Below are 108,148 nucleotides of genomic sequence, written 5' to 3'. Positions count from 1 at the left end.
CCTGGCATAGAAAAAATTCGTTTTCCTTTGTGGATCATGTTTCTACATGGGTACAGTACTCAGAGGTACTCATTGATAGTCCCATTATCAGCTGGGCAAGTGCTATTTAGAGGCAAGTTTCCCCAGGGAAAAACATCTGTAGTCCCAAAAGCATCTGTATGTCTCTGAGTCCATATGGAGGAGCTTAGGCAAGGACTGATGTGTTGCCTTAGAACAAGGCAAGTGAAGGTCAGTAACTCTGGGGAGTGACTTGTTACTGAGGAAATTTAAAGATCATACAGCCTTGTTAATAACTTCACAAATATGATGTTAACAATCAGTTTCAAAGAAAAACAAATAATGTATTATTTGGATAAGAGGATATTGCACTGCCTTACTTCCTCTGTAAGGCAGAATATCCACTATTAATATGTTCCAGTTGTAAATGAAATTGAACTTAATGAACAGCTTTGTAGAAGTGTGAACAAGAGGATAAACCCCAAGCAGTGTAACATGTACAGCCACGAGAACAAGTGGGAACAGCTGCACTACTATATAGTGTTTCCAGTACTGAAATGGATGAGTTTTTATTCTAAGGAATAATTAAGAGTAATGTACAAATACAAAAGCTAAAAGAGCTGGTTTTCATCATGCAAGATGTCTTCATGTGGATATAATACTGAGAACATTACAACTTGAAAGGAATCATAAAATCTAACACTTTACAGAAGTAAAACTCCATAGACAATGATGACAAACAGTGTCCTACCTGTCTGACTCTTGCAGCACTGGAGTGGAATGTAGATATCAACTGCATTTGAACTGAACAGAGAAGAAACAAGACATCTACACAAGGTGTGCTGGTCTGAAGTCTTAAACAAATGACAGGCTGTTTCCTGCAAGGCAAGAAGCAGTATTTAAAATAGGGAACCCCATTTGTAGCAGTAGTGGACCCAGGCACATCACACAGCTGCCAAGGGCAGATTCTACATGCAGATACCATTTTCCATTTTACCATTGTAAAGGACACTCTATCACACTACAGAAGCATTTGTGGGTCCCTCAAGGTTTCTGGCTAGGTCTACACCTCTTTATTTATGGGGAGTGCTTCAAGGAGCTGTGAAACTACTAGGGAAGGGAGCTGGAGTTGTTGGAAATATGATGAGAAAAGAGCAGGACTGAAGCCTTTTGCTCTGCACCACAGCTGTCAGTGTGTTTGCAGCAACAGTGTTCAGGACTGGGAGATCCTCCTGCTCTGAAACACACTGAGGTTTACACCCAAGGAATCCTCCCCTGTTATAACTAAATATGGAAGTAGTCTCCTAGGCAGCAGATAAATCTATTTAAGGAAAAGATGACGCCCTGTGTTGACTCTTGTGGCACTGTAAGTGATGCTCTTCAGAGACATCATCTCTATGTGTGAAGCTGTGAAAACTTCATCAGTGCCAGCGATATCTGGGCAACAAAGAAGGGAAATGACTCTTCTCCTTTTCCCTTCCCACAATATGCTCTGAAGAGATATGTGGTATTCTTTCTTTCCAGACAAGTCCTTACCTGCCACCCCTTGAAAGAAAACAGGATAATTTCTTTTTTTCTAAAGAACATCTTTCTTTAAACAAACCAACAAAAAACACCAAAAACATAATTAAAAAATCAGGATGTTACAAATGTGGCTCAGTGAAAACATGGAAAAGTATTTCCAGCTCCATCTGTACCTCTTGAGACCTGCTGACAGAGTAGTAAATAACACAACAACTTTGGGGACCATGTTTCAGTGCCAAAACTCCGTGTTCCCTTTGGACAATATTACAATCACCCTCCAAAATGAACAAGCTGCTCTGACTGTGGAAGAATCAGGATGCACTTGAAGCACCTGACACTGTTGGGGCTCCTCTCTCACTTGTAAGAAATTATGGCCTGAGAATTTGTTACTGATGCTCAACTGATGAAAGGTAACTTTGCAGGTTCCTTAATAGTCAGCACCTGGGGCCAGAATTCCAGCTGCACAGGTGGGAGAGGGAGAGAAATCACACACATTGCACTGTGCTGAGCTGGCCTTGCCACCAGCCATCCTGGAAAGCAGGGCTGGAGACTCACTGGAATCAGAGAATATTAAAGGGATGAGTAAGGAAAACCAGTTTCTCCTCACTTTTGATTTGCTGTCTTGGCTGGAGGACAGGAGTGGTTTTGCATCAACACCCTATTTCTGGAGTCAGGCTGCTTGTGATCTGAAATGTGCTGATGCACAGGTAACTGATCCAGGAAGCAACATGGGCCCATAAGTGGTCTAAAGAAACAACTCTCAGAGAAGGTTTAAAATAGATGCAGCTGATGAGCTCCACTAGAGCTGCTGTCCCATGTGGACTATAGAGTTCTCTGACCTTCAACAGCTTGAGCATGGACAACTGTGTCTCCTGGGTGCAAAAGCATCAGCACTTTAAGAGGCGCATATAAAGACTTTATATGTAAGTCACACCTCATCATCCTTTCTTTTTCTTTTCTCAGTACATGCTGGCCTTTTTTTTCTTTCTAATACTAAACTTTGAACACTGATTTCTCTAATTTCTGCTTCACTTTCCAACATCTCTGACATTTCCAGGCACTAATCTTCTTCCCATTGGCTTATCAGTCTTTCCACCCTGCTCATCTTCAATGTAACTGAAGCTCCAGTGTGTGGGGAAAAAAGTATCCTCTACATCACTCTGATATTATTTAGAACACTGCTCAGATGTCATCCTCTCATGTTTGCTGTACTGGTTGAAGGAGAATGATTAGCTAACTGTGATGTAATTTCAAGAACTGTTTATCCTGGCATTCCAGGTCACAGTTTTTACCTTCCTCTGCTCAGTGAAATGACACCTTCCTCTTAACTGCAGATAATCTGCCACTGCAACTTCTCAGGAAGCCACTTGGAGTCCCCACTGAAAAAGGCATCACCTTTACAAACATGTAACTCACAACAGTCTTTACCAGGCAAAGTAACACTTTGATTTCCATGAACTGAAGCAAGATCAGAAGCATAGCAACCACTAAGACTAGAGGAACAGAACTTGAAGAGAGAAAAACCACCAATTCATACAAATTAACAAACAGAAAAAAACAGCCTCGCTCCCCTCTCCCCAGCCAAAAAATCCCCACCTGAACAGCTCCTCCGCCCCCAAATTTCACCAGCAGCATTATCCAGGGGCTTACACTCTACTTCCATGGATTTTAGCTCTCATCTCTCATAGCCCATGCAGTGAACATCCTGAACTGCTTTTCATCCCTAAGGATGCATTCCAGTCTGTCATTACTTATTAAAATTAGCAATTTTCTTCTAGGTCAGTTCATGTTTCTTACTTTTTTTTTTTTTTTCTCATTCCCTGCACCAGCATGGATTAGGGATGTCTAATAGATCTCCAAACCATGTTTCTTTGCTGGGCAACTCATCACGCCAGCCACCTTATGACACACAAACAGCCTGCAAGAAATACACATCACTTTAGTCTGATCTGATCCTTACTGGTTTTTATATACAAATTATGTCCTTACCATTGCAATGGTCCAGTACTCAGCTAGGTCTTAGCAGAAGAGTAGGGATGAGAAGTTTTGCTCCAGCAGATCAGAGCATCAGCATTTGTTTTCAGCATGTGGTAATGCTCCTGGGAGCTCTCGCTTTACCCAGAGGCAGCAGAAATGCTGCTGCAGCCGTGTGAATATTCCCTGCCAGACAGTTAATCAGGGTCCTCAGGGTGCACTGATGCCTCCAGCACGCCCTGTTCACATGACAGCATGGCTGACTATAGCACTAGCAAGCTGCAGATCCTATGGGGAAGGTTTTTGGATAAAATATCTGGTGTATCAGATAATTTGAAGTAGTATAAAGCTGAAAGGGAAATAGCGGTGGGTTTATCTTTGCTATCTTTGAGGTTTTTGGAAAGAACAGGAAAAAAAATGGAGAAACCAGTGAATTTCTGGAAAAGAAGTCCATCAAGGGCCATGAGGCTCCTGCAGGTCCTTCTCAAAATGTGGGGGCTGTGGGGAGTAAGATGGGGGGAACATTCTTCATCATCCTTCAGACACATCCACACTAAACATCTTAATCCTTCCACCACACAAGACATCAGCCCCTCAATTATACATGGATGGTCCTCCCTCTGGCAAGGCAAAGCATCTGCTCACCATCAAAACGCAACATTATTATTCACCAATCCCTGGAACCTTTAAGATTAATCACATTCTACTTTGTAGATTAATCACATTCTATTTTATGGAGTTTCCTCAGGACTGGGAATTATATTTAGGAAGTCCTAGGCTCACACACTTGTAGTGAAAGCCCTCTATCAAAAACATAAGTAAACTTTCATGATAACTAAGGCAGTTCCTTTTAACTGCCTGCCTGTAGGAAAAAAGCTGAAGTTTACCTTTATCCCTTTTTGTATCTGGACCGTATTCTGGTTCAAATTTATAACAGACTGACTAAATGATCCACAATGGTGAGGAATTCTCAGTGAGGCCGGAGAAGATTCTCCCATCGGTCATGCCAGCCCTGAATGCCTCTGTGAACCATGAGATTCCAGTGTTCTGCCCACTGAAAGCTCATTTTGGAGTGGCTTCCGTGGAGTGCTCGTGTGGCCATTTCAGACACCAGACCATAGTTCAACATTGGTGAGACCAGATGACTAGCTGGGAAGAAATTCTCTTCTACTGGGACCATACCTGCTCAGTTCCCCCTCAGGAGGGATTTCCAGACCTGCTTTCATGCACCATACACTCACCATATATGGACTAGAGTAAGGACTGGGAATGGAGCTGGGGAGAAATTCTCTTCTGGGGACTGGGACCATACCTGCTCAGTTCCCCCTCAGGAGGGATTTCCAGACCTGCTTTCATGCACCATACACTCACCATATATGGACTAGAGTAAGGACTGGGAATGACAAAGTCTGGGGAAGGAATGACTGTCCAAAGGGCTGTGACCTTCTGTAAGATCTGCAACAGAGTCCACACTACAAGGAAAAGTGGATGAAAGGCAGTTTGTCATAAGCAGGCCAAGACAGATTATCCTGTCATCTTCTGCAAATGAGACTGTCCAGGCAAAGGAGCTGCAGCATTCCTGATCTGGCTGGATCAGAACAGCCAGGATCTGGAAAACTGCTGTTAAACTGGAAACCAGGCAGGCACTGAGCACTGGGAGACAGGGAAAGGAGCACTTCTACCAGACAGCCAATCTGCCAGCTGATTCCCTTCAGCTAGCAGGGCTGCGGGGCCCTTTGCTCAAAATATTCTGGCAGTGTCTGAGACAGCAAATGAATGTCAAACATATTTAGCAAGTTCCTCTGGCTGACCTGGCTGGGAAGGCACCAACCTCCCTATTTATTTTCTGTATTAGTCACACATGTTGCTTGGTCAGTGCTGACAGGGAGGAAGCTTGATGGGAAGCAAATAAATCAAAATAAAAGGGAGAGAAACCAACCAGAATGGTGAGGTTGGGATCCAAGTGTCCAGCTCAGTATGTCCTCTGAGAAATATTAGTTAAAATTTTGGCACAGGGGAGCCAGATTTTTTTTATTTGGGATATCTCCAAGGTCTGAATGAAGACAAAAGGCTGTCAAAGGGCAAACCACAGAAAAGTGTTCTTTCTTAAGTGAAATGAAGATGTTTTTGCACACAGAGCTCACCCTCAGGTGGCAGTGCAGGTAGCAGGAGAGGTGGGAGGGCATTTGGTTCAAGGTAGGAGAAGGTGTGTGCAGACACTGCTGCCACACAGTCTGAGACACCACCGAGGCTGAGCCACTGCCAGGACAATGCTCTGGGCTGACCTGTAGGTCCTGCCAGGTCTGTCCCACCTAAAAGCAAATGGATGGCTCAGTAGTGCCCCTTGGGTGCTGCCCAAGGGCAGAGCGAGGAGGAGTCCTGAAGGAAGAACATGAGGCTGGCACATTTTGGAGAGGGGAGAAGCTGAATGACTGGGACTGATTGCAGGCCTGAAAGACCATCAGCTGCCTTTGGGGTTTTTGAGGGGCCAGCAAAGTTCCATATCAGAAAAAGGAGCAATTAGGGTGGCAGAAATGTGGTGACCCTGAAGTAGGTTGTCTCAGGTCTGGAGCAGAACAAAGGTTTACTGTATTGGGTGAGTTGAAACTCAAGAATATCTTGCCCCTACAGTAGACTTGGCTGAGACTGTACAGGTATTTCTGTGTCATCAGGGTCTTATCCCATGCCAGTACAGTGTTAGCTCATGAACTCCGCATTATCTTGCCTCTTGATGAAGACTTACAGCGCTCCTGTGACTTCCTCTGATTGTTGGAACCCTGGATGCTGAGAATTTTAAACTTTCTGTACTGAAAGGCACAGACCCACAAGAGAACACTGCAATTGACCTGAGGCTGTGGAGAAGCTTCCAAAATTGATTGAGAGCACTGGGATTACGGGTTTGTAATTGGTTAGAAGTGTGTAATATCACAGGGTGGAAAACTTGGAGTTTGGGGTTTTAGAATATAGTAATAAATATAAAGCAAGATGGAGATTTCAGGGCAGAGGCAGGTTATTCTTTTTACCTTCTTCCTTCTTCTTCATCGATTTAGGTGACGTTTTGTAATTGGGCAGAAAAATCCTCATTGCGGGATTCAAGGGATCAGTTATTTGGTTAAAAGGAAAAATAATCCAGGTGTCATTTCTTAATTGGATAGTTTAGTCTTAAAAGACCTTGTAACAAGAGATAGTTAGCCATTTTGTGCCTTACTAATGAAAGGATGCAGAACTCATGGATAGGAAGCTGTTTCACTGATAAGAAATAATAAACACCTGAGTCTGAACATGAACTACTGTCTTGAGTGCCTTCACTCCAGACCCAGAGAAACCAATGTCTGATGATCGGAACTCTCTCCCAGACATTCATTCAAACAAACTTTCATCCCACCTCAGAATTTATATAGAATATAAATTTATTATAAATTTATGTTATTTAATATATAATATATATAATAATATTATTTAATTTATATTGTAAATTTATATACAATTTATATTTACCCCATAGTTACACAGCTTATATGGATCAAACATCAATTTGTCATCTCTGTTCTCATTTTAGCCTTCAATACACACATACTTCAGGAAAATCAGAATTTTGCTTCTAGGAAGTGATTTGTGCCTTATTTATGCCAGCATACTTTAGAGGCATGGTGATTGTTAACATTCCACTTCCTAGGATATGTAAAAAAATGCCTACTTTATGACCTCAGAGACTGCAGTCACATTTACATCCAGTTGACACAGGTTTTACATGTCCTCATTTCAAGCTGGCGACGTGCCACTGCCTGGGAGTCTGAGTTTGTTAATATTAACTTGTTGCAGTTTCTTTTTGCAAATACAACCTCAGTGTTACATTCTCTGAATCTATAATGTTTATATTTATGACAAATTCCATAATTTTTAAATTTTTTGCACTAAAATAATAACTATTTTTTATCTTATCTGTAACCTTGTTCTCTGTGGATTTTTCCTGTCATTGAGAGCAGGAAGGTCACTTATAGCTCTTCAACAGCAATATGTGCTATCTTTTTTTTGTTTGTTTCCTCATTTTATTTTATTTCTTTTTTTAAAGACATGTATGTAGGCCTCAGACTTGGATAAATAATGGAACTTGCTGTGGAATACGTTAGGTTTTGCACCAAATTGATGTGCATGTCCCTCTGGTGTACAACTACTTGATGCCAAGTAATGGACAAGTTCATAGTATAAAAATTAGGTTTAGGTTTAGGTTACATCAAAGATGTCGCTGACTTACAAAATCTCTAAGCAACATATCAGAGAGGCTGTGGAAGCATTCTCAGGAAGATCACTACATGCATGTTATGTTTACATATGCTAACTGGGAACGCTCTCTTGGCAAGTGTCAGAGGAAGGAGCTACAAAGATCTGGATACAGATATTCTTATTTATTAAAGAAACTCCCCTGTCCAAGAGGAGTTGCACCAGGTTCTGTCGTTCTGTGATCTTCTTCTCATCAAGAGCCTGTCTTCAGGATGCCTGAATTCCCTTTCCTCCATGGGGAATATCAGCACTCCAGTGCTTTGCCCAAGCTGCATTTCTGGGCAGAACAGACTGTTCCCACACACATCCTTCATTCTGTCCTGTCTCGTTCAGCTGGGCTGTCTTTTGCTTCCAGCATTGGTGGAATCCAGCCCTGCAGAGATATATGGATACAGAGTAATATGAATACAGAGTAATATGTAATAATCTGACTAAGGTAAGCAATGCAGACAACCACCACTGAAATCCATGTGTCATATCCAAGATCTGTAAGTAGAGAGCTCTGTGAAAGGACAACTGCCATCAGACATATGATGTCCTCAGAATAAGCTGAAGTATGCATCCAAATGTCACTGTGCTTGCCCAGGGAATGGTTTTCCCTTGCTCCCTTAGCTCAGATTCATGGAGCATCCATGGCCTTGCAGGTATTAGTGGTTACCCTCATTCCTCTAGTCATCATTAGCTGTATTTCCCTCCTTAGGAATCTTCTCATATTATTTATAGGCAATTTATTCACATAGCTAGGAAGAGACAAAAATTTTCTAATTATATCTGGTAACATCACTTTCCAGTTTTCAGTACATTCAGTTTGCCAGACAATGCTTTGCCAAAAACAAGGTTTGCCAGAAATGCTTTGCCCAAAGACAGAGGAGGCATCTGCAGCATGCGCTGACCAGACCCTATAAAAGAGTCCTTGAATTTGGGCTGCTCTGTCTGCAGAGGAAATTCGTGGTAAGTGCACGTCTGTGGTTGGCAGAAAGGGACAGTGTGCCTGCAGTCCCACTCCAGCCCTGCTGTCCTGATGTATGTACATGTACCTGGAAGGATTTGATATTTGGATCATAAGGCGTGTTGGTATTTTCACTGTGTGACCTGTCTGTGGAATTGTGTGCAGCAATAATGAGAGATCTCATGGTTCTGCCTTACAGCACCCATCATCTCCCAGCCTGCAAATAATATAAGAGGTAAGAGCCACATATGCTTGCATTTAAGGGACAGAAAAAGGTGGAAGATTTCTGTAGAACAGATTTCTTTGTGGTGACAAAATTTTGTGGGCAATTGCTGCATGTGTTCCTGGCCACAGCTCTGCTATGACTAATAAAGCATGCTGATGGTTGGGCAGGCTGCTCACAGCTAGCAAGATTTCATAAGTGGCTGTGCTTGAAGACACAGCCACTATGTAATGCCAGGAAATGCTTCTTGGGGATTCCTTATGTTTAATTATGGAACACTGAGGTAAATGATCTTTTCTGGCATGAAGTCCAGACAGACAGAGCTAGCCAACAGAACAGAATGTTGCAAAACCTACAGACTTATGAGTTGTAATTATTACTGCATATGAAACTGGCCAATAAATGCTATGAAAATGCTTTCCAAATGATACTCCAGGGTTATAATCTTTATGTAGGCCTCCTACTAGTAAACTTGATAAAAATGCAAAAATAGCTATCTGACTAACCAAACAATGAAAAGAGCTCCTATTCCTCTGAAAGAACTCTGAGTCAAATGGAGGATCTGCATGCTACTAGGAGTAGCTGCAAATGTTTGTTAACATTTTGGTTATTTACCTTACTAAAAGTTATGACATGACATCTTATCCAGCTGACTGTCTGTCTAACTTCTTTGGAATTCAGATACTTTCTGTTACTAGCCACATGGTATTTCTTTGGAAATCCAGTACTGCACTTAGGTATCTGGGTTTGATTTATAAATTCTTCAGCTGAGGTTTCTAGCTTTGCTTATAGTTATTTCCACAAAAAGATTAACATAAGAACAAACAGTTGGTTGTGCAGTGTTTTAACCTGATGAATTATGTGTCCTTACATGCCAGTTGCTCACGTACTACTTAAATAATTTGGGATGAGTAGTAAAGAACTCCAGTGAATGATTCAGAGCATCAGCAAAAAACATTATGCCTTAGATAGTCCTCAGAACACCTTCTAGACCATTAGCAACCCAAATGATGCATGGAATGCATCCTCAGGAACTATAGCTGACAACAAACAGAAACTCGCAATTATGCTACAAGGCAATGTTACCCTGGAAAAAGATCCTCAGAAAGCTTCATCCTGAGGCTGATAAGAACCTTGCAAATCCTGCATATGAGAGAGAATAGTCCCATGCAACAGAGTATGTTGTATTTCATTTTGGCTGGAAAACAGCTTTGCAGAAAGATTTCATGAATTCGGGTGCAAGTGTCACAGTGTGCCTTTGGGGGAGGAAGGTCAGCAGCACATTGTGAGACACTCATGAAAGCATGGTCAGCAGGCAAAGACAAGTGATTCTTTCCCTGCATTCAGCTCCCTTATCTGGAGCACTGTGTTCAGTTTGGTGCTTTCTGGTGACCAGACAGTGACATTCTGGAATGAATCCAGCAGAGATCTTCCAAGATAAGTAGGAAAAAATATGTATGAGAAGAGGCTGCAATGGTGAGGTTTGTCTACACTGGGGATGAAATTAAGAAGTGGTTATCTTATTGTCGACAAAAAGGAGACGGTTATATCATGGAAATAGCCAAACTCTTCTTAAATGGGCAGAGTAAAAGGCTGAGGGATAAAAACCACAGGCTTCAGCCACGGGAATTTTGGTTAGGTAATAAACAGGGGAAAAAAAATCACTGTCAGGGTCATCAGACATTAAGCTAGGATGAAAAGGGACTGAGAAATATCCATTTTTTGACATAATAAAAACTTCTCAGAAAAAAGCTGTGGGAACCTGCATCCAAAATTTGCCCTGGTTGCGCAGGAAGGTGAAGCAAAGAACTACTCCAGATTCTTTCCAAATCCCACTTTCTGTTTCACTGTTAGTGTCTATCAATAAAGTGTGTGACAAGAAAAAATATTGACTAATTTGGGTAACATATCTGCTCTTCCACAGTGTTCTCTGCTGACAAGCCCCTCCATAAAGTGCAGCCATGTCTTCGGACCCTGAGATGGCCATCTTTGGGGAGGCGGCTCCTTACCTCCGAAAGTCAGAGAAGGAGAGAATTGAGGCCCAGAACAAACCTTTTGATGCCAAGTCATCTGTCTTTGTGGTACATGCAAAGGAATCCTTTGTGAAAGGGACAATCACGAGCAGGGAATCGGGAAAAGTCACTGTCAAGACTGAAGGGGGAGAGGTGAGTCAAAAACAAGGCTGAAGGAAAACATATAATCCCAACAATGAGCTTTTCAGAGACACATGTGGATCTTTTGTTTTCTTGAAAGACCCTGACCGTGAAAGAAGATCAAATCTTCTCCATGAACCCTCCCAAGTATGACAAAATCGAGGACATGGCCCTCAGGCTCTACCTCCAAGCTCATGTTTTGGGTGTGCTGCCTCTATCTCTACAGCCCAGAGTGTAACAGCTGACTTGTGTTTTTCACAAGACCAAAATCCTCATTTAACTTTTCCACCACCAAAATCTGGTTGCACAGCATGCTTTCTGATTAGAAAATGGCTTTCAGTATATCCATGTGTTTGAATTGTAACATAAGTGACCCAATATAATGATTTATTAGTGGTTTTCTCATTCCTGTGCATTCATGGTTATCCAATAAATAGTAGTGGATAATAAAGCACAGATCTATCTAGTATTAGCAGTATAAAGAATTTTCTGAATATGTTTTTGTCCTGTTTTGCTTTGTTAAAAAACCAATATAGAAGTGAAACAACCTCTAAGTTGAAGCCTGTCCTCTGTGGAAAATGTAAGGTCACATGCTTACAGTCATGGTGAAATTTCAAAATGTCTTTTTTTCTTTCCCTTACAAAAGGGCAAATTCATCAGAATCCACTTTGGTGCCACAGGCAAGCTGGCTTCTGCTGACATTGAAACATGTAAGAGACCTCTAGACCTGATCCCATTCCTTCCTCCCTTTCTACCTCAGTATTCTTTCTCAGATCTGACTCTGTCTTACCATCCTTGCCAGATCTGCTGGAGAAGTCCAGAGTCACTTTCCAGCTCAAGGCGGAAAGGAGCTACCACATCTTTTATCAGATCATGTCCAACAAGAAGCCGGAGCTAATTGGTATGAAGTATTATGAATTATTTGATAAAATCTGAATGTGTTTAGCATTTATTTTCATTCTCACACCAAGATACATCCTATTCCTCTTTACAGACATGCTCCTCATCACCACCAACCCATATGACTACCAGTTTGTGAGTCAAGGTGAGATCACAGTTCCCAGCATTAACGACCAGGAGGAGCTGATGGCTACAGATGTAAGTGTCACAGAGCATATTGGTGTGGTGAAACTTCCTTTTGATGGCTCAGAGATTTATTTCACTGATCCTGTTGCCAGAGTGCCATTGAAATCCTGGGTTTCACTGCTGATGAGAGATTAGCCATCTACAAGCTGACAGGGGCTGTCATGCACTACGGGAACCTGAAGTTCAAGCAGAAACAACGAGAGGAGCAGGCAGAGCCTGATGGCACTGAAGGTATTAAAACCTTATAGAACTCCTACTAACAGAAATGGTTACATAGCTTGAAGTTGGCAGTCATGTATTTTCTTTCTGTTTACTATCACAAATACATCAATATCAGCTTCAAGACTATTTATGCTTCTGAATTTCCCTTCAAGATATCACAAAATTTCAGTGATGAGACCAACAGCTACGTCTTAGAATATATCCAATTTCAATTATCACTTCTCCTCTGTTGCTTTCTCCCTCTTTCTTTGTGTTCAGTTGCTGACAAGGCTGCCTACCTGATGGGTCTGAACTCAGCAGACCTGCTCAAGGCCCTCTGCTACCCCCGAGTCAAGGTGGGGAATGAATACGTCACCAAGGGCCAGACTGTGCAGCAGGTAACAACAACCAGATGCTGACTGGGAACCTCTGACTTGAATCACTTACTCTTTGCTCTGGATATTGTATTTATTCTGCTCCATTCTCCTTTGGTTTAGGTGTACAATTCAGTGGGTGCCCTGGCAAAGGCTGTCTATGAGAAGATGTTCCTGTGGATGGTTGTTCGCATCAATGAACAGCTGGACACGAAGCAGCCCAGGCAGTACTTCATTGGTGTGCTGGACATTGCTGGCTTTGAGATCTTTGATGTAAGGATTCCAGGGTTAACAGCTGCTCTTGAAGGGAAGGATTGTTATATCAGAGGACTTGCAAGTAATATTCCTCTGAAAGTTTAACATGCCAGTCATTTGCAATTTTATGCAGAAAAAAACTCAGTCATTTTCTTTTCTAGCAGAAAACAAAATCCTTAAAAGCTCCATCAGTACAAGCACAGAGTCATATTGTTTGTGCAGATGCAGAAAATAGAATTTTATATGTTGTAATATTACAACTGTTTGATCTTAATATTAAGGATTAAATAACCCAAAATAATTCCAATACATTTATAAAAGAGCTTCTGGAGCAGAGCTAGTGCATGGTGGTTAGCCCCAAAGCAACAGATGTTTCATTATCTTTACTTTATCAGAGGCTAGCGGTGGTGGTGGTGGTGGTGGCAAGAAGGGAGGCAAGAAGAAGGGTTCTTCTTTCCAGACTGTCTCAGCTCTTTTCCGGGTACGTAAACACTTTTTCTTGTCATATATTCAGAGAATTATTATGTATGTTTAGCTGGCTCGGACACAGAAAAAAAAAAGCAAAAAAACCCCACAGTCATGGTTGGTTGGTTGGTTGGTAAAAATATTCTATATATAACTTCTCTTTAGACCACTACTGGAAACAAAAATCTTGTTAAATGAAAATTGGCACTGTAAAAACATAAAATTGCATTTAATATAAACATAAAATTTTGTCATAAAACGTGCCTTTCTATCATTCATTTGGTTGATGGTAAGGTTTTCTTTTGTCCTACAAGGTGAGGTTTAATGCTGGGAATCAAAAGGAACTGAGCAATTGATTGTGGCATTCTCAGCTGACAATTTTCAGCCCAGTGATGGATCTTTCATGTTAAATTCAAAGAATGCAAAGGGTTACCTTTTCCATGTTTCTTATATATGCACACTAAATCATGATCCCACAGGAGAATCTCAACAAGAGCAGGAGGAGTACAAGAAGGAGGGGATTGAATGGACATTCATTGATTTTGGGATGGACCTGGCTGCCTGCATTGAGCTCATTGAGAAGGTATTTCCGTAATTCACAATGTCAGGTATTTTCCTGGAAGGGATCAGGATCTGCAGGAAAGGGTTCCCCAGCAGAGTCCTCTATGCTGACTTCAAACAGAGGTGAGAGCTGTGAAATGAAAAGATAAGCCAGGTGTCCTCACCAGCTGCTCTCCATCACACAACTGAGCTTTGCCAAGGTCTCTAAGAATGGAGGGATGAAATTCCAACTTCCTCAGCCTGGTTCTGCTGCAAACACTGCTTTCGTTTCAGTAAACAGAACGTTCTTATGACTGGACATTGTCTTCCTTCTGTTTCCTCCAATTCTACAGATACAAGGTGCTTAATGCCAGTGCCATCCCTGAGGGACAGTTCATCGATAGCAAGAAGGCTTCTGAGAAGCTCCTTGGGTCAATCGATGTGGACCACACCCAGTACGAATTTGGACACACCAAGGTACCAACCCCCCCCTTCACTGCCTGCCTGGGCTTTGCTCTCTCTACCTGACAGTGATGTGCTGCAACATTGCCTCTCTCAAGGTCTTCTTCAAAGCTGGGCTGATAGGGCTCTTGGAAGAGATGAGGGATGAGAAGCTGGCACAGCTCATCACCCGCACCCAGGCCAGGTGCAGGGGCTTCCTGATGAGGGTGGAGTACCAGAGAATGGTGGAGCGCAGGTACACCTTTCTCTTCTTCAGTTAAAAAGTCACTCTGCCTGGGGGGAAGCGTTGACACTCATCAGACTGAGAATAATCATTGTGCTTTTTAATTATGCCTCAGGGAATCCATCTTCTGCATCCAGTACAACATTCGTGCATTCACGAATGTCAAGCACTGGCCATGGATGAAGCTGTTCTTCAAGATCAAGCCCTTGCTGAAGAGTGCAGAGTCTGAGAAGGAGATGGCCAACATGAAGGAAGAGTTTCAGAAAACCAAGGAAGATCTTGCAAAGTCTGAGGCAAAGCGGAAGGAGCTTGAGGAGAAAATGGTATCTCTAATGAAGGAGAAAAATGACCTGCAGCTCCAAGTGCAGGCTGTGAGTTTATCACCATTCATTTCCTACTCAGAAAAAGCACCTACTCATTCTGACTGCTCTGTTTCGGGCAGAAAGTCAGGTATCCATTCTATGAAACATGCAGCTTAGAAAGTGGTGTCTTGCAGTAGCATGGTGAGCTCGCTTAAGGATAGTAAAAGAAGCAAGGGATTCCAAGTGGGTGTAAGGGCTCCTGCTTTTCTGAGAAAGTTGCCATCTATAGATATCCAAGACAGGATTGTAGCTGAACCCCTTACAGCATTGAATATTATAACAATTACAAAATCTGAGAGATATATTTGAAAGAGTAAAAAGCAACAAAAACATTTTGAACATTCCGAACTGGGAACTTGCATATCTATTTCCCAGGCAGAAAACCTGACAGCACTGTAAATCTGTTTGAATTGACGGGCTAAAAGATAAAGAAGAGAAACTTTCAAATATTATAAACAAAGAAAATCTTTGTCTACCCACCAGGAAGCAGATAGCTTGGCTGATGCTGAGGAAAGGTGTGACCAGCTCATCAAAAGCAAAATCTCCAAAGCCAAGGTACACAATTATTTTGTTGGTTCATTGACCCAGTGGAATGCAACACAATCCTTGCTCTCAGACTTCTTTAGAGTGTGTATGGTTAACTCATACCTTTCCATATGCTGAAACAGACCAACCTGGAGAAGATGTGCCGCACTCTGGAAGATCAGCTGAGTGAGATTAAGTCCAAGGAAGAAGAACATCAGCGCATGATCAATGACCTAACTGCTCAAAGAGCTCGCCTGCAGACAGAGTCAGGTGAGACTCCCACATCTACATGTGCAGATCAATAGTCTCGGAGTTATTGCAGAAATTACACTTCAGGGCATGTGGTCTTTTTAGCACACTTTGTGTCACATTTACTGTGAAATGCTCGAAATTGGATCATACATTTCATCATGGACTGAAAACTGTCTGGTTTTGCATTTTGAAATGTTTGCAGTGTCACCATGAATGGCATTAAAACTGTTGTGTATCTGCACATTTTCTCAGGTGAATATTCACGTCAGGTGGAAGAGAAGGATGCTTTGGTTTCTCAGCTGTCAAGAGGCAAACAGGCTTTCACCCAACAGATTGAGGAACTCAAGAGGCAGCTGGAGGAAGAGATAAAGGTGATTCCTCCTCTCAGAGGTGCTCCAGACACTTACATAACTATTGAACCACAACGATGAGACAGGGAAAAAAATCTCATGTAATTTGTTGCAAGTCGTTTCATGCTAACTTTTACCTAGAGTTGAACCACTATTCATTTTCTTCAGTCCCACCTTCATTCCTCATTGAGTGCATGGTTGTCTATTTGCATAGAAGCATAATCCAGTGTCCATTTAATATTCAGTCAGGTTTCCTTGAATATTTCTCTTCCATGACCCAATACCCTTGTTGGTGCAGGCCAAGAGTACCCTGGCCCACGCCCTGCAGTCCGCTCGCCACGACTGGGACTTGCTCCGGGAACAATATGAGGAGGAGCAGGAGGCCAAGGGGGAGCTGCAGAGAGCCCTGTCCAAGGCCAACAGCGAAGTGTCCCAGTGGAGAACCAAATACGAGACGGACGCGATTCAGCGCACGGAGGAGCTCGAGGAGGCCAAGTACGTGGAGGGAAAGTTAGGAAGGGTAGCAGAGATTACAACCAGAAATTCTTGGAGATCACAGTGACATTATTGGAAAGAAGTCAGTGTTCTTCTTGGGGTTGGGGTGAAAGGAGAGTAGGAAAAAAAATCTGTAATGCGTGTTGTGTAAGAATCACAGGAAAAAAATCACAGGCAAACATGTAGAAGACAGGGACTGGTAGAGAGACAGGGAAAAGCCTATCAACCACATGCCACAGCTTTCCCTTTTCTCTTAAACCATGAGATATGTTTAACACAGGAAGAAGCTGGCCCAGCGCCTGCAAGATGCAGAGGAACAAGTTGAGGCTATCAATGCCAAATGTGCCTCCCTGGAAAAGACAAAGCAGAGGCTGCAGAATGAAGTGGAGGACCTGATGATTGATGTGGAGAGATCCAATGCTGCCTGTGCTGCTCTGGATAAGAAGCAGAAGAACTTTGACAAGGTCTTTTAGCACCAGCACTCGTGGCCAGAGCATGGCCCCATGATGGCCACAGCCCTACTCCCCCCCTGTTTCTCTTCAGATCCTGGCAGAATGGAAGCAGAAGTATGAGGAAACGCAGGCTGAGCTGGAGGCCTCGCAGAAGGAGTCGCGCTCTCTCAGCACGGAGCTGTTCAAGATGAAGAATGCCTATGAGGAGTCCTTGGACCACCTGGAAACAATGAAGCGGGAGAACAAGAACCTGCAGCGTAAGTCCCTGGCCCTCTGCTCCTCCCTGGCCTTTCTCACTATCAGCCATTACCACCATTGCTCATGGGTGTGTGCCTGCAGGTGTGCAGAGATGTCTGTCACCTTGGTGGGACAGGACCCTTCCCATTCTGCTCTGTGCCTGACCATGCCATTGATCTTTGTTCCACAGAGGAGATTTCCGACCTCACAGAGCAGATTGCGGAGGGAGGAAAGGCAATTCATGAGCTGGAGAAAGTGAAGAAGCAGGTTGAGCAGGAGAAATCTGAACTGCAAGCCTCCCTGGAGGAAGCTGAGGTAAGTTTTCTGTTGTTAACTGATTACTTACAACACAGTCCAGCAACTTCAGATAGCATTTAAATAATTCTATGCACTGGGAATTTAGTGGAGGCATAGGAAGCATATTTTCTTCAGACCAGTTATATCTTTGAATACACGGGTATGCCTTTTTCTTTCCTTTCCTGCAATCTCAGACCTCTGATTATACATTGTTCTTTGAGATAACAATTAATATAACATTGTTGACATTGCTATTTTTTATAATTAACTGGATTTTATACTTTTTTCAGGCCTCCCTGGAACATGAGGAGGGGAAGATCCTGCGCCTGCAGCTTGAGCTCAACCAGGTGAAGGCTGAGATTGACAGGAAGGTAGCAGAGAAAGATGAGGAGATTGACCAGATGAAGAGAAACCACCTCAGAATTGTGGAGTCCATGCAGAGCACCCTGGATGCTGAGATCAGGAGCAGGAATGAAGCCCTGAGGCTGAAGAAGAAGATGGAGGGAGACCTGAATGAAATGGAGATCCAGCTGAGCCATGCGAATCGTGTGGCTGCAGAGGCACAGAAGAACCTGAGAAATACCCAGGCTGTGCTCAAGGTATGACATTACAAACCAGGTTCTCCTGGGTTTCTTCGCTGCAAATATTTCTCTTCTACTATTCTATCTTTCTATATAAATATGACAACGGAAAAAAAAAAAAAGTATATAGGAAGAATATGCCTTCCAATCTCTCTTATTTCTCTTTCCAGGACACCCAGATCCATCTGGATGATGCTCTGAGGACACAGGATGACCTGAAGGAGCAGGTGGCCATGGTGGAGCGCAGAGCAAACCTGCTGCAGGCTGAAGTTGAGGAGCTCCGGGCAGCCCTGGAGCAGACGGAGCGGTCGAGGAAAGTGGCTGAGCAGGAGCTCCTGGATGCAAGTGAGAGAGTTCAGCTCCTCCACACTCAGGTAAATTCTAGAACTGATGACATATAACACCTACAGGATTTAGAGAATTAATGTTAACAATAGGTCTGGTTCTCCTTTTTAAACTGTAATGCAACAATTTGCCTTCAGCAGTTTACCATTGCCATTTATTAGTTTTTTGTATTCTTCATATGAAACTGTAACAAAACCATAAATAAAAATAGGTTATTTGATTTTTCTAAAAATGGTGTTAAGCAACAGGAGAAAAAAAAAAAGCTTTTTTTCTTCAACAGAACACCAGCCTGATCAACACCAAGAAGAAGCTGGAAACGGACATTGCCCAGATCCAGGGTGAAATGGAGGATACCATCCAGGAAGCCCGCAATGCTGAGGAGAAGGCCAAGAAGGCCATCACAGATGTGAGTTGGACACGCCTGGCATTGCTGATGGTGAATGTACTCTCCCCAAAACGAAGCGCAGCGCTGAAGCCGTGAAGGGTGTGCGCAAGTACGAGCGGAGGGTGAAGGAACTCACCTACCAGGTAAGGCAGGAGCTCTCCTTGGGCTGATGAACCCTCATTCTATCAAACAAAAGAGGTTCTCATGGACTCCAAGGATAAACGTTATATTGTGGTGTGCAGAAAACAATAATTCACTCTTTCCACTTTACCTACCCTCTAGTCTGAGGAAGACAGGAAGAATATTCTCAGGCTGCAGGATCTGGTGGACAAGCTGCAAATGAAAGTGAAATCCTACAAGAGACAATCTGAGGAGGCTGTGAGTATTGCACGGGGAAATAAAAAGCATTTCTTCCCCTGGGTGTTCACACAGGTGTCCAGGAGAGGAATATCAGAAGTTTTGAAAATGTCAAAAATCATCATTTGACAAGGGGAACTTTGTCATCCATACATACCCTCTAACACATGAGCACTAAACAAGTGGGAGAATAAGTGGGAGAAACGACAAATTGAAATGTCAAAATTGCTTCTCACATGTGACACGGTCCTGGTGAAGCTTGTCCCAGTAGTGTCCTGAGAAGGGGAGGATGAGGAGCTCCATGTGAGACTGATGTGTGAGCAGTGGTGGGAGGGGGATGGAGATTTGCAGCCCCACAAGGCTGACTTGCTGCAGGAGTGAAACCCTTGCCCTGGGCTCCTCACCCTATATTCCCTCTGCTCTCACAGGAGGAGCTGTCCAATGTCAACCTCTCCAAGTTCCGCAAGATCCAGCACGAGCTGGAGGAAGCCGAGGAGCGGGCTGACATTGCAGAGTCTCAGGTCAACAAGCTCCGAGTGAAGAGCCGGGAGTTTCACAGCAAGAAAATAGCAGAGGAAGAGTGAGAGTGTCATGAGACAGCAAAGTGACCTGAGGGTTGCACAAAATGTGTACCCTCTGTCACTTCTTTCTGCAATGAGGCTTTATTAATTAGTAAATGTCTAAAGACAAAGACTGTAGATTCGTTTGCATAAAAAGCAGTAGTTACATTTTAGTTCTGGAGTTATTTAGGTGTTGATTGTGTTCAAACAATTAATATTCAGGAGTAAACTCCTGAATTTTCTGGAGTAAGATTCAGAAACTCCTGTACTCCAACTACAGTAAGAGAAATATGCATGAGAGCAAACAAAACATTTTACACTGTACTACAGGGTTTCACAGCAATGGAATTGTGATTTAAAGTTAGAATAAATAAATATTAAATAAATAATGCTTTTCAGGAAGAGAAATTGTGAGCCTGTGTTTTACAAATTTACAAGCATACATATCAAAAGGAACTGTTTTTATTTTTTAACACTGGAATTGAGAGGAACTCTGTTAATGCAATACCATAAAGAAATCTGCAAGTCTGGCTCCCTGAGAATACAGAGAAACTCTAAACATGGTGCTTCCACACTGCCAAACTGTACTTCCTGACTTCCTTTTGCAGCAATGCATGAGCTTTGTTGTATAAGAAAGTTGAAAACTGGATAGAAAAAAGTAGCTGATAGACCCTGACTTTTTTTTTTCCATCCCACATGGGGTAACACTGCAGAATATAATGCATGAGCAGGACAAAACTGAGGAAAAGATGACCATGAGGAAGAGCAAGGCAGCGAGGATGTTCCTCACCCCTGGCCATTCTCATTCAGTGCCCCAATGGGGGCTGCAGCTGAGCAGGTGGAGTCTGGAGAACACAGGTACCTCCACCCTGAAGCAAAGAGATCAGTGCCCGCTGGGACATCACACTGACACTCACATTGGAGCTTCCTTTGTCTGGAATAGGTGTTTAGAGGCAACCTGTGCAGAAAGAGGCAGCATAACATACCATTCACTAGACCCTGGCGTGTCAGGAGGCTGCTGAGGGAAGATTCTACAAGCAGATGTGGGGAATGGTAAATGAGACTTGGCTTTGACTACAGGGACACTTACAGGTCCCTCAATGTTCCTGGCTATCTCTACACCTCTCCATTGACAGGGAGTACTCCAAAGAGCTGTGAAACAGCTGGGGAAGGGAGCTGGAGATACCGCACAGCCTTTTGCACTGCACCACAGCAGTCAGTGTGTTTGCAGCAACAGTGTTCAGGACTAGGAGGTCCTCCTCCTCCCTAACACACTGAGGTTTGCACCCATAGAATCCTTCCATTTTACAACTAAATATGGAAGTAGTTTGCTAGGCAGCAGCTAAATCTATTTAAGGAAAAGGTGATGCCCTGGGTTGACTCTTGTGTCACTGTAAGTGATGCTCTTCAGAGACATCATCTCTATGTGTGAAGCTGTGAAAACTTCATCAGTGCCAGCGATATCTGGGCAACAAGGAAAAGAAACCTTGGGTACCTTTTTAGACCTGCTGACAGAGTAGTAAATAACACAACAACTTTGGGGACCATGTTTCAATGCCAAAACTCCCTGTTCCCTTTGGACAATATTACAATCACCCTCCAAAATGAACAAGCTGCTCTGACTGTGGAAGAATCAGGATGCACTTGAAGCACCTGACACTGTTGGGGCTCCTCTCTCACTTGTAAGAAATTATGGCCTGAGAATTTGTTACTGATGCTCAACTGATGAAAGGTAACTTTGCAGGTTCCTTAATAGTCAGCACCTGGGGCCAGAATTCCAGCTGCACAGGTGGGAGAGGGAGAGAAATCACACACATTGCACTGTGCTGAGCTGGCCTTGCCACCAGCCATCCTGGAAAGCAGGGCTGGAGACTCGTTGGAATCAGAGTGGAATATTAAAGGGATGAGTAAGGAAAACCAGTTTCTCCTCACTTTTGATTTGCTGTCTTGGCTGGAGGACAGGAGTGGTTGTGCATCAACACCCTATTTCTGGAGTCAGGCTGCTTGTGATCTGAAATGTGCTGATGCACAGGTAACTGATCCAGGAAGCAACATGGGCCCATAAGTGGTCTAAAGAAACAACTCTCAGAGAAGGTTTAAAATAGATGCAGCTGATGAGCTCCACTAGAGCTGCTGTCCCATGTGGACTATAGAGTTCTCTGACCTTCAACAGCTTGAGCATGGACAACTGTGTCTCCTGGGTGCAAAAGCATCAGCACTTTAAGAGGCACTAAGACATGGAGAAAGTATTTCTGACCTGAAGACACAGGCTCCTCACAGAGGTTTCTTGCCAACAATTGAGCTTTCCAGTTCTCCAAGTACTCATTGTCTATGCCCTCAGCACACAGCAACATTGCCTTGACCAGAAAGGGTTTTCTTCCCCAACAGCAGAAAATAAGGGGGCCAGGGAGAGAAGGACAGAAAGGAAGAGAGAAGCAAAGGAGGGAGAGGCAGGTGGAGCAGGAGAGGGAGAATAGAGAAGTGGGTTGGGTAGATACTGTGAGAGAAATGGAGAAAGAGTGAAACACAGAAAATGACATAGAAGAGAGAGGAGGGGAGGAAGATACTGAGAGAGATGAGAAAGAAAGCAAGATTGAGAAAAAAATATTGAGATGGGGAGCAAGAAAATTCATGAAGAGGAGGGGAGAAAGAGACAGAAATGAGAGGTGGAAGGAAGGAAGAAAAAAAGAAAGGAAGAGAGCAAACCATTTAGCATTGTTTGGGTGTTGGTACCTGACAAACTGACACTTGACTGAACTGTGCTGCTTTTGATCACTGCTCTTGTGAACCCCCTGTTCATGACCCATATCACACCCAATTCCCTACAATGGGTGCCTTGCTAAGAGAAAGAGAGTGCCTTGAGGAGCAAATCTGTTCTCTGAATCTCTGCTCTGTCCTGGCACTGCAGGAGGGGCAGGCAGGTCTGGTGCCTCCTCACTTCCCAAGGCCTTGTGAGCAGTGATGTTAAAAGAAAAGGCTGAAAACACTGAGGTGGGGCAGCTTGGGAAAGCAAAGTGCTCGTGGGCACTGGGAAGGATGAGGAGAATGTGGGGCACTCGTTGAAGAGAGGAGAGAATGGGTTCACACTGCAGGCTGTGCATGACATCCAACTACTTTGCAAGCTGGTAATACTTCTAGACACAGAGTCTAAATGTGATGGTGTTCATAGCAGACACACAAGTCAGTGCACAGAGTATTAGAATTTCAGCTAGGCAGGAAGTTTTCCCATCCTTAAATGTTCTTGGAAAGGTTCATAATTTCCTTTTCTTTTGGTATTCCAAAACACTTTTTAATGTTTGTGCCATCCTGAAGATACCTGCCTCGGTTAGCGAAAAATCTGGCCTTAATGAAGAATTGACTATGCCCACATTGCAATACAGAATTTCTGAAATCAGACAAGAAGATGCTTAGAATTAACAAAGAGAAAAGTATGTTTTTCCTAGGAGTGATTTGAGATTGTGAATCAGCCCTTGTGGAAGTGAGGGGAAAACAGGCATGAAAACAATACAACATAACGCACAACAGTTCTGTGTGTGACTGCCTGAACATTGCTCTGTTGCAGGAGGTATTATGGGTGTTAAAACCAGTTTTTAGGTCATAGGTAACATGTGACAATTCTTAAGAGGAGTACAGCCACATCTCAGACAAGGATAATATGTATGCTTCTTCAAACAATGGCATTCAAAAGAAAGGTTATCAAAACCAGATGCCTTTATGGCACCTGTTATCTCTCAGTGATTTCAACTGCTCAACATGTTCTCTGATGTTTTCTGGAAGGAGCAGCCACTTTTTCAAAATTGCACTATTTCACTAACCCTGATTCCCTTTTGATCCAGATCCTTGTCCACCTTTAACTCCTTCTACCACCTGTTGCCCTTCTTCTTGACTGTTCCACCCAGACACCACCCAGCCTGCTGTCCCCACACACCTGTTCTGTAACAGGAGCTCCTCAGCTGCTTTGGTGAGAGATGGAAAGGGCATCCCAAAGGTTGTGTCCTCATCCAGGACCTACTCTCCAGCTCTCTTCCATGGATGCTTCCTGGAAAGACAGGAGGAGCTTAAGTAACTGTGCAACTTTGATACTCACTCAGCACCTGCCTAGGTGATCTGTTTTTACCTTCTGCTCCACTTCACAGTTAGGTGATGCTGAGATATCTTTGAAGTTTCTCTCTTCCTTCTCTCTTTTCTGAAATACATAAGTGTGAAACATTGTGCATGCTTATGTGGCATATTATGCTACTCCATTAAGCTTTACCGTAAATGAATTGAAAAATTAACCTTGAAGCAGTCTCGAGAGAGTAGAATTAGGAGACAGAAGGATCTTCAAAGTCCCTCCATGTTTTTGTGCATGGGACAGGGCAGTCTTCACAAGTTTTAGCCACAGAAATACTAGCTTACCTTTGCCATGGCCAAAATTTCCCTGTACCTATTCTGTATCTCTCCCCTGAATATTTTTAAGATTCTGAGGGTTCTTTTCATCGGCCTGTTTTACTCAAAAATCAGTTAACCCTTCTAGTCTTACCACATATGGAATTTTTGCACCACACAGCACTACAACACCACTTTGGACTAGACATTTCCTGCAGGGAAGCATGCATTTCACCAAATCCATGCACTTCATTAGTCAACAGGAGAAAGGGATGTTAGGTTAAGGAAAGTGTGTCCTACCATCTCCAGAGCCCAGTGCCCAGCTGCATCTTAAAACTGGGAAGTGTTGGGATGAGAAGCCTTGCTCTGAATGATCAGTGTTTCAGCAATTCTGTTTCCTTGGTGCTAACATTCCTGGCAGCTCTCGTTTTACACAGAGGGCAGCAGAAGTGCTGCTGCAGCAGGAGCTGAGCATTCCCTGTCAGAGGGCTCATCAGGGGTCCACAGAGCACACTGATGCCTCCAGCATGCCCTGTCATACTGACAGCATGGCTGACAACAGCACAGGCAAGCTGAAAATCCCATGGGGAATGCTTTACAAATAGTGTTGCACTGAATAATCCACAGATTTATAAAAGCTGACCATCTTTTTTTTCCCTTTTTTCTTTTTTTTTTTCTTTTTTTTTTTCTTTTCTTTTTCCTTTTTCTTTTTTCTGGAGATCTTGATGGTTTTCATTACTTGTGTATCACAGTTTAGGTTTTTGTCTGGCAAGATTCACATCGGGCACAGCTGAGTATAAAGAAGAAAAAATACTGTTCATAGCAGGGGAATAAAATTGCTTCTGTGATAAGATTAGCAATGGCAGTCTGAAGACATAATTGTTCTATTGTTGACCACTCAGACACTTGCTGTAATAACAACACTGCTGCACCAAGAATAATTTTTTATCAATGTGATTAAGAGAAAAATGATTTTTAAATGAAATCTGTTTGTGGAGGTAGCTCTAGATTATCAAAAATCTCAAGGGAGTTGCTTGTGAGATTTTTGGTTGCAATGAAGATTTCAAGAGCATCTAAAAAGTCAACAGAGGATCAGGGTATAAAAAGAGTACAGAAAGCTAATTTTTCACTAGAGAAAAATTAAGAATGTGCCTGATTTTTTTTTTTATACAACAGATTTTGGAATAAATAGAAGGGTAGCAGTGCATCAAGAATAGAGGGTACTCTCCAACATTGCTAAATGAATTAAAATCTGAAGAAACTAAATTACTTTCTGGTGTGTATGAACAGTGCTCAAAACAATGCCAGAGAAATGCAAATTGAAAACAAAACATCAGGCTTTAAGAGGGACTCAGGAGTGAATCTGAGAATATATCCCTGAACTTGTAATCTATGTATCAATAAACACTGCTAAATAAGGAAGAAAACTTGCTGAAAGTACCACCACAGCTTTTGTGGAGTAAAACCAAAGTGTGTGCAAAAAGGTGCTGTCATCTTCAGTGCTGGGTGCTTCAGTGCTCAGGCTGGAGCAGAGAAATTCAGTGGCAGCAGCAGAAGTTTCCTGCCAGCTCCCTGGTTGAGGCCAGAACCACTCCAGTGCAGAGCTGTGCTCAATTATAGCTTAAAAGGTATCTAAAATGTTATCAAGGAAAACTGAATTTTCCATTGATGGTAGCTCATTTCTCTATTTAGATGACAAAGGTTTGTCCACAACACTGTTACTTTTATCCCAGGCCTAAGATCTTTCCTAGGACAATAGGATTCAATTCAGGCAGTTTGTTTGTGAAGAAAGTGTGAAGTAGAAGAGACATGAGAGACTATGAGATGCCCTCTTTTTGACATAGTTACTTTTAATGTTGTTCCTTTATTCAGTTCAGGTACAGTATCAGAAATATCTGTCTTTCTCTACACAGGAGTGAAGAAGTTAGAGATAAAAATTTGCTCAACCAGTATTGCTACCAAACCCCCTCACAGACATTATGGGAAATATCAAAATGTTGGGTGTGGACCAGCTTCAAATATCTTCAAATCAATGTTACTAACATTATCAGGTATTCTGTCTTGATTAGCCCATGGGAATGATTGGCAGGAATGGGTTCCCAGCAGAACAACATCAGAAAGGATGGAGGCATAAGTAGGTCAGAGAGAAAGAAATTGAATAAATAAAGAACACAGAGTCCCAAACTGTGGATTAGAGTAAGAAAATTAACATCACCTTAAGAAAGAATTATAAAAACTAAACATATAAATAAAACAAGAATAGTGAACAAGACCCTCTATGAAATTAAATGTAACAGAAATCAGTGGTTGTAGTACAGTCTCTGGGCTGAATAGCAGCATAGGCATGCAGTGCTTTTCTGACTTTCTGATACCAAGACTTGGCACAGTGCAGCCACAGCATGAATTTGCTGTGAAATTTCTGCAAGCAGACAATATTATCTCAAAAGGTTTGGGGAAGAAAATCCATTAGGATACCTGTATAGGCATGGCTCTGGTTTCTGACTTACAGATGTGGGAATGCAGCAGGGTCAAAATGGGCCAATTGCATCTCTCAGCTGAGGAAATGTGCAATGCCATGGTATTTTTGGGATCAGGCACAAGTCACGTGTCAATAGACATCAATAACAAACCCTCTCTCCAAATGGCAGAAAAGGGTCTCCCATCAGGAATTTATACACTGAAGTCTGGTCCTACACAAGGAAAGGAATATGTAACCCCAGTTCATTTCCTCCTTTTCATTATCCAGACATTTAGCCCTTGCTGAACAATGTGGAAGAGGTTTATCCACATGAGTGACAGCAGCTGATCCCTCATGCAGTACAGTTAAGCAGCAGCACACTTGTCTTCTGCTCTAGAAAGGCAAGCCCAGAACAAATCTGGTGATAACTGCAAAAGAATTATTGTCATCAGAGAACTGGAGCTGCTGGAGCCCAGACATACAAACACTTCTGGAAAAAATCACAGGCTGCAGGTTTCTGCAGGTTTCAACCAGATGTAATTGTGGAGCTTGGGAAGACAGTATTTTGCACAAAAAAAAAAAAAACCCAAAAAAAAAAAAAAAAACCCAAAAAAAAACACCAGCCAAAAACAAACAAACAAAAAAAAACAAAAACCAAAAAACCCCCAAACCAATTGTTGTTGTTAACAGACCAGTAAAAGAAAACACTGAAACACACCCTAAAAATTATATAAATTATATCCATTATATCCATAAACCTTACTTTGTACAATGGCAGTAGGTTACCTGCTGAAGAAGTGGGAAAGTCCTCTGATTCCTTCAGATATCCAACACCTCTCAGAGCTGCCTGTGTACAAGTCATGAGGAACACACCATGTGGCCTGAGGAGACGGGGATCCAGGGACAGGTCATGGGCACACGGAGTGTCTGTGCCCAGACAGGTACCAGCAGGTTCTCCTTGTACTTATGAGCATCTACACTGACTCTGCTGGGACCTCACCCTGAACTGCCCAGGGGGAATGCAGTGAGGTCTCTGTGCCTCTCATTTGTGGGAATGCTCAGTGAGTTCAACTGCTCTGACATGTGGCCAGCTGTGTATTGTGTTCTCCATGTGCCTGTGCTTTCTGGGAAATCTTGCTCAGCCTCACTACTTGGATCTGGACCTGGATCTGTGGCAGTCTTGTCTCTGTCACACTGCCAGACTCTGCCTTGTTATCCAACAAGAAAAACTAGGGAACAAATCCTGCATGGAAACTTCTGTTAAACTGGAAACCAGGCAGGCACTGAGCACTGGGAGACAGGGAAAGGAGCACTTCTACCAGACAGCCAATCTGCCAGCTGATTCCCTTCAGCTAGCAGGGCTGTAGGGGCCTTTGCTCAAAATATTCTGGCAGTGTCTGAGACAGCAAGTGAATGACAAACATATTTAACAAGTTCCTCTGGCTGACCTGGCTGGGAAGGCACCAACCTCCCTATTTATTTTCTGTATTAGCCACACGTGTTATTTGGTCGGTGCTGACAGGGAGGAAGCTTGATGGGAAGCAAATAGATCAAAATAAAAGGGAGATAAACCAGCCAGAATGGTGGGGTTGGGATCCAGCTCAGTATGTCCTCAGAGAAATATCAGTAAAAGCCTTTTGCCACAGGCAAACTAAGCTTGTTTATTTGAGACATTTCCTGGCAGAAGAGATGCCAGAGCATTTGGTTCAAGGCAATAGAAAATGCAGGTGTGTGTGAGAACCCTGCTCATTTCCACAGAGATAAACTCTCAGACATACACACACTCTCCTGCACAATTATATAGCCCAAAAATGCTTCCCTCATCATCTGCAATTTGATCATTGCACTTCAAGGAACACAATTCCAGCATTTTCTTCTCTGAGTCTTATGGCCAAACCATTAATTTCCCTTTTCCTTTCTGAGACAGCAGAGCTGTGCTAGTATCAGCACCCAGCCTGTGCCTGTCCTTGCTCTGTGCATGCCTCCCAGCTAGCACACTGCCTGTGCTGGAAGCACCCTGAATGCTTTGCATGATGTGGAAGCCAATCTTCCTTGTTATGCAGATTAACAGATGCCATGCCACAGCCTGCTCCCAAACAACCCAAGTAGCCATTGCACAAGTGGGATTGTTTCCTGGGTATCAGTTTCTCTGGGTCTGGATTGAAGGTCCTTGAGAAGGTATTTGATGTTTGGACTCAGGTGTTTATTATTTCTTATCAGTAAAACAGTCCCACAACTGTGAGTTCTGCAGCCTTTCATTAGCAAAGCACAAAATGGCTAACAATCTGTTGTTACAAGGTTTTTAAGACTGAACTATCCAATTAAGAACTGACACCTGGATTATTTCTCCTTTTAACCCAATAACTGATCCCGAAGAGCCCCAATGTGGACTTTTCTGCCCAATTACAAAATGCCACCCAAACCCATGAAGAAGAAGGAAGAAGCAGCATGAAGAAGAAACCCAGGACAACACCCTGTGTGCTCCATCTTGCTTCCATCCACAACATACTAAAAATCCCAAACCCTAAATTTCTCACCAAGTGATACACCTACACTACTCTCTATAATCTATTTCACACTTTTGTGGATTCCAGTCCATCTTGAAGTCTTGAAGGAAACTTTCTCCATGAATGAGGGTCAAAGTCAGTGCACCCCTGGGGGTCAGGGCACCCCAGAGCAGACAGAAAAGTATTCCTGGTGCCCTGGGTTTCCACGCCTGGGCATGTTAACTGTCCTTTGCCACTGGCAGGATTGCTGCATGGACATCTCAGGTGAGGACATGAGGGAACTGCTGCTTTGGCAAGAGCAAACTGCATGAAGCCCAGCACCTTCCCTGTAGCTAAATTCAAGTCTCTGACAACCACAGCCCAATGTTCTCCAGTCTCTGGTAGATTGTCAAGTTCCCAATAACAGGACTGCCTTTTCTGCAATACTTCTGTGACCAGGGAGCACATGCTGTTTTCTCTGGCACTGATGTATCATTCCTGGCTGAACAGAAGGAGGATAGAACTCATTTGAGCGTGAAATAGGTTGCTAAATGAAATCTTCCACGACATTCAGATATGCAGTCTACAACTTTCCTCTGTTTTTTTTCTGAGTTAGTTCCTCTGGAGACTCCTGAAGACTCAGAGAACAGAGACGAGGCTGCAAACACTTCTCATGAGCCAAGCACATGATGATCCTGGCTCGCCGTGGAAATCTGATGCCACAGAGGATACCTCCCTTCTGTTGTATTACCCAGGTAGGAGTTACAACAGGAGTCCAACAGGCTACAAGGACCCTTTTTCCACAGCTCCACTGCCACACTTCTACTGCCAAAGGAGGAAATATTTCCAACTCCAAATGCAAAAGTAAAAGTGGAGAAATTGCTCTCTCTGGAGCAATTTTATGACCTAATAAGAGGAAAAAAATTACTGTGTGACACACAGGAGCCTCTTTTCTTATCAGAGACATGTATGAATGCTGTTTCAAAAACTTAGGTGAGAATTGGGATGACTAAACAAAAAAAAGGGAGTGAATATGGCCACAGTCAACAGTGTCCATAGTTCTCTGAGGAAAAACTAATCCACCTCCACAGTCACACAGACATTCACTCCCTGGAGAGCTTCAAACTCTGCACAGCAACAGCAAAGCAAATACAGATCAGAAACATTAGAATATCATAAATAGTGTGGGACAGGCATATGTGGGTATGGTTGTGAGGAGAACTATCACTTTAAATAAAATTCTAGCATCTAAAACAAATGTATAAATCCCTGAGTTCTTATATTTGGCCCAGATCATATTTCCTTTGCAGCTGGTGGAGTCAAATGCTTCAGAGACCTCTAACCTCCCCCTCAAATTTACAATGTCAGCGAAAAAATAGATTCTTTCTTCTGAAACCTGACCCCTGAGAGCACTGAAATCAATAGTCTTAAAAATAGGCCCATCAGCTGGGGTCATCAGAGATGTGTTTGTATTGGATTTGCTAAGCCAAGAGATTTTCATATCAAATCAAGCTCCAGTGGGTTTCCCCAGCACAGGCGAGTTCCTTTTGAGAATCTCATAGGCTTTATGTACACTGCAGACAGACAACTTTTTCAGCTCTCCAACACTAACATGAACCAGAATGAGGGATATTTTCAGGCATCCTGCACTCCCACTGAAAACAGCATTCAGTGTCATCCGACACAGGCATCTGAAATGTCAGCTCTTGAAAATGCTCCGTCAGCCTTGTGCCCCTCAAACTGAAGAAGAGGCAGCCAACAGATGTAAGATAAGGTCTGTAAAATCTAAACAGGACAAGGAAAGGGAGTGGATGGATTGCTGAATTTTGGATTGCGGTACCAGAAGTAAGGGCATCAGGTGAAGTCAGGTGTTGGCCAAACACAGAGGGACAGGATACTTCAAACCAGCCATTGTTATCTACTCAGATCATCACCACCAATGCAGTGGCTACTGAAGGTTTTCATTAATTCAAAGATTAGACACACAAATGCATGGGAGCAGAACCAGGTGCAGACTCCTGATCCACATACAACAAAGCCATCAAGATTGGCATATGCCTGAGCCAGGAGCACTTGAGGAATGGGGCAGTGTTTAGGGAAAGCCTCAGCACGTCTGCCTGTCTCATCATTCCTGTGCTTTTCAGCCTCAGATGTTATCGAGGCTGAGCCACTGCCAGGACAGTGCTCTGAGCTGGCCTCTGTGTCCTGGCATGTCTGTCACAAGAAGCCAACAGGCAGCAGCAGGGCAGGGATGTCCCTCTTGCCAAGAGGCCATGGAGAGCCTGGAGCCCAGGTGCTGCTGCTCTGCAGCTGGGACAGCCTCTGTTTGCATAGGCAGTGCCAGACACAGCCACTGCTTGTGCCTCTGGGCAGAGCACACATTTGGGAGGGGATAAGCTCCTTGCATCCATGCCATGGGGCTTGAGCTGTAGGAAAGACATTTTGTGCTTTTCTTGTGAGCCAGAAAAGGATTCCTGGAGATAAGGAAAGCCCCGTATCTCTCTTGAGGAGACACCAAGGCTATCACTATGACAACATGATGAAAGTGAGAAAGTTAAAAGATATGGATTTTAGCTGGCTCACAGAATGATGTGGCTCCTTGTTCACCTATTGAGAACTTTGTATATTTCTTATGACCAATGGTGTTGTATGTTTCTGTTAAGTAAAGGTAAGGATCTTGAAAAATTATAAAGGCAATGTGTTGCTATAATAAAGGTCTCTTATACAGCCTTCTGATGGAGTCGGGGTGCTTTTCGCTGTGTCACGCTCTATAGCAACATCTGGTGACCCAGACGTGATTTGAACACTCAGCCTTCTGATGGAGTCTGGGTGCTTTGCACCATGTCACACTCTTTGGCAACATCTGGTGACCCAGACATGATTCGAACACTCAGCCTTCTGATGGAGTCTGGGTGCTTTTCGCCATGTCACGCTCTATGGCAACATCTGGTGACCCCAATGTGATTTGAACACACAGCCTTCTGATAGAGTCTGAGTGCTTTGCGCCGTGTCACGCTCTATAGCAACATCTGGTGATCCCAACGTGATTTGAACATGCAGCCTGCTGACGGAGTCTGGGTGCTTTGTGCCGTGTCACGCTCTATAGCAACATCTGGTGATCCCAACGTGATTTGAACACGCAACCTTCTGATGGAGTCTGGGTGCTTTTTGCCATGTCACGCTCTATGGCAACATCTGGTGACCCCAACGTGATTTGAACACGCAACCTTCTGATGGAGTCTGGGTGCTTTTCGCCGTCTCGCGCTCTATAGAGACATTGAGCCACAGTCTCAGATGCCCACTGGGTTCAGGTGCCAATGCCCATAACCTCATAGATGCCCACTGGGTTCAGGTGCCAATGTATGACCACAACACAGCTGGGCCCTCTCACAGCTGAGCAAAGCCCACTCGTGGGATGCTATGGGCAGTGGGACACACCAGCAGGGCTGTCAGCAAAGCTGCTGAAATCTGTCATAGATCCTGGGTTTCTTCCTCAGTGCCTGACCCATAACCTCAGTGTTAATGCTGTCTGATGAGATTACAAGCAATTTGGTGATCCATGCTGTTACTGCACATCTGTACCACAGTCTGCAAAGCCAGGCAGCAATGCCTGAACCAGATGTGTGCTGCTTCTTCCCTAAGTAGAAGAGCCTTGCTGTGCTGCTTAGCCTGCTCTCTAGCTGGGATCATGAAATCATTCAGAATAGTTGAGATTTCAGGGCTGTTCAAAGGTGCTGTAATCCAACACCCTATCCAAAGCAAGTCAAAATACTTCTGGTTGCTCAGGATTTGTCCAGCCACATCCTGAAGACCTCTAAACATGGAAGCTCTCTGACTCGGATCACTGTCATGATAAAAACTATTTTCCTTATATGTAATCTGTATTTCCCACATTCCAGCTTGTGTCCACCCTTTCTCACTGTATCAGATACGTGTAGATAGTGAGATCTCCCTTTAGCCTCTTCTTCATCAGATTATATAACACATTTCTTTTATCTTCTCCTTACACATCATGTTCTCCAACCCTCTGACCTTCTTGGTGGCCCAAAGACTACAAAACAGCCTTCAAAAATCAAATTCTTACCCAGTTATTTGTGACCGTGTCATGTTCTTGGCAGTTTTACAGTGCTTTTTTTAGTTCTTTAGACCAAACACTCTTTCCTGCCACTGGAAAAGTGTTTTTCATGTATATTTTTTCACTGACAGCTTTGGTATTGACTACCCTTCACATACAAGCCGGATTTTGCTACTTCTTAAGCCATTGATTCCTAGATCACTATTTTCACCATGAATTCCAGATTAAGCCTCTTTTTGTGCAGAGATGGCTGCCCAGACAGGCTTTTAACCCATTTGTGTCATGCCCTCATGGCCATTACAGAGTGGGAAGACAACTCTGTCAGGACATTCCTTCCCAGTACCTGGGGCCTCTCAGTGATGCTGTGTGGAGCTGGGTGACAGGACTCAGGTGTGATTTGTGACCCCACTTGATATTGCAATCACTCTGCTGTGTTTGCATTGTGACTCCATCACATCGCTGTGCCATTGTGCTGAAGCAAAATCACATGCAACATCAATCTTCTAGTAAGTAAATTTGGTGTTAGGCATTGAAAACCCTCCAAGTGTGGAATATCTAAAAGGACCAAAGTTGGTTCCTTTTATAATTTCCTTTATAATTTCCTTTTATAATTTCCTAGGATATGCTCACCTATGGATTTGTTGTGGGAGGTGGGTGAGAGTAGGCTGCTTCTCACAGCAGATAAAAAGGAATTAGGTTCTGGCATGAGTTTTACAGAAGAGATAATGACATTGCTGAATCAGTATGGGAGGCAAATCCCTCTGGAAACTTATGTCAGCAGGGAAGAGTGAGAAAGAACTAATAAGAACTCAATGAAAGCTCTCTTTCCAAAGAATGCCATGACAATTCCTGATCGCATCATTCATTTTATCTTGGTGTATCTTCAACAAACCATAAAGCAGCTGAGAAAGGTCACAGCCCCTTTTTTAACTGCTCAAAGTAGGCAAATGTAAATAATTTCATCCTGCTCCCAGTTCCTAATATGCTACCCTGCTTGCACAAGAAGTAGGGAAGGCAGTTAAGTAGATTGTCCAATTGTCCTAGCACACCTAGTCTGATTGGTTATTTTTGTCTTTGAGAAAGAAGTGCTCTTTCCAATTAGCCTGCAAAGAAGGATTTTCACAGTAACTCAAGATGAAATCATGGCTTGAAGTGAGAAGCTGTGAACAAGCTGCAGATTTGCAGTGGGATGGGAGCGGGCAGGGAGGAGGAGATGGACAATGTAGGTTTTTTTGTGGATCTCAATAAGAAAGGCCCAAGAAAATCTGGCTTAATAAACCAGCCTGTTGAATAAGATAGTGTTGTGAATGGTATTCTTCACTTTAGTACTCCCTCTAAAACCATGGGCCCATCCCCCTTCTCCCTCCTCTGCAGCACACAGGAGAGGGGAATTGGAGGCACAAAAAGCAAAGATCACAGATTGAGATAAGGACAATGTACTGGAAATAGCAATGAGATAAGAAAAAGAACAATAACAGCAGCGATGCTAATGACAGAGAGTACAAGAAAAGATATGATTCACACAGAAATGCACAGCTAAGGTGGTGCATTTCTGTGTGATGGGCAGGATTTCCAGGATGGGCAGCACAGCTCAGTGTGGACCTGGGCGCTCTGAGGTTAACTGTGGTGCAGATCATTGACTTCTCCATGTACAGTGGTCTCCTGATCAGGATTGAGACATTCTACTCCTTGATACAGACACAATTTGCCTTTCTCATAGATGTTTAACTTAAAGCTTACCTTAATAACATATGGAATTCCAAAGTCCACAGTGCAAGGACCAACCGAGTAGGTGTCACCAACTCCTTGAATACATGTGCTTTATACAAGGCTTCAAAGGCAACTGGTCTCTAATATGAGTCATATTTCCACCTATGACCCCAAATCAAATCTGTAGCACAGATCTAGCATGAAATTTTCACTGAAAATTAATTGTAACTGAGGACTATGAAAATCAACAAATTCACATGTCTTTGCAGCATAAATATTTTTTGTAATGTGATAAATCAACACTATTATACCCCTAAGCCTAACATTAATGTGAAGAGTAGTGTGTAAGAACAACAACAACAAAAAAAAGCAGAAACAGCACATCTGGCTCTGGGGAGCAGCCAGTGAACCAGGAGATCCAAAAAAACATGTGGGGAAAGATATATCCCAGGTATCCCTAGCAAAATAGATCAGTACATAGGATGGGTGGTCACATCTCCACAACTTGCAGAAGGCCTTATCCAACCTGCAACATCCAATGTCTCAGTTTCAAATTCCATCATCTTTAGATCTCTCAAGAAGTGTAAAATGTCCACCAACATTTCCCACCTTCTGCTCTACCCTCATTATCTGGTTTTGTGGTATATTACTCAAGTTTCTGAATTAATTTGCCAGACTGTTATTCAGTGGAGGCAAAATCTTCATAGAAACTTATTTTACACTGATTGACAAGAAGATCATTGGGAGTCCTTAACAGAAGAAATAATACCTATCAAGCTTTCTGTGATGAAATTACCATTTTAGTGAATAGAAAAATAGCAGTGTCTGTTGACGAGTTTGACCTTAGTGAGTGCTTTGTTTCTTTTGATCATGTGTTCCATCTTGTCAAATAAGAAGGAGCAGGAGAAGGTGCTCCAGTCACTGGGGCAAAGACTTCCTTGCAGCCTGCAGAGAAGACCACTCTAAACAAGATATCCACATGCATCTCAAGGACCCAGCACTGGAGGAGGTGGAAATTTCCTGGAGGAATTGCAGCCCCTGCAATTGCATGGAGAGCCCATGTTGGAGCAAGGGAGAATTATGAAGAGGAAGAAGAAGCAGAGAGAAACTGTTATGGAATCACTTCTAGTTCTCATTCCCTACCTAACTGGACTGCTTGGAGTTGGAGGCAAAGGAATCAGGAATGAAGTAGCAGAGTCTCAGAAGTCTTGGGGAAAACATGTTGTTTTAATTTTTGTTTCACAAACTAACTACTGTAGATGGATGAATTTGGTGAGTAAAACCCTGCAAAGCATCAAGCAGAAGCTGTCAAAGGAGAAAGATGAGTTGAAGACTGAGGTCAATAACTTTTTCAGTAGTGTGAAGTCCATCTCTACAATTACAGAAGTAGAGCCCTCACTTCTCTGTATTTATGAATCTTTTTTCCATCCACAAATGAAAAATCTGTATGTAATCCTTTCCAAAATTTGAAAACAGTAGAAAATACCTTAAGCACAAGTTGACACTATTTCATCCTAGTTTAAAAAATTCTGTAAAAGGTCTGAAATATAATGGGCTCATGAGATATCACAAAGATGGAAAATATTCACAAAATTCACAGAACATGAAGAAGCAAGGCAATCTATGAGAACTCAGAGCCCTAGAATGGCTTTGGGCCTGATGTTGTACTCACTGCAAGAAAAAATATAGATGAGGTGCTATTTCCTAAACAAGACAGATGAAAATCAGGCTGTAGAAAGTGTTCCTTTATTGTCAGGCTTTTAGGTTAGGAGGAAACAGAAAAACAAGCCATCTGTCATTTCTTGTTGAATCTGTTGCCTTCCCAGTTGATTCTCATTACTCTAGGAGATGAAACAAAATGCAAGATATCAAACTGACAGAGAGGATGATATACTACAAGTGTGACCTTTGAACCAGTGCAGAAATCCATGTCATCTTCTTTAACTGACATGTGCAGAGAACCCAGGAGGGAAATTGAATTATGAGGAATCATTTTGCAGCAGCAACTAGACACCTAAACACAGTAATAACTGTAAAAGGAGATACTGGATGGGAACTTTCCTATGGCTATATGGCTCTCAGATGGAAAGCTTTAAGTTCCCACACAACTCAGGAGTCAGAAGTAAGAGACAAGTTTATTAAAAAACTGCAAATTCATCTTGGAGTTAATTTCATATGACATATAAAGAACAGTCAAGTTTATTCTTTGTTAAGGTGTTATGTAATGCATTAGAAGAAGAGGAGGAAAATTTCTCCTTTCTTTCTCTCCCTTTACCATCTTTTGTATGCCAGAGGATGATGTTTTCTTCAGTGACAATTCCACAAACACACAATATTATTTTTCAAACAGAAATTATCTCCACATATATTTTTCAGAAAGACATTGGCAATCTCATACAAGAATACATGATCTCAGATGTTTCAGTCATACATGCAGTGTTATAAGCACACAAATGTTTTTTTAAGAAGTGAGTTGAGGAGACCGGTCATTCTTCTCCCATTGCTTCAATTTCCTGACATTTGAGAGAAAATGTGAGTCGGAAGAACTTTGAAAAGCAGATCCTTCCTAATTCTTTGCAAAGAAAATGAAAAGTCTCCCAGGAATTCTCTGTATTTCAGTGGCATTTGTGTTTGTGCTTGGGAAGGCTGGAGGAGGACAGCTTGGGATCTAAATCCCATTGTTGCATTTGGTAACCACAGCCACTGTCCAAGGTTTCTAAAATAGCAGGAGGCTGGTGAGTTAAAACTGCCAATAAACCTAAAAGGTGAAAGATGTAAAATGCATCCTTAGGAATTTCTGCTAGTGTGAGCTTACTGAATTTTCTCATGGACATACATCAGAGCAAACCAGCACAGCCAGATATGGAGAATGGCAAAATAATACCTTTAAAATTTAATTTCAAATCACAGCCACTCAGTAATACTTCAGAAGAAGACAAAAGATGTAATTAAATGTATGAATCATGAATCAAGGGGAATAATCTGTTTTACCTGATATTTTGAAAGTACCCAGCAAAAAGCTAAGGAGTTGTAAATAGCTGCAATAACACAAGCATGATATGGTAATCCAGTCTTGGAATTAGACTATACTAGATTACTCCTATTCTTTATTTCCAGAATATTTTAGAACAGATTCCCTCCAAAGCTCTTGAAATAGTAATCCTTCTAACTATTGCTGAGTCCTGAGACACACAAATCTTATATGTCAAACAGCAATTAACCGGAGAAGAGAAGCCAACAATTCCAAGATCCAGTGTCGTGCTCTATTTGCTGGACTGCACTTCCTCCTTCCTAAATTCTTAGTCATAATATTTATAGGAGATTTATTCACATAGCTAGGAAGACCTCAAATATTTCTAAATATATCCACAAGCACGAATGGGAATCATACACTCAGTCAAGTTTGCCAAACAATGCTTTGCCAAAAATTTTTTGACCTAAGAAAGAGGAGGAGGGAATTGAATGTGCAAACCAGAACCTATAAAAGTGCTGGTAGGACAAGCCTGTTCTGCCTCTGTGGAAGGATTAAAGGTAAGAATAGGGGCAGTTGAGTGCTGGCAGAACCCCACAGCATTCCTGCTGCCTGTGGAACTGCTTTCCTCAAAGAACTGTCTGTCTCAATAGGCATGTTTCCTCTCTGTTGAAGTCACTGGCATGTTTTTGCCCTGTGGCTTATTCTTGGGAGTCTGTGCAAAGATAAGAAAGAAGCTGTCACTTCTCTTTTTCAGTATTGGCCAGCTTCCAGGCTTAGAGTCAACTGGTGACACAAGAGGTAAGACTGATTTACTTACTCCATAGGAACAGACTCCAGGTTTGCTTTTTTTTATGCATTTCTAAGGCCACTTCCCATAACCCTTTACATCTGTGCACGCTAAAGCAATGCAATTCTACCTGAGCTGTGTTGTCTAAAAGAGCAAGTTTCCTGTTATAACTGTGTTGGATGCATTTGTTTGGTACTTGCTGGGAAATAATTGACTACTTACACACAGAATTCTTAAAAGGAGATTGACTGTAAACAGAAATCCAGGAAAGAAAAGATGAATGAAGAGCACATGTATAGTTAAGATTTGTCAAAACCCTCCAAATGCTTTTTATTGAGAATTTTCCTTTTTCTATACAAGTTAATATTAAAGGATGAGCTTGAACAGGAAAAGGCGGAACAACTGGAGAAAACAAAACTCTGATTTCTCAACAGAGGAAAAAGGTTTGCATAGACAACTCTGACCTCTGCTTCTGCTTACTCCACATCTGTTCCCTGATGATACTCCATCTCTATAATTGGCACAAATTACATGGGCTGAAATGGGAGACAGAGAAAGAATATAAGTGAGCTTTCATAATTTTGATAAGATGATTTCTCTTGCTATCACTTCTGCTTCTGCTTGGTATTTCTGCTGCATCTTTGATTACCACTGAATCTGCCAATCAATCTATTTTTCTGCATAGACTTTTAAAACACAGTGAGAACTAATGAACTGAAACTTTAAACTGGAAAAAGGGAAAAAACTTTTGACCTCAATCAAACACACCTATCTTCTTTAAGATTAAAACAAACTGAAACACATCTAGGGTCAAAAGCAGGTAAAGCAGAAAGGAAGACAGTAATAACAGGCACAGTGGAACACTACCAAGCCTAAGGCAGCTACTATAAAGAAATGTTCCCCTTCACTCAGAATTGCCTCTCCATTTCAGTGCCGTGCCTTGCTGCACGCAGTAAACCAGAGCCATGTCTTCGGACGCTGAGATGGCCATCTTTGGGGAGGCGGCTCCTTACCTCCGAAAGTCAGAGAAGGAGAGAATTGAGGCCCAGAACAAACCTTTTGATGCCAAGTCATCTGTCTTCGTGGTACATGCAAAGGAGTCCTATGTGAAGAGTACAATCCAGAGCAGAGAACCAGGAAAAATCACTGTCAAGACTGAAGGGGGAGAGGTGGGTAAAATACAAAATTTACAAACAGCAGTTCATTCCCACTCTGACTCTCAGCTGACATGCATGTACCTTCCTGCCCTCTGACAGACCCTGACCGTGAAGGAAGATCAAATCTTCTCCATGAACCCTCCCAAGTATGACAAAATTGAGGACATGGCCATGATGACCCACCTGCACGAACCCGCTGTGCTGTACAACCTCAAAGAGCGTTACGCAGCCTGGATGATCTACGTAAGTGGCAGCAGCAGCTTCCTCTGGGCAGCCTCAGGAGCTGCTGGGCCAGGCTCAGGGGAAGCCAAGGTGCTGTGTCCCTTCCTTGCAGACCTACTCGGGTCTCTTCTGCGTCACTGTCAACCCCTACAAGTGGCTGCCGGTGTACAACCCCGAGGTGGTGTTGGCCTACCGAGGCAAGAAGCGCCAGGAGGCCCCTCCACACATCTTCTCCATCTCTGACAACGCCTATCAGTTCATGCTGACTGGTGAGTGGCTCTCTTCATGGGCATCAGATCACAACTGTTCTGCTTTGTCTTGATAAAACCTGTCATGAAAAATGAAATATAATTATATGTCTTGTTTTGCTTCTGCCTTTTTCATTCCTTTCTTTCTCTGTGCTATTGAGTTCCAAAGTGTTATCCAAGACCAGGATTCCTTTGTCATATGCCTTTAATCTCTCTTTCTCCGCTTCTGTAAAAGTAGTCTGTGCAGCAGAAAGTTAAAACAATTTACTGTATGCAGGAGAAGGAAAAAAATATAGAGTGTTACAGAGAAGCAACATATGGCTCTTCAATGGTTTTCAGTGTCCATGGCGAAGCATTGCAGAATAACAGAATGTTTTTAAAATGCCATGGGCCTTCCCTATGATATTTGGAGGGACATCTCTGAATATCTTTCAAGGAAAGAGTGCAAGTGCAAATTGCTTTGCAAGCAACTGAAGTGGAAAAAAATACTTAGGAGTAAACGAAGAAAAAGAATGCAGGTGTTTTTCTTGTCATAACTTAAATTAATTTTCAGTATTTTTGAGTTCTTAATTTACAAAGTCTACTTGTTTCTGCCTTGTTGACAGATCGGGAGAACCAGTCCATCCTGATCACGTACGTACACCCCCTGCGCGGGTCCCTGCGGGGCTGCCCGGTGCCAGGGCACCTCCTGCCTGACCACGCACCCTCTGCTTCTCTCTTGGCTTTGGCAGCGGAGAATCCGGGGCCGGGAAGACTGTGAACACCAAGCGTGTCATCCAGTACTTTGCAACAATTGCAGCCAGTGGGGACAAGAAGAAGGAGGAGCAGACCTCAGGCAAAATGCAGGTGAGGTCCCAGGGCTAGAAACCTGCAACTGTCCAATTTCTTGATGAACTAGATCATGACAAGAAGACATCGTCCTAGCCAGAGGACTTCTCTGGAGGAACTCAAATCAGATTATTTTGAATAATGGAAATTGTAAGGTCCAGTTTCTCCCAAGATGTGCTGCCGTTACTTTCTATCCCTTTTTGTCTTTAATAATCTTTTGTTTTTTTACTGGGACTGCCCTTTGATATATGTTTTAAAGGAACAGTGCTGTTTACCTTAACAACTGATTGTTTTGATGTTTAGTTGCTGACAAGGCTGCCTACCTGATGGGTCTGAACTCAGCAGACCTGCTCAAGGCCCTCTGCTACCCCCGAGTCAAGGTGGGGAATGAATACGTCACCAAGGGCCAAACTGTGCAGCAGGTAACAACAACCCCCTGTTTTAAGGATAGGTTCTCTGGACTTTCTCTTTTGTCCTGAATGATAATTACACTTTCTGTTTTATATTTCAGGTATACAATTCAGTGGGTGCCCTGGCAAAGGCAGTGTTTGAGAAGATGTTCCTGTGGATGGTTGTTCGCATCAACCAACAGCTGGACACGAAGCAGCCCAGGCAGTACTTCATTGGTGTGCTGGACATTGCTGGCTTTGAGATCTTTGATGTAAGGAACAGAGATTTATTAGCATGTTTGTTAAAACCACATTGCTATGTGACAAAATACTTCAGAAGGAATGCTGCTGGTTTGTTGGTTTTTTTTTTGGCTTTCTTTTTTTGTTTTTTTGTTTTTTTTTTTTGTAAATGGTTCTATCTTTTATAGTGTATCTAAAGCGTTCTGATTCTCGCAGGATTTTAATTTGAAATAGGTTTTTGTTTTGTTCATATGCCAATGAAATCCTTAATTGAAGATTTTTTTTTTTCCTGAAGGCTTAGCACAGGATTTGAAATCAACATTTGTTAATGTTGGATATAGTATTGTGCCATGGATTCTCCTGTAACCAAATTAGCGCAGTCTAGTAGATATCAAAGCTGGTAAAATCTGAGTTATTAAAATTATCTAAGCTTCTAGATTCATAAATATGTGGGTAAAGTTCAGGTTGACAAACACTGACAGAAATTCCAAACTTCTGGATCAAATAAGATGGAGCACTTACAGATACTCCGGTGTTTGTTACAAATAGCCAGCACTGTTCTTTACCCCTAACTTTCTTAATTTACATTCATAATAATCTTCATTTTTAATTGTGCAGTTCAACAGCCTGGAGCAGCTGTGCATCAACTTCACCAATGAGAAACTGCAACAGTTCTTCAACCACCACATGTTCGTGCTGGAGCAGGAGGAGTACAAGAAGGAGGGAATTGAATGGGAGTTCATTGACTTTGGCATGGACCTGGCTGCCTGCATTGAGCTCATTGAGAAGGTAATTCACAATGTCAGGTATTTTCCGAAATGCATTCATTTTATGTATATTTTTAAATGCAGCTGGAACTGGTAGATATGATACTGCAGATACATCAGTTTGTATTATTTTACGATTTGCTGAAACAGAACAATCCCTGAGAGCAGTAATATTATCTCACTCAGGAAGTTATTTCATATCTGAGTCTTTCTGCCCTTTCAACTTGTCCTCCCTCCTTCCTTGTGATTTCTCCCAGCCCATGGGCATCTTCTCCATCCTGGAAGAGGAGTGCATGTTCCCCAAGGCAACTGACACCTCTTTCAAGAACAAGCTCTATGACCAGCACCTGGGCAAGTCCAACAACTTCCAGAAGCCCAAGCCTGCCAAAGGCAAGGCTGAGGCCCACTTCTCCCTGGTGCACTATGCTGGCACAGTGGACTACAACATCACTGGGTGGCTTGACAAGAACAAGGACCCTCTGAATGAAACTGTTGTGGGGTTGTATCAGAAGTCATCCCTGAAGACACTAGCTTTACTCTTTGCCTCTGCTGGAGGAGAGGCAGGTCAGTTCTCTGAAATTCAAATTTCCATGTTTATTTAACATGTTTATTCTGGGTCTACCTGAGCCACGAATATCAGATATTTTTCTTTTCCATGTTCCATTCTTAACATAACAGCTATATATGAAAAACTTGATCTTTAAAAGTTGTAAAACTATTTTTTTTTCCCTTTTATTTTTGGTGTTCTTCAGAGGCTAGTGGTGGTGGTGGTGGTGGCAAGAAGGGAGGCAAGAAGAAGGGTTCTTCTTTCCAGACTGTCTCAGCTCTTTTCAGGGTGAGTACCAAAGTCATTCTCTCCACTTCTTTCCTGGCTTGATTTATTTGTTTATTTTAGGTTGGAGATCATAAAACCTCACTCTAGCTGTGATAAGGCCATTTAACTGCAGCTGTTAACATTTTTATGTATCAAGAATAAGTGTTTGCTTATTCATAAATGAGCTGACAGCAAGTCAGCTGAGGCTAGCTGGGGAAGATATAGATATATTCCCCAGTCTCGTTAAAACACATTGCAAAGTTTTGTGACTTTCTCTCCTGCTGAAGAGTGACAGACAGAAGAAAACTCATATTAAAAATGGCTATAGTTGGGATATTACAAATCTGTCAATATTTTACAAGACTTTTCTCACATCTGAAAGTGTTACTGAGGAGGTACTATTTGTTAATTAAAAACCTTTATTCATGATCCCACAGGAGAATCTGAACAAGCTGATGACCAATCTGCGGAGCACTCACCCCCATTTTGTGCGCTGCATCATTCCCAATGAGTCTAAAACACCTGGTAAGAACCCCAAGCAGAAATAAAAAACAGTGTGATGCAGCCATTATTCTCTATGTTTTATCATGAATTATCAAATAATTGCCTTATTGCTTAGGTGCCATGGAGCACGAGCTGGTGCTGCACCAGCTGCGCTGTAACGGCGTGCTGGAAGGGATCAGGATCTGCAGGAAAGGGTTCCCCAGCAGAATCCTCTATGCTGATTTCAAACAGAGGTCAGATTCCTTTCTGATTTCCATTCTGTCTTTCCTGACGTCTTTCCTGCCAACTATTTTATCGTTTGGGGATATTTTTTAACACTAGCTCTTTCTAGCTATAACTAGAAGAAAAAGAAATGTTGAGGTGTATAAAAAAAGTAACATATATGGCTAGGAAAAGAAAAATTATTGAGAAATGAAGAGTGTCATGTGTCCTCACTGACTGCAGGGGCATCTGAACATGGAAGAACAGTAGAGCTGCAGAAGCCAGTGATTACAAGATTAATAAATGCAGTGTGGGATTAGTAGCAGCAGGTTCTCAGGTAAAAATTACAAACCATGCGTTCCTTGGCCATTGCGTCAGCTGCAAGTTTCAGAGGAAGAGGCTTTTCTCCAATACAGAAGATATAGGAAAGTGGCAATGTTCCTCTCAACAATTTTCTACAGCATAGTTTCAGGAAAAGGATATTATTGAACTCACTGGAAATCAATGTCTTCTTCATCATGGCTAGTCCCCTAAAGACTGGAAAAGTTTCCTTAAATTTTGTTACCAGGTTAAGACTTCATCAGAAGGGTGTCTCTAAACAAGGGATGAAATTCCAACTTCCTCAGCCAGGTTCTGCTGCAAACACTGCTCTTGGTTTCAGTAAACAGAACATTCTTATGACTGGACATTGTCTTCCTCCTATTTCCTCCAATTCCACAGATACAAGGTGCTTAATGCCAGTGCCATCCCTGAGGGACAGTTCATCGATAGCAAGAAGGCTTCTGAGAAGCTCCTTGGGTCAATCGATGTGGACCACACCCAGTACAAATTTGGACACACCAAGGTACCAACCCCCCCATTCACTGCCTGCCTGGGCTTTGCTCTCTCTACCTGACAGTGATGTGCTGCAACATTGCCTCTCTCAAGGTGTTCTTCAAAGCTGGGCTGCTGGGCCTCCTGGAGGAGATGAGGGATGAGAAGCTGGCACAGCTCATCACCCGCACCCAGGCCAGGTGCAGGGGCTTCCTGATGAGGGTGGAGTACCAGAGAATGGTGGAGCGCAGGTACACCTTCCTCTTCTTCAGTTAAAGAGTCACTCTGCTTCGGGGGAAGCGTTGACACTCATCACTGAGAATAATCATTGTGCTTTTTAATTATGCCTCAGGGAATCCATCTTCTGCATCCAGTACAATGTTCGTGCATTCATGAATGTCAAGCACTGGCCATGGATGAAGCTGTTCTTCAAGATCAAGCCCTTGCTGAAGAGTGCAGAGTCTGAGAAGGAGATGGCCAACATGAAGGGAGAGTTTGAGAAAACTAAGGAGGAACTTGCAAAGTCTGAGGCAAAGCGGAAGGAGCTTGAGGAGAAAATGGCCTCTCTAATGCAGGAGAAAAATGACCTGCAGCTCCAAGTGCAATCTGTAAGTATAATTAGTGTATTTCTTCCAGGTACTCTCACGGCACATAATTCTCATGTTACACAATAAATAGTCTGAGAAAATATTCTAATATCTATAATGGAAGGTAGAATTCAGAACACTCAGTGTCACCATTACCATAGGAGGTTCTAGCTTGGGAATGACTTGTGAAGCATGGATGCACATAGGTCTGTTTCTCCAGGCTCACAATATAACATCCAATGTAGTCACTGGAGATTTAAAATTTACAGTTAGCAGAGTCTGTGGAGCAATTAATCCAACAACTTACTCTGACTTCAGTCAGTTGCCCAAAGACCTCTATGCCATTTTATATGATACGTGTTATGTCACCTGTCTTTCTAAAACCACTTTTCCAGGAGGACAAAAAAACCCTCTGCATTCTGTCACAACCCTATATGTACTGCCTAAGTCCATTGGGAGATCATGGGATTGGTCAATATTTAAACATTACCATGTGTCTTTTGATTTTTGCCACACAGATTCAAAATAAAGCCAGATTCAAATTGAAACCTCTGATTGCACCTAGACAATATATCAACTTGTATCACTCAAAGAAATTTAATTCAAAGTCAGTCTTGCCAAGAAAAGCTTATAAAAATATTAAGAAAAAAAATCTCTACCCATTTATATACAGTACTTAACTTTCAGAGAAAGTTATCAAAACACTTGAAAATAAAAGTACTACTGAATATTACCATCTTATCCATAAGAAAAATAGAAGGGAATAATTGATGAGAACAAAAAAATGAAATAGAATAAAAACCTACTCTGATTTAAAAGAGTCTGTGCAAAACAAAACTTCCTAGAAGAAAACAAAAATTAATAATTCCATGTTTCTTTTCCTCAGTGAGAAATAACATTTCTCTATTCAGCTTTTGCAAACAGTTGTGATTAGCAAACAAATCTATGTTTCTCTAATAGGAAGCTGATGCTTTGGCTGATGCTGAGGAAAGGTGTGACCAGCTCATCAAAACCAAAATACAACTGGAAGCCAAAATTAAGGAGGTGACTGAAAGGGCAGAGGATGAAGAAGAAATTAATGCTGAACTGACAGCCAAGAAGAGGAAGCTGGAGGATGAATGTTCAGAGCTGAAGAAAGATATTGATGACCTTGAGCTAACACTGGCCAAGGTGGAGAAGGAAAAACACGCCACTGAAAACAAGGTATGAGGTAGAACCAATCACTCGCACTCCTGAAAATGGGCTGTGCGCTATTGCAGGACTTCTATATTTACTTCCTTTATTTACATTTGCTCCCTTCTTCTCAAAGGTGAAAAACCTGACTGAGGAGATGGCAGCCCTGGATGAGACCATTGCCAAGCTGACAAAAGAGAAGAAAGCCCCCCAAGAGGCCCATCAGCAGACCCTGGATGACCTGCAGGCAGAGGAAGACAAAGTCAATACTCTGACCAAAGCCAAGACCAAGCTGGAACAGCAAGTGGATGATGTAAGCACACAGCCATAGAGCAGGAACAGGACAGGTATCGAGTCCAAGCTGTCTGGCAGAGCCCTGATGGTCTTGTTGTGTTCAGCTGGAAGGGTCCCTGGAGCAAGAGAAGAAACTGCGCATGGACCTGGAGAGAGCAAAGAGGAAACTGGAAGGAGACCTGAAGCTGGCCCAGGACAGCATCATGGATTTGGAGAATGATAAGCAGCAGCTGGATGAGAAACTCAAGAAGTAAGTGTGGCTCTGGGGCACCTGAGTGCTGGGCTGTAGCACTTGTCTCTTTTCTTTGAGATCTAACATGGTTCACTTGGCCCAAAGGAAAGACTTTGAAATCAGCCAGATCCAGAGTAAAACTGAGGATGAACAGCTGAAAACTACCTGGTTTTACATTTCCAAATGTTTGCAGTGTCACCATGAATGGCATTAAAACTGTTGTGTATCTGCACATTTTCTCAGGTGAATATTCACGTCAGGTGGAAGAGAAGGATGCTTTGGTTTCTCAGCTGTCAAGAGGCAAACAGGCCTTCACCCAACAGATTGAGGAACTCAAGAGGCACCTGGAGGAAGAGATAAAGGTGAGAAGACATTTTCCTAAATGTATTAAATCAACAAGATGAAAGGGACAAAAATAACCCCTTAGATATTGGAATACAAGTTTTCCCATAAGGGCACTGCTTCTCTTTCCCTGCAGTCTATCCATTAATTCTTTGCAAATTCACACATCTTTCCCATCAGAGGTCTTTCTAAGATCTTCTCATTAAGGAGATTTCCCAGGATATTTCCCTTCATTTTCCCACTGTTTTTTATTTTGGTTTTTTTTTCCCACCAAGGCCAAGAATGCCCTGGCCCATGCCCTGCAGTCTGCTCGCCACGACTGTGACTTGCTCCGGGAACAATATGAGGAGGAGCAGGAGGCCAAGGGGGAGCTGCAGAGAGCCATGTCTAAGGCCAACAGCGAAGTGGCCCAGTGGAGAACCAAATACGAGACGGACGCGATTCAGCGCACGGAGGAGCTCGAGGAGGCCAAGTACGTTGGAAATGTGGAGAACAGTGGCATATTACAAATGGAAATTTGAGCAGCCTACTGTGACATTGTCAGGAAGAAGTCAGTGTTCTCCTTTGGGTGGGGTCACAAAGAGACAAAATATGACAGAAAGCAGGGACGCATGGAGGAAAAGCCAAAAGGTCCAGAATAGCAGAGAGTGGCCAGCAGAAAAGGAGATGCTGCAGGATTGCTCCAGAATTCAGACATGGAAATAGAGTGGCTGTCTGGGAGAATTCTTACACCTCTCTGTGAATGTGGATCACACAGTACCAAGAGGCTAAGTTTACTCCTATGAAAAACATGCTGCTTCATGCCACAGTCTTACTTACGATTACTGAAGCTGAGGTACATGACCATAATCACTGCTGTCTGCTGTAAATACATGCAGAAATAGGGCTTAAAAGGCCTCGGTTGTCCTCTCTTCTGGCTGGGGAGTGGAGACAGCTGAGATCTCTGGAAATATTTTGCAATTCCCTAGAATGTAAGAAGAACTTTTATTGATGTTATCAATGTATGTGTCCTCTTGTGCAGGCCTCCCTGGAACATGAGGAGGGGAAGATCCTGCGCCTGCAGCTTGAGCTCAACCAAGTGAAGTCTGAGATTGACAGGAAGATAGCAGAGAAAGATGAGGAGATTGACCAGCTGAAGAGGAACCACCTCAGAATTGTGGACTCCATGCAGAGCACCCTGGATGCTGAGATCAGGAGCAGGAATGAAGCCCTGAGGCTGAAGAAGAAGATGGAGGGAGACCTGAATGAAATGGAGATCCAACTGAGCCATGCCAATCGTGTGGCTGCAGAGGCACAGAAGAACCTGAGAAACACACAAGGAGTGCTAAAGGTTCATTCAGCACACCAACAGAAAGAGAAAAAAATGAGACCCATGATATTTTTGCCACTCAAACGACTGACACCTGCTAATTTCTTTTCTCTTTCTTTCCAGGACACCCAGATCCATCTGGATGATGCTCTGAGGACACAGGATGACCTGAAGGAGCAGGTGGCCATGGTGGAGCGCAGAGCAAACCTGCTGCAGGCTGAAGTTGAGGAGCTCCGGGCAGCCCTGGAGCAGACGGAGCGGTCGAGGAAAGTGGCTGAGCAGGAGCTCCTGGATGCAAGTGAGAGAGTTCAGCTCCTCCATAGTCAGGTCAGTTAATAAACATAGTTAGTATTTATACTATTGCTCCATATGTGTAAGTGAATTTAAGACTGGCAGAGCTGTATCAGTATTTTGTTAAATGCAGGGGGATGTAAATAAGAAGTAATAGGTGACAGGTATTATTAAGACTTCTGTTTCAGATGTAGATAGACTATGAATTCCAGTAGACTGCAGTATAGATACCTTAATAAATGCAGAGAAGATGGTGAGGTTCTTATTCTGTTATTTGAGTTCAACATCTTTCACATTTCCATTTGAGACTTTAAAGGCAAATGTAGGCTGACCATGCCATGAACAAAATAGGACCACACTAACTCTGTCATTAATGCAATTTAACAATGTCAATATAAGTATGTTATAGAACCATCTCAAACTTTTATGATCACTAGAGTGAAAATGTTAAGGAAAGCATTTTTTTTTAATTTTTCAGTCTAGATTCCTTCTTTGTTGTCTTTGAGAAAAAAAATTTTTTTTCTCAAAGACAACAAAGAGAAAAATTTTTGAAAAAAAAATTCATAACGGATGCTCATGAAATACCAAAGCACCTGAGAAATTAATAGCTACAACAGTAGTTCTCTTATAATCCAATGTGACCTGAAGGCACAATCTATATTAAAAAACCACTTATGCTGTAGTTGATAAATCCTACAAGAGACAAGCTGAGGAGGCTGTAAGTACCAGTTTCTCCAAACCAGACCTTCTTCTGGTGTAGGTGAAATTCTCTATTCATGTTTTCCTCTGTACAGCTTTTTGAAACCTTGTCTGTTTTGGCGCAACATGATGATATTTTGATACAACAGGGAATGTAGAATAAGACTTGATGAGTTTGTGACGAAATGTACTTCCCCAACTCTTTGTGTTTTGCTGTAAACCTCCTTTCCCACTCTATTTCTTAGCTTATACCTTGCCCTCATTGTCAGAAGTAGCTGTCAGTCTGTATATTCAGGACTATGACAAAAACTCTGCCTAGCACACACTGTGTATGTCTTTTTGACATCCCAGTATTCTTTTCTCTTCTGACACACACAACACCCTGAGCAGCTTCTCATCTTGGTTTTGTATCTGCAAATGCCCAGCTGTGGCATTTGAATTTTTGTTTGCCCAGTTTTCTGGTAATAAACACCCGCTGCCTGTTTTTTTCCCACCTCCCTCTGCTCTCACAGGAGGAGCTGTCCAATGTCAACCTCTCCAAGTTCCGCAAGATCCAGCACGAGCTGGAGGAAGCCGAGGAGCGGGCTGACATTGCAGAGTCTCAGGTCAACAAGCTCCGAGCCAAGAGCCGGGAGATTCATAAGAAGATAGAAGAAGAGGAATGAGGCTCCCAAGACTAAAAAGTGACCCGAGGGTTGCATAAAATGTAAAACCTCTGTGTTGCTTTCTTGAGTAATTATCATTTATGTCTAGGTAATAAAAACAGTAGAGACCCTTGCATACGAACAGCGACTATGATGTTTTATTTATTTATTTATTCCAGTATCATTACTTTAAAAGTACATGTATACAGTTCATCTTCACATTCAAAAGTATATCAAACAGCAAAGCATTTTTACATTTGCATTTTTTAAAATGCATGAAGAATGGTAATAATTATATGGATTTTTTATTCCTCTTGCAATGATAAGTATGCATTTCTTTGATAGACTAGGATTACACTCTTTCAAGTGATTTTCTTCGTCTTAGGAAAAAGAAAATAATAGGAGTAAAGAGTCCTGAAGCATTTAGCATACACACACACACACACATATATATATATGTATAAAACTATATATATATTTTTTATTAATTGAAAAATATTGGTTAAGATTAAAAGTATGGGAAACTCAAATTTCATTCCAAGTAGTGACAAGCAGCCAAACCAACACGGTGAGGAAGTGGCATCAAGAGACAACCCCACTCCCTTTCTCTGAAGTAATTCCATTTCATGTATAGCACAAAATTATATCCATTCATGTTGTCGTAACATTGCAGAAGTTCTATACTGCTTTCTCATGGGCAGCTCCTCTGAGCACTGGTTCCAATTCCTCACCAAGTAGCCAACTGACTCCAGTTCCTTCTCAACCAGCCAACGCACTCTTTTATAGCACTCTTCTTATTGTTTACAGCTGTGGCCTGTTAAAGTCAGTCCTGTTCCTAATCTTTGTTAATTGGCCCAGCTGCAACTCGTTAGGGGTAAGATTACTTTATGCACTGTCTTTATTTTCTTATATTCTATCCCCCCACATATTCACATACAGGATGAGTGAGAAGAATCCACATTTAAAAGATTGTGGAAGAAGGAATAGTTAAGACTGAGGACTCTATTTATAATTTCAGCGAAACCTTCCACTGCCTTTCTAGATTCAATCCTTCTGCTCTGTCCACAACCTAACTGTTCTGTTTATTATCATTCTCAACACACTGTGCCTGCTCATTTTCCTAAGAACTGATTGTTAGCCCACAATATTGTATTTTGCATTAAGCTGAACTAGACAGTCAGCATTTATATGTTGGTTGGAAATGTAAGGTAAAGCACATTGGTTGGAAAAGATCTCTAAATACTGATCACACTTTACAGATGGGTAAGTAAATTAGATGGTTTGGGAACACATTCAATATGTCTAAGGGCCTGGCAAATTAGAAGCAAAGCTGGATAGGTTCTCCTGCTGCTGATAAACTTGTTTTTGCCAGACACAGAGTAGGATACTGAGATGGTTGGTATTTTGTGTCAAGCTTTAGCAGCTCTCTCAAACTTGCTGTTTATTTAAAGCAAGTCCTAAGCATCTTTGGGCATCCCACCAGAAATGTCAGTCCCTAGCTGACCTTCATATGTCCCTTTTGGATATCCTTTCCAATCCTTCAGCCAGTCTACAAGTGCAGTAAAAACACTGCTTTAATATTATAAACATTCCTAATTAAATATGAAAATAACGTTTGAGCAGGAGATGACAGCTGGAACTGGGGGGGGACACTACTCCATCCATTGTAGAAATGATAGTTTAGGAGCCATTACAGCTGAGCATCTCTGGGATTTTTGGTGCTCCCCTAAACTCTTTGGGCCCTTGCTGCACATTCTGTATGAGCAGGACCTGTCTTCCCTGTGACTCTGGTGATGTCAAACACAGCCCAGCTGCATGGCCCATCACAGGACCTGTCAGTGTGCTTCTAAGTGCCCTGCTCTTCTAAGGGCTCATCAGAAACCTCCGCTAACGCATCTCTGTTTTTGTACCCACTGCATTTCAGAAAGGGTGGCAGGGTGAACGAGGGAACTGCACTTGAGCTGAGCAGCAAAAAGCTCTTTTCTGCTCTTCTAGCACGTTGCATTTCTCCTCCACCCATGGGTTTTTTGCTGTGCCAGAACCCCTGTGTGGACGGATCCTGGCTGGAGGTGGGGCCCCACAACACAATGCCACAATACAGGTGGAAACGCTCCTGGAGCCAGCTTCAGGAGCTGCAGTAACCAAAGGGAGCCTCTGCCAACAAAACACAAGAGGGAGAACATTGTTCTGCTAATGCTAATGCATTTGTATTTCCCCAAGTGTCTGCTTACCTACATCCAGCTCCTTCTGCTGCAAAAGCAGGGCGTGGGAGGGGAGCTGTGGGAGGCAGGGAGGGGAATAGTGGGAGCAAGATGTGGTTGGGCACAACAAGAGAGATGGGACGCCTCCACCACGCCTTGAGCTGTAACTATGCAGACCAATATGGACCCTCCAGGCACATGCAACAGGAATCCGTTTATCGCAAAAGCCAGGCCTATTCAAGCAATTTACTCCAAACATGAAACTAATGTCTGCCAATCTCCTTCCCACACCCAGGATTACAATGCCATCACAGAGACGCAGACAGCTGAGAGAAGAGGAGGAAGGAATTACCTCACTTTCTTATCCAGACCTCTGAGTAGGAGATGCTAAGAGAGGCAGGAGCACAACTGGTACAGTAATTGGGGAGGCAATATTCTGTGGGACAGGTGAAGCTGCTGCTGAGATGTGACTCCTTCAGATTTCCTTGTTTTTGGTAGGAACTGTAGTTTGGAAAGTGAAGACTAATACATGAAAAGAAAGAAAAGAAAGAAAAGAAAAGAAAAGAAAGAAAGAAAAAGCAAGAAAGAAAGCAAGAAAGCAAGCAAGAAAGAAAGAAAGAAAGAACCCCCAAAACACAAACAAAAAATCCTAGCGAACCAACCAGCCAAAACCACCACACTGAAAAAAAAAGCAATGCAAAACCAAACCCTGCCAAACCCTGAATAAATCCAGATCTGTTGCATGGGGAGGAAATTGCTTCTCAATAAAGTGAATGGTTCTACTGCTCTCTTAACCACTCTGATCCTTGTGAACATAGAGCATGTCCCCTCCTTAATCTGGGCAAGGAAAATCCCAGGGATGAGAACAGTAGATTGGCTTTTTACACAAACTATCATGAGGTTCAGATCTCTCTAAGTACAGTTTCCTATCTTCCAGAGCAGCACAGGGTATGAGTGACTCTAGTTTAGAGGATGTAAATTTATTAAATCTTTCTTAGCACACTTATCTTGCAAAAGTAATGCTGAGTGACTACCCTGTGTTGAGATACCAGCCATCTCTCATGATTCCAATGGGATAAATGTCCTAAGTTCAGTACAACGCTTCCATAGTGCTGTTCATATTATCTTTAAAAACCTTCAGCTCCAGAAACAAGAATTTGATTCCTGTGCCTTTTATCTGGGACTTAACTCAGGATGACCTCAGGCTTTGAAGGTTTTATCTTTAGGCTAAACTTGTTCTGCTCTTTTATTGCTTCTTTTGTCCATGGTGACTTGATTTGCCCACTGGAATAACATCTCTATTTATTTCACAGAATCACAGACTCAACTAGGTTGGAAAAGACCTTTGAGATCATTGAGTCCAACCTGACCTAACACCACCTTATCAACTAAACCATGGCACTGAGTGCCATATCCAGTCTTTTCTTAAACACCTCCAGGGACTTCCTCTTCTTTATTCACATATCCTTCCTTATTACTACATTCAGACTTATTCTTCCCCCCCTTCACTTGCTTTGGCTTTGCTCCATTCTAGTCCTTGGTCATTCTTATCATCTCCTGATTCTCACTTCTGCAACTTCTGTTGCTTTTCAGATGCTTCCTCCTGCACTGGAATTTTCTTCCTCCAGCAGTATCCCTGCCTCTCAGTAGGACCCCTCCTGCTTTCCCTGAGGACACTGGGGACTCTGAGTTCTTGCAGCAGACAGGAGCTTGTGACTTCTCTCCATCCCTACATGTTTCCTACGAGACACACTGGCTCTTACTCTTCACTTTTTCTGTGCGAGTCAGCATCTGATGGATTACAGAACCAATGAAGCCCCTTTCATCTCCTTTAGCACACCCTCCCACTTCCCCCCCTTCTCGTGCTTTCTTGTCAAATTATTTATAGGACATTGATTCACAGACCTGTTATGTCTAATTATATCCATTCACTTCTAATACGAATCGCAATTCTGTTAGGAGTTAAGATTGCCAGAAATGTTTTGACCTAAGAAAGAGGAGGTGGTGGCTACATATGCAGATCAGATCCTATAAAAGTACCCTGGGATCTGTGTGTCTTGTCCTTTCTCAGAAATCTCTAAGGTAAGAGTTTCAGGGCTTGGGACTAGGGAGGTTGGGAATGAAGGGAAGCTGGCTCTGCATTCCACAAGTTCCAGTGCATTCCTACGGATGCTCACATTCGTTCAATGAGGGTTTTCCAGTGTCAGCTGGGATTTTCAGTCTGCTTTCCAACCATCCATTTGTTTTCAGTCTATAAATATTGTCTGGGGTGCAGCAGTAAGAAGAAAGTTTCTAGTTCTGTTTCTTAATACTGTTCATCTTCCAATCTGCAAGCCTTTGTCTCACAAAAGGTAAGATCTTGATTTATTCACTTTTTAGGGACAGATAGAGTTGCTGTAAGGCAGGGCTTCTATGCAGGTATGCTGGAAATCCTGGCAGTCATTATATTGCATCCATTGTAGAAATACGCATGAGAATTGGGCTGGATTGATGTTATTTTTGTCATAAGATTCTTAAAGAGTGTGATCTTTAAAGTACTGATCACTGCAGCGTTGCCTACACTCTCCCCAGGGATCTCCAGTAGATACCATTTCCTGGAGAACCTGTCCTGAGGGGGAAAAAAAAAACAACAAAAAAACCCATCAGAAAGTACTCTCCAGTTATTTGGGGTGGGGTTTTTTTGCATTTATCTTAAATATCAAGGGTCACTGGTACTGACTGTGAAGCAACAGGAAAAGAAATATATATTTAAATAATGTTAATATGTTCTTTTTTCACATGGAAGCTTGGGGAATGTGGTTAGAATTTTGTGTATCAAAACATTGAAGTGCTAAAAGCATGCATTTCAGTCTGAGCTTCCTTATAGCTTGTTTCTGCTTCTGAAAATATTGCCTAATTGTGACAAAATTATTTAAGCAAATATTTGTAATCATAAGGAACTGAATAAAGGATAATACTTACTTGGATAACTGGAAAAAGAGAGATGGAACTGTATCTAAATTGAGTTTTAAATATTTATACCAAAGAAAAGAAACTCTTTGTGTTTACTTTCTATAGTAATTTGTATTAATTTTGTCAAATATTGTCACTAGAATATATCCCTCAAAATTATAAAATGTCAACAAGCAATCCTGTGAGGAATATAACCAGCATGCTTTGAATCAGTGAAAGAGAGTTAGCATAGCATTAATTTCAGGAAATGTCAAACAAAACAATCAAAAGAAAATAGTTTAATACTTCTAAAAGTCAATCTACTGACGCATTACATACATATATTAATGTATGCTAACCTACAATATATATTATTGTTTTTGATAGTATAATAAGGATGTATTGTGAGAAAAGCATCCAGTGTCTATAAAATAACACAATTTACAATACAGGTATAATTTACAAATATAAACTAATATTCTGTAATATATAATAACATTTTATATATATATATGGACATAGTATATACTAAGATATATAATATAGCAAACTTATTCTTCCTAGGAATAGTTGCTATTATTCCTGTTAGGAATCTTGTAAGAAAACATGAGATATTATAAGCAGTGTTAAATTTGCGGGTGAAAATCTGGCACAATTTTTCAACCTTCTGTGATTATTTTGTGGAATGGTCTCATTTGAGTTATAACATATTAATCAAGTGGAAAAGCATGTTGTTAGAGACAAAACCAGTCAAGAAATTGCACCCATTTTCTTGAATTGATAACACCAATTTGTGTCGTGAAGTTTGTCTTTTGCTAAGAAGGCAAAGAATTTTTTTTTTTTTTTTGGTAAAGATTATTCTTCCTAATATCTAATCTAAATTCATCCTATTTCAGTTGGGAGCCATTCCCCTTTGTTCTGTTGCTCCAGACCCGTGTCTAAAGTTCCCTTCAAATCTCTTGGAACTCCTTTAGGTAATGAAAGTTTGCTGGAAGCTCTCCTTGGAGTCTTCTCTTCTGCAGACTGAACTACCCCAGCTCTGCCAGCCTATTTCCAGAGCACAGGGGCTTTATCCCTTGGAGCATCTCCATGACCTCCACTGGATTCACTCCAACAGCTCCATGTCCTTCCTCTGCTGGGGCCCCAAACACAAAAAGACAGAAAGCGCTCTTCTGTAAATGCAATTGTCCAGTAGGAATAACAATCTGACCACACAAAAAACATAAAAGTAATAGAAAAAAAATTGTAGAAGAGAACTCTGAATTAGCAGAAAAAGAAAAGGCAATTTAGTTGATGCCTAAAGAAGAGCAATCAAATATGCTATAGAAGTGTTTGTTCCATCACACACTATTTTAATATATTCTCTATCCTCACAGATACTTGCTGCGTTACTTGTAGAAAGCAGCAGCCATGTCCACGGACGCTGAGATGGCCATCTTTGGGGAGGCAGCTCCTTACCTCCGAAAGTCAGAGAAGGAGAGAATTGAGGCCCAGAACAAACCTTTTGATGCCAAGTCATCTGTCTTCGTGGTACATGCAAAGACCCCGAGGTGGTGTTGGCCTACCGAGGCAAGAAGCGCCAGGAGGCCCCTCCACACATCTTCTCCATCTCTGACAACGCCTATCAGTTCATGCTGACTGGTGAGTGGCTCATTCTAATCTCAAAGGCATTGGACCATTAAATTCTCTGAAGGGATACTCTATCTCAGCAAAATAAAGAGACTTTTTCGAAGCTTTCTTGGATCTGATACCCACACTTTTTGGAGTTTACTACCTTCATAGCATTGTTTCTGCTGTTTCAAATGAAAGATATCACTGTACTCAGTGATGTGCTTTGCAGGTTTGCTTGTTTAAGTCAAGTTAACATCAGGCAAAACATTAGACTTACCTGATTATGTTTCATGGGTTTCAGTGCTGATGAGAAAACAGCCATCTACAAGCTGACAGGGGCTGTCATGCACTACGGGAACCTGAAGTTCAAGCAGAAACAACGAGAGGAGCAGGCAGAGCCTGATGGCACTGAAGGTACCAGCACAACCCATCCCAGAGCACGGGAGATAGTGAGCACTCACTGAGCTGAAGGTAGCAAATGAGAGTCAGAATGATTGGCTTAGCTAATCAGTGCCAATATTGTAGGATAGTAGGGGGTCCTAGCCAGAGGACTTCTCTGGAGGATCATAACTAAGTGGAACCTGGAGATTATTTTGAACAAAGCAAAAAATTAAGTCTAGTGACTCCTAAAGCATGATTCTGGCTTCTGTCAGAGTAGGAGTCTGACAGGCAAAAGTATAGCAAACTTTGCTGCTATCTTGAATGGAAGCTTCCCAAACTTGACACAGAGCCAGGAACAGCTCTCAAGTACTAATGAATAATTATATAATTATAGCAGAGCATCCTATATACAACCACAGTATGCATATACACACATATAGATCTAGAAAACTGAAATTTTCTTGTTTCATCTTGCTAGTTATGAATGTGCCTTTAATGTCTTGTTGGAAATAACACATAAAAGCAGTTCAAGATTAGCATCTGTTTATAAATCTTATTTAATGAGGTTTGGCCTTCTCACATTGAAGAACTCTGTAAATAGTACTGGTGTTTGCTATCAGCTTCACTGTGGGACAAGACAGGCAGCAAATTGGAAAGTGATGACAGAGTATATGCTGTGCTGTGGTGCTTGTATTTGTTAACCTAGCTGCAGATAAAATGGAAGCTAGGAAAGCCTTAATGTATTTGATATTTATCCTTAGTGACAATATAGTCCAACTATGAACGTTGTACAGGATATCCTATTCATACTTTTGGCTTTATACCTCACTAATCTACCTCTGTCTCTCCAATGACAGGAGAGTTTCACTGACTACAATTTTTAGTGCAGTGTACTTGAATACCAACTTTCCTATTCTGTTTATTCAGAAATTGTGACTCTTTGCCATTTTCATGTCCCTTGGTCCTTTTGTCTGTCTTGTTTCTTTCATGTTCACTGCAAAAGTATTGGAATAATATTTACCTTTATTAATCATATAGATTAAATCAGAAAAAATTAGCAAGTCAAGAAAAACTACAATATTTTAAAGGACATGGTAACGTATATTAGGCTTCTGTAGAAATCTGAATTACTGCAAGACCCTTTCACTGGAGAGCTAATATCTGATCCTGCTCTATGCTTGTTTCCTTAGTTGCTGACAAGGCTGCCTACCTGATGGGTCTGAACTCAGCAGACCTGCTCAAGGCCCTCTGCTACCCCCGTGTCAAGGTGGGGAATGAATACGTGACCAAGGGCCAAACAGTGCAGCAGGTAAGAAACAAGTGAAAATAGAGAAAAAAAAAATTAAAAATTTTGAACTCCTGCTGCAGATGGTAGCTTTCCTTTAACCTTTTCTTAGGTATACAACTCAGTGGGTGCCCTGGCTAAGTCTTGTTTGAGAAGATGTTCCTGTGGATGGTTGTTCGCATCAATCAACAGCTGGACACGAAGCAGCCCAGGCAGTACTTCATTGGTGTGCTGGACATTGCTGGCTTTGAGATCTTTGATGTAAGAGGATGATCTCCATAAAGCTTTTCTGGAAGAGGCATTAGGAAGTTGGAATAATTTGGGGGTTGGGGTGTGCTTTATTTTAGTTATGGGTTATTTCTATTTATTGGATAATCCTGCTTTTTCTCTAGGAACGGTACCCTTCTGGTTCTCATTGCATGTAGTACCCCACAGGGCTGTATTTATTTGTAGATGCTTGTTGCATACAAAAGTGGAAATAGCATTGAAAACTGCTGAAAAACTGATAAATAACAGCAGAGAGAGGCTTCAAGGAAGGTTAAATATGCCTTTTTAAAGTAAGATTTTGTTAATGATGAAGCCAGATTTCCTCTGAATGCTTGGGAATAGAGAGGTAATGTACACAAATTCAAACTAAAAGCTGGACTTGGACTGAGCTCTGCAGATCTATTCAAAGCTCACATATATGTTGAGAAAGTGCCAGGGCCTAAGAGGTTAGATATATTAGAGGATGGAATATGCCAGTCACCTATCCAGTTCCAGCATTAGAAATTCAAGATTCCGGTCATAGAGATCTTAGTGGGATAAGAATAAAGCCTATTGGAAGATGGAAGGTGTTCCTGGGACTGAGTAAATCTTTGTCTTCTGCAGTTCAACAGCCTGGAGCAGCTGTGCATCAACTTCACCAATGAGAAACTGCAACAGTTCTTCAACCACCACATGTTCGTGCTTGACCAGGAGGGGTACAAGAAGGAAGTGATTGAATGGGATTTCATTGACTTTGGCATGGACCTGGCTGCCTGCATTGAGCTCATTGAGAAGGTTATTAGCCCCCACATACTTCACAGTTTTTCAGTTATAAAATCTCTACTTTAAGGTTTCTTGAGAAATTTTCTGTCTCATTTTAAAGAAAGAGCATATAGATAGTTTAAACTCTTCCTTATGTCTGAGTGCTACTACTTTCATTCATTTTGCTTACCACTTTCACCAAACATGTACAAAATTCATTTCTACATGCTAGATCTTTATTACATCCCAACTCTGAATCTTATAGGGGAGCTTGTTTTTGTATAACTGATGGCATATCCACTAACAAAATGCCCTTTCTGAGAAACATAAGATTACACATACTGAGGAGGATGTTTTTGTATAACTTTTATCTTCTATTCCTCTTTCTTACATACATTGTGTCTGTTTCTTCCTTCCACACTTTCTTCACGTGTTGCTATTTTTCCCAGCCCATGGGCATCTTCTCCATCCTGGAAGAGGAGTGCATGTTCCCCAAGGCAACTGACACCTCTTTCAAGAACAAGCTCTATGACCAGCACCTGGGCAAGTCCAACAACTTCCAGAAACCCAAGCCTGGCAAAGGCAAGGCTGAGGCCCACTTCTCCCTGGTGCACTATGCTGGCACAGTGGACTACAACATCACTGGGTGGCTGGAGAAGAACAAGGACCCTCTGAATGAAACTGTTGTGGGGTTGTATCAAAAGTCATCCTTGAAGACCCTGGCCTTGCTCTTTGCATCTGCTGGTGGGGCAGAAGCAGGTGATTTCTTTGAAATCAATTCTACTATAATTCACAGAAAAAGAAATTAAAATACCATAGTAGCATTTTGCAATGATATTTACATTTCTAAAATTGAAGATCCAAAACCTCATCTACTCTTTGGATCTCAGTCTAATAAAGGATATTACTACTCCCTAGAGACCTTAATAGAGCTGTAGGTTTTAGAATGAGACAGCTGTACTAGAGCATTAACCCACTCTAGCTGTCTGCAATATGGGCCATTCTCAAATACTTCAGTGAGTACAATCAAATGTATCAACATGATTTTAAATTTATGCATACCCTTAGATGTAAGGATACATAAACACTGCATTTAGTGTAATTACTAGCTATTAGTTTAGTTCCTCAAATATCTTTCTATGCAAAATGTTATGGGTTTTTTCCCTACTGCATTTTCTAAATTTCAGCTTGAAGTCACTAGATTTCCTTCTACTGTCATCTGAAAAATTCAAGTCTTTTTTTGTAACTTTAACCACAATCAGACTTTGCAAAATTTGATCATATTATTATTTTTGCAGGAGTTTTTAAGATGAACATATAAAGTTTTTCAGATTCTGTGTGCTTTTGTTGTTCACTTCTTTACAAAAAATTTATTACTTTTTAGAGAGCAGTGGTGGTGGTGGTGGCAAGAAGGGCGCCAAGAAGAAGGGTTCTTCTTTCCAGACCGTCTCGGCTCTCTTCCGGGTACTGTAGAATAACTATTCTAAAATTACCACATTTTGAAAAGAAAAACAGAAAATTCAGTTCAGAAATATGTTAGATTGCTCTATTATACCTTTGTGTTCATAACGGATAAAATAATTTGCTTCTAGTAAAGAAGAATTCTTACTGAAACTCGGGAAGTATTCTTTCAGAACTGCCTGAAAGTTCTGTCAAAAAATTATTGATCATGGTTTTATTGCAGTGTTTTTATCTCCACCTAGCATTGAGATTGTGTAAATAACACTTTTAAACCCAAGGCTTTGTTCTTGCTCGTCAGGAAAATTTAAACAAGCTGATGAGCAATTTGAGAAGCACACATCCCCATTTTGTGCGGTGCCTTATTCCTAATGAAACAAAAACACCTGGTAAGTTGTTAAAGTTCAGGGGTGTGATATAGCTGATCTTCTCTGTGCAGTAAAGTGATATACAATTTCGTTCTGTGATTTATTAGGTGCCATGGAGCACGAGCTGGTGCTGCACCAGCTGCGCTGTAACGGCGTGCTGGAAGGGATCAGGATCTGCAGGAAAGGGTTCCCCAGCAGAATCCTCTATGCTGACTTCAAACAGAGGTCAGATTTCATTTCATCACCATCCACCATATAGACAAATGTTGAATCATTTGCATTTCCTAATTGTTTTAAGTACTGCAGAAGTTACCTTTAGGTATACAAAAGTAATTTGTCCAAGTGAGTCATCCAGGTTCTTTCTATAGCTATTGAGAGAAAGAGAAAAAAAAAAAAGACATTTTCAAAGGGCTGTTATTTATTCCTTTTGTTCCTCTGATTCCAGATACAAGGTGCTTAATGCCAGTGCCATCCCTGAGGGACAGTTCATCGATAGCAAGAAGGCTTCTGAGAAGCTCCTTGGGTCAATCGATGTGGACCACACCCAGTACAAATTTGGACACACCAAGGTACCAACCCCCCCATTCACTGCCTGCCTGGGCTTTGCTCTCTCTACCTGACAGTGATGTGCTGCAACATTGCCTCTCTCAAGGTGTTCTTCAAAGCTGGGCTGCTGGGCCTCCTGGAGGAGATGAGGGATGAGAAGCTGGCACAGCTCATCACCCGCACCCAGGCCATGTGTAGAGGTTACCTGATGAGGGTGGAGTTCAAGAAAATGATGGAGAGGAGGTAGATATTTACTTGGCTTGCTGGACCAATCCTTATCAGATAGTAACGGCATGAACAAAACTGAAAATAAGCTGCTTCCAAAAAAAAATCTCATTTATTTCTCTTTAATTCAGTTTGTCAATATGAAAGTATATCCTGAAAACAGATGAAGTAGTGTAAAATCCCAGTTTAGGGAAACAATTTTTTTAATGCTTTGCTGCTGAAGTCATTAAATGGTTATATTATATGTATGTCGAGAAAACTGATATCTAGTCTAAGCTAATTATTTTAGGTGACTGCTAAATAAAATGAGAAAAAGACATATATCTATCATAGGAGAAACATTTTCTTCCCTTTGATAAAATTCATAAAAGTGACTGAGTCTACTTATAGAAGTGTTCCTTTTAATTGGTCATAAAAATGAGCCAAACACCTGAACTAAAAATCTGTCTATATGGGTTGATACTCTATATAACACTAGAAGGTTTTCAGTGGAAATATAAATATATTATATACAAAATGTGATCGAAATATTATTAAGAAACATATATTGAATAATAAATGATAAATATTTTACACATAGACATATACAGAACTATGTAGGTGTACAAATATACCAAATATGGATACTATATACAAACATATATATATATACAACTAAGAAGTATTATGTGTTGAACTTCATGTTATGTATATTAACATATACTGCCAAATATGTTCTATAGATTTTAAAATATGTACCAAAATACATTTTGTTATTACCTTTCAGGGAGTCTATCTTCTGCATCCAGTACAATGTCCGTTCATTCATGAATGTCAAGCACTGGCCATGGATGAAGCTATTCTTCAAGATCAAGCCCTTGCTGAAGAGCGCAGAGTCTGAGAAGGAGATGGCCAACATGAAGGAAGAGTTTGAGAAAACCAAGGAAGAGCTTGCAAAGTCTGAGGCAAAACGGAAGGAGCTTGAGGAGAAAATGGTGGCCTTAGTGCAGGAGAAAAATGACCTGCAGCTCCAAGTGCAAGCTGTGAGTATTGCTAAAATTTTTTAACTTGTGATGTCCTCTATTTAATCATCCTAAATGTCTCAGTAAAGACGTATTATCCCAAAATGAAAATTATTTTATAAACATACACATATTTTATAAAATGAGAAGAAAAACCACATACAATTGCTATCTTAATATTTATAGAACTTTGTATACTTTACAATTTTGATATGTTAACAACTGACCAATCAAGATTGTCTGGAGGTCCAATTAACATATTTTGTTTGGAGAATCCCAAGTGAATTCAGATGGAGTAGGAAGAGCTGAGAGTGTCAGGTAGTTGTCTGGCATTTATGGTCCTTGTCTCTTCAAGAAAAATGGTAATGAAATTTCACTGCTTCCCTTCTTCCCTGGAAATAAGAACGTACCAAAAATAATGTCCTTAAAACTGCATTTACAAGCAAGTATTTGGATTAGTCTTATGGCATTTAGATGTCTACAGCCGAAAAGTACATCAGAGCCAGTAGCCCCAGGTTGAAAACTCTTTCATTTAAATTAATCACGTAGGAAGCTGATGGTTTGGCTGATGCTGAGGAAAGGTGTGACCAGCTCATCAAAACCAAAATCCAGCTGGAAGCCAAAATTAAGGAGCTGACAGAGAGAGCAGAGGAAGAAGAAGAGATGAATGCTGAGCTGACAGCCAAGAAGAGGAAGCTGGAAGATGAATGTTCAGAGCTGAAGAAAGATATTGATGACCTTGAGCTAACACTGGCCAAGGTGGAGAAGGAAAAACATGCCACTGAAAACAAGGTATGAGGTAGAACCTATCACTCGCACTCTGGAAAAGATTTGTCTTGTTATAAAGTTTTAAGAAGCATTTTCTGTCTGTGCTACTATGAACAAGAAGCGTGAGGCAGAGTTCCAGAAGATGCGCCGTGACCTGGAAGAAGCCACGCTGCAGCACGAAGCCACGGCTGCCGCCCTGCGCAAGAAGCACGCGGACAGCACAGCTGAGCTGGGCGAGCAGATCGACAACCTGCAACGCGTGAAGCAGAAGCTGGAGAAGGAGAAAAGTGAGCTGAAGATGGAGATTGATGACTTGGCCAGCAATATGGAGTCTGTCTCCAAAGCTAAGGTACATAAATATTTCTTTTCATTACTTCAAACATAATCAGATATTTATATTTTAACATAGAAATTTGTTAGTCGTATTTTAGAATAAACTACTTCACTTTGCAACTTCAATGTGTGTTTAAACATTTCACTATTATTTAAATCATTTGATCATATAATTTCTTCCACCCTACAATGGGCAGGGAATATACACATGTGAATGGAAACACAAATTTCATAGAGATATATATCAGTTAACTGAGAAATTTTGGCTTCTGAATCATTCTATCTTCCTTTATAAGACTTCATATGCTCACAAATTATGAGTTGAACCATTAAACGTCTTTCCTTCCGCTTCTCGTGCAAACAGGCAAATCTGGAAAAGATGTGTCGTTCCCTAGAAGATCAACTCAGTGAGATTAAGACAAAGGAGGAGGAACAGCAGCGTATAATTAATGACATTAGTGCTCAAAGAGCTCGGCTACAAACAGAATCCGGTAAGTCATTTGTGTTTTTAAGAGAATACTGTATATTACCCGGGTTCTTTAAAAGGAAAAAGTAAAACTCACCTGGAGTATTGGAGGATTGGACATGAACTAAGTTGAACCTGAGCCAAAAATGTGTTTCGTGATGAAGCTGGCCAACAGAATCCTGAGAGAATCTCAAGTTGCATTAGGAGAAGCATTGCTAACGGGTTAGCGGAGAGTGATCATTCCCCCTGCTCATCACAAAAGACCTTGCCTGGATTGCTTGGCCTTGTTAAACCTCTTGAGATTCCCATGGGCCATAATCCCTCTGGATTGCATTGTAGTACTAATTCTGTAAACCTAAGGCTTAATGCAAATGTAGAGTAAGGCTGGTGGGATTTTACATGACATGTCATTTCTAGCCTGTAAAAATGCAGGCATAAGTGATTAGAAATCCAGGAAGGAAGCAAAAGTTTGTTTAACTCAAAATATTTGTATATGGGCATTTATTATCAAGACTAACACTTTTGCATAAGTGATAACTTTTTTTTTACTCATCTGAACACTCCCAGGTGAATTTTCACGCCAGGTAGATGAGAAAGATGCTCTGATTTCTCAGCTGTCAAGAGGCAAACAGGCTTTCACCCAACAGATTGAGGAACTCAAAAGGCATCTAGAGGAAGAGATAAAGGTAAGCAGGTCTTCCTTCTGTCTAGGAGGAGATTTAGATATGAATGAAATTACATAATCAATAAGACTAAAGGGAGGAAAAAAACCACTTAAGTAATACAGTGTAAGCCTTGTCATACTAGATTTCTTCCTCCTTCCCTGTAGTCTGTATGTTGTTTTGCAGATTCCTGGACTTTGCATTTTTATTCAGGAGCTTGCCATTACTCACAGCAGACTCAGTGCCCATCAGCATTCTGTTCAGGAGATCTCCCAGGATATTTCCACTCATTGTCACACTGCTATTCTTCCCACAGGCCAAGAACGCCCTGGCCCACGCCCTGCAGTCCGCTCGCCACGACTGTGACTTGCTCCGGGAACAATATGAGGAGGAGCAGGAGGCCAAGGGGGAGCTGCAGCGAGCCCTGTCCAAGGCCAACAGCGAAGTGGCTCAGTGGAGAACCAAATACGAGACGGACGCGATTCAGCGCACGGAGGAGCTCGAGGAGGCCAAGTACGTGCGGAAGAAGGACGGGAAATGACTGGAGAAAATGGAGGCTGGTCAAAAGAAATTGGAATCTCTGAGAGTAGGATAAGACAAGAATGGGATAAAGGCAAGGATGTAGATTTGTAAAAAAAGGGAAGAGAGCAAGACAGAGAAAAAGTGTAGAAAGGAAGGGAAAATATAGGTTTTAGGACTAGAAGCACTAAGCCAGGCCTAATAGGTGATAGGACACAGCAAAGGCTAGATCCCTACATATCTGTGCAAAGTACTCAGTTCAAAATGCTTAAAGTGATCAACTGTCAACCCTTAAAGTGATCAATTCTGTCTCATGACAGAATAGAACTGACACCCTTCCAAGCTTTAACATGCAACTGTGCTTGTCTCCTCCCAGGAAGAAACTGGCCCAGCGCCTGCAGGATGCAGAGGAACATGTTGAGGCTGTCAATGCCAAATGTGCCTCCCTGGAAAAGACAAAGCAGAGGCTGCAGAATGAAGTGGAGGACCTGATGATTGATGTGGAGAGATCCAATGCTGCCTGTGCTGCTCTGGATAAGAAGCAGAAGAACTTTGACAAGGTCTTTTGGCACCAGCACCAGCACTCCTGGCCAGAGCATGGCCCCATGATGGCCACAGCCCTACTCACACCCCGTTTCTCTTCAGATCCTGGCAGAATGGAAGCAGAAGTATGAGGAAACGCAGGCTGAGCTGGAGGCCTCGCAGAAGGAGTCGCGCTCTCTCAGCACGGAGCTGTTCAAGATGAAGAATGCCTATGAGGAGTCCTTGGACCACCTGGAAACAATGAAGCGGGAGAACAAGAACCTGCAGCGTAAGGCCCTGGCCCTCTGCTCCTCCCTGGCCTTTCTCACTGTCAGCCATTACCACCATTGCTCATGGGTGTGTGCCTGCAGGTCTGCAGAGATGCCTGTCACCTTGGTGGGACAGGACCCTTCCCATTCTGCTCTGTGCCTGACCATGCCATTGATCTTTGTTCCACAGAGGAGATTTCCGACCTCACAGAGCAGATTGCGGAGGGAGGAAAGGCAATTCATGAGCTGGAGAAAGTGAAGAAGCAGATTGAGCAGGAGAAATCTGAAATCCAGGCTGCTCTGGAGGAAGCTGAGGTACACAGCATTATTTCGTGCTGTCTTATGTGTCTTGGATCTCTATCTTGCTTATCTCATTCCAAGAAAAAAGCAGAGAAGAGGTCTTATAGAAGTAGAGATATTATCTAAATATATCACTCTTTTTACTCAGAACTTCAGGTTCAACACTTATCACAGGAAAAGTATTCTTATTTTTGCTTGTCCAGGCCTCCCTGGAACATGAGGAGGGGAAGATCCTGCGCCTGCAGCTTGAGCTCAACCAAGTGAAGGCTGAGATTGACAGGAAGATAGCAGAAAAAGATGAGGAGATTGAACAAATGAAGAGAAACCACCTGCGAGTGGTGGAGTCCATGCAGAGCACCCTGGATGCTGAGATCAGGAGCAGAAATGAAGCCCTGAGGCTGAAGAAGAAGATGGTGGGAGACCTGAATGAAGTAGAAATTCAGCTGAGCCATGCCAACCGCCAGGCTGCAGAGGCACAGAAGAATCTGAGAAATACACAGGGAGTGCTCAAGGTCTGTTGAACAAAAATTGCCTTGGTTAATACTTTCAGTCCACAGGAGCTCTAAATCTGCTTATAATTTATTTCAATGGCTCTACAGGATACCCAGATACACTTGGATGATGCTCTCAGGTCTCAGGAGGACCTGAAGGAGCAGGTGGCCATGGTGGAGCGCAGAGCAAACCTGCTGCAGGCTGAAGTTGAGGAGCTCCGGGCAGCCCTGGAGCAGACGGAGCGGTCGAGGAAAGTGGCTGAGCAGGAATTAATGGATGCCAGTGAGCGTGTGCAACTCCTCCACAGCCAGGTGAGGTCATTTGGTGAACACTTTTATGCTTTTTTCCAGTCACCATTGAATGCTCAACCTAGGAGAAGACAGTACTCTTTTCTGCAATATTCATCATGTTACTAAAAGAGATTTTTCTGAAAAAAATATGTGCACTAGTGACTTTTCCCTTACTCTATTTTTGTTAATTTCCTGTGACAGCCTTGGTGGATGAGATGTGGCACAAATTATATTTCTTGAGCGCTTTTTCGAATTAATGAAAAATGGAGAAAGAAAAAACAAAATGTTTTTTTTCCCCAGTGAAAAGAAATTTTACTAGAAAAGTCTCTGGTATTGCTTTTTCACATAATTATGTCTTAAATTATTGAAAATTCTGTAATGTTCTTGATTTCAAATAATGAACTTACAAAACAAACCTCTGATGCTGCTCAACAGAACACCAGCTTGATCAATACCAAGAAGAAGCTGGAAACGGACATTGCCCAGATCCAGGGTGAAATGGAGGATACCATCCAGGAAGCCCGCAATGCTGAGGAGAAGGCCAAGAAGGCCATCACAGATGTGAGTTGGACATGCCTGGCATTGTTGAGGATGAATGTAGTCCCCCCAAAACATCTCCAGTCCCAAAATGGCTTTGACTCTTTGCTCTGATCAGGCGGCCATGATGGCAGAGGAGCTGAAGAAGGAGCAGGACACCAGTGCCCACCTGGAGAGGATGAAGAAGAACCTGGACCAGACAGTGAAGGACCTGCAGCACCGTCTGGATGAGGCTGAGCAGCTGGCACTGAAGGGAGGGAAGAAGCAGATCCAGAAGCTGGAGGCCAGGGTGTGTAGGGCTGGGGCTGTGCCTGAGTGAGCGTGTCTCTGCTTGGAGAGTCATTGTCAGGGAAGCTGCAGGGATGGGCTTGTCCTTGCAGGTGCGGGAGCTGGAAGGGGAGGTTGATGCTGAGCAGAAGCGCAGCGCTGAAGCCGTGAAGGGTGTGCGCAAGTACGAGCGGAGGGTGAAGGAACTCACCTACCAGGTAAGGCAGGAATCTTCTTCGTGTTGATACACTCATATTCCTGGAACCCAATTTATAGCCCTGAGGAATTTCTCTTTGTCCTGAGTCACACGTACAAAAAGGAGAATAATGAAAGCAGCAGAAGATTACTATCTTCTAGTAATTTTAACAATATATAGCTTATCACTTCTCTCTTACTGGGCAGGAATGTCAAATAGAAATGTTACTCTCTATTTCATGTAGAGGAGGATAAAAGATATGCTTCTCTGTCTTGTCATTCTCTTTAGTCTGAGGAAGACAGGAAAAATGTTCTCAGGCTGCAGGATCTAGTGGATAAACTGCAAACTAAGGTGAAAGCTTACAAGAGACAAGCTGAGGAGGCTGTGAGTATCACTGTGCTCAGTCAGTCTTTATCCAGGTGGAAGTGGGATTCTGTGTTGATATTTTTCTCTGTGTAGCTCTCTTTGAGCACAAGTCAACATTGTGGTAGTAGGTCCCTGCTTCGTTTCACTTTCCTTTTTTCATATTTTCACCTAGCAGTTTTACAGTGGAATTGTTTTAAAACCTGTTTTATGCTTCCTCCTGTCTCCAGGAGGAGCTGTCCAATGTCAACCTCTCCAAGTTCCGCAAGATCCAGCACGAGCTGGAGGAAGCCGAGGAGCGGGCTGACATTGCAGAGTCTCAGGTCAACAAGCTCCGAGCCAAGAGCCGGGAAATCAGCAAGAAGGCAGAAAGTGAAGAGTAAATGCCTCCAGTGCTGTCAAGTGAGAGAATTGCACAAAATGTGGCATTCTATCACTTTTATTTGTAGTCACTGCTTTGTCCTTCATTAATCTGTAGATGAGTAATGCCTACATAATAAAAATTGTGGAGCTTATGCCATGTAAATAATGAGAAGTTGAGTGTTGCATTTCAATCATTACCTTGAATTCTTCTAAGGTTTACATTTTTCCTTGCTCCTTTTACACTTATTTATTCAATTAAAAATCTTGCTTCAGTTATTTCAAAGTGTTTCAGACACTTTTAAAGTGGTCTAATCAGACATCCTGCTTTGTTCTCACCAGGAAATTTCATCTAATACTGCCTTAGCTGATAAAATAACTTTTTCTCTGAAACAGAATGCAATTATCCCTTATAAATGTTGCTTTAGGAATAAAATAGATATCTCAATATTCTGTCCAAACAATAAGAACTTATTATACCTTCCTTCCTACTTCCACTTAATCTTTGATTATTCTTTTAATTCTTGTGTCCTCTTTGCAAGATCTTACTTCAAGTTAAATTTCTCCAATCCTACAAGCCACTTTGGAACATAATTTAGAGGACATTCAAATCTAAACTGAGATCTCCTTTCAACTTTTGTTCGTGAAAGTGATGTGCACACCAACATTCCCCAGGCAGCATAGCCAGCAAACTCATATAGTCAGCTCATCATTGTCTACACTCTGTTTCCAAAACTACCTTGAATTTTCTAAACTGGTCAGGCAGGCACTTACCTCCTATGAAGTTTCCAGTGTAATCCTGATAACTTTGCCCAACGTGGCCTCACTCAAAATGTGGATTCTCATTTTTTGTGGATACCAGCAAATATTAGAGACATCCTTGGTCATCTCTTAAAAAACACATTGATCGTTCAGTGTTGTTTCATGCTAATGCACCCCAAATTGATCTGTTAACGAGAGCCTGGCTTACTCTCATCTCCTGGAATGGGTTGTACCATCAGGGACAACTTCCACTGGACCAGGTTGCTCCAGACTCATCCAACCTGGCCTTGAACACTTCCAGGGATGGGACAGCCACAGCTTCTTTAGGCAACCTGTGCCAGGGTCTCACCAACCTCACAGGGGCTTCCTAATATCCCATCTAAACCTATCCTCTTCCAGTGGCAAGCCACTGCCCTTTGTCCTGTCCCTCCATCCCTTGTCCCCAGTCCCTCTCCAGCTTTCCTGGAGCCCCTTTAGGCCCTGGAAGGGGCTCTCAGCTCTCCCTGGAGCATTCCCTTCTCCAGGTGAGCATCCCGAGCTCTCCCAGCCTAGTTCCAGCCCTGGAGCATCTCCATGGCCTCCTCTGGGCTCTCTCCAGCAGCTCCAGCTCCTCCCTGTGCTGCTCCCCAGGGCCCCAGGTGGGGTCTGACTTGAGCAGGCAGAGGGGCAGAATCCCCACCTTGACCAGCTGCCCCCACTGGGGGCTCAGCCCAGCACAGAGGGGGTTTCTGGGCTGCAGTACACAAAGCCATGTTGGGCTTGTTGTCAACCAATACTCCCAAGTCCTTCTCCTCAGGGCTGCTGTTTGTTCACTCCTCACCCAGCCTGTAGATGTGCCTGGGAAGGCAGCTAATGCCTACGTGTGTGTGTATATACACATACAAAGACATATATATATATTTATACATGCCCAGTGACCCAGCTGTGCAGCTGGCTGCTGGCAGGACTGCAGGTGAAAGGTGAGGCTGGTGTGGGCAGTCAGAAGGCAACGGGGAGAAGCAGCCTTGCTGTGACTGAGGTTCACTCCTCCACACTGCATTTACTGCCTGCTTTGAAACAGCTCGAGCAAAGCACAGTGTTGATGTCCCAGACACAGAATATGTTTTACAAAAAGCAGAGGAGTCCTTAGCAGCACGCAAGGCCCTCCTGATGCCCTGGTAATCCCTACCAGGGCTGTTTCATAACCTGCTAGCAGGCTCTGTGCAGAAGGACAGAAGGGTATAGGGGACTTTACTGAGTAGGGCTGTGAGGTTCATCAAGGACAAAGAGCATCCCAGGAGGGCCCTAATGGAATATATTCATAAATAGAGCTGCTGGACTGAGCTTCCCCCAAGCTGCTCCTGGGATTTGCTTCAGATCAAGCCACTTTGGACACTCTGACACTATCCCCAGGGAGACTTACATGTCTGCAGCAGGATTATCAGCCTGTCCTTGTCCAGGATCACCTCTGAAAATTATCTTAAATAACATCACAGACACAGACTTAGCTATATCTTCTCACATGGCGTACAGATATTCATTAAGAGAGTACCATCTGGTTCTCCCACCTATCCACATATCTTTGATTCTCCTCTAGGTTTGTGGAATGCTACTTCCCTTTACAAATGCTGTTGTGCTCAATATGTTTATTTATCACCATGTCATCAAATTTTAATGATTATTAGCTTCTACTTTTTCCTAGTATTGGCACTAGGTCTGCTAGGCCACCATTCCCAGTGCAAAACACTTTTAAAAAATCAGAATTTTACCAGACAACTTCCAGATCTCCAAAAGCAAGGCAGCTTTAGTAAGAGCTCACCACTACAGCCAATAACCCAGGTGTGACATCTCCATGCCTTTAGGGAAACCTTGGATAAGTACCCTCTGCTCTGTAACTGAATATTTGTGTTGTCTATTTGGCAACTGCTGGATGTACAAAACTCATCATTTAATTAGCTGAAAAATTCTGGCATGGAAGTCAAGCCATTTCTATCTCAACACAGGTTTTTTCTGCTGCTGAAATGAAAATGATGAAATCCCAAATGTACAGTATAATTTGCTCTTGTGCAAGGAGACAGTACAGATATCCAATAACCCAGGTGTGACATCTCCATGCCTTTAGGGAAACCTTGGATAAGTACCCTCTGCTCTGTAACTGAATATTTGTGTTGTCTATTTGGCAACTGCTGGATGTACAAAACTCATCATTTAATTAGCTGAAAAATTCTGGCATGGAAGTCAAGCCATTTCTATCTCAACACAGGTTTTTTCTGCTGCTACTAGATGAAATCCCAAATGTACAGTATAATTTGCTCTTGTGCAAGGAGACAGTACAGATATGAGATCAGCTGTAAATTGGAACAAACAATAGATGAAATCCCAAATGTACAGTATAATTTGCTCTTGTGCAAGGAGACAGTACAGATATGAGATCAGTTGTAAGTTGGAAGAACAAACAATATGTATTATTTCAACTGCTTCTGCCTCTACTTCTGTTTTTGCTACCAGAATGACTTCGATTAAAAAAAAAAAAAAAAAACAACTAAAAAAGTGTTTTGTTGGCTTCCAAATGGCAAGGTACAAATAACAGCCTGGTAAAGATTTTTTCAGTTTGGTTGCCTACAAAAGGGCACAAGGAAGAAGAAGATCTGTCATTTAAGGTGAAATAGCCCCACAATCCACAGAGTAATAAATAGTTCTTGTCAGTAATTTGCACAGAATACGGATTGTTGCCAACTTTGCAACTGCTGAAACAACCTGAAGATGTGATCATGCCACTGGTTTATGCTGGGGGAAGATAAAAAGATAAATTTAGGATACACATCCCCTTTCCCCTAAAATATACAGTATATATCGTCGACTATTTTGCAGTGTTCAGTAGTTAGCTGAAAGATATCTTCAGTGCCCATGTTCCAGTATTATAACAGAAGCTTTTCTAGGCTGGGGGTAAGTGACAGCTGTGCAAAAAAAAAAAAAAAAAATAAAAAGCTTGCAAATATATTTTTAGAAAGGAATCCCTCAAAGATTGCCATTAATTCTATTTGGCCTTGCTGCAGTGTCAAACTCATGTACAGTTATGCAGAAATCAGCATGAAGCACCATACACTTTTGATAAGTTTGGGCTATCTTTCTGTTCCCCTTTACATAAATTAATCTTTGTACTTTCATTGGAAAAGAGTTATCATTTAAAGACAGGCTCAAAAGATCAAAGAACATATTCTCAAACCTCAATACATTTGTTTCTATTAAATGCAGGAATATTTACTGACACAAAAGTTTGTTTGTTCGTACAGCTCTCTGTGCATATGCAGTTTTTCTGGCAACACTGATTATTTGAGCCCAAAAGTCATCACGTCTAACCTGAGAAGAGCTGTGAAGGAATGCTTGCTCTTTGTCCCTTTGGACTGAAGACCAAAAAGCTTTCAATAAAACAGGACACCACCAAATTAAACTGTGGGGTTACCACGGCAATAAATCTCAGTGACAGTTATGCACCTTGGGAATGGTGTCTGTTCTCCTCCTTTTCTCCAAAACCAGTTCACTACAACTTTGCAAACACATAATTTAAATGACAAGGAACAGGCTTTATCCAATGAATGAGCACTAATAATGCTTATCATGGAGTATCTTTGTGGTTTTCAGAGACCTGCATGAACAGTGAAGGATGAAATCCAAACTTACAGAATTCCTAATGTAGATTAATGATGTTAAAGGCCAGGCAACTTTGCACCAGATGCGATGGAAGGCTCCTACATGGAGGCTAAATCCACAAAAATTTTCATTTTCAAAAGCTTTTTGAATTGATGTGGGACAAAAAGAAGATGGCCTTCTTCCCCTTTCAGTCTACCTGGTGTGTTGTAGCAAAAGCAACACAATAACCCATCAAGATGAAGTGATAAAAGGTCTGAAAGGTGGTGGTATCAGGAACAAACACATATGTGCCTGAAGGCCCAGGGAAAGGGGGTTGGGGATGAAATGTGAGAATAGCTGTACTGGTTTGGACCAAAATGTCCATCTGTCCTCAAAGTATCAGACAGCTGCAGATACAGCAGCTTATCTGTCAGTGGTTTGGGCACCTGGTATGGAAGCCTTGCTTCCCTGGCCACTGGTACTGGGAAAATTATCTCTTCATGAGCACCCATTGGAAAAGCTGCTGGGTAACTGTCATAGGATCAAAGCTATTTAGCGCTGGAACAGGCCAGAAAACAAACACTCTGCCATCCACAAGGAGCAAAAGAATTCCTCAGATAACCAAATGAACAAATCTGTCAGGTTGTGCTTGGCAGGCTGTCCAACCTTCCAGCTCCCAAGACAGGCTGACATTTATGGAGCACACAGATTGACAAAGCCAGAATTATGAGAACTCCTGAAGATAGTTGTGATTGACCAACATTAGCAAATAGGAGGATTTATAGAATTCCGGGAATTACAATTTACAGGAACCATGCAGATGAATCTGCTGGTACAACACCTGTTTAGAGACTCACACAATAAATGTGTGGTCCTTTCCTCACCAGATAAATTGCTGTAATGTGGGGGACCCAAACCAGGTCTTGAGACTGTTAAAATGTAAAAAGCACCTACAACTCTGCTGTTGCAACCAAATTTAAAAGCTAATTTAAATGTTTGATACACAGCAATTAACGGAAGAAAAATACAATAATAATATTATCTCCACATCTGCGTGGTGTCATTGCCATTTCTGAGAGCATCTGTGCTCACAGTTCAGGTCAGACTGGAAGAGACACTGATATTTAAAAAAAAAAAAAAAAAAAGTAATAAAAGCACTGGAAGACATTCTAGAAAGGACTCAAAAACCAAGAGAAAAGGCCTAAGTAGAGTTCCCCTCAACACTGCAGGAATCCATTTTTTATTGCAGAATGCAATACAGATGCCTTTTGTTCCTACTGTAACTAAATCATGGGCACCCTGAAGATAATCCAAAACAAACAGCCAAGGAGAGCTGTGTAAATGCACTAAGGATATTCCCCAGACTGAGCCAATGTGAAGCAATGACAACAATCCATCTGACAATCCATCTCTTCCCATAGAAGAAGCTGGGTCATTCCACAAAGAGGTGGTTAGATTTCATGGCCTCTAAAGTTTAAATAATGTTCTGATGAAAGTTTCTTCTGCCTTAAAATAAAGAAAAATGAGGTAATGATGACAAATCTGCTTTGCCACTGCATCTCCTGTACAAAATTATCTTTTGGTAAGAGTATTTTCCAAAGATGTGAGAGACCCTCAAGAATGCTACTTTTTGCATTTTTAAATGCCTTCACCAAGCAGCGTGGCTGACCAGGTTTGGTTCACACCACCTCCTCCCTTACCATTTGTCAGTCAGGGTTTTGTCCCAGCATGTTCTCAATTATTCCTCCCTTTCTTACTGCCCCTTGCAGTGTCAAAATCAGTCCTTAAACTATTGTATTTTCAGGGACACTCGTGGCAGGGAGGAATGATGAATCTGACTCCCTGTTCTCAGAAGGCTAATTTATTACTTTATAATAATATATAATATTAAAGAATACTATACTATATTATACTAAAGAATATAGAAGGGATACTTACAGAATACTAAAAAGCTAATAATGAAAATTCATGACTCTTTCCAGAGCCCCAGCACAGCTTGGCCCTGATTGGCCAGAGAGCCAAAACAACTCACAGCAGAACCCAATGAAACAATCATTTTACCTGTGGGTAAACAATCTCCAAACACATTCCACATGAGCACAACAAAGGTGAAGCAAATGAGATAAGAATTGTTTTCCTTTTTCTTAGGCGTCTCAGCTTCCCAGGGGAAAAATCCTGGGCGAAGGAATTTTTCCAGGGAATGTGAATGCCACACTTAAACAGCTAATCTGAAAGAAGCAGACAATCCCCTTCCACCTTCCCTTACAGAGCAACTTACAGTCATTGTGGTTTGACATCCATCCTGCTCCATGACAACCTCTGCAGGATAGTGGAGTGGCACAAAAATCAGGCACCTTTCTGCAGCTGACCTTGAGCACGCCTTGCAAACCACGGGTCAGGAATGCAAGTCTCTCTTGTGGTCCATTAGCTGGCAGATGTCTCACTCTGCCCCAAAACTGAGGCTGGCTTCAGGCTTACCAGCACCCGAGAGAATGGTATAAAAATTTCCCTCAATAAATCTTTCTTCTTATCTAGCATTATGTGTAGATAAACAGGGAGGATAGGAGGGAATCCGTTATTATTATATCCTTAAAGAAGGAAGTGCGCACAATTAGAAAACCCCATCCTGCTGACTAAGGTAAACCCTTGCAGTGCAGAGCCAAATGTTGCCTTATGTGCATAATTAGAAAAACCCCATCCTGCTGACTAAGGTAAACCCTTGCAGTGCAGAGCCAAGTGTTGCCTTATTTGGCTTTATCAGAGCTGTCTTTGGGTTCCTCCATCCTCCATCCTGGCACAGATCAATGTGAAAAGGACAGGTCAGTGCAGCTGACTCCATACAACCTTAAACCAATCCTGTCCCTGAGTAATTAGCAGAGAGATCAGAGCTACAACACGTTTACAACTAAAGAGTAAATTATTATTGACCAAAAATAGAGCTCTGGAGTGCTGTGTGGGCAGGAGATAAGGTATAAAGAGCTGCAGCTGAAGGCAACTTTGTGATTTGCTACCTCAGCATCTCACGGTAAGTGCCATCCGCTTTCTTCATGCTCTGACCATGACCGTGTCAACAGATCCCCAAAAAGGTGGAATATGAAGGGGTGTTTTCTTCTCATTCCCCACCTCTAGCACTCCAGGTCATGCTTTACATGCAGACTCCAAGTGGTACCACCCAAACCACTTGAAAGTGGTGCAGAAGCAGGAGAGTCACAGCATGCCAGCCCCTGGAAGGGCCTCCTACCAACTTTGCTACCTCCAAGTCCTGTGGAAGGCACAGGAAGAGTAACTCTGAAGGCAGTTGAATTGACTGGGATTATATAAGTAAAGCAGCTAATTTTTTTTCTGGACATCAGATTTGTTTCAAGCAGCTCACAGAAATGAGGGAAGGAACACAAGACTCTCAATGGAATTTTGCTCTAGGTCAGGAGTTAAGTTCTGGAGAGGCTACACCGGGTGTAGGAATGTTTGATATGTCATGTGCTCAGGACAATGGACTGGTTTTGATGTAACCCTCTCTGTCCTTTCTTTAACCATTCCACACAGGTTCTGAAAACAGATTTCCTCGTGGGATCTCTGAAGGTAGGGGTTTAACAAATAACACATATCTTTGCTAATTGACCTCGAGCAATAAGTAAAGCTCACCCAGACAATGGAAAGGGCAGGTGCAAAAAACTAGAATCACTGGAAAGATATATGGTATTTTAATTAACATGAGCAATAGTCACAGTTCTTGGCAGGAATACTCCATGTATTGGGAAAGAAAAGTTACAGATGGTCAAATGTAGTCAAGAGGGCATGATAGACAGAGACAGAAATGGCTTTTTGTGGTGTAACCTTGAGTTTTGGGATTTATGGCTTATTAAAATTCATCCCCTGCTATCTGCACAGCTGCTGAAAGCCTGAGGTTGTGTTTGGAGAGGAGGCTCAAAGTAATATTCGGTGTTAGTTTCCTCTGGAGTAAAGTCTAAAAAATTATTTACTGACTCTGGTTTATCACACGGGCACTGAAACCTAGAAAAAGTTCAGAATGAGCTTGCCTCCTGCCAGACAGGCAGATCTGTTCATGTCCAAAGAGGAACCTTTACAGAGAACTTGTGTGCACCACTCCCTCCTGGGTTTTCTGGGGAAGGTTAGTGATTTACTGACTGGGAGCATGCAGCAGAGCACAGGGGGAACCTTCACACATCTGTCTTCTATCCTAAAACCAAAAAGTGTTCGCTGAAATTGGAGCTGAAAGGGATGGAAGCACAGGTTATTCTCCTAGAGGATGCTGGCTTTTCTGCTCAGGAATGTGTAAAGATCTAAATTTTACACTATTTCCTATCAAAGACATTCAGTAGTTTAACAGATTGTGCCCCTTGAGGAATTTTCTGATATGCCTTGTCTGATGGCATTTTCTGATTTCACTTTTTCATGGACACTGTGAAATACCTCCTTTCTTTCCTTTCTTTCCTTTCTTTCATTTCTTTCCTTTCTTTCCTTTCTTTCCTCTCTTTCCTTTCTTTCCTTTCTTTCCTTTCTTCTGCTTCTCTTGAGCCCCTCAGACACAGGATCACATAGACACAACTCTGGGCTCTGTATATGCAGAATACTGCTTTCAGAGTAAGCTAAAGTTTCTGGATTTTATTATTTTGAAATTGCTGGCTGTTAAAAGCTCTTGCATGAGGCAGTCCCTCAAAGTCCTGCAGGGTGCAGATCCCATAGCAGATGGCTTTTGCCGAGTGAGAGCTGCATGTTCTACAACAACATGCCCAGAAGTAGCATTACAAACGTGTTGAAGAATTTTATTTGGTATTTCGAAAAATGCAAAACAAAAATAAGCATAAATCAGTTTTCTGAAATATTTCTACCAGACAAATCCTTAAAAATGTCTGGTACATATGAATTGTCTTTTATTAATTCATAAATAATATAATATGTTCAAGCTATAATATGCTCAAACTATAAATGAGATTCATTGAAATGTTATATCATGTACTTATTTACCAAAATACTATGTTACTTAGCTAATACTATGTTCTTAATTATCTGTAATATACACGATATTCCTTTATTGGCCAATTTTGCAACACAATGGGAAAAGATGTTTTATATTTGGTTCACCCAATAATCAAGTTTGGCTCTAGGATAGGTGATGACTGACATTCACAATTTGTTCAGTGCTTGTGTAGACAGAAACTAGTTGAACTTCCCCTGCTTGGTATTAAAATATCAAAAGCAGAGGGTGCTAACATACCTCCACCTGGAAATCACATGTGAGAGCCACTCTTTGTGACTCACAGTGCTTACTTTTGTCTAAATTTTGAGATGTCCAATGACATAAACTGAGTGGCTTTGTGTATGTGGCTTTGATAATGATGTGGCTGTGCAGCTCTGTGAGTAGGTGAAGATAGAGCAGGACCAGCTTTTCAAGACTTCTAGCTTGATATTTTCTCTGCCCTCACCTGGTTACATAGGCCTATTTAAGGGCAATGTCATCAAAGACAATCTGGCCACAAGAGGAACTTTCTTTATTAGCACTTTTTCTGTGGATAAATAAAATTGAGGCAGAAGTTAAGTGTATGATTAGTCCTCCTCTTCCTGTTAGTCATTGAGCATGGCCACTGTCTGGATAAATGTAAATTACAAATGCACAGACTTTCTGCAACTTTTCTGCATTCCTCCAGAGCAACTGCAGCCATGAGCTCAGATGCAGAGATGGCAATCTTTGGAGAAGCTGCTCCCTACTTACGGAAGCCAGAGAAGGAGAGAATTGAAGCCCAGAATCGCCCATTTGATGCTAAGTCGGCCTGTTTTGTAGTAGATGACAAGCAAATGTATGTGAAAGGTACCATACAGAGCAAAGAAGGTGACAAAGTCACTGTTAAAAAATATGATGACACAGTAAGTGACACCATTGTTACTCCTATGTGATCATCCAGTTCAGGCAGTTCCCTGTCTTACATTTCTTATGTTGTTCCCTTCTTTTTTTTTTTTTTGCTAGACTGTGACTGTAAAGGATGATGAAGTCTTTCCCATGAACCCTCCCAAATTTGATAAAATCGAGGACATGGCCATGATGACCCACCTGCACGAACCCGCTGTGCTGTACAACCTCAAAGAGCGTTACGCAGCCTGGATGATCTACGTAAGTGGCAGCAGCAGCTTCCTCTGGGCAGCCTCAGGAGCTGCTGGGCCAGGCTCAGGGGAAGCCAAGGTGCTGTGTCCCTTCCTTGCAGACCTACTCGGGTCTCTTCTGCGTCACTGTCAACCCCTACAAGTGGCTGCCGGTGTACAACCCTGAGGTTGTCACTGGCTACCGCGGCAAGAAGCGCCAGGAGGCCCCTCCACACATCTTCTCCATCTCTGACAACGCCTATCAGTTCATGCTGACTGGTGAGTTACCTGGCAAGAGTGGAAAACCCTGATATATGTAAGTCTGGCTATTTGGTCAAGGAATTTTAAGTTCTATTCAGTGGTCCCATCATCCTACAGCACAATGCAAGATCAGACAGCAAAAATCTTGATGGTCTGTGGGCTATCAGATAATGAAGGAAAAGCAGTAGCTGGCTGTGTGGCTTTGTGCCTCCTCTCTTTGTAAGGAATTTAAAGGAGAAACACAGCAAATAATCTGATTATAATTAAAGAGTATTTAATCCAAGGTCTATACATAAAAGAAAACAAATAGTAAGTGGGAAACCTTGTAATGAATCTCTACTTGAAGTTAAATTTTGGGCTACTTCATCCCTGTCTGCATCAAAAAAAAAAAAAAAGTCCAGATGCAAACTAATGGGTAATCATACATCACTTACCTTAGATTGTATGAAGGTGATAAATATTGATATAATACAGTTCTTTCCCTTGAAGTCAGTTGTGTCTGAAGAACTGATGCCCTCCACATCTCACTTGACAGCTCTTTCTGTGATTTTGTTTTCAGATCGTCACAACCAGTCAATCCTTATCACGTGAGTATGATTTGGTATGAGTGACAAAGCTGACAGAAAAGTGATTATGTTTCCTGTAATACTTAATTAAATTAAAAGAATTAAATTAATTGAAATCATTAATTAAACAGTTTCCTGTAATAATTAATGTTTTTTGTTTGAACAGTGGAGAATCCGGTGCAGGGAAGACTGTGAACACCAAGCGTGTCATCCAGTACTTTGCAACAATTGCAGTCACTGGTGAGAAGAAGAAAGATCCACAGCCCGGCAAAATGCAGGTATGACATCAGCTCCTCCTTCTAGTATTTGCCAACACTGAGGAAAAAGTACCAATGTGTATTTTGGGGCTATCCAGAGGCAGAAAGTGTCGTGCAGCTGAGAAGACAGTCAGGATGCACAACCCAAGCACACCTATGCTCATTTACCTCTGGTGCCCAGCCTCAAATCTGCTGAACTCTTACTTATAAAATGATTTTGTCAGTGTAGGAAAGCCTCCATTTACACAGGGGAGTCTTTACCAGGGAGTGGGAGATAATGTTAGACAGCAGCTTCCTCTGTGCTGTACATCTATGTCCTTCAGTGTCCTCTGAGATCCACAGCACCTGAGTGCTGCAGGTGAAAAGAGAGCAGTTGTAGGCACACAGATTGTGGGGATTGGGATGGGGTTGTGTGTGGCACAGTTTGGGTCACTGGGATGGGGCTGTGTGTGGCACAGTTTGGGTCACTGGGGCTGTGTGTGGCACAGTTTGGGTCACTGGGGCTGTGTGTGGCACAGTTTGGGTCACTGGCATGGGGCTGTGGCCCAGCCTCATCCCCAGTGGCTGCAGCTGTGAGCAGCAGGTGAGCAGCACTGGCAGCAATGAGCCATGGAGTGCCCAGGTGTGCTGAGCAACCACCAAAGGGAGCAGAGGGCACCCAGGGCAATGCAGGAACATTGGGGTGTAACAGGCTGGGCTGAAGAGCAAGGAGGGCAGATGCTTGCAGCTTTCTGAAATTATTTGATGTTACTCTGTATGGGCAAATGCTTAAAGCCTTCTGGAATTGTGTGGTGACACTCTGTGTGTCGTGGCTGTCTCAACTACAACACGTGCTGCCACAAGCAGTCAGTTCCCACTGGCACATGGCTGTGCCATTCCTGGTCCTTGGCTCATTTTGTCGACAGGGGAAGTGCAGGAACTCTGCACTCCAGAGTGACTGTGATGAAGTTAAGCATCATTTCACTTGCATCAGGCAGTAGTTTCCACTGGCTGGTTTTTCTGTCTGTGGTCAACAGAACGACCCAGAGGGACAGCATGAGAAAAGGGCTGGATTTGGGACAGCTGGGACCACTCGCCTGACAGGCAGAAAGGAACCTCAGAAAGGATCCTTGCAGCAAAGAAAGTGCATGCCTCCATGTCCCTTTGCTGAGCAGCACAGCTGTTGCCATCTGAGCCCACTGCTGCATTTGCAAGTCACAGGCTTCATTACCCATCACAGAACAAGGAACAAACACCCTTGTGGCACAAGTGTGTGCCACCACAGCCTGTGAGATGCTCGTCAAAGCGTGTGACATGTGTCAGCATGTTATTTGAGTACCCAAGGGCATAGAGGAGCTTAAGGAGATTCCAAGGCTGAATATTCTTTCAGTCAGAGGCAGGTGTCTGTGAGTGATGGGTTGTTATGGCCAAGGCAAGTTCATCACAGGCACTCTTTCCATCAGCACCATGTTAAAATCTCCTGGGCTCAGCTTTCATCAGCTGCTCACTATGCCAGGACTGATCTCAGAAAAGCTTCAAGACAGCTGAGACATGTACAGACCATGTGTGATAGAAGGAAAATCACCTGGCTCTCAGAGTGGCAGTAATCTGTTCTGCCCTCTTCTGACTATTCACAGAATACATTTTTAGCATTCCAATCTCTGTGACAATAGTTCCTCTTCATAAGAGCATTAAATAAAACAGGTTATGGCTCTGTGTAGCACATCTTTCAATGGCAGATACAAGCTGAAATCAGATGCCAGGCAATGGTACAGGAATAAGGAAAGTGTGTAACAGCATTTTTCCAAAATATGGTCTGGGCCTCCAACACTTTGTCATCCAGCCTGTAAACAGGATTCCAGAATGAACTTGTATAAAGTATTGCCATGTTATCCAAGTTTTAGTTCCCTGGTTACAGCTATGCACTCAAAAGAGGCTCAGTGTTTGTGTAGTCAGCCACACTGACACACACATCCCTCTCCTCTCCTCTCCTCTCCTCTCCTCTCCTCTCCTCTCGAAAGATACATGCAGATGACATTATTCTATGCATTTAGGGTATTTTATTTGAAAAAACATGTAGAGCTTCCTATGCTACTGCTTTAATTTTAGATGTCCATCTTCACGGAGGACTAACAAAAACTAATTTAAACCTGCTGTGCCATCTGCAGACAGTGCTGGGAATGGCAGTGCCTCTCCCCTGTGCTCAGGGCTGCACTACTACACTCACAGAGATGTAGTAACTGAAACAGTGCTTCTCACCTTTCATCTGGTGTAAAGCAATTTTTTTTTTTTTTTTTTTTTGTCCTTATTCTTGGTTTTCCATCTGTCTTGGAAATTATCCCTGGCAACATTTTCATGCCCAGACTATGAAGGATCAGTCATGACTTTGCAGGAGTTGCATTAGTGACTCTGCTTCCTGGACTGTATTGCACCAAAAAGGAGAGAATAATGTCACAGAAGCTTTTTTTCCTTCCATATTTTTGCACTTACCAAGACAGATACAGCACAGTATCAAAACTTCACATGTTGATCATTCATTCTGCAGTAATGCAGTAATGCAGAAGGGAAAAAAAAATATAAATTGAGGAGTCTCTGTTCCGTGCTTATCGAAGTCTGGTATTTGAGTGTCAGGCTTTGTCCATGTCTCAGTTTTCAAAGAATGCCAAGAGCTGTATTCCTGCATCCTGAAAGGCTGCTGCTGTTTGAATGCAACTGCAAAGTTTTGCATTCTCCCTTGGTAGGTGTTTCCTACCAAAGTCTGTACTTGTCAAGCATGAGCAACCTTCAGAAAACTTTCCAGATTTCTCACATTTTCTTTAGCTGTCAAGACTTTTGTGAACAGGAATGCAGAAACAGCTCTCATACAACTTTCAAACGCCCTGAACTCCACTGCATTGACTTTGTATGTGATACCAAACATGTGGTACCAGATACAAGAAATAAGCAAAACACAGATCTATCTTTCAGCACTCTTCCCTTTGAAACCCATGGAAATATCCATGAGTGTTGGCTGATGAGTGATTAAGAACTCTGTTAATTTTTACGTTTAAATTATGTGTGATATGTAAAAATTATCTGTAATATCCCTTTTGCAATATTTGTGAATTACTAAGTAGTAAAGTGGTAAAGAAGCATTTTCTTCTGTGACTAGGGAACTCTGGAGGATCAGATCATCCAGGCCAACCCACTGCTGGAGGCTTTTGGCAATGCTAAGACTGTGAGGAACGACAACTCCTCACGCTTTGTGAGTTCATTTCAGATTTACCAGAAAGAAGAAATTTAATGCAAGCTTCATTCACTGATTGTCATAACCAATGATTTGATCTGCACTGCTTGATAGGGAAAATTCATCCGGATTCACTTCGGACCAACTGGCAAGCTGGCCTCAGCAGATATTGAAACCTGTGAGTTGGAGCAACTCAGAGCAAGCAGAATTCATGCTTTTGCAACCTCAAATTCATCAGGAGACTAACATCACCTCTCTTTTGGTTAGATCTCCTGGAGAAATCCCGAGTCACTTTTCAGCTGTCCAGCGAAAGGAGCTATCACATTTTTTACCAGATAATGTCCAACAAGAAGCCCGAGCTCATTGGTGAGTGCCAGCAGTGCTGGGCTTGGCTCAGCGAGAGCTTCCTCTTCCCACTGTGACCTCCCCAGTGCCACTAAAGGTGACCCACGTACCTGCAGATCTCCTCCTTATCTCCACCAACCCCTATGACTTCCTCTACGTGAGCCAAGGAGAAGTCACGGTTGCCAGCATTGATGACAGTGAGGAGCTGCTGGCAACAGACGTGAGTAGAGCTGAGCAGAGCAGCCCTGCAGCCAGCCCAGCTGAGCCAGGGGGGTCTGTCCAGCCTTACCCAGCACTGCTGGCCCAGTGCCATGGGACTGGGACGGTGCTGGACACAGCACAGGCTGGGACAGAAACCCCACCTGCCCCTTGTGCTTCACCCTTTGTGCTTTCCCAACCTGCCTGTTGCCCCTGCAGAATGCTGTGGACATCCTGGGCTTCAGCCCCGATGAGAAGGTGGGGATATACAAGCTGACAGGGGCTGTCATGCACTATGGAAACATGAAGTTCAAGCAGAAGCAGCGGGAGGAGCAGGCAGAGCCTGATGGCACAGAAGGTAGGGCTGATTGCAGAGTTTGCTTGTGAACTGCACCAGCAGAGAGCTGGCAACCCAACCCTCCAGAGTGCCCAACACTTTATAAAAACTAATTTCTGGAAAGGAAAATAATTTTCAAAGATTGTTTCAAGCCTCACAAAGACACTGATTTAATTCACCCTCTACAAGGAAACAGAAAGACATACAACTTAAGCATTGCTTGCAGCCCTTCAGGCATGGACACAGGATTGTGTTGCAGCTGAGATGTTGCCTTTGGAGCAAGGAGAATATTCTCCATGAGACTAGAGAGGAGCTTCTCTTGATAACACATGCATTTGAGTTGTGCCAAAAGTAGGCTCTTTGTAACAGAGACATCCCAGAGGACCAGGACACTTTTCTTTGTCTCTACTGAACTCTTTTGCTGTTTCTCATCCTAGTGGCTGACAAGGCTGGATACCTGATGGGTCTGAATTCTGCTGATTTGCTCAAGGCTTTATGCTATCCCAGGGTGAAAGTCGGGAATGAATATGTAACCAAAGGACAGAATGTCCAACAGGTATATAAATAGCCCATCAGCTTCTCAATTTCTTGAGAGTGTTCTTTCAAATGTAAAGCTAACTCAACCTTTGTTACTACCATGGCTGTGCTTCTTACAGGTGTACAATTCAGTGGGGGCATTGGCTAAATCAGTCTATGAGAAGATGTTCCTGTGGATGGTTGTTCGCATCAACCAACAGCTGGACACAAAACAGCCCAGACAGCATTTCATTGGTGTCCTGGACATCGCTGGCTTTGAGATCTTTGATGTGAGTTGCTGTAGGTATGCTTGCCCACTGAGGGCTACTTGAGGGCTAAATGGTATTTTTGATTTTTCTTCTCCCTGGTGCACTATGCTGGCACAGTGGACTACAACATCTCTGGCTGGCTTGACAAGAACAAGGATCCTCTGAATGAAACTGTTGTGGGGTTGTACCAGAAATCATCCTTGAAGCTGCTGTCCTTCCTTTATTCTAACTACGCTGGTGGGGCAGAAACTGGTAAGTGATTTTTCAGTGATGGCCAATAAGGCAAAAAATCATTTTTGAGGTTTTTTTAATTAAAAAAAAAAAATTAATGGAGGTTTGTGTAATAGTGAAAGCAATATGTGACCAGAAGCACAGAGCATACTATTAGGAAACTTAGGTCAGGCCATACTGTTCCATACCAGCAACCTAAATCTTGCATTTGAGATTAAATAATCCCACACACTGATCAACAACTACCTAGCAGCAATTCATTAAACTCTCAGGGAGCAGTGTGTCAGTATTTAAAATGAAGTATTTTACTGGTCCATTGCCAAAGGAAGATGAAGCCTACAAAATGTACTGCATATTTTAACTCTTCACCTCCCATCTACTTCTTCCAAGGTGATAGTGCTGGTGGTGGTGGCAAGAAGGGTGCCAAGAAGAAGGGGGGCTCTTTCCAGACAGTGTCTGCTGTGTTCAGGGTATGTGAATTTTTTTTTAATGTGAGCCATGATTCCACAAAATGATCTGAGGGCTGGAACACCGATCCTAGAAAAGAAACTGAGAAAGTTGGGGCTGTTCAGCCTGGGGAAGAGGAGATTCCAGGCACACCTCATTCTGCTTCTTCAATACATAAAAGGGGGCTTATCAGAAAGACAGAAAATTACCTTTTACCAGGGCCTGTAGTGACAGGACAAAAGGCAGTGATTTTAAACTGGAAGAGGGTAGGTTTAAACTGGATATAAGAAAAAAAATCCACTTTGAGGGTGGGGAGGCCCTGGCACAGGGTTGCCCCATCCCTGGAAGTGTTCATGACCAGGCTGGATGGGGCTTGGAACAACCTGGAATAGTGGGACAAGGATGCTGGACTTGATGACCTTTTCCAAAACAAACCATTCTGTGATTCCCTGAACTTCAATAACTGAATTTAATAAGAATGCAAAAGCTTTGTAGCTTGAAGCTGAAGCCCTTGTTTTGTCCTATCACAGGAGAACCTGAACAAGTTGATGACCAACCTGAGAAGCACCCATCCTCACTTTGTGCGTTGTCTGATTCCTAACGAGACCAAGACACCTGGTAAGGCCACCTTTATGTTCTGAAGACAGGGGACTGGCAGGAATTGGCCTGTTAAGCTTCCACACCAACTGCCCAGATAGCTCCTTCTGCAGGCAAAGTCCTTTTGGGGGTTGGCCTGCAAGACAGTAACAAGGGGAGCTTTTTTGTGTTGTCGACTGTGACTGAAAAAATTTGAGCATTACATGGCCCAGTTACTCAGTTTTGCTTATGTGTGTATCTGCATCATTGCTTAATGTGTGTACAGAACTGAGGGTGAAAAAGATGGGTTTGATTACAGCTGATAAAATTGCCTGTTGTGGGTAACAGCATTAGAAAATCCCTTGCCTGGATGGCACTGCACTACACCATGCCACCTTTGCCCACATCCAGTGAGGAGGCTGATGCTGTTAAAGATTTTTCAGTTGGTCTCCTAAACCACCATCCTGCCATTTTTTGAGAAATGAGGCCTCATGCCTTTGCACAAGCACTGCTAGCCCTTGTGTTCTTAGTAAAACTCACTGATACAACTCTCCACAACTTTGTATGAATTGAAGGCATGTTCTGTCTGCTCTTCCTGCATCTTTAATAAAGAGCTACTTGAATTTTAAAAAAAAAATAAAAGGAGATAATTCTGAAATGCTAGTACACACGATGATTCCATGTGATAAAATTGGGATCATGATGGATGTATTTTGTTTAAGGTGCAATGGACCATTACCTGGTGATGCATCAACTGCGGTGCAATGGGGTTCTAGAAGGCATCCGAATTTGCAGGAAGGGGTTTCCAAGCAGAATCCTTTATGCAGATTTCAAGCAAAGGTAGGTCCTCAGTTATTACTCAATGTCTGTTAGGAAAAGGCCTCAGTAAGCACACATCTCAGGTGACACGTTTGGTGACACTTTCCCAGTAAGAACACAGCTCATGTGACACATTTGGTGACACTCCCAGTCAGACCAGATTAGAGGCGTTGGAGGGAACCAAGGCATTAACACTGTTCTGAGGTCACTCTAGTGTTTCCCTCTCTGACCAGATCAGAGACTTCTCTAAACATCAGAACCAGGATAATTTCTAAACTGAAGCCAGTGCCTGATGATTCAAAGAGATGCAAAACACTTGCAGTGCAATGAGTAAGGTGCCATTGTAGACTACTCTTTGAAGACTTCCCGAGTACAGATGCAAAGTCAATCCACATGAGCATCCTCACAGTGCTCTGTCTCTGGTCTTATTCATCTTTAAAATGGAGACAACTAAACTGGTTCATGGGGGCTCAGTTGCCACAGAGTGCTAAATCAGAACTGTCTGCTGTTATAGTTAAATACAGCATCTTCCATGCTGCACTGGTGTGAAACTGACCCATGATATACAATTAATCCTGTCTTCCTCACCCTCTTTGCAACCAATTCTTGCAACCTGTCTCACCACAGGTACAAGATCCTTAATGCCTCAGCCATTCCAGAAGGCCAATTCATTGACAGCAAAAAGGCTTCAGAGAAGCTTCTTTCCTCCATTGATGTTGACCACAACCAATACAAATTTGGCCACACCAAGGTAAAGTTCTTGTGGAAGAGTAAATATAATTAAGCAAAATATTTTGCTTGTTGAAAGTGTTTCTTGCATACTAAATCAGCATTCATGATGATTATAAACAGTCCAACAACTCTGCCCTGGGCAGGGACACCTTCCACGATCCCAGGTTGCTCCATGCCCCATCTAACGTGGCCTTGGACACTTCCAGAGATGAGCTAAATTTTTCATAAACTACAGTGGAGCAGATATCAAATAACACTGCAAAAATATGATTAGCTCATACACAGAGTGACTCGTTGTGAATCACAGTACCTTGAGGATTTGAATACTGACAGAAAATTTCTCTAGCTCTTAAACCCTTCCCCTGCAGGCATTTTTCTTTAAACCACCTTGTACTACCCTGCATCAGCTGTCAATGGCTGTGTATCTGCCCAAGCCTCAAATGTTTGACCCTCTTTTATGTTCTAGGTGTTCTTCAAGGCAGGTCTCCTGGGACTCCTGGAAGAGATGAGAGACGAGAAGCTTGTGAGCCTCATCACTCATACACAAGCTATGTGCAGAGGGTACCTCATGAGAATGGAATTTAAAAAGATGAATGAAAGAAGGTAATGTGAGAAAATGCCAGCAATTGTACTGTGTCAGACCAAAGGTCCATCAATGTAATATATTGTCTCAGGCAAAAAGCTGTCCTTGGGAAAGGACCTTAGAAATTATTGGGGAGCAGAGCAAGTACCAACAATCAGTTTCCTCCTGACAGTCTCACAAATTCTGGCAGCAGCTGTTTAGCATTCAGTTCCATAAAAATGTTTCCTTATTTTTCAGTTTCTGTCTTTAAAATTTCTAATATGGTATTTGCTATTTTGAGTGACCCAAAAAGCATCAAGCTGCTGCTTCCACAATTGACAGTAACAGCCAGATTTGTAGTCTTAGCAGCAGTACTTCAACAATATCAGTTTTCACTCTGGTATTTACCTGAGCACTTGTGTTTTCCTTGAGACTGAGGAAAGCCTAAGAGATCCCCAGTCAATATGCCAGAGAAGTCTGTCTGTTTTGTAGTATTTCTTCCTTGTATATTCAGACAGTAGATATTATTCAAACTACTGAGCCAGGCATTCTGCAGTAATGGCCTCGAAATTACTCTTAAATAAAAGCAAGGGAGATGAGGGGAAAAAGTCTCATGCAAAAGTTCTTGGGGTAAATCCTGATGATGTGTGGAAAATAATCAGGATGTTTCCAGCTCGAGTCTCACCACCCTCATTAACTGGTTTCATGTGTTTTCAGAGAATCTATTTATATCATCCAGTACAATGTTCGTTCATTCATGAATGTCAAGCACTGGCCATGGATGAAGCTATTCTTCAAGATCAAGCCCTTGCTGAGGAGTGCAGAGTCTGAGAAGGAGATGGCCAACATGAAGGAAGATTTTGAGAAAACCAAGGAGGAGCTTGCAAAGTCTGAGGCAAAACGGAAGGAGCTTGAGGAGAAAATGGTGACCCTGTTGCAAGAGAAAAATGACCTGCAGCTCCAGGTTCAGTCTGTGAGTAACCTCCATTTCCAGATTCACCCCACTTCCTCTTACTCTGCTGTTCTTTTTCTCTTCTTTTCCATTGCTCTCTATAAACAGGCATGTCATAGGTACAAAGCCTCCCACTGCTTCTTTCTGGTCTTGTCCCTTACACCTGAGCAAGGTGCAAAGCATGCAGCAAACACTAACCCCAGTAAGAATACAGGAGGTTCCAATGCTACCAGCAGTGGAAGAATCAGACATTCCACAGTGTATACAATGTGCTCCTCTCAGTGGTGCCTGATTCTGGATGGAATATAGGCTGTTTCCACATCTGCTGCCACTATAATATGGAGCTTTTCTGCCAGAGGCAGGACTCAAACTGTGGAAACTGCTTTTCTCTGGAATACTGCTGAACAGAGACTGAAATTGCACTTGTCAAGTTTTATAAGGTAATAAAATATTCTAAATTATACTTGTCATGCTCTAAAAGGTAATGAAATATTACATGGCCAAGAGCAGTTTGGTGCAAGTGGACTTGTCACTTGTTGCCATGTGCTTTCAAATCAGGTTAGTTTCAAAAAAAAAACCTGTATTTTTTCACTCACCAAAGGTCTTAACTGTCTTTTGTCATTTTTATGATAAATATAATGTGCCTTCAATGTGTTCTGGTAGGAGACTGAAAATCTAGCTGATGCTGAAGAGAGATGTGAAGGACTCATTAAGAGTAAAATCCAGCTAGAAGCTAAAATTAAAGAGCTGAATGAAAGACTGGAGGATGAAGAGGAGACAAATGCTGAACTGACAGCAAAGAAGAGGAAACTTGAAGATGAGTGCTCGGAGCTGAAAAAAGATATTGATGATCTTGAAATGACTCTGGCCAAAGTGGAGAAGGAGAAGCATGCAACAGAGAATAAGGTGACAAAGGAATCAGGGAATTATTCTTCCCCAGACAGTGCTCCCATACAGCTCGTCAGTTTTGTGGAAAAATGTAGCCACCTGTAAGTTCTGTGAATAGAGGTGAGATGTGTCCAATGCATAGGAGAGAGGTATTTTCACTTGGTCAATCAGCTGACAGAATTTTTTTTTTCTGTTTTTCTTTGTCATGTTATCATGTTTTTTTTCATTTTTAGGGAAAATGTAATATATTTTTGGCTATGTTTAACACTTGATCATCCCTTTTTAAAGAACGTGACTTGCTGAGAAATTACAGCTGTTTTCACAGCAAATATATGCAGGGAAGACATTTCTTGAGCAAGAGAAACTCAGAGGGCTTTTGTAAATCCCAATAGGAAAATCTTTCAGAGGCAAGGGAAGAACTGGCAGGTTTCACTATAAAATTTAGTAGGATAGGGGTGGGGATCAAAAATAACTAAAGGAGGAATTCCTATCACTGCAGGAGCAGAGAGATGAGACTCTCATGGCTGCTGCAGCCCTCATGGCAATGAATATAATGTATGATATTATATTGCTGCTGCCCTCATTGCAATCAATAAGAACATTCTGCAGAGAGCATTTTGTCTACATCCACACAAGGATGCAGTCACTGTGCTCCCAGTCTGCCATTTCTCAGGGCATCCCCTCATGGGATGGGTGCTGGCTGTCTGACAGGTGAAGAACCTCACCGAAGAGATGGCAGCTCTGGATGAAAACATTTCTAAACTCACCAAGGAGAAGAAGGCCCTCCAGGAAGCCCACCAGCAGACACTGGATGATTTGCAAGTTGAGGAAGACAAAGTCAGCACCCTCAACAAAGCCAAGACCAAGCTGGAGCAGCAAGTAGATGATGTAAATAGAAGTTGTTGGGTTATGTATAAATACCCTGTGACAGATAACAGTAGACTAGAAATCTGTAATTTGGAGTATAAGCAACACCTAAAGCAGACAAGCCAGCTCTAATAATTTAAGCCAATAAAACACTGCTAATTTAAAGGAAATTGTGGAATCCAGCACAGCTTTCATGTTCATCACAGGGTATTTCAGCACTGTGGGCTTTTGTGATCTGATTTAACCCATTAGCTGAAGCAGGAGACCTGTGACAGTTTGAAGGTTGCTGCAGAGTTATTTCTGTGCACATATACTCCAGGAAGTTATAAATACTGGGAATTTCTGTATGTTTAGCAGTCTATATGCTAGGAACTGCAGCTACTGGAAAAATTTAATTTCTGTTTTTTCAAAAACTGGTAGTTCAACTGTGCACAGCCAAGCTGTGAACAGCTCAATGTCTGGAAACTAAATCACCATGGCAGCTCTGGTCTCACTGCACATGTGGAGATGCCCTGATTATTTTCTCTATTAATCAATTTCCAACTTAGTTAGATTTTTAGATCAAGAATAGTTACTTTCAAAGTATAATTTATGTATTTCAAAGTATGTTTTATGTGTTTTAGCTTGAAGCATCTCTGGAACAAGAGAAAAAGCTGCGAATGGACCTTGAGAGAGCAAAGAGAAAACTGGAAGGTGATCTGAAAATGTCTCAGGATTCCATAATGGATCTGGAAAATGATAAGCAACAAATGGATGAAAGGATAAAAAAGTATTACACTGACTTATTACGCTCTGAATTCTGAAATTAGTGTTTTATCTCAACCACACTGAATTTGCCTTCTTGTTCTTTAATAGAAAGGATTTTGAAATTAGCCAATTGCAAAGTAAAATTGAAGATGAGCAGGCTCAAAGTTCTCAGCTGCAAAAGAAAATTAAGGAGATTCAGGTAAAGTCTGGGAGTTACTAATAATTTTAGTGGACCATGCTACAAAAATATTTATTTATTCTTGGACCATTCTACAAAAATATTTTCTCTCACATGAATAAAACCACTGATATGTGACTTTGGGTGCTGTTCCCATCTCAGGGCACTTTTACAGAAACTCTGGCCTCAAATCTTGCATGACTACATAGGAAATTTCTTACATGAACATTGTGGCAGGCTTTGAGAATGCCACAGATGTGCAGCCACTGAGAATCACTTTTCTAAGAAAACAATAGAATGAGACTCAATGTGTCATGATCAGGACAAAGATCACCTTCTAAATGCAGAACCAGGAAGACAGCTCTCTTCAGTGTTCTTATCCCATGATTGTTCATGTTGAATTTCTTCCATCCTGTTTGCTGCTGGAGAAAGGGCACTGCTTTTTTCTGGCCTAACTTCTAGGAAATTTCCTGCAAATTCACATTTCTTTACATTTTCCAGTGACACCCCTTCTATTTCTTCAGGAAAATGAACTTCTAAAGCCTTCACAAAATAATAAATTCATTATGAGCTATAACATTAAGTGTCAGATTTTACACTCACCATTGTTCCAAAACTGAGTATTACCTGTCCTAGGACACAATACCGTGAAATTTCTAGTGTTACTTCTCTTTAGAAAGAGAAATATTAATGGTTGTGAATGTTTGCTCTTTATTCCTTAGTGATAATTTTAGATCTATCCATTCAAAAGTCCTCTTTTAAACAATTAACGTTCATAGGCTCGGATAGAGGAACTGGAGGAGGAAATTGAGGCCGAACGCGCTATCCGTGCCAAATCTGAAAAGCAGAGAGTCGACCTGTCCAGGGAGCTGGAGGAGATCAGCGAGCGCCTGGAAGAAGCAGGAGGGGCCACAGCAGCTCAGGTGGAGATGAACAAGAAGCGTGAGGCAGAGTTCCAGAAGATGCGCCGTGACCTGGAAGAGGCCACGCTGCAGCACGAAGCTACGACTTCTGCACTGCGCAAGAAGCACGCGGACAGCACAGCTGAGCTGGGCGAGCAGATCGACAACCTGCAACGCGTGAAGCAGAAGCTGGAGAAGGAGAAAAGTGAGCTGAAGATGGAGATTGATGACCTGGCCAGCAACGTAGAGTCTGTCTCCAAAGCCAAGGTGGCCTCACAGGAAGAAGTATTTGTTGTTGTTAGCGTTGTTCTTCTGAACAACCGCGTGAACTGAGGGATTTGTTTTCTACCTCTTCACAGAGCAATCTGGAGAAGATGTGCCGAGCTCTTGAAGACCAGTTCAGTGAAGTCAGAGCCAAAGATGATGAACATGTGAGGCTCATTAATGATCTGAACACACAGAAAACAAGCCTACAGACTGAGAATGGTATGTCCCCTGATGAAATGTAATATTCCAGTGTCAAGTACTTAGATATGCTGCCTGAATGTCTGTGTGTTTTGTAACATATTTATCACTTGGTGATCTGAACAAAACTCAGAATGTAGAACCTCCTCCTGGTGGCATTCATAGAAACCTACCCAAGGAAACACAAAACCAAACCAGGAGTACTGTCAGTCAAAATGAACTTGTGAGTTTGTGGTCAGTTCACCTTTTCTTGATGCCAACACAGCTGTTTTTTATCAGTGGGAATGCAATTACTATTCTCCCTTCAATTTACCACTTTAAATGTTGCAATCACTTTTTTTTTTTTTTTTTTTTTTTTTTTTTTTTTTTTTTTTTTGTGGCTAGCTGCTCTCATTCATTTGTTTTTTGTCTCGTATCTCTGTCTTTAAAAAAATCAACTTTTTCTCATTAGGTGAACTTACTCGGCAACTGGAGGAGAAGGAGGCCTTGATTTCTCAGTTAACTCGAGGCAAACATTCTTTCACTCAGCAGACTGAAGAGCTGAAGAGACAACTAGAGGAAGAAAATAAGGTGACTTGCTTTCATTTGAAACAACAAATTTTGAAATAAATGAGATTTCTCCTCAGAGAATGGACATCAGAATAGTGAAAATTTTGAACTTTGCCTTGGAATACAACACAGGGAGGAGACATTAAAAATTAAATAACAAGACAGTTTAAGCCCTTCTCATCATGCATTCTGAAGATCACAAACATAAGAGAAATGAAGGGAAGTAGCTCTGTGCCTACAGGCAAAGAAAACAGCAGCAGCCAAAAAAAGGAAAATAGAGCAGGAGCACCTGCAATTTTTCTGTTGGTGGATTTATTTTGCCTCTGCCTGAAACACCTGGTGCAGATGTGTTTGAGAGGTGTTATCCCCCCAGACAAGATGGGCAAGCACGCGACCCTGTTTAACAACATATTTAAGTCTGAAACAACCCTGTTTTAGCCTGAAACGACCCTGTTTTAGCCTGAAACACAGAATCCCTAATATTATTCATTTTGCTCCGTCTGTTTCTCTAGCAACTGTAGCACACGGACAGGGAGATACGAATATTTTATCAGACTAGAGACAAAATATCCAGTCACAAATTACTCGTGTTCTGACAACTCGTTTAATTTTAACTGCCAAGGCCAAGAATGCCCTGGCCCACGCACTGCAGTCCGCTCGCCATGACTGTGACTTGCTCCGGGAACAATATGAGGAGGAGCAGGAGGCCAAGGGGGAGCTGCAGAGAGCCCTGTCCAAGGCCAACAGCGAAGTGTCCCAGTGGAGAACCAAATACGAGACGGACGCGATTCAGCGCACGGAGGAGCTCGAGGAGGCCAAGTACGTGGAAGAATGGCTTGGAGAAAGTAGAAGGACATTTAAGCATAATGAGTGCAGAACTGAAAGAAACCAGTATATGTTTGTAGTGGTAATATGCAGAGCAGTGTGCTTTTTAATGTATTAGAAGTGAAAAGTGGTTGAGTGGATATTTAAAGGAGAAGTAGAGGTGTCTATATAAAGGAGAATTCCAGTGCATTTAGTTAATCATAGTAGTTGAAAGAGCACATTCTTTACACTGTCAGTATTGAAAGCATATTTTTGGTCCCTCTCCACATTGGTACAGTTCATACTTGGGTACATATTCTCCTAGTCTATGGGACTTCAGAGTGTTGTGCCCCCCAGGCTCCTGGCACCACAGCATTATATATTGCTCTCTGTGCCCATCCTTCCCGTTCCAAATTCCTTTGTTGTCCATTATCTGAGAAGGTCAGAACTTTCTTTTTCTCAGTGCTGAATGTCCCATCCTGCAGGAAGAAGCTGGCCCAACGCCTGCAGGAATCAGAGGAGCAGATTGAGGCTGTCAATGCAAAGTGTGCCTCACTGGAGAAGACAAAGCAGAAGCTGCAGGGGGAAGTGGATGACCTCATGATTGACGTGGAGAGGTCACATGCAGTCTGTGCAGCATTTGATAAAAAGCAGAGGAATTTTGATAAGGTTTGTTCAAAAAACCATGCCAGATCTAAACATCATCAGATATTTGATAGGACAAGACAAATTCTGAAATCATTGAAGTTCTGTGCTCACAGTAAAATAAATTGCATCTTACCCAAAGCAAAATTATGGTAAGGACCCCATAGTGGAACATCTGGTCACTGTGTAAATAACCCCAGGTGACCACAGCAAATGATAAATCAGCCTTCTGATAATTTTTAAAAAACATTAAGCCTTCACAAGGGAGACTGGTCAAGCAGACTGAGTACTCACATGCAAAGAAGTCCTGGTGCTAGTCTGCCAGCCTAACTTTTATCTTTAGTATAGTTTTAGTATAGTATTCTTTAATATAATATAATATCATAATATAATAAATTAGCCTTCTAAGAACACGGAGTCAGATTCATCCATTCCACCTCTGTCCTGGGGACCCCAGAAACTACCACAGTCGCAGAGATGGAGTGTGTCAGAACGGGTCATTCTTCTCCTGTCACTCCAGATCCTGGCTGAATGGAAGCAGAAGTACCAGGAGAGCCAGACTGAGCTGGAGGCTGCCCAGAAGGAGTCTCGCTCTCTCAGCACCGAGATCTTCCGGATGAAGAATGCCTACGAGGAGATACTCGACCAGGCTGAGACTGTCAGGCGGGAGAACAAGAACCTCCAGCGTGAGTTCCTGTGTCTGTCACCTTGGATTCACTGTGAGCCCTCGGATGCTTCCACATTTCTGGACTGCCAGGGCTCTGCCTCTTCCCAGGGTTTTGTTCTTTATGATTTTCCCACAAAGGTGGTGACTTTCTTTCCTGTTCAGCTGATCATAAAGTCACCTGCAGGCACTCACTTCCATCTCTACAGCATCCTGCTTCCTCAGGATGTTCCCCCTTCTTCACACCATCGTAATCCTGTGCATGCACAAGGACCAAGTTAACTGAATAGACAGAAATTATGATGACACTCAGTTTTTTCAGATTGTTTCTGTCACTGCTACTAGAAAAAATCTGGTGGGCTGATGTCTGTGTCCTGATTATTGGAGGATCATGCAGCTGTGGCACAACAGATTGGCATTTAATAAGCAAACTAACCATAGAAAGGAAATACAACTCAGATCCTTTTGAACTGAATGATCACTGGGAATTATCTAAGCATAAAGAGATCAGCCCAACTTGGCTGTCTCTGGAGATGTAATTTCACTACCCAGAAGAAGTTGACATTATTTTCTGAGCTTACTCCAGTTGGTCCCTCTCATTTTCAAGTTGCACACTGAGCTGGGATGTGCAGGTTATCAGAAATGAAGATTGCACACAAGACATGATGTATTATTTCTTCTCACTGTTACATCCCATTACACCAGAGTCCCTTTTGTCACTCCCATTGCCAAAGAGCAATTGCAGGTGCCACTGATCACACTGTCTGAGCAGAGCTGAGTATGTGTTTTCTGCTTGCAGAGGAAATTTCTGATCTGACTGAACAGATTGCTGAGTCTGGAAAAGCAAATCATGGGCTGGAGAAAGCAAAGAAGCAAATTGAGCAAGAAAAGTGTGACCTACAAGCAGCATTAGAAGAAGCAGAGGCAAGTGTCCTCAGTCAGGGGCTTGCTTTTAGAGAAATTGAGAATAGAGAAAATTTGGGTGTATATTTTATATTCCTGCTTATCCTGAAATTGTTCCAGAAGTGCAGTAAGAGAGCACAGACAGACAGATCAAAAAGCACAGGGACTGCTCCCCTGCCATACCAATGTGGCATTCCTTGCTGTGCTATCATGCACAAAACCCCCTCAGTCCCAGTCTAAAAAGTCTAAAATTGAGCTCATTTTGCACCATCTCTTTGAATTTGCTTCCATGGAAGGCTGAAGAAAAGTCACTAACACTTCAAAACTCTAACAGCTTTGTTCCTAGCCTTCTGTTCTGTAACTTCCCTGACTGTCTCTTGGAAAAGACATTATTACTTCTGTATTACCAGGTCTGATTCTCCACAAAATATCTTTGTAAACATTTCATGAGCTTTGTAAACATTTCATGAGCATTCCATGATATACCTAGAGCATACCTCAAACACAGAGAGACAGAATTAATTTAGCTTGTACAGGATTCCTAGAAGTCTTTAGTCAACTTCCTGGTCAAAGAAGGGCCAATTCTGAACTTACATTAGGTTGCTCAAAGCCTTGTCTAATTGGTTTTTATAATTTTCAAGGATGGAGGTCTCAGAGTATTGCTGGACAACCTTTTCCAGTACAACATCATTCTCAGGGTTAAACATTTTTATCCCTATATGCAGCCAGGGTTCCCCTTGTATTGACTTTTGACAGACCTTTTGTCTTTTTGTTGCTCGCCACCAAGAAGAGCCTCACTTTATTTTCTCTTCCATTTCTCTTAGGTAGAAAAAGAAATATAAAACAATCTCCAGGTCTCAGTAAATGGGTGGGCAGTAGGAGCAAGAATTATTGTGGTCAAGTAATCCATCTACTCCAATTTATGCATCTAAATATCATCAGTCCAATCCTGAATTAGTCACCACAGGCTCATTCTAGAATCCAAAAGGAGAATCAGGCATCTCTGGAAAATATGTTAGAAGGGATGCCAGGGCTACATCAGCTGTTTTATTCTCTGCATGTGCTTATTTCTGTCCAGTGGGTGGAAAGACCCAGCCTCAGGCTTTTCACTGCTTCAACAAAAGCTGGATGACACCAGAGGGAAGGAAATGAGTACCAGAGGGAAAGTTTGTGTGAAAGGGCAACTTGCCCACAGAGTCACTGGGGTGGGACAAAGCAGAAATCAGCATGGAGATGCAAGAGAAGGCAAGCTGCTTCTGAACAGGAAGCTTGGCTGTCCTGTTTTATATTTCCTCATGATCTGTTGTCTCTCCAGCATCACCACAGCCTTCAGTGCCCAGACCTTGTGATATCAGAGGCATTTTCCTAAGGAATATTATTCCTAAATTACCATTGAATATCCAGCTGAAGTACAGTGAGTATGGGATAGCAGTCAGCTTTTTCAGTGCTTGGTCTTTAAAGGTCCACTTTAGGGTCCCTCCCAGCTGCAAAGGGTCACATTTCTGCATGGGTATTTCCCAGCAATGGGCACTAAGAGACAAAATATAATATTTCAACCCTTACAGGGCTCTTTAGAGCACGAAGAGGGGAAAATCTTACGTGTTCAGCTGGAGCTGAACCAGGTGAAGTCAGATGTTGACAGAAGGACTGCAGAGAAAGATGAGGAAATCCAGCAGCTGAAGAGGAATCACCAGAGGGTATTAGAGTCTATGCAAACCATGCTGGATGCAGAGGTCAGAAGCAGAAATGATGCCTTGAGGCTGAAAAAGAAGATGGAAGGAGACCTGAACGACATGGAAATACAGCTGAGCCATGCCAACTGTCAGGCAGCAGAGACACAGAAGCACCTTAAAGCTGTGCAAGGGCAGCTCAAGGTAAGAACCACAAGGCTGCTGTCCCCTCTGCCATTCCCTCTGCTTGCCTCTGGGTCTCACAAAAGGTGCTCTCGCCTTTGAAGGATTCCCAGCTCCATTTAGATGATGCCTTGAGAGAGAATGATGAGCTGAAAGAGCAGCTGGCTATAGTGGAGCGCAGGAACGGCCTGATGACAACAGAGATGGAGGAGATGAGAGCTGCCATGGAGCAGACCGAGCGAGCCCGCAGGGTGTCCGAGCAGGAGCTGACGGACGCCAGCGAGAGAGTGCAGCTGCTGCACTCACAGGTATTTGGCATCTCCTGGCACCACAGGAGGTTCCTGCAGGTGTGGGAGTGTCACAAACACATCTGCTGCCTGAGGATGGGGGAGCTGGCAGGGCCAGCACCCCCACTCTGGGCTCCCTGGCTCGGGGGGCACCAGAAATGCAGCCCCTGTATGAGGCGTGCTCACGTGGCTCTCTGCTTCTGATTCCTCAAATGTGGAATTCACAGGGACTAGGATCGATTAAATATTCTAGAATTCTTTAGTTTTAGGCAGCAGCTCATCCTACATTAATTAGTACAAACAGGATGGGGATGACCTGTCTGCTGACTGCCCCGACAGAACACGAGCCTCCTCAACACCAAGAAGAGACTGGAAGTGGACATAACTCATTTACAGACTGAAGTTGAAGACAGCATTCAGGAAGCCAGGAATGCAGAGGAGAAAGCAAAGAAAGCCATCACAGATGTGAGTCCTCTTGCTCTTCCATTTTGTGCTACCACAGCCACTTTTCCCCTTTAGAAAGGCAGCAGTCAGACGGAGAACAAATTCTTCAACAGAAAATGTCTGTGACACACAGTCCCTGCCACATGGGCCTCATGCAGACATTGCCATAGCACTTGTCACAGAAGACTCCTCCAGAAAGGGTCCCCATGCCCTGCTAGCTGTCTGTAATGAAGAGGAATTCTCTCTCCCCTTCTCCATACCCATTCACTTTTGCTTCCAGAGTAAATGTAGTAGGCAGGATAGAACAGATGGTGGCAAAGTTGTAATAGAAAAAGATTCGTCTGAAACAAAGACCTGTCTTGACACAGCACAGAAAAGCAGAAATTGAGACTAAAATCATACACAATTCTATTCAATTGCTAGACATGTAAGAAAGAGAGAATATAAATGGCTAATTTAAATGAGGCTACAGGTTCCACGTTATCAGAAATAACAACCCCTGGGACCATCTAGGAAAGGTATAGGAAAATTAAACAGAGAATAGTGACACTATTGCATCAAGTCCTGGTGCACCAGTGTTTGGTCCTGCCTGCCCACCAGCAGCAGTGCTGCAGGATCCCTGACCTCTCTGCTCTGCCACGTCGGTGACAGCTATCAATCCCAGCTTCTGGGCACCTCAGCAGCCATCAGCTTTTCAGTGCAGTCTGAGGTACTCAGGGTCATCTCACTGCAAAAACTGCTTAGAAGTCTGACTGGCAAATTTCAGATAGCCAGATACTCAAAGTCATGAGGAAGCCCAGAGATGCAGAGTGCTAGCTGGTAACACCTCAATATTGACTGACTTAAAAAATAGAATTTTGGTACCAATCCATTTGCACGCCTTGATTATTTTTTTCTTTATGTCAACCCTGTCTGTTCTCTGAGGTGAAGCATTTTTAGAAACACAGACTTTGAGAGTGATCCTGTTTGTATGACAGAGCGCTAGCACAGCCATGGGCACGGAGAACGTGCGGAGTCACTCACCAGTGTGAGGCTGGGGGTTGTTCTCAGGCACCCAGGGCTGCTGGGATGGAGATATTTGTAACATAACTGTGACCACAACCAGGCAGCCATGATGGCAGAGGAGCTGAAGAAGGAGCAGGACACCAGTGCCCACCTGGAGAGGATGAAGAAGAACCTGGAACAGACTGTGAAGGACCTGCAGCTTCGTCTGGAAGAGGCTGAGCAGCTGGCACTGAAGGGAGGGAAGAAACAGCTCCAAAAGTTGGAGGCCAGGGTATGGTGAAGATTTGAGTAGATTAAGGTGAAGTTTCTGACTGGGCCCTTGGTTGCTGGAAGCTCTTGGGAGGGTGAAAACAGGGAGAGCCCCAGGTATTCCCAGCAGGTTTGATGAGAGCTGTGCTGAGTAGCCAAATAATGCACTGCGGGTGATGAACCTGAGAGTGACCTCAAAAAAACTGAGTGGGCGAAATGGGGGCAGATGGACATCAGGGAGACATAGATGGTGATTTTGTCTAGTGAAAAATAATTTAATTTACTTGGGGATGAAGTTGGAACTGGTAATGGACAGACTTCAGAAGCTGTTGAATGTGAAATAGAAATTAAGACCTAAAACAGAAAAAAAAAATGGGTTTCATTAGGAAAGGCACTGAGAACAAGACAGAGCTGTATGGCAACACATTCTTGCCACCACATTAAGTATACCACATGCAGTTCTGGTCTCTGCACCTCAAGAAGGATCTGCAAGATAAAGTTTTATGAGTATTGACAAGCAAGGCTAGGACTCTGCCATTGAGAGAGACCAGCCCATCTTCACCTTTAAAATAAATAAAAAGAAATACTTTACAGAATGGGCAGTGAATTTGGGAATCTGTTGCCATGGAAGGCTGTAGAGGCAGCTGGTGAAAGGTTCAAAAAGGGAGTAGAAATCAGCAGGTTTACAGAGGGGCACAGTCATAGATATGCCACCTTACATCTCTAGTTCAATGCCTGTGGAAGATGGACAAGAGGAAAGGGAATAGACAGCAGCCAGGTTTCCATGCTGTCCCTAAGCTGTATTTGCCACTGCTACTCCCAAAGATAACAAATAAAAGACAAAAAATGAAACAGGTTTTTCCCATTTACCTGGTGAACATTCATAGAACCCACCCTTCCCTGTTTCAATTTCCTCTCTCAGACAAATTTAAGTCTAATTTTGACTACAAATGCTCTAGGAATGCACAGCTAGGTTCCTTTTATAAACAACTACGGGTTCACACACTGTGTCATCACCAACATAACATGGGGAGCGTATTTTATCTAGTCTAGACCCAAGAAGCAGCTGCAGGGCAGCAGGATCAGCAGCCATTCTTGCCATCTTCACCACGATTCTGTGTTTCAGATTAACGAGTTAGAAAATGAGCTTCATTCCGAGCAGAAACGAGGAATAGAATCCCTGAAAGGAGCTCGCAAGTACGAACGGAGGCTGAAGGAGCTCACTTACCAGGTATTGCACATCCTCCTCCCTCCTGCGGGGTCACCTCAGTTCATCTGCCAAGGCTGACTCCATTTTTACTTCCTGCAGTCTGAAGAAGATAAGAAAAATATTCTTCGGCTCCAGGACCTGGTGGACAAGCTGCAGTTAAAAGTGAAAGCGTACAAGAAACAGGCTGAGGAAGCTGTGAGTGGAGGACCCTTTTCAGTGGGGACTGGGTGGAGATTTCTGAAAGGTGGGCTCCCTAGATCATTAAAATAATTGAATACTGAGTTGGACAGGGCAGCTAAGACCACACTGCCTTTGAATATTCTTAATTATGGCTCACAACAGAGCAGGTGTAGCTGTAGCTATCCTGGAACTGGTGCATTTTTGGAGCCACACAAGCCAATTTTCCCATCTGGAACTGAGTGGGGTAATTGTTCTGCCCTCCGAGTGGCTGTGCTGTGGATGGCACTGGCTATAAGCACAGTGTACTGGCAATGCAGGGCTCTACTGTGAGGACAGCACTGGTGCCAGTGGTGGCAGGGTATTGCCAGCCAGGGTCTATGTACAAATCACAAACAGGATGGGACTGCTAGGAACGTGCCTTGAGCTGTTTAATTTTCCAGCATCATTCTCATTACATGGTTATGACGATGGGAAGATGCTATCAGCTCACATTCCAGGCAGCAAAGAACTCAATGTTACAACTTACCTTTTAAGTTTTTTGACCAATCACACAAAGCAAAAGCATATTGACTGTAGTTCCATCCAACTACTATAAGCACAGGTACCTTTGGTTAAACAATGCTTGCTTGTTCAAATACAGTACCTGCTTATAAGCCTTAAAACACAATGCACAGAGCTCCATTATTAAGCTTGGAACTTCCTAATATTTCCCTAGATAGACTTTTCTGCAGCTTAGGGAGTTATTCTAGCCAAGTGTTAATACACAGACCATTGTCCCATTTGCCCTCACTTTTCTATTTCTTACATAATTTTTCTGCTGACCAATCTCATGGCTGCTGCTCAGCCCTAACCACAGTTCTGCTGCCTCTGAGGCCTGCCTCTTGCAGCTTTCCCAAAACCCTCCGACTGTACAGCCTCCCACAATTCCCCCTCTCAGGGAATTCCCGCAGCGGGGCAGTGTCCCTTGTGCCAGCGCTGTCTGATTTCCAGGAGGAGCAGGCGAACGTCAATCTCTCGCGGTGCCGCAAGGCGCAGCACGAGCTGGAGGAGGCGAAGGAGCGGGCTGACATTGCTGAAGGGCAGGTGAACAAGCTGCGAGCCAAAAGCCGCGACATGGAAGGCCAGGTGAGTCGGAGGCTGCAGGCAGGGACGTTCCCGTGCAGGTGGTGGCACAAAGGTCGCTGCCCAAACGGCCGCAGCTGCATTCCTCCCACTCTTTCACTGGAGGGTCCTCACAAAGAAAGGCCAGGAATTGTCACTGTCTTGGTTTGGAAAGACAGGTGTCTGCTAAGGAAGGCAGGAGCCTCCCCTGAAATGGAAAATGGAAACCCCCTCCCTCCAACTCGCTATAAATTTTAAATTCAGGGGCTCTCAGGCAAAAAATATGGGAGCAGGAATAACAGTTCTTTATTAGGGAAGAAAACAAAAAGATAAAACAAGCAATGCAGCAAACCAAGACAACACTGACAGAGTCAGAACACGACCTGACACCCTGTTAGTCAGGGTGTTGGCAGCAGTCCAGTTGGAATTGTGGCTGCAGCCCTCCTGGAGTGTCAGGGGTGGTTCTGCTGGAGCAGGGATCCTGTAGAAGGGTGTAGTCTTCCTCTGAAAATCCAGTGGAAGGGGCAGCTGCTGTTCCTCTGGGAAATCCAGTGGAGAAACTGTGCTGGTGTTCCAGAATCTCCAGATTGTATCCATGTAGGATTGCTTGGCTCCTCCCCTGGGCTCACATCTCCCAGTGGATGCTGTAGTTCTTATCAGCCATGCAAGAACATTCCATAGCCTGTTATCAGCAGATTTCACCTCAGAGGGAGGATTGGTTGTGGAAGAGATAAGGAAAACTGCCCACTTAACAGAAGAAAACTGTCATACAGATGGCAAATAGAATACATATTGCCTTGCAATCTGGGACAGTCACTTACTCAAAACCACTGCATTTTGCAAGTTCTTTTGGAATAGACCAGATCCAATCAACTCTAAGAATCCAGGTCTTTCAGCACAATTGGGAGATATTACTTCTTCATTATAAAATGGCAGAACAATTGCAACAGTCACAGACTTGAAACAAGACCACAAATAACTCAGTTGCTCCAATACCCTCTACATTATCTTCCTTTTTCTGTACTTAGAAATCAGAGAAATGAGGTTCCTGACCCGAGCTGCAGCAGGCTCCCTCCTGATAAAGACTTCTGTGTATCCAGCAGATATCCATTACTTCTTTCAAGTAACCTGGTGTGCTTGTGTGTGACTGATATATTTAGCCAACCTTAAGGTGAAGCTGTGAGAAATCTTATATATAGATATACTTTTATATATATATATATATATATATATATAAATAAACCTGGGTAATGCTTTAGTGACTATATCAACAGTTGATTCACTATGAGATTGACAAGTGTCTGTGTATCTGTGTGTCCCTGTGTATGTCTGTCCATGTCTGTCTGTCCTTGTCTGTCCATGTCTCTGCATCCATGCCTGTATCTCGCTCTGTTTCTGTCTGTGTGTCTGTGCCTGTCCCACAGTCTCTGTCTGTGTCTGTCTGTCCGTGTTTGTCTCAGTCTCTCTATCTGTGTGCATCCATGTCCCGCTGTCCACGTGTCCGTCTCTCCATGTGTCCGTGTCCATGTGTCCGTATCCATCTGTCAGTGTCCATGTGTCCGTGTCCTGCTGTCCATGTCTGTGTGCCTGTGTCCGTGTTTACATATGTCTGTCCTGCTGTCCATGTGTCCCTCTGATGTGTGTCCCTCTGTCTGTGTGTCCATGTCCTTCTGCCCATGTGTCCCTCTGTGTCCGTGTGTCCATATCCCGCTGTCCGTGTGTCCATCTGTCCATCTGTCAGTGTGTCCGTGTCCCGCTGTCCGTCTGTCCGTGTCCCGCCGTGCGCTCCGTGCCCTCGGGCTGGCGGGAGCGCTGCCAGGCGCAGCTGCGCCAGTGCGACGCGAGGGGGCGCTGTGGAACCGCCGGCTCGCGGGGGGTGCGGGGGATCGGGGGGTACGGGATGTGTGGGGGGGTGGGTACAAGGTGTGCGGGGGATCGGGGTGTGCAGACTGAGGGGTTCGGTGTGCAGAGTGCGGGGTGCGGGGGACGCGAGGTGCGGTTTGTGCGGGGTGCCCCCGGTACGCCGTTGCTGTCCCGGAGAAGGCGCCGTGTTGGGAGCACAGCGCCAGCTCCAGGGGCTCCCTGTGGAGTCTCGGAGACGCTCCTGCGCCGGGACAGGATCCCTCCCGCTGCTGGCAGGTGTGCCAAGGCACAGGTAGTGCTGGCTCCTGGCCGTGCTCATGCTGGGCTGTGCTGCCCGGCTGTGCTCAGCCGGGTGGCCCAAGTGACAGCCGGCAGCTCTGGCTGCTCTCCTCACTCCTGCTGTCGCCAGGCACCAGTGCCATCGTCCCACACCTGCTGGTCACCCCAGCCAAAGCTCCTGCCTCCTCCCAAGCACATCCAGCACTCTGTGTCCCTTCCTCCCATGTCATTCATTCTCTTCTGTGTATTTATCTGCTTCAATTGCTCCTAAATTTGTTTTCCATTTAGGTTTTTGTCATCTTCATCCTGTGTTTCATACCCTGTCATCACAGCTGGCTGTCACCCATGCCTCCTGACTGGCCATTCATCCTGCCTCCAGGTGTTGCTCCGGGGCAAGCATTGTGGGGACAATGGCTAAATCACCAACCACTGACGGGCAATTAAAGAAGAACTCTTAACAATTAAGCTAATTTAACAGCAACTGGTCCCACCGTTTTTTTCTCTGTAACCTTAAACAAAAATAGGTATATTTTTATTCATAACATGACACACACCATGTGTCCTCACAGCACAGCTGTGCACATCAGCACTGCCTCTGCCCCGGCCAACAAACGCTGCTGTGATAAGCACAGGGCTGGCTGACAAATCGGCAGATTAGCAGGGTTTATCCTTTTGTTAAACACAAACCTGTTTGGATATAAAGGGAGAAAAAACTGCAGGAATGAGCGACAGCTCTTGCATGGGAGTTTAGTTCTGCTGGAGTGTTCTTGGGGCTGTTTTTTGCTCTGTTGTGATGATGGCTGAAAACATATTTATAAAGCCTTTGTCTAAATAATGCTTTGCACTCCCAGGAGGTTCCTGATGTGCTTTGTAGTTCTCATAAGACCTACAGAGCCCTCTGAGTCCTTTGCTTGTCCCTCAAAAAAAGTGTGGAAAGCTGGAAGGAAGTTGAAATGAGATAACTGCTAGGTTATAAAATGAACTTTATTTATTTCTTTAAGAACAAGCAATGTGCTATTTTTCATTCAGTCAAACCAGAAGTGACATGAAACATAAATATCTCCTCTACTAGGAAATAAAAAAGGACAAGACTCTTTATTTTAGAATAGTAACAAAGTAGCTGATTAAGGGAGATGGAGCTGTGTTCTATCTCAATGTATCCAAAGGATAATTCTTGCTAGTTTGCCTATCTGCAAAGGAGGATTTTTAATCAAAAGGAGGATTAAAATGCTGATTTAAAACCACACCATGCACACACGGAGCTCATCCCCTCTAGGCATGGTGCCTGCTCCTCCTTTGAGGACCTGAGGGAATGGATAGAAGTGGGATTCGTTCCAGTGGCCTGCAAGATTCTCTTTCAAGCCTGTAGGAAAAGGGTAATTTGTGCTGAGAGTTTGCTTAAATCTGTGACTGACCTCAGAACTTTCTGCAGAAAACCCCAAATTCTCA

The 108,148-nt window shown here is 42.7% G+C and overlaps 3 protein-coding genes across 3 annotated transcripts; all 3 read left to right on the top strand.

The window, feature by feature from the left end:
• Positions 1 to 8,717: 8,717 nt before the first annotated feature.
• On the top strand, positions 8,718 to 11,339 carry LOC121348134 (myosin-1B-like). Its single transcript, XM_041427349.1, has 4 exons — positions 8,718 to 8,727; positions 8,925 to 8,960; positions 10,873 to 11,113; positions 11,202 to 11,339. The coding sequence occupies exons 3-4, from the start codon at positions 10,910 to 10,912 to the stop codon at positions 11,337 to 11,339; spliced, it is 342 nt and encodes a 113-aa protein (XP_041283283.1). The 5' UTR covers positions 8,718 to 8,727; positions 8,925 to 8,960; positions 10,873 to 10,909.
• Positions 11,340 to 11,768: 429 nt separating this feature from the next.
• Positions 11,769 to 69,914, top strand: LOC121348116 (myosin-1B-like). Its single transcript, XM_041427323.1, is given in 33 exon segments — positions 11,769 to 11,811; positions 11,904 to 12,002; positions 12,096 to 12,199; positions 12,280 to 12,418; positions 12,668 to 12,786; positions 12,886 to 13,035; positions 42,466 to 42,636; positions 42,872 to 43,178; positions 43,367 to 43,449; positions 43,866 to 43,953; positions 44,048 to 44,165; positions 44,854 to 44,977; positions 45,061 to 45,197; positions 45,299 to 45,554; positions 46,494 to 46,736; positions 46,843 to 47,019; positions 47,105 to 47,250; positions 47,338 to 47,426; positions 64,152 to 64,291; positions 64,380 to 64,649; positions 64,998 to 65,124; positions 65,667 to 65,785; positions 66,078 to 66,274; positions 66,657 to 66,840; positions 66,926 to 67,091; positions 67,262 to 67,386; positions 67,575 to 67,883; positions 67,971 to 68,174; positions 68,589 to 68,714; positions 68,809 to 68,979; positions 69,071 to 69,175; positions 69,442 to 69,537; positions 69,747 to 69,914. Coding segments are annotated over 32 exon segments (4,971 nt in total). The 5' UTR covers positions 11,769 to 11,811; positions 11,904 to 11,974; the 3' UTR covers positions 69,900 to 69,914.
• A 10,012-nt stretch (positions 69,915 to 79,926) lies between these two features.
• LOC121348133 (myosin-13) lies at positions 79,927 to 107,439 on the top strand. The gene is made up of 38 exons (XM_041427347.1): positions 79,927 to 80,130; positions 80,231 to 80,374; positions 80,466 to 80,622; positions 81,164 to 81,191; positions 81,337 to 81,448; positions 84,558 to 84,650; positions 84,747 to 84,810; positions 84,900 to 84,998; positions 85,094 to 85,197; positions 85,395 to 85,533; positions 85,950 to 86,068; positions 86,169 to 86,318; positions 86,390 to 86,534; positions 86,919 to 86,998; positions 87,506 to 87,593; positions 88,274 to 88,391; positions 88,998 to 89,121; positions 89,569 to 89,705; positions 90,382 to 90,637; positions 91,280 to 91,522; positions 92,216 to 92,392; positions 92,995 to 93,140; positions 93,227 to 93,317; positions 94,076 to 94,465; positions 94,558 to 94,684; positions 95,115 to 95,233; positions 95,835 to 96,031; positions 96,502 to 96,685; positions 97,182 to 97,347; positions 98,125 to 98,249; positions 99,794 to 100,102; positions 100,186 to 100,389; positions 100,708 to 100,833; positions 101,918 to 102,088; positions 103,193 to 103,297; positions 103,376 to 103,471; positions 104,447 to 104,581; positions 107,407 to 107,439. The coding sequence occupies exons 1-38, from the start codon at positions 79,927 to 79,929 to the stop codon at positions 107,422 to 107,424; spliced, it is 5,490 nt and encodes a 1,829-aa protein (XP_041283281.1). The 3' UTR covers positions 107,425 to 107,439.
• Positions 107,440 to 108,148: the final 709 nt, after the last annotated feature.

The sequence above is a fragment of the Onychostruthus taczanowskii genome, unplaced genomic scaffold (genome assembly GCF_017590055.1).
Source record: "Onychostruthus taczanowskii isolate IOZ18803 unplaced genomic scaffold, ASM1759005v1 scaffold99, whole genome shotgun sequence".
Lineage (NCBI taxonomy): Eukaryota > Metazoa > Chordata > Aves > Passeriformes > Passeridae > Onychostruthus > Onychostruthus taczanowskii.
The sequence above is the reverse complement of the archived record's forward strand: the minus strand, read 5'-3'. Positions and strand labels throughout refer to the sequence as shown.

Excerpts from the sequence above, each read along its gene's own strand:
- LOC121348134 (XM_041427349.1), top strand. The coding sequence starts at position 10,910 with ATGTCTTCGGACCCTGAGATGGCCATCTTTGGGGAGGCGGCTCCTTAC. Across the intron at positions 11,114-11,201 it reads TCAAGACTGAAGGGGGAGAG|ACCCTGACCGTGAAAGAAGA; the intron begins GTGAGTCAAAAA and ends TTTTCTTGAAAG.
- LOC121348133 (XM_041427347.1), top strand. The coding sequence starts at position 79,927 with ATGAGCTCAGATGCAGAGATGGCAATCTTTGGAGAAGCTGCTCCCTAC. Across the intron at positions 93,318-94,075 it reads AGAAAATTAAGGAGATTCAG|GCTCGGATAGAGGAACTGGA; the intron begins GTAAAGTCTGGG and ends TAACGTTCATAG. Across the intron at positions 100,103-100,185 it reads CTGTGCAAGGGCAGCTCAAG|GATTCCCAGCTCCATTTAGA; the intron begins GTAAGAACCACA and ends TCGCCTTTGAAG.